The sequence below is a fragment of the Triturus cristatus genome, chromosome 1_2, assembly GCF_964204655.1.
Source record: "Triturus cristatus chromosome 1_2, aTriCri1.1, whole genome shotgun sequence".
In the NCBI taxonomy this organism is placed as follows: domain Eukaryota; kingdom Metazoa; phylum Chordata; class Amphibia; order Caudata; family Salamandridae; genus Triturus; species Triturus cristatus.
This window is the reverse complement of record NC_140580.1, coordinates 853,395,061-853,539,239: the sequence shown is the minus strand read 5'-3', so window position 1 is coordinate 853,539,239 and position 144,179 is coordinate 853,395,061. Positions and strand designations below refer to the sequence as shown.

Below are 144,179 nucleotides of genomic sequence, written 5' to 3'. Positions count from 1 at the left end.
TCTTCATTAGTTCTTTTAAGTTTCTTGATCTTTTGTATGCAAATGTGATTTGATTTGCTACCAGTGGTCGAAGGTCTGGTTCTTCTGTGATAAGAGACCAATGTTTTTTTCATAATTGTTGTGATTTGACTGGTTTGCACTGAATGTTTCAATACACATACTGTGAGTTTTTTGTCTGTTCTTACTTGTTTGTTGAGTAGGGATCCTCTGTTCATGGATAAAACTTTCATTTTAGAATCTTGAAGTATTTTTTTTTGGATATCCTCGTTTCATGTATTTTTGGATCTGTGTATCAATTATGGAGGACAAATCATTAGGGTCTGATGTGATCCTTTTGTAACGGATAAATTGAGACAACGGTAAATGTGTCTTCAATGAGTGGTGATGAAAGCTGTCAAAGTGGAGGCCGCTGTTTCTATCGGTAACTTTAGTGTGAACCTTAGTATTGATTTGATCATCTTTTATGGTTATTCTTACATCCAAAAAAGCCAACTCGTTTCTATCCATTTCATGGGTAAATTTAATCCTTTCATGCACTTGATTCAGTATTTGAATGTTTCTCACAAGATGTTCTCCAGCTCCCTTCCATAATATAAAAATATCATCAATATATCTTTTGAATACCATGATACCACTTGTCCATTGTGAATTGTTCAATATATGGTCGTTTTCAAACTTTGCCATAAAGGTATTCACGTAGGAAGGTGCCCCCGCAAAACCCATCGATGTTCCACTACACTGTTCATAGAATTCATTATTCCATTCTAAGTAACTGTGAAATAATGCAAAGTGAAGTAGTTCTAACAGAAAAGACTTATCTGTTCCTGTAACTTCGTTTTCTAGTAAGATTCATTCCATGGCTTCTAACCCTTCATTGTGCGGGATAGAGGTATACAAAGCTGTTACATCAATTGAACATAACCATAGCTCTTCGTTCATTGGTATTTCAACCGTGTTCAACAGATTTAAAAATGTGGTCGTATCCTTAATGTAGGTATTCCATTTTTGTACCAGCGGTTGCAGAAACCAATCCAAATATTGTCCTAAAGGTTCTGAAATTGATCCACAGGCGGACACTATGGGTCTAAACGGTGGTAAGGTAGCATGTTTATGTATTTTTGGAAGCATATAAAACTGAGGTCTCCTTGGATATTTGACATTTAGAAATTGGTATGTTTTTGTTGTTATCCATTTCATTTCTAATGCTTTATCCAAAATTATTTTTAATGTGCTTACAAAGGCATCAGTGGGATCTTGCTCAAGTCTGCGATATGTATTGGCGTCTTGTAGATGTGATTTAACACTCTCTGTGTAAAATTCCGTATTCATGACTACTAGGGCTCCTCCCTTATCGGCTTTTTGTATAGTAATGTTTGTCATTTCTTTAAGTGATCTCAAGGTGTTCCACTCTTTTTTGGAAAAGTTACTTTTATTTCCTCCTGAGTAATTGATTCTTTTCAGTTCAGTTGTGACAACTCTTTCATAAGCGTCAATGGTTTTGTGTGAAGTAGGGGCACAAAACGTGCTTTTAACTCTGAATTCTTTGATGGCGCTCTCTGGTGTTTCCGATGGTGGAAAATTGGCAAAAAAAGACTTTAGACGCAAAGTCCGCAAAAACTTAAAAATAGAAATCTCCGTTTCTTGAGGATTTGATTTGTATATTGGCACAAACGTGAACCCTTTATTCAAAAGATTAGTTTGAGCTGTGGTTAGTTGTACATCTGATATATTTATGACGAGATTGTCTTCTTCTTGGTTGAACGAAATTCCCTTTCTTTCTCCGTTTCTTTTTTTTTTTTTTTTTGAACCCGTTTATTACAAGATGTTCTCCAGCTCCCTTCCATAATATAAAAATATCATCAATATATCTTTTGAATACCATGATACCACTTGTCCATTGTGAATTGTTCAATATATGGTCGTTTTCAAACTTTGCCATAAAGGTATTCACGTAGGAAGGTGCCCCCGCAAAACCCATCGATGTTCCACTACACTGTTCATAGAATTCATTATTCCATTCTAAGTAACTGTGAAATAATGCAAAGTGAAGTAGTTCTAACAGAAAAGACTTATCTGTTCCTGTAACTTCGTTTTCTAGTAAGATTCATTCCATGGCTTCTAACCCTTCATTGTGCGGGATAGAGGTATACAAAGCTGTTACATCAATTGAACATAACCATAGCTCTTCGTTCATTGGTATTTCAACCGTGTTCAACAGATTTAAAAATGTGGTCGTATCCTTAATGTAGGTATTCCATTTTTGTACCAGCGGTTGCAGAAACCAATCCAAATATTGTCCTAAAGGTTCTGAAATTGATCCACAGGCGGACACTATGGGTCTAAACGGTGGTAAGGTAGCATGTTTATGTATTTTTGGAAGCATATAAAACTGAGGTCTCCTTGGATATTTGACATTTAGAAATTGGTATGTTTTTGTTGTTATCCATTTCATTTCTAATGCTTTATCCAAAATTATTTTTAATGTGCTTACAAAGGCATCAGTGGGATCTTGCTCAAGTCTGCGATATGTATTGGCGTCTTGTAGATGTGATTTAACACTCTCTGTGTAAAATTCCGTATTCATGACTACTAGGGCTCCTCCCTTATCGGCTTTTTGTATAGTAATGTTTGTCATTTCTTTAAGTGATCTCAAGGTGTTCCACTCTTTTTTGGAAAAGTTACTTTTATTTCCTCCTGAGTAATTGATTCTTTTCAGTTCAGTTGTGACAACTCTTTCATAAGCGTCAATGGTTTTGTGTGAAGTAGGGGCACAAAACGTGCTTTTAACTCTGAATTCTTTGATGGCGCTCTCTGGTGTTTCCGATGGTGGAAAATTGGCAAAAAAAGACTTTAGACGCAAAGTCCGCAAAAACTTAAAAATAGAAATCTCCGTTTCTTGAGGATTTGATTTGTATATTGGCACAAACGTGAACCCTTTATTCAAAAGATTAGTTTGAGCTGTGGTTAGTTGTACATCTGATATATTTATGACGAGATTGTCTTCTTCTTGGTTGAACGAAATTCCCTTTCTTTCTCCGTTTCTTTTTTTTTTTTTTTTTGAACCCGTTTATTACAAAGTTCAAAGAATATACAAAGATGGGCCTACAACCTTCAGGCCGGCCGCTAGCAAACAAGAGGAGCATATGATACACACAGTAGAACGCATGCTGCGGCAAAGGGAAACGTACAGGAGTTAGCAGCGTTGATGGCCACACCATCCGGACCCCACATAACGGTTTCTTTTTAACATAAATAACAACAAAAAATCAAACCACAAGGCAACCCACAATCGAAAACAGCAGCATGTGCTCCCCTAGAAGGGGGACCCTACCAATCCATAGGAGTATCAAGGGGGAGAGAAGGTCAGGACAGGGACTGGGTGGACTCAGTGCCCGGTACCGGAGAGCTAAACCGGCTAAGGGGACGGGGCAGGCGATGGATCGGGCAATAACGGCGGGGCACAGATTCCCCCGCGGTAGGCGTTCCAGGGGCCCCATACTTTCACCCATGTCCCAGGCTTACCTCTCGCTACATACACCACCTTTTCCCGAAACATGCACCAGTCCATATTTTCCTTCCAGGCCGAAACAGTCGGGGACCTCTGGGAACCCCACAGTTGAGCAATATCGCGCTTGGCCACCATATATCCCAGAGTCACCCACCACGTCTGTGGTGCCGAGTAGTCGGTTGGTTCCCACATGTTCAACAGGCATCTCCTCGCTTCGGGCAGTAGCGACACACGCGTAACCACCCGCAGGACCTCATGCACACCACGCCAGAATCGCTCCACCTCTGGGCATTCCCACAAAATATGAAGAAAGGTCCCCAAAGAACCACACCCACGCTTACACAACCCGTCCACAGCATAGCCCATACGCAATAGCCTTGGCCCCGTTATGTAGACCCTATGGAGTATCTTGAGCTGGACGAAGCGAAGGCGGGCCGGTATGGCCACCTCTTTCGGGGAGGCCACCGCAGAGACCCAGTCCTCGTCGTCCAGCTCCAATCCATCGGCAACCCAAGCCTCACGAAGATTAGTCAGCAATCCCGAGCGGTCATTAATCAGTTTTTTATAGATTAATGAGATTTTGCTTTCCGGTACATGTCCATCCAGCACTCTATCCTCCAGAGGGGAGTACTCCGGGATGGAGGCGACGTCCGGGAAGGCGGAGCATAGTGCATGACGGATCTGCATATACCGAAAGTACTCCCTGTCCTGCAACTGGAATTCCGTCTGCAGCATCTCGAACGTTTTGAATCCCCCCCTCGTCCAGAGATCCCCCACCCTGCTTATGCCTATCATGTCCCACTTCTCGAAGCCCTTCGAGGTCCACAGGGAGCCCAACTGCTCAGATGCGTATAGTGGTGACGCCCGGGTCAAACGATCCTTCCACCCCATCGCTACATTAGCCGCATGCCACACTCGTGCCATGACACGCGTGGGGCCCGTCAGACGTGCGTCGAGCGAGCTGGAGTAGAGCGCTCGATTATAGTCACCACCCGGCAGTAGCATCTTATCCATTTCAAAGGCCGGGTTTAAGGCGGGCCTGTATAGGCCGTGATTAATCGCAGCCAGCTGGGAGGCCCAATAATACCGTTTAATATCCGGGAGGGCAATCCCCCCGTCATACCATGGGAGCGTCAGCTTCGCCAGGGCGATACGCGGTCTCCCGTCCCAGAACAGGCGGCGTTGCAAACTCTCCACCTCGCGGAAGTAGCGCGCCGGGACGAGGTCCATTGTATTCTGCAGAGCGTACAGGAAACGCGGCAGCGACATCATCTTAAACAATGCCGCCCAGCCGAGCGGCGAGAGCGGCAAACGCCGCCAACGCGCGACATCCTCCTTCAGGCGCTGGAGGGGGGGAAGCAAGTTCCGATCATACCGGGCCTCCGCGTCCAGGGTAATGAAGACACCCAGGTACCTAAATCCCTGCGGGGCGATCCGGATAGGACAGCCCCGCAGAAGGATAGGAGCCTCCCCAGAGAGAACATACACGCACGATTTAGCCCAGTTGATGACAAGGCCGGAGTTACGACCAAATGAATGCAATACATCAACCAGTACTATCAGTGATTTACGTGGGGAAGCCAGGTACAGGAGAATATCGTCAGCGTATAGAGATACGCGGTCCTCATACTCGGGGGTCCAGCGGAGACCACGAATAGAAGGTTCCCACTGCAGCCACTCCGCCAGGGGCTCCAAGGCAAGCGCAAAAAGGAGCGGCGATAACGGGCAGCCCTGCCGCGTGCCCCTGCCCAACTCAAACGGAGCCGACACTCTACCGTTCACAACCACCTGCGCCAGTGGGCCAGAGTACAACAATTTAACCCAGCTGATAAACCCTGGGCCAAACCCAAATTTCACGAGCGTCGCCCAAATATATGGCCATTCAAGTGTGTCAAACGCCATAGTGGCGTCCAAGGACGCCAAGATGGCCGGCTCCCGTATGAACGGGACACGTGCGAGCACCCCATGCAAACGCCGCAGGTTAAGCGCTGTGTTGCGATGGGGAATAAAGCCGGACTGGTCCTGGTGGACCAAGTCACACACTACGCCGACCAGCCGATTGGCCAACACCTTGGCGAGAATTTTGGGCTCCGCATTCAATAACGAAATGGGTCGATACGATGTGACCCGGTCCCGTGGCCTCCCCTCCTTGTGGATAACCACGATGGTAGCCAGACGCTGGTCCAGCGGGAGGGAACCCACCGAGTGGGCCGCAAGGAACATAGCACGGAGATGCGGCGCCAGCGTATCCGGTCTCAGTTTATACAACTCGATGGGAGGACCATTAGGACCCATGGCCTTGCCGGCAGCGACCGAGCGTATGGCGAGGGCAATTTCTTCGGAGGTTGGAGCGGCGTCCAACGACACTCTGTCCTCCTTCGAAAGGGAAGGCAGCGCGATATCTCTGAGCAGGGCCTGGGAATCCTCTTCAGAGCGGGAAGACACCGGGGAATACACCCCACGGAAATAGTCCGCGAAGCAGGAGACAATTTCCTCCGGTTCAGTGACACACACACCATTCGTTTTCTCAATCAACGGGACAACTCGACTCGCTCTCTCTTTTTTGTCCAGCCACGCAATCAATTTACCAGCCTTATCACCCACATCATACAGTCTCCCCTGTTGCTCTCTACTGAGGCCCCTGGCCGCCTCCGTGACGAGGGCCTTGTAGGCCGCTTGCTTGAGTTGGAGAACATGTAATTTGTCATCCGTCACCCCACATTCTAGATCACCCTCCAACTCGGTTATCTCAGCTTCAACACGGGTCACCTCCTCCCGCTCGCGCCTCCGGGAGTGGGAAATAAGGGACAGGGCCTCTCCTCGGAGTACTGTCTTGAACGCCTCCCACAGTGAGACCGCCGATGACACAGACCCCACATTCTCGTCAAAATAGCGCTTAAGGGATTTAATCAGCTCTGCGCGAATGGTGGGGTCACGCAGGTACCAGGGATGGATCGGGACCACCCTACCCTCTCCCTCGGCAAAATATCAAAGTGCAACAAGAGCGGGGAGTGGTCCGAAATACCCCGTGCCAAATGGCGCACCTCTCCCACCCTCCCCACATAAGCCGCTGGGACCAGGACATAATCTAGCCGTGAGAGACTACCATGAGCCCCTGAATGGAAGGTGTACTGTAGCTGCATGGGATGTTTTAAACGCCAACAATCCACCAGCCCCAGGGTATCCAAGAGGCCAGATAACCACGCTTGGGCCCGGGGGAGATCCCTAGGGGGGTGACGATCCACAGTTCCGGAAACTACAGCATTAAAATCCCCCCCCACCACTAGAATCCCCTCCGGAAGGCCAAGGAGGAGGCACCCCAGGTCCGCAAAGGTGGTCGTCTGCAGCCCCGGCGGGACATATACTGACACAAAAACGACCACTCTGCCCTCCATTCTGCCCACCACAACCGTGTAACGTCCCCTATCGTCATGGCGCACCTCATCAATCTCCAACGGGAGCGAGTTTTTAACCATAATGCCCACACCCCTTGAACCAGACGTGAAGCCCGAATGGGCCACAAGGCGGTAGCCCCGTCGATTCATAGCGCAAAAGGAGTTGCCAATGAGGTGCGTCTCCTGCAGAAAAACTATATCGGGCGAAATTCGCTTCAAGAACTGCAGGACCACACCTCGTTTTATCCTGTCCCCCAGTCCATTAACATTCCAGGACAACAAACTCAGTCCCCTACCCCCCATCATAAACAGAAGTCATCACTCGTCCCCCAGAGAGCACTGTAGAGATAACACAATGATACGTTTGCCTTGTGGTGTAAACGAACAACACCCCACCCCAACCCACCCACTCCAACAAAACTCCGCCCTCCCTGCACCCCTGCATGAGCCCGGACAGCCCCCCCAACTTGCAGTGTGCCTGTCGCCCCTATAGAATGAAACTAGCTAGACCCCCTAGAGGAGGAAAGAGTACCCCTTCTAGACCCCACACAACCTCCATGGGAGGGGAATGTACAAAGACAGACGCTTGGTCGAAAGTAGCATCGTATTCGTCCAGAGTGAGGCCCAATATTGACCCCTCAGTCCCGATCCAGTGGGCCGTCTCCTCCCGCCGCCCCCCCCCCGCCATCTCGATCACGATCCCCAGACAGAGTGTCCAGCCAGTCCCCGGCCGCTTCGGGACGATCAAAAAAGTGCGTGCGACCATCCACCTCCACTCACAGCTTGGACGGGAAGAGCATGGCGTATTTTAAGTTCAGGTCCCGAAGTCGGCGTTTGACGCCCAGGAAGCTCAGTCTCTGCTTCTGGACCGCTTGGGTGAAATCAGGGTAAAAGTTCACCTCCATATTTTCCAGCTTAACCGGCCCATGTAGTCTGGAGGCTTGCAGGATCGCGTCTCTGTCCCGAAAGTTAAAAATCCGGGCAATGAGAGGTCGCGGAGGGGCTCCGACCTTCGGCCTTCCCCCGGGAACTCTGTGGGCCCTCTCCACGGCAAAAAATTTACTCAGTCCCCGAGGCTGGAGATGGGTAGCGATCAGGTCCTCCACAAATAGATCCGCCGCCGCTTCCTCCCGTCCCTCGGGTACTCCGATGATGCGGATGTTATTCCTCCGGGCCCGACTCTCGGAATCCTCAAGGCGCCGATCCATAAGTGCACTCGCCTGTCTAAGCCGGCGCACCTCCATTTGTAGTGCCGCCACCTCAGTCGTAAGGCCCGATGCGGTTTGGGCCAAAGAATCAACTCGGTCGTTGGTCTTGGAAAGATCGGCCCTCACCAGGCCAACATCCACAAGGACCGCGTCGATCTTCTGTGCCAGGGTGTCGAACCGCTGGCCCACCGAGGCCTTCATCTCGGAAATGGCGCCCATGACGTCATGGAGAGTCAGATCCGTGGGCAAGTCCGGGGCATCAGAAGGGCCCTCAGGGGACTTGTGCGGTCCGCCGGGAGATCCCATCTGGAGGGTATAGCGGTCCATGCTGTTGGCCTGATGGACGGTGCCACGCCGGGTCGACTTGGTCTTTGACCGATCTCCATCTTGTTTCGTGGCCATCGCCGCTGGTCCCACAATCGCACCAGCAACGCCGTAGAGGGCAGGCAATCAGGGCCACGAGCTCCGGGGGGGCCACCCCAGATCGTCGGGGTGGGTCACAGCCGGCAGGCAGGCAGGGTCCCCCAGCGAGGCCACACCAACACAAAAAGCTCCGCGATCTCACTTGTAGAGACAGTGCGAAAGCGAAAGTGCGGGGTACGCGACTCGCCAGGCCCGGCCCGCCGTTGTTGTTCACTTTGCCACTGGGTCACCCCCCAACGCAAATCCGGGGTCCGGCGAGAAGAAGGCCGCAAACTTCAATCGGTGCTCACTCCGGCACCCGAGGTCCGATTTGAGAACGGAAAACGGGTACCACCTCAGCTCAGGCTCACCAACACAGTCCCCTCAACCGAGGCAGGATGAATTCAGGATAGACGTAGGAGGTTGCGGAGGTCCTCGGGAGCCTCGCACCTACGCGGCCATCTTGGTTGCGCGCTAGGCTCCTCCCCGCTGCTTTCTCCGTTTCTTTTGTTTTTTCTTTTTCCCCTCCTTGTTTTTGGAGGTTGCCTGTAATTATTGATGTCGAAGGAGCATTGTTTGCGGCCGGACTGGTCTCTAAAAAAGTTACCTTAGTTTGTTGTTCTCTTCGTCCCATTTGTGCATGTTTATCAATCGGTCTTCTATTTTGTGCCAAAGCAGGAGGCCACAACCTTCCTAGTCTGGACTTTAAAGCTAAGGTCTTGGTCCAGCCAAATGCCCAAGCTCTTTATCTCTGATTTAGGGGCAGGTGCGGGACCCATTCAGGCTGGCCACATAGTTTCCGCTTTGAAAAGAGAAGGATTGCCAAGGAGCATAAGCTCAGTCTTGTCACCATTCAATTTTAGATGCAAGTGTTTCATCCATTTGGCTACTTCTTTAAGGCAAGGACAGAGGCCAGTAGAAGCCTTGTCTGAATGGTTCAGCGCTACAACCAGTTGGGTATCATCCGCGCAATTCACTATGTGAACTCCAAAGGGAAGAACAATGTCCGCAAAAGGAGCCATATAAATATCGAAAAGGGTGGGGCTCAGGGACAATCCCTGAGGAACCCCATAGCGGAGAGGCAAATATTTCGAAATAATCTCACCCTCGAACACATGGAAAGATCTATCCTCCAGAAAGGATTGCAACCATGTTAAGGCTACTCCGGTCACCCCCAAACCTCTGAGTTGTTGGACCAGAATATGGTGGTTGACCGTGTCGAAAACTGCGTTGAAATCTAAAAGAATCACAACTGAGGACCCTCCTGCATCGAGAATCTTTCTGGAATCTTCAACAACTGCTAGCAGAGCCGTTTTAGTTCCTTGGCACGGTTGGAAACCGGTTTGAGAGGAATGGAGAAAGTATGAGATTCCAAGAACATAGAGAGTGCCGAATTAACATGTTTCTCCGCTATTTTGCTAATCCCTGGGAGGAGTGAAATGGGGCGATAATTACTGAGACAATCTGGGTCCAGGCTTGGTTTTTTCAAGAGAGATTTCACCATAGCTCTTTTCCACAGAGGTGGAATTGACCAAATTCAGGATAATCAGACCGACCGATTCGACCGCCTACTTCAGAATCTTGGGAGGTGCAGGGTCTCTTGGCGACCCACTCTTGACGAGTGCTGAAATGGCCTGAAATGTCTCACAGTTCATTAGAGGAAAGGCCTCCAGGAAATGTTTCCTGCTGTATGGGACAGTGGCCTCTGAATAAAGACTGTTATGACAGCCGGGGGTAAAGACATATAAATCGTTTCAATTTTATTATAAAAAAAGTCTGCAAGTTCATTGCAGCGTCGGCCCGGTACGTCAGGTATATCAGGGGAAGAGGAGGCTTTAAGTAATTTTTTCCCGATACGAAAAGTTTCACGGGGGGAGTTAACTGCAAGGGAAAGGTTTTCCTCAAAATAAGAGGCCTGAGCCTTCTTATTGGCGGGCCTCATTTTCACCCCCCTCTGGTCTCATACTACACACTTGCATACAGTGCAGGCTATGCAGTACATGTTTAATCTGTATTCAGCTTACAACTAAACCCCATACATGTTGATTGGCCATGTATTGAAGACCACGTGCTGACAAATACAAAACTAGACTGTCCTGCCAATCGCAAGCTATGTCCAGGTACTTTTTAGATGGTGCCATCTATATCTTGTTGACAAAGCACTGTGTTCTTATACCCCCAACAGGCATACACTGTAAGCATTTGTTCCATCACACAGAGGAGGTTGCCTAACAGCTAGGGCGGTCGACCTCGAATCTGGGGACCTGGGTTCGAGTCTCGGTAATGCCGCTGAACATCCTGTGATTCTGGGCAAATCACTTAATCTCCCTGTGCCTAACAAAAAAATGAATATGTCCTCATGTAATGCAACTGGTGCTATGTAATGAGCTCTGATACCCGATTCGGGTCATGTTTGCACTATATAAAACTCTGTAAAAAAAACAAAAAAACATGCTGAGTTTATTTTGACTGCCGCTGTCAATACAATGGACTGGAGGTGTGCAGCGCTATCTCCTCCAGTGTACAGGTGACAGTGCTTCACAGTTCCAGCATCAGAGTCACATATTCAGCCTCAGAGTCACATACTGGACTCTGCCCCCACAGGCCTGAAGACGAGCTTCTGCTTCAACATATCAGGCAGGGATGATCATTTTGTGAACTAACCAACCTCTGAGAGGTGCTGTCCTGAATATCCTTAGTACCCTGTGGGCCGCCCCGATACTAACTCTAGTGCCATTTCCGGGGTGGAGCCCAATACACATAAAGCCACTTTATGGTCCTCAGAAAAGCTAATAAAACCTGAAACAGATTTCTCTTCAGGCTCCGAACACTGGGTGTTGCCTGGAGTATCAAAGCCGCGCTTTCCGACACACCACCCATGGTCAGGTGCCAACCACGCTTATTTCCTTGGTACACAGTGCAATGAGTGCACAGCCCATGGCACCACCCTTGCTGCAAGGACTGCACACCACTTGCAAGGCTTCAAATTTCTTCATCTAGATTTTTAAATGATGTCATGTATACGTCGAGATTTGCATGTTAGGTAACTGATACTACCTGTTCTTTCAGAGCGAAGGCCTGTCTGGAAAACAACCCATTCCCTTTTAAGTCACCAAAAGTGCCTACACCACAAGCCATAGCAAACCTACACATCAACACCCACTTGCATGCATGCTTCTAAACACGAGTTCACGAAGCAAACACACAACCGAAAGAAATATGGGACCTGTTGAGTAACGATGCACCCGGCATCTTCTTTATCACACAGATCTGGCTCAACCCCTAATGGGCTGCCCGACATTGCCACGGCAATCACAGCAGGCTACAAGTTCGCTCAACAGGACCACTTTCACAAGCAAGGAGGAGGACTCGCTATCATCTACAAGGAATCCATCAAATGCACAGCATCCACAGAGAACGTCACCCCTTCATGGAACACCTGCACTTCTAGCGGCAGATCTCAGAACATTTCACCCTGAACGGAACCTTCGCCTAACGACCACCGGGACCATGAGCCACAGACCACATCACCAACTTCGTCGCTCCACTCACCATTGACTCCAGTGCCTACGTTCTCATCAGTGACCTCAATTTTCACCTGGAAGACCAAACGGACCCCTTCTCCACAGCACATCTCAAAAGCCTGAGCAACATCAGACTCACATAGCACATACCAGAACCCAGCACACACTGCAGGACACACACTGAACCGCATTGTCACCACAAGCAATAGCATCAAATGCAACTCTACCACACCGATCACATGGACTGACCACTCCATCATCCACTTCCAAATCAACACACTTTAAGTGAACACCCCTGCCAGGTTCAGCATTCCAAGCCACCGCTGAGGTAATATCACAGAAGCAGACTGGCTAAGCGCCCGAGGCACAGATCAACCTAGCTCCGTACACAACCTTGAAAATGACAACAACTGGATCAAGGACTGAGCCGATTCCCTCGTATCCATCAAACCCAACAAGCATAGTAGATCACAGGGCCGGCTTTAGGGCAGTGCGACCAGGGCGGCCACACTTGGGGCTGACCTGTGGAGGGGGGCGCTGACCTCAAGGGAGGAGCTGTGTTTAGCAATCACTTACGATTTAAAAACCCCTGCTGCAGAGTTCCTTGTGTGTTCAGCTTTCAGGTAGCATTAAAAATGCCAAGATAACTCTTTTGATTAATGTTCCTTCTAGAGGGAGAGATCCAAGTTTTTTCTAGTGGAAGTTTTGACTCACCATGAAGCAAAACTGAGGGTCAATATGCCTGCTCCAAAGGACGCATACAGTGCGATCTGCATTTTATGTGGATAGCTGAGTGGATTGCTGCTTCGTCACAGGGAACCTTTTGTTACCACAGTTCATAAGATACAATCATAATATAGAACAATGACTGTTACGAACTGTCATCAAAGAGTAGCATGCAAACTGCATAAAATAGGCTACGGTGTTATGTTTCTTTTCCAGGCTTTCATTATATATTCTAATGTTGCTAAAAAGGGTTGCTTGGGTATATATACATTCTTATTTGTAAAGCCAGCCCTTACCAGTGCTTTAAAACAAATTAAATGTATGGGAGAGGGGGGCTATGGAGAGATGAGGGGCCCGTGGTAGAGAGAGAATCTGAGGAGGAGGTCATGGGGTAAGGGGTGCCAAAAATGACTTTCACCCCGGGTATCATCAGCGCTAAAGCTGGCCCTCGTAGACCATGCAAACAGGCCAGCTGGTACAGAGAAGACCTTAGAAACACCAAACGACAATGTAAACAGCTAGAAAGTAAATTGAGAGCCTGCCACGACACCACCAACAGAACTACCTACAAGGCTACATTCAGGCGCTATAACCAGCACATAAGAAACACCAATAAAAAAACACTAGTGGACCGCATCGAAGGAAGCTTTGACAACTACATCATTAAGGATTCACCTTAGCCACTGTCACTAACATCACTGCCTCCCAACAACTCTGCAGGAAAATCACAAAAATCTACAGTACCTTCACACACCGACCTAACCCCAGAGAACTCATTGCTAACCTAACCACCACCAACCAAGAAGGCCACCTGACAGAATTGACAACGCTCACCAGAAAAGACACAGCGGCAACCATGTGGCTCATCCACTCAGGGGCCCGAATTGACCCATGCCCCCATCAAATCTACAACCTGGGGACATCACCAATCAACACCACTCTGACCCACATAATCAACTCCTCCATCACGTCCGCCACTTTCCCGGATGAAAGGAAACTTGTAGAAATCAAAGCCCTCCTCAAAAAGAAAACAGCAACCCAAAGCAACTGAGCAACTTCCGACCCATTTCCTTGCTTCCCTATCCAGCTGAAGTGATTCAAAAGGCCATCAACAAGCAACTCACAACCCACCTAGAATTTTACCATCTCTAGACAACACTCAATCAGGATTCAGAAAGAACCACAGCACCTAAACAACACTCATCACGGCCACTGATGACAACCGAATCATTCTGGACCAAGGAGAATGTCAAGAATTCCTGTCATACAAGGGAAACACGCCCTTATGTAAACAGGAGAGCTGTTACATAACTCAAGGGAAACACGCCCTTATGTAAACAGGAGAGCTGTTACATAACTCAAGGGAAACACGCCCTTATGTAAACAGGAGAGCTGTTACATAACTCAAGGAAAACACGCCCTATAAAGGGAGGAACCGGGAGGTACAAGGCTGTCGGATATTGTGTTTACACCGACGTACCTGCTTCGTGAAGAGCAGTGTTCCGGAGTGGTGCTCCAGTAAGGCAAGAACGGCGGTAGGTCGAGTCGTTACTCCCTGGGCCGTGTCTTGCCCCATCGTCACCTGTGAAGGACCCGGAAGCTCTACCGGTCAACCATTGAGCTTCGCTTTTTGACTCGGCTGAGTCCAAGCGCAGTGGCGCTTTTGCTGGTTGGAGTCGTAACTCCCAGCCCGACCAGAGACACAGGGACTGCCAGCTGTAACGCACACCAGGAGGTGTTTGCCGCGTTACAGACTCGGAAGTCCACAGGATCGATCGAGCGGCTGCTCTCGGTTCAGTCTTCTTGCTTGTGATTGGGGTATCGGTGACGCATCACCAGGAGGTGACTCCGCGTCCCGGTGCAGTCTGAGGAAGAGGTTGAGCGGCTGCTCCCTTCAGGTAGAGACCCCGGCTGGGTGTTTCCCTGACTCCTCGATTCTCCCCAACACTCTTCGTGCCCCTCACAGCCTACCGATTGGCATTGTCGGCCATTTCATTTCTGCCCTCTGTTGGCATACGCCGGGATCGGCGTATATGCAGAGGACGGTTAGGACCATCCGTGCTGTGGGCTGGTAACGTACTTAGCCTGGAGGATTCCAGTGACTATAACTTTTGTTTGTTCTTTGTATTTTATTTGCCTTCATTAAAAGAACTAACCCTTCACAAGTGGTTGCGTCCTCATTGTCGTGTCTGTTAAACGATCCTGAGACGTTCAGGGCGTTACAAAATATCCGACCTTAATAACACTAACTGTCTCCCGGTCGATAACAGACATGGCAACACTTGATGATGTGCTGGCTGCTTTAGCGGCCATGCAAGTTGAAGTGGCTGCCTCTAGGCAAGAAACAGCCGATGTAAAAGCCAGACTGGATGCTATCCAATTGGACCCGCTCACGCCCAGCACCTCCCTCACGAACCAGACCCCTGCGGTAGTAGTGGAAATGCCGGTAGCCATCCCCTTGGCAACACCAGAGAGGTACAGTGGGGATCCTAACACAGTGCAGGTATTCCTCACACAAGTGGCGCTACATTTATCGTGCAAACCAAAGGCGTTCCCCACGAGTCAGGCTCGTGTGGCTTTCCTTATATCCTATTTGGCTGGAAACGCGGCACAATGGGCCGTACCTCTGGTGAGCAGGGACGACCCCCTCTTATGTGATTGGGGTGCTTTTCGCGAGGAATTCCTGAAGGTATTCGACAGAAGGGCTGACTCGTACACGGCGGACCGTGAAATGCTTGAGTTGAGACAGGGATCCAACGATTTGGTGCAGTATCTCAACGCGTTCCGAAGGCTGGTTGTGGAAACCAAGTGGCCTGTTGCTAAACAGACGGCGCTCTTCCATCAAGGGCTGTGCGATGAGCTAAAGGACGCCGTGGCTCATATTGACCCTCAACCCAAGACATGTGAGGGCCTTATCAACCTGGTATTACGGCTGGAACATAGGCTAAGTGAAAGAAAGGGGGATCATGGGAGAAAAGGAAAATCCCTTCCATCCTATGTGACGGTGGGAAGTCCTGAAACTTCCACCGCATCCAAGGGAGAACCCATGGACATCAGCGCAATACGAGCGAGCCTCACAGCCACGGAGAAAGAGTCACGCCGTAAACAAGGATTGTGCCTATATTGTGGCAAAAAAGGCCACTACGTACGTGAATGCCCTGCCAAACCGAAGACGTCACGTTATCGGGCCAACCGGTCGGTAACAGCCGTGGTGGACATACCGGCGGAAAACTAGAGGACTCCAAGACCAGAGAAGGGGCATCTCGGAGTCACTCATCCATCCCTTCACTTTCCAACTCGGTCACTAAGGGACAACGACACCTGTTTATCACGGTGCACGTGGGAGTGCATGACCAGTGGATACCCGTTGTGGCCATGGTGGATTCAGGGGCCACTGGCATGTTTATGGACCACAACGAGGCATGCAGGCTAGGGCTAGTGCTTCTTCCCAAAGCAGTACCCGAAGACGTCTATGCGGTAGACGGAAGGCGATTGGTGACGGGGCCCATCGGACAGCACACGGGGGTCCTTCCGATGAGATATGGGAGGAACCATTTGGAACAAATCGATTTTAACATCATCCGAGCGCCCCAATATGGCGTCATATTGGGATTGCCGTGGCTACAGAAACACAACCCCTTTGTGGATTGGCCAACACATCGCATCGAAATGACGTCACCGTATTGCATCCTGCATTGTGGAATAAGAACGGAATCCCTTGACGCAGATGAGAGCGGGAGTCAGACGGTGGCTACAGCGGCAGAAAAAGATGTGGCTCTCCCCCAGGCTTATCACAGTTTTGAGGATGTATTTGATGAGGTGAAGGCGGAAGTGCTACCACCACATAGACAGTTTGACTGCCAGATCGACCTGGTGCCAGGGGCCAGCGTTCCCAGCGGCAGGCTGTATGCCCTGACGGAGCCTGAAAACGTGCATCTCCGGGGGTACCTGGATAAACTCCTCAAGCTAGGATTCATCCGCCCGTCCAAGTCTCCGGCCGCCTCGCCACTCTTCTTCATCCCGAAGGCTAATGGGGAGCTGAGAGCCTGTGTGGACTTTAGGGCATTGAATGCGATAACCATAAAAAATCGGTACCCCTTGCCTCTCATCAGTGTACTTCTGGAACAGGTCAAGAAAGCTCGTATCTACACCAAGTTGGATTTGAAAGGGGCATACCATCTGGTGCGCATGAGGGACGGAGACGAGTGGAAGACCGCCTTTAAGACCAGGTTCGGCCTTTTTGAGTACCTCGTCATGCCGTTCGGTCTGTGCAACGCCCCGGCAGCCTTTCAGTACTTTTTGAATGAGGTATTCAGAGAGGAGTTGGATATCTACGTGGTCGTATATATCGACGACATCCTCATCTATTCGTCCAGTGTGGAGGAGCACGTACACCACGTCAAAGCTGTGCTCCAAAAGCTGAGGGAAAACATGCTGTTTTGTAAACTCAGCAAGTGTGACTTCCACGTCACATCCGTGGAATTCCTCGGAGTGATGCTGAGTCCAGAGGGACAGGAGATGGCAGAACGAAAGATCAAGGCGGTGAAAGAATGGCCGGTGCCCCAAAGCGTGAAGGACGTCCAAAGTTTCATTGGCTTCGCCAACTTTTACAGGCGGTTTATAGATGGATTTTCAGGAGTGGTGGCCCCAATCACACAGCTACTGAGGAAGTCCAAGGAGTTTGTCTGGTCCCCTGAAGCGAACAAAGCCTTTGAGGCCCTGAAAAGCGCCTTTGGTAAGGCGCCGGTGTTGGCTCACCCCGATCCGGATCTCCCCTACGTGGTGGAAGCGGACGCGTCGGATGTGGCGCTGGGGGCTATCTTGTCCCAACGCAACCACGACACAGGGGTGCTTCATCCCGTTGCGTACATGTCCCGCAAACTCAACGACGCCGAACGCAACTACCATATTGCGGAGAAGGAGCTTCTCGCAATCAAGGACGCCTTCACCGAATGGAGGCATTGGTTGATGGGGGCAAGACATGTGGTATCGGTGTACACGGACCATCGGAACCTACAGTTCATGGCGGCCACTAGTCACCTTTCTCCCAGGCAGCTGCGGTGGATGATCTTCTTTGCGGGGTTCAACTTCCGCATCACATATCGGCCGGGGACGGAAAACCGGAAGGCGGACGCCCTGTCCCGTCAATCTGCAGTTAAGGAACCATTGCCTGCAACCGAGCGTTCCATCATTTCCCCGAGGATGGTATTGGGGGTTATCCAACCGGATACTTTCCTGAGGGGAATAAAGAGAGGGATCAGGTCATTCGCATGGCGGAGGTGGCTCCTCAGTCACAGAGAATGGCAGCTGAAGGACGGGATACCCCTGAAGGGCAGGTGCCTATTGATACCCACGCCTAGGCTAAGGAAACAAGCATTCATCTGGTGCCATGACTCTCCATGCGCAGGTCATTTGGGCTTTGAAAAAACGGTGGCTAGCATGGGACGACATTTCTGGTGGCCAACCATGAGAGTGGATGTCAGGAGGTGGGGACAGGAGTGTCCTACGTGTGCTACCATGAAGGCCGACCATGGCCGAACCCAAGGGCTCTTACATCCACTTCCGACCCCGGATAGACCATGGGATAGCATATCACTGGACTTCGTGGTGGGCCTACCGGTAGACCAGGGGATGACGGCAATACTGGTGGTGGTGGTGGATTACTTGACGAAAATGGGGCACTTCATCCCCTGCAAGAGAGTCCCTACGGCCGGGGAATTGGCGTCACTACTCCTAAAGAATGTGGTACGAGTGCATGGATTACCTGGGGTGATCGTGTCGGACCGGGGGTCGCAGTTTACTGCGCAATTCTGGAAGACTTGGTGCACTGCGCTGCATGTTAAGACCGCCCTGTCCACCAGCTACCACCCTCAAACGGACGGCCAAACCGAGCGCCTGAACCAAACGCTCAAACAGTATCTGCGATGTTTTGTGGACCAGGGCAGGGAAGAATGGGTCGACTTGCTATGGGTTGCAGAGATAGCCTATAACAACGCCACTCACAGCTCCACACAGTCATCTCCGTTCTATAGCAACTATGGCCAACATCCCAGGTTCTTGCCATTTCTACATCCGTTCAGAGAGGACAGGATTCCCGCCACAGCGGACAGGGTGGCACACATAAAAGACACGTTGATGCGCTCAAGGGCTGTCCTAATAGAGGCCAAGAGAAGATACAAGGCTGCGGCAGATAGGAAGAGAAGGCCCGGGCCACTGTACCGCACTGGAGACTACGTCTGGATATCCACAAGAAACATGAGGTTTCGAAAGAACAGTGTGTTCCATCCCAAGTACATGGGCCCCTATCGAATTACCAAGTGTATGGGTCCCGTGAACGTGAAGGTGTGCTTGCCCCAGTCATTGCGGATACACCCTGTCTTTCATGTATCATTGCTCAAACCAGCACCCTCCAAGCCGTCTGGGACACCTAGGCCGGTATGCGTGGAGTCGGAGGTGGAGTATGAAGTGTCGGGCATACGGGCGTCCAAATGGCGCAGGGGGAAGCTGTGGTACCTGGTTGCGTGGAAAGGCTATGGCCCGGAGGAGCATTCATGGGAACCGGCTGAAGGGGTTCATGCTCCGCGCTTGGTCTCCTTGTTCCATCGGCGTTTTCCTGCCAGCGCTGGACCCGTGGGGAGCCGCTGAGAGGGAGGATGTACTGTCAAGAATTCCTGTCATACAAGGGAAACACGCCCTTATGTAAACAGGAGAGCTGTTACATAACTCAAGGGAAACACGCCCTTATGTAAACAGGAGAGCTGTTACATAACTCAAGGGAAACACGCCCTTATGTAAACAGGAGAGCTGTTACATAACTCAAGGAAAACACGCCCTATAAAGGGAGGAACCGGGAGGTACAAGGCTGTCGGATATTGTGTTTACACCGACGTACCTGCTTCGTGAAGAGCAGTGTTCCGGAGTGGTGCTCCAGTAAGGCAAGAACGGCGGTAGGTCGAGTCGTTACTCCCTGGGCCGTGTCTTGCCCCATCGTCACCTGTGAAGGACCCGGAAGCTCTACCGGTCAACCATTGAGCTTCGCTTTTTGACTCGGCTGAGTCCAAGCGCAGTGGCGCTTTTGCTGGTTGGAGTCGTAACTCCCAGCCCGACCAGAGACACAGGGACTGCCAGCTGTAACGCACACCAGGAGGTGTTTGCCGCGTTACAGACTCGGAAGTCCACAGGATCGATCGAGCGGCTGCTCTCGGTTCAGTCTTCTTGCTTGTGATTGGGGTATCGGTGACGCATCACCAGGAGGTGACTCCGCGTCCCGGTGCAGTCTGAGGAAGAGGTTGAGCGGCTGCTCCCTTCAGGTAGAGACCCCGGCTGGGTGTTTCCCTGACTCCTCGATTCTCCCCAACACTCTTCGTGCCCCTCACAGCCTACCGATTGGCATTGTCGGCCATTTCATTTCTGCCCTCTGTTGGCATACGCCGGGATCGGCGTATATGCAGAGGACGGTTAGGACCATCCGTGCTGTGGGCTGGTAACGTACTTAGCCTGGAGGATTCCAGTGACTATAACTTTTGTTTGTTCTTTGTATTTTATTTGCCTTCATTAAAAGAACTAACCCTTCACAAGTGGTTGCGTCCTCATTGTCGTGTCTGTTAAACGATCCTGAGACGTTCAGGGCGTTACAGAGAAACAGCGGCCCTCATCCTGCTCAACCTCTTTGCAGCATTCAACACTGTCTCCCATAACACCCTCATCAGAAGGCTCCATGAGATTGGAATACAAGGATCTGCACACAAATGGATTTGTTAATTCCTCATGGGAAGAACCCAAAGGGTCAGACTGCCACCCTTCAAATCAGAGACCAAGAAACTGATATGCAAAGTCCCACAGTGATCGTCCCTCAGTCCCACCCTTTTCAACATATACCTGACACCGCTCACCAACATCGCCGATCACAATACCGTCATTACCTATGCCAATGACACCCAACTTATCCTCTCCCTGATGGACAAAGCTACCACTGCCAGAACCAACTTTACCAAGTGCATGACCATAGTAGCAGACTGGATTCAAACCATCTGCCTGCTGCTCAACTTTGGCAAGACAGAAGTACTGGTCTTCGGCAACAAGACCTCCCAATGGGACTCCACCAGGTGGCTGTGGGAGCTAGGACCAAAACCCAGAACCACAGACAACGTAAGAAATCTAGGGTTCATCCTAGACGACAAGCTCAACTTGGCGGCACTAGTCAATGCAGTGTGCACCACCTACTTCCACATCCTATGTATGCTGTGAAAAATCTTCAAGTGGTTACCTCACAACACCAGACGAACCAAAATGCAAGTACTCATCACCCGCAGGCTGGACTAAAGCAACACTCTCTATGCATCTCCACATAACTACACAACCTCTAGACCATCCAGCCAGAACACAGCTGCAAGACTCATACTTGATCTCCCACGCCGCACCCACATCATACTGCACCTCAGGCAGGCGTGCAACACCCATTGGACTCAAAGGGCTTCAGCCCACCCCCCCGTCGTGTGTGGCAGCCCAGGATGAGACAGCTTCCCGGGCACACACACAGCCACACCCAAGCACTTCACAGGCCTTTAAAAGACCATTTGCATGTTAATGAGGCCTTGCTGTTGTTTCACCCCTTCTAAGAGCCCCTGCAGCACCACTCTGCCTATTGCTCACCCCTTCTAAGAGCCCCTGCAGCTCCACTCTGCCTATTGCTTAAAGATTCAGCCCACCCCGAAAACAATTCTTAGCCCCCCCCCCCCCCCCCCGAAATTTGGCTCTAGTTGCGCCTCTGACCTCAGGTGTGTCATTCCAATTGAAAAGGACAGTCATTCATTCCGAAACTTTATTCGATTGTTTAAAAACAGTCATAAAAGCACATGGCATCAATAATACAATACAATACATAAAATGATAAAATAGCAATACATTCAGTTAACAGTAAGAAAATGGGGCAGAAAGGGGGGGTGAGCCAAATGGACAACATCTGCAAGTATCATTTCACATGTAATTTCAGTAGATCATACTTCTCATGACTGACACAGATTGCAAAATAAAGGTCGCTGTAAAAAAGCATACATACGGTTCGTCAAGTGCAAAAAGAAGGCTCATATTGTTAAATGGTAGTGGCAGTTTCAGTCGATAACCTTTCAAGTATTGCCCGGCGGTAATCGCCTCTTATACCATTCGATGATTAACCAACAAAAGAGGCAGGCGCCGGAGACTGGAAGGCAGGAAACAAAGTTGTATTCCGTCGGAGCAGAACACATCGGATCGGACAGCAAGGTATCGTCTCGAGGTGCTCTAACCACATCTCTGAGGCCTGGCCTCTTATACACAAGTTTATTGCTTTATTACACGGTTTATTGTACATGGCACATTCTTGAGATTGCTTTGATACATGAAAGAACATCCTCGGAATCCCCGGCTCGGATCCGCTCCCACACATAACTACAGTGGAAGTCCCCACCCCACCCACAGTAGGAGATGGCTATCACACAGCTGGACATTCCGCCAATTCCCGGGGGTGTGTGCGACTGGTCGGGTCTCAGGGGGTGGGGGCCTTGATCTACTGTAATCCCTTTGATGTGGGGTGTTTCCCTTACAGTAGGGGCAATAAACTGCATCCGCAGGGCTAGGTGATGGCCTGGGATCGGTTCGGACAATCGGGCGCAGAGGAAGGGGGTTATCAAAAGGATGTATGACCATGTATGGGATGAAAGGAGGTGTTGGTCAGGCGCGGGATGTGGTTCCATGGCAGGGTCGCGCAGAAGGAGAGGGTTTATGGCCCATGTATGAGAGAGCGGGGGGTGGCCGGCGCGCGGGGGATGTTTGCAGCGCCTGAGGGACGCGCTGGCGATCGGCAATGAGACCATGGTGTCTAAAATGGCCGTCGCGCGTTTTCCGCGTGTGGCGTTTGGGGAGAGACAAGATGGCGCAGATAATGTTCAGATACAAACTAATTTCCACACTCGCAGATCTGACATTAAACACTGAATATTTTTTAAAGAGGGGTTTAAGATAGGCAAATTCGGAGATATAAATACAGGGGGCGAAGAAGCAGAAAGTGCTCAGTGCTCTGCTTCGATGTCCCATCACAAGGACAAGGCATTACCGTGTAATTATTAATCAACGGAAAGGCCACTAAAATGTGGGCAATACCTAGACAGAAGTCTGGTAAGGACAAACTGATGAGATTGTTTGGTGACCACTTTTAGGTACTTGGCGAAACCTAAACTTGCCTTGTTAAGGGAATAATAAAATTGGTGAGTAGCCAACGTGCAAGTTATGTCTCTACGCACTTTGGATTTAATCCCCAAGTAAATAAGTTTTAGCTCCTTTTTTGAGGAATCTACAGCCCTGGCAGGGTCCACCAAAACATTCATATCGAATATCTCTCTATAGGATAAGATTACGTAATTAAGCCATGGGATCTGGTTATATTTATCCAAACGGAGGCAATCTTGGATAATTTTCCTAGTGAAACCAGTTTCCTCCTTAGCCCAAATCGATCTCCAGGTCATTAGTGGGCCTAACCCCGTAAGGTCAATCAGATATTCCAGCCCAACCTCAAGGTGGGACAGTCCAGTAGAGGCTGACGTTGGGGGACAAAGAAGCCTCTTTAAAAAGAAAAGGACAGTCAATTCAGACTTCTCACGCACACATAGAAAGCCCAACACAACACAGGACCAGAATACTCGAAGAGCCACATACACTTTCAGCAATCCACCAGACACTTTTGCTCTGCATTACTCTCACTCACACACCTTCCCCCAGTGACGTAACAATAGCCCCCAAATCCCCCCCTAGTGCGGGGGCCCCGAGCTCCAAGGGGCCTCCTCCTGCACTGTGGATGGGCACCGGCTACGAGCTCCTGACTACGTCCAGAGCTTCGGGGGGCTCCAAGCACTCTACCGGGGCCCCCTCAAGTTTTGTTACACCACTCCCTTCCCTGCTTCCACAAAAGTAAATCTGGAGGTCGCTTATTCTCCTACATTGCCCCCATGCCAAGGACTGATGTCCCTCGACACATCAGAGCTTCCTCCTCACATCCCGACTTCCACAAGAAGCTGATGACCTGGCTCTTAGTACAAGCACCTTGAGGACCGAAAATCTGCACACCTGCCCAAGCGCCTGGATAGCCTCTGGGGTGATTAGTGGGCTATGTAAATCAATATAACACAACAAGGGTTGCCGATAGAGTCGAAGAAAACGAACAATTATGTTGAGTAAATCCAATAGTCGTATTATGATTCAAAACGAGATTGAATCCATAAATAAGGAAAAGGAAGCACCGCTGGTTACACAGCTTCAAGCTCCAGCAGACCTCCCACAACTGTCGCCTCTTGGTTCATGGGACCGATCACATATAACAAATTATAAAGTGGAAAAACAATATAATCAAAGACCTGATCTATGTATATTACAGGTAACCATTCCACTTAAATGTGTTATTGTTGACTTTTTAGAGACACACCCACCGAGCTGCCCGCCGGCATTACATAATATAAAGGCACGTGTGGAGAAGATTACTGCTCACCCATCAAACTGTTCTGCTCCACACCTGTACTTTTGAGATTCACACGCCCATCTTCCTCTCAGTGCAGCCAGTAGTTGCGAACGGGAGTGTCCTGCTGCAGCGAAGAGGCGCGGCTTGGACAGCAGAGAATGAAATTGGGCGTGTTCTCGGATGTCAGAGGCGGAGCTTCAAAGAACGGATGCGACGGATAGGCGTGGCCTTCATGGCTGAGGGTGTGGCGTACGAATACACTAACTGTAAATCTACAGGGCGGGGCTTACAGGGAGGTGCCGAAAAGGGCATGGCTTGTGAGTAAGCGTGGGTTCAGCTCGCTCTGAGCGCTGTCCTCTCGGGTGGGCGTGCTCAGTCTCGCACTGGGCGTGTTGCTAGGGTGGGCGTGGGCTGTGCAGTGCTTAGGCTGTCGCTGCGGCTCCCGGCTTCAGAGCACAGGCTGTGAATGGATTGCGGCGGTCTGCAGAGCCCCGCATACATAGACTGCAGCCCCCACCGCAGCCACGGCCGCCACAAGCACCCTCCCCGCCGAGGCCCGGCGGCCACCCGAACCCATGACTGCGGATTCGCGGCCGCCGTCCGAACATTTCCCCGGAGACCCCCGAGCATGTCCCCGGCGGCCTTCGGAGCCGTTCTCCTTGGGACGGCCCACCGAACCAACTTACCCCAGGACCTCAGATCCCTACCCCTCTCGCCGAGCATCGGAAGCTCCCCAGGCCCGGCGCGCTCCCCACGGGGGCCGTATAATGGGCTCGCTGCTATTCGGAGACATGGCCCGAGGCATGGCTGCCCCTGCGCGTGGGCCTTTGCTGCTCGCGCCCCCTTCACCGGTGCCTTCGGCCCTGAGGGATGACCTGGGATCGGACATTCATTTGCTGCAGACCCTCAATGTCCGCTTCCGCCGCTTCCTATCCAGGGTGCACGAGCTGGAGCGGCGGAACCGGACGCTGGAGGGTCGGCTGGAACGGACACCCCGCGAGCCAGCGGCGCCCACCCGGCCTGACCGCTTCCGCACCTTTACCCGAGACCAGGGTGTGCAGACCGGGCCTTCTCAGGGCTCCATGCCCGGCACTATCTGGAACTACACCCAGGTGCGGGGCACGCACACCGTGCAGGGACCAGGAGTGACATGGACACATCCCGATGGAGTAGGGGTCCAGATTGACACCATCACTCCCGAGATCCGGGCGCTCTACAATGTGCTGGGCAAGGTGAAGAGAGAGCGTGACGAGTACCGGCGGAGGTGAGTCTGGGGTACCCTGCGATCACCCTCTTATGACTGTGTTGCAATGCAATGCCACATCAGTGTTCACCGGTGGCCCCCCGACGCTCCTGTGGTACTGAGCGCACCTATTATGTTAGTTGGACACTGTGTCCTCTGCTTAATTTGCTTTTGTTAGTAGTCTCTCGAGAGCAAATCGGCGTGAGTTGTACACACATTTCATGTACACTGTACTCTATCAGCTACTTCCACCACTACCTGATTAGATATGCATACCCTTTCTCATCACTTATGAACACTGCTCCTCCTCTCACCATAATCCGTTTTAGCATCTCACTGACTAGTTAGTGCACAGCACTTCTGTCATCGTAACTGGTGTCTAGGAGTTATTTTCTCGCTGGCCGATACCAGGCCATGTTCACAATCTAGCACTGTTAACTGGGTCGATTGTTGTGACCCCTCACACATTGAATTACTGCACCCCAACATTTATCTGCTAGAAATAAGATGCCAGACTAATCGATAGAGGACACTGCCATCTTAACTGATCAATAACATGCATTGGCGTTTTCACATGTTTATAGCACATTGCAACAGTTTTAGAAAGCCATCGCTGCTAATCTACCCAGTGCTTTTCCTCACTGCTTACCTTTTGAGCCTGAAACAATGTTGTGATACACTTGACAACCACTTAATTGTATTTGCCTCACCTGGAACTAACTGGCCTGCCTTCGTGTCCTTCCCCGGCTCCTTCGGCTGCACTGGTCTAATTCACCTTCAGTCTCCCAGGAATCCACATTGAACATACTTTGTCAGCAGCAACATAAATCACACTCCCCTGTGTCCCAAAACTGAGTTTCTATCCCTGGGCAGGTCGAAAGAGTCACCATGTCAGTGGTACATGATTTGGCCCATTTGACCGCCGGACAATATACAATGGTGGATCCTATAGCTTAAACCCACCCTTTCCTGAAGAAACCAACTGTTGAACCATCCCATAGTGGTAAATTGTCCCTAGGGTCTGACTGGGACAGAAAATGGGCCCGGGGAACCAAAATAAAATTTGCTCCTATTAGTGACTTATATTAGTAAAAATAAGAAAAGTGGCCCGTTTGTAAATTGGGTCAGTTTTGAACTTGTAAAGCATAATTTATAAATAATTTTCAACATATGGAAAATTGCACGGATTTGAGCTTGCGGCAGGCAATTTTTTCTGTAATATCAAAGAGCTCAACAGTAAAAGCTGAACACCAGACCATAAGACAGGCCCACACACAGCCCAAAAAACGAGCCTCACACTGATCTGTCAGACCAGCCCATCAGACACTTCCTGGTTGCCCTGTAGGACCATGGGACTGATTGTGCCCATGTGCATACCTGGAAATCACTGCACAGATCCTGGGAAAATTAGATGTAGATAATGTGGCAGCCCATTCACCCACCCTTGATGCCACAGTCAAAGCATTATTGTTATCCACTCTACCACCTTTGGTAATGGTCTGTTATATATGCTTTGACTTTTTGACTCTGGCTTTCATTGTAGTTGACATTGAGGATTATCGACGCCATCTCTCCGATGCCCCAACTTGGTCTCTGAAAAATTCCCGTGGCTTACTTTTTATTATATCTGAGCATATACTGTCGATAATTGACTGACTGATAAGATGTCCACTGTCACTAAGAAGCGTTTGCCGACAGCATGGTCCATCTGGGACTTAAAACACAGGCCCAGCGTATATTTGAATCCAATTTTACAGGGTGTTAGTGGACTGGCTTAAAATCCACAGGTGGCACATATTCAAAAGCATTACTTTTTCTGCCAAACTTGTATTTAATTCTGGCCAGGTGTACTTGTATTCCCTCGGACCTTACAGTTCTAAAAGTAGTCTACTTCTCGAGCTACAGGGAGTCACCGCTGTATCCCACTTTGTCTGTCTGGTCTTAACACCAAACCAGCACCCATCAAACTGTCTGCAAGCCATTATCGGACTTCTCAACAACCTTGCTTCTTGCAATGGCCACAACTTTCCTAATGATATAAGCAAAATTGAACATTAGTAAAGCTGAAACTTCGCTGGGTCAGAATTTATCAGGTGCTATAAATGCCACCCAAATATGAGTTTTTCCTCAATACGGTATACGTTGCAGATTTGGTGCTTGTCGGACCAAAATCAACACACATGTACCTAGGTAGACAAAAAAACTATTTCCTATGTCTCACTGTTCATCATATCCACTAACGGGCTGACCCGTCCAATATTCCCTTTGCTCCCTTTGTTGATCCTCAGAAGACCGATGCAAAATTGGGGTTCAGGCTTGTAGTAAAAATATAACTAAATTGATTTGTCATTTAAACAAGCACAGGCATGTGCAATTGTGAAAAGAGGCGAAAACGGAGGGTTGAGGCAAAGAGTACCGCACCTCACACTTAATGTAGCTCAATAGTTGGGTGATGGTGCTTGACAACCAGAAAGTGCACCCCTCTACACTTCCTATTGGGACCCGGTCCCAAGGAACATGAAAAAAAGAATGGAATCGGCACACATCAAATCACACACATTATTTCTCAATTAGATTAAACCCAAGTTGTACTCGACGACTTCAAAGAAACATGTCTATTCCAAGTTGTTCTTTACAAAAAGTACTTGTCGTTTTTATTGAAAGATAGACAAAATCATTTGAATCCAATTTTCATAAAATCCATTACACCATTTAGCCACCGTGTTTATTGAGAAATAATGTATGTGATTTGATGGGTGCTGATTCCATTCTCTTTTTGCATGGGCAAATGTGTTCACTTTCTGAGTTGAAAAATGTTCTCTGTCCTAGCCCAAAAACCCTGACGGAATTAATTAAATGAAGATGTTTTTGGGTTGCTCGCTAATGACTCCTGTGTATCTTATTAAGTGGACAAAATTAAACACGAGGGACCCCTTTGCGATCCCGTTAGGGTCCCATCCCGGGGTCCGGGAGACAATTTTGTGCAAATCCAATTTTGAGTGCTTGAAGTCTACCCATCTTATCTTCTGTAGAGAACAACCCTCGCTTAGCAAAAGCAATTAAAGGCCTTGTGGTATTTCAATCAACGCAGCTCCCTCCACTGGTAGAGTGTGCTTGTGCAGGGTCACAATGTCACTGTGCAGGCCCACCTTTTCTTTTAGAAATGTTTGTATAATGTCACAAGGCAGGTACACCTGCTCTCGTAGAATGGATCATTTTATGGTGCTATAGTGTAGGTTAAGCTATTCTGTGCATGATTTCTTTCCCTTTTTAAATTCTTTAGTTCTTTAATGGTTAGGTGCATTATAGAATCGTGTAGGATCTCGTGTAGTATGTTTGATTGTATGATGTAATGCAGGGTGGTCTTTATAACGTCACAGTGCAGATGCAGCTATTCTTGAAGGTTGCACTTCTGAATATCGAGGACAGAATATTGAGGGACAATAAATAGAAAAGTAAGTGCATGTAGGGAAGCATAGGTTTGCTGTCCTTAACTCCTTTAAGATATTTAATATGTCGCCATGCTACATCTATGTGGAGTTGGATATAGGAAATCTAGGCTTCCTCACATGTCAATATTTTTCTTTTGATATTTGTCCTCAATATTGTTTTTGTTCTTTTAATATATATATCTTTATATCTCAACATTCTGGTGTCAATGTTCAGGTTGCACGCCACAGTGATGTCATCCAGTAGTTCTGTCCCATGTGTGGAATGTTTCTTCTGGAAAGTTTCTTCTAGTTGGATTTGTGACTGTGATGTCACACTGCAATCTGTATGCTCTAGTAGAGCGTTTCACCATGTGATGGTGCATAGGCTGGCTGTCTTCTGCGCTGTTTAGGCAAAGTCACAACATAGACCATGCTCCTCGGCCGTCTTTGACTAACAGTACTTGCATTAAGTGCTATAATATGCTGACCAGAATGTTCACATTTTGTGCTGCAAACACCCCCCGCAAAATGCAGTCAGGACCTTCACTCCTGGAGTGGGGTAAATACCTATTTGTGTGTGGTCTGTCCTGTCTGTAATGGCACAGATGAGTTAGAACAATGGGATGGAATGTGATCCAGAATAATTAACAGTGGCTGAGACTTAGTGAGACATCCAATCAAGTGCTTTTTATGCACGTTTTCCTAAGTAGGGGATGCATGTCCAGATGTGAGTCCCAAGTTTGTTGTACCACACAATTCACAATGCACTTCACTCTAGAGGCCCAAAAAAGGCCAAAGCCAGCCTGTAGTTGTCTGCTCCCATCTAGAGGTGACCTGGCCCTGTGGGATGTCCCTATTTGGGGAGAGGGGCTAGGCAAAGACCAATTAGCAAATGATTGGTTCCTCTTTAGAACAACATAAATAAACAAATAACTGGGGGAATGGAATGTGGCACTGAATACTTACTAGTGCTGACAAGAATACATGCAACCCATCACTTATTGTGCAACTAAATAACGCGACACCTGACGAAACTATATAAAAATGAATGAAGTTGTGATTTAAACACCAATCGTGATCTGACTGTTGTTGTTGGCATGACCTAGCAGTTTGCAGTGGAGTGCTCCTTTTAATTAGGAAGAAAAAGAATGGGCTGTACATGGGTGTCCACATCTGTTAACAAAAAAAAAACCACACAATTCACACTCAAATGGACTGCCACCGGATCAGCATTTCTCACTAGTAGTTAAAAGACAAGGCAGCTAGGCATTACATATTAAGAAAAAACACTCGACCTCTCCGCAGCCTTCGACACCATCTCCCACCACCCACTCATCGATCGATTGTGCCAGATAGGAATCACAGGTGACGCGCTCAAATGGATGGCTTCCTTTCTCAAGGGGCACACCCCGGGAATCCGTCTCCATCCCTTCGTGTCTCAACCAAAGCTCACAAGCTGCAGCATCCCTCAAGGCTCATCCCAGTCCAACACTCTTCAACATCTACATGACCCCACTCACAGCATCCTTGGTACCCAAAACATCAACATCATCTCCTATGCCGACAACGCCCAGCTAGTCTACTCACTCTTAGTGGACCCCACCATGATGAAGACCAACTTTCTTAATTTTATGAAGAACGCCTCCACCTGGGCGAAGAAAAACTACATTTAGCTAAACGCAGACAAAACTGACGTACTGATCTTTGGCAGACACACCTCCCTCTGAAACGGCTCCTTGTGGCCATCAGAACTCTGACCCACCCCACTCTGAAAGACCACACCCACAACCTCAGCATCCTCCTGGACAGCAAACTCTCCTTGAAACATCAGGTCAACACAGACTCCTCAGCCTGCTTCCAAACTCTCCGTATTCTCTGCAAAGTCTTAAAGTGGCTCCCCATCAGCACCAGGAAAACTGTGATGCAGGCCCTCATCACCAGCCGGCTGGACTATGGCAATGCACTCTATGCAGGCAACACCACTGAACTCATGAGGAGAGACTCCAGATGACCCAGAATGCAGCAGCCAGACTGATCCTCAACCTGAGAACCCGCAACATCCAGCACCTGCAAGATCTACACTGTCTCGAGAAAAGATGCCAATTCAAGCTCCTGGCCCACACCTACAAAGCCCTTCACGACCAAGCACCCGTTTACAAGAACCCCTGCCTACCTCCCAGCAACCTCGGCTCACCTCGCATAGGTACCATGCATCCACTGCTGCCACACAAGCCCTAAAAAAAAAACGTGGGGGAGCTAACCAAGTTGGTCAGGTTTTAAGTGACATCCTGATACACAATATCACATGTAGCATCACAGGACATGACATCACAACCCATAACATCACCAGAAGTGACATCAGATCTTAAAGCCTCACACACATGTTTAGTTGGCCTATCATGAGTACATTTGAGCACACTACGAAATTTAACAAATGAAATTTTGCGTCTGGGTTATGCCAAAAAAGTTTCTCCACCCTGACGTAAAGTCTGAGCCTCCACTTGTACTTAATTTTTTGTATACTTCTGCCACAAAGAAATTGGCAAAAAAAAGGCAGTGCATCTGTTCTGCTTATTTGGTAGCATAGTCTGCATTTTTAAATATTATATTGGGTTATGGCACCTGCTGCTGAGATCTTTGCATGCCCAGTAAATCTATGGGAATAATAATGAGGTAACTCGGCAGCTTAACACAGTCACTGGAGAGAGCTGTGTTTTGCCTAGTCACAGTTTAGAATCAAAGTAGCATAGAGGGTTACTGTGTCTCTTTCAAAGCACATATATAACATGCAGTGGACAGATTTTAGTTTGATATGTAAGTGGGTTACTGCTTTTAACACTGGTCTTTTTGGTTCTTGCAGTTTATAAATTGTAATTCTTCTATTATAGCACAGTGAGTCTAAGAAGGACGTGATTCATACACCATGTAACCCTCACTGTCTTGTGCAACTCATCCTACACATTGATCTACACACTTATGATTTATTGTGAATGTAGAATTTTTTTCGTGTGATGTAAAGTGCTCTGGCACCCTGAATTGGGATGAGTTAACGCTATATAAGACCTAAAACAAAATAGTGATAATTTAAATTATTTGTGTAAATACTGGGACAGACTAACATCTGACATTCTTGTAGTGCATTCATATCTCGGACTGAACAAAGTCAAAAGCATGTACTTGTGATGTAATAGCTGTGTGCCTTTGTTTCTCATCCATTGCATTTGCATCTCGGCGTGAGGCTCCAGATAGCTCCCAGACAAGGTGCTGCGCGCACTTTGCTGCTCTGAACTAAAGCAAACAATACACAGGCGCGGCTGAATGTGTCCAGTGTCTGAAATCCGGGACGAGATCACCATATTTCAGTGGGGGCCCAACTTCATGGCAGGGTGGACGGCGACCACCCTGTGAGAATAGTGGGTGGGCGCCATCTATCCGCGTGTGCACCCGACTTGTACCCTGCACATTCGCTTAGAGAAGTGCACTGCACTCGAACTTCCGTTCTTCCACTGATGGCTAATACTTTTCCAGTGCCTTTTCTCCACTCTTTTATCCTTTTTCTCATTGTTTTTAAATTTTATGTTAACTATATTTTCAGGTCACAGTGATTCAAAACCAATAGCGGCTATTTATTAGCACCAATAAGAAACATTTTTCTGCGATGTACATTAAAACTAGAAAGGGTGCGTGTACGTGTTTGAAATATACCTACCTGCAAGGAAGCGCGTGTTATGCTGCGTTCAAATTGCATGGGGTTTTTGAAGCTTTTATTGCTAACATAGGACCGTCACGTTTAGGGGGCGTTTTTTTCTTCATTTTATTTTTCTGGCATTTGCTTGCAATATAAAACAACCTACGTCCTGCCTGCCGTTTTGGATTATTTTTTTACTTTGACAATGCTTGTTTCTCCGCAGGCACTGTAGAAGGGCTGGGGTGTACGCATTCCTTTGCAGGGAATAGACGTCACCACAGAACATGTCCTTATTTCATGCGACGGTCTGCGTCTGCCTCCGAGGTGTCGCCCTTTTCCGCAGCAGAGCTGGTGTGTGCTTTGCAGCCGGGTAGTCACCCCGTCTCTTCCGCTTGTTATCCACTGTACAGGCTGCTGGACGCTGTCCGTGCCCCACGTGCACCATCACTCTGTTGTTAACTTCTGCTTTTCCTAATAGGGCGAAGTTACTTGGTTATGAAATAATCAAACAACCATACATCTCCCTGGAAGCGAGGAATGTAGTTGTTCAATCGCATCCTCACTTTTATGGACTTCGTGACCCTGAACTTAGCATTTCGCCTCCTTTGATTTCGGTTCCTATATCTCTTCAAAATGAGCGCATCGAACCTGCCTTCTGCGCGCTATACAGCGCTACATTAAACATCAAGCGGATCTTGTTTTTGCATCTGGAGGGAGTCACTCACAGCGGATGGTGAATGAGTGTTCGGAAGACCAGCATTGTCATCAACCCCCTCCCCCAAAGCTTGACGTGTGTGTCATGGGCTCCTGGCCACACATCCCGCTGTATGAGAGGGTCACCCCCCTCCCAGTTCCTTTTGTGAGAAATGTTATGACTGCGCACCCTCAAAACTCGAGCATTTCCTTTTCTTGTCTGCCCCATGCCCCCTCCATCAGCTTTTCCTGTTCTTGTCCAAAAGCCCCGCCCCTCGCCCTCTACGCAGGAGCTAGCCGGATGCAGCCTTCATTTGCATTCAATCATTGTCTGTTTCCGTTTTCTCTTGTTTCCTCAGTCTCGTCTGGGATTTTTTCTCAACACTTATGACTTTTTTTATTTTTTCTTCTTTCCCTTTCTATTATAGTCTTCGATTCGACTTATCTTCCGATTTCTGAGCTAAGCTATCGGGGCAGCACCACGGGAACACGTGCGTGCTTACTGGAGGTTGTTACACAGCAAGACTCGTGGGTAAGGTTACCAGATGACGCAATGTCATTGGAGACCTCGTGTTTCAGTCTTAAGTATTCCTCCAAACCCAGTGCATTCTTGGAGCTGTAGTTTTGGTTCGCCTCAATTGTCAAATTGGGTTCCTCTACACACATGTTGAAGAGAGGGTGAGCTTGCACCCTGGAGGTGGCTGCACACACCGTCCGTCCTGTGCAGACCGTTAGCTTCTCATTGACTCCCCAAATGTTCCTCTAGTTAGGCTGGCAGGTGTCCCCGGAAAACCTTTGGAAGGTACTAACCTGGACTTTAGGTACCCTCTTCCTCTATTGGTTTCTTAAATAGCCTGGCTCAACTGTGACCCACTCAGTGGCGTAGCTGGGGGGGGGGGGGGGGTCCGCCCAAGGCGGCACTATTTTGGGGGCGGACAAAGGCATTCAGATAAGGCTCGGCTTGCTTTCGTGGACGTTTGGGGACGGGCAGAGAAGGAATAGGACTCGGGCAATGTCCTCTTCTTTTTTTAGGTCTCGCCTGACCCAGCGCATGCGCTGGTCTGGTGAGACTTATTGAGAGGGCTCCAAAAAGTGCTACCAGGCCAGCCTAGAGCTACAGTGCTTGTGCGCGGGCACGTGTGCCGCGCTTTACCGCGATTACTCTCACTTTTGCGGCCGCACGGCCGCTTTGATGTTTGATCGCGATCACTTTCACTTTCGCGGCCGCTTTGCATAGCCAATAGGTCTCGCTTTTGGGACCTTTATAAGTATTTAGTTATGCAGCTGTTCCCCCCCCCCCACCCCCCTTCCTATTATTCCCTCTTTCTGTCTTGCTCCTCACTTACTGAAAACCGTAACTTGAAGAAATGGTTCACAACCTCTTTCCTTCTTTCATTTAGTTGCTTCCCTGTGAAATGGATCCAAAAAAGAAAAACACTCTTGCGGAAAATGCCCTTTTTCTGATATTTTTCTATTCCAAAGTGCAGCGGGATGGAGAGAAATAGAAGGTTTTAAATATTAAAAATAAATATATAACTAAATAAAGCAAGACAGAGTGGTTGCAAAGTGGCCAGATTGGTTTTATTCACACCCAAACACATCAGCCTCACTTTACAGACTTTGCAGTGAAGCGCTACTTTTGTTTTCTCGTCTTTCTTTGAACAGCATTGTTGTCCCCAGGTGGGGAAGTGCACCATTCCTGAAGGTACTGCAATACCTGGTTGATAGGTGGAATGGAAAACAAAATGCGTACCGTGGCTCTGTGTTTATGGATGTGGTCTTTTTAAACCATACTGCTTATGTTTATTAAGGATATAAGCAATGGACATTGAAACGGTTCCCTTCAGGGCCCTGTAGTCATGTCCTTAACTTTTCAGGTAAAACCACTCGCTGATTTCTGAATAGTGAGTGAGAGATCGTTAAGGTAACCATTTTGTTTCTGCTTACATTTCACATGCTTTACTTAATCTTGCATTCCCTATGAGTGTTTGCTTTTACTTTTTTTTTTTTTTTTTTTTTTTTTTTAGGCAGCATATTACTCTTATCAAGTGCATAATTTGATTTGAGCCACATCCAAGTGTTTATAGCTGGCACAATTAGGTTGTAGCTGAAGGCAGTGAGAGTTTTTCTCAGTGGGGCAGTATGGTGTTCAGTGGGGGAGCGGATGTGGCACTATGGCCAGAACTGTCGAATTTGGAACTGGGGAACTGGGTTCAGCCTTCATGACCAGTCCACCAGACCACTCTACTGAGGGAGCACATTCCCATGCTAGACCTTACAAGGCCCCACTAGACCTTAGAAGGCTTGATGTCTTAGCACAAGCAGGTGTACCCTAGTGGTGTCAATTGTGAGTTAACCTTGCAGGCCTGTCCACCACAATCCATACTGAAGTTCATCTCCAGTCTTGCGGGCAGGCCTACGAAGCAGCACACCCTAGAGCAACAGTGATCCAGTCACTGTGACTCTGTCACTGAAGTCACATGAACCTTGAGCAGGTTAGGGCGGTGCGAACGGTGTGACCGCACTGGGTACCTATTTCGGGTGGGTGCGTAGTGTTTGCAAGTATATTATGGTTTTAAAAAACTTGCTGCCTCGTTCCTGGCCTCCAGCAATTTTCAGAAACAATAAAAATGTCTTGATAACTTCGGTGAAGGGTTGACTCCTGGAAAGGTAGCACAGAGTGTTAATGTGCCTGCTGCAAAGAACATGTACCATGCAGATCAGAAAGTGCACTGATTTAATGGGGGGACCATGATGAATGGTCATTTAATGTCAGATGTAGATGATGGATCCCTGAACAGTGTCATGTATGTGCATGTTTGCATTGTGCTGAGGGGATTACCAGGTAATTGTTCACGCAGCTCTCCGATGGATGTCACATGCGTTTTTTCTGAGTCCCCAGATCATGCATTCTGTGTGTTCTCTTTTGTACTGCCAGCCACTGCCAGTCACCGGTGTATTCAACTGTGTAGCCTTGGACCCTGTCATGTATGTGCATGTACCTTTCATGATCGAGGTAACTATTAGCGGCGATACTACACGTCTCTCGGTCCTCTTTCAAGTGCTTGCCGTCTTTTTTCCCCAGCAATCCCCCCCCCCCCCCCCCCTCCAGGGGCGGCAATCGGAGGGATAGCCCCGGGCGCCACAAGCTCTAGCTACGCCTCTGGACCCACCTCAGTTATTCCGGGGCAGCACCGGTGACGTCGCCAGTGACGGGGCGCGTCATTCGTGTCGTCTTCCTGTTACATTTCAGACGCATTGATGCGCACTGTTTTGCCTCCAAACCCTGCGTGATTATAATTATTCTACGAGCCATAAATACAGGTCTTCGGGGGTTTCAGGCACCTGTGTGTGTTGGGCCGGAGTCGAGCAGAGTCCCTGCTGCTAGTAGGACTTATTATTTAATTGGCAGAGGTACCATCTGCCCATGTTAAGTATTTGACTTTCTGATCTTATTTTAAGGTCTTGCGTTAGCCAAAACCTTTTGATTTTGCTAAAATGATTTGAGAGATGTACTTAATTATAGGGGCTTTCTGTCAGCCCTCTTCATCCCACTACTGCATGGAGCAATGGTCTACCCACGCCAAACCTGGAGGCCTTGCCAATGCTTGTTTTTCTTCCTTCCACCTACCTCTTCCTCACTCCGGTGCAACGTAACGAAAACAAATCTACTGTGTCTGTATCTGCCACAGCCCTCCCTTGTTGGGTGTTGCATGTTGGCATTTAGGAGTTAGTGACACAAAATCTGGATTTATCTTTCAATGATAGGAAAGTGCGCCAAAGCTCTGCCTCGCCCTGTAATCGTTCCTTTTTTTCCAGTAAACATTTTGCTTGCCAGGATCTCCACCTGATTCATCCTGTTCTGAATCACCTAGTGTGCTAATGCTGGGCGTAATCTTGCAATATTGGAATATGATTATTTCCGCTTGGGTGCAAATTTGAGAAGGCATTAAAACTCCTTTTTTTTTTTTTAATTTTGGGTGTCGGTCTACTAATATGTTTATTTATTTATATTTTTGGGCCACCACCGAAACAAGGATGCTCTCCTTGGTGCCCATGCTGTGACCACAGTCTGAAACTTGATTACAGACATTTCCAGTAGCGCCTGGTGTGCAGTCGGCGGGGGCAAAGAAAAGCGTACAAAAAAGGCACTTAGCTGCCGCACCGCGCCGGCTGAAATGCTGCTTCTGAGCTTCTTCCTCTCTGCAGGCAGAGGCTTCCAGCCTCCCCTTTGGCCAATCTTGACGCTGCTCGCATGCATGAGAGCAGGGTCAGGATTGGCCTGAGCGCCGAGGGTTTGTGCTCCCAGGGAGACTGGGAGCCTCTGACTCTTCGCTCTCCAACCCAGCAATGCAGCCGGGCTGGAGACCGCTTCACTGCGTATGTTGGCCGGCCCGAGGCAGCTGGCCAAACCCACATGTGAACTGAAGGCAGTGCTCCCCCCCCGCAATGGCCCGCCACCAAGCCTCATTAAATGGGGGAGGGGGGGATAAAACACTAATTTAAAAAATCGTGTTTTATTATCTTTTTATTTATTTTTATTTGAGTCTGGCGAGGGGGACGTCGCTCCTCCGCCAAAGCAGAGGAGCCGCCACTGATCACATTTCACAGCGAGGAAAACACCAACACACTCCTCTCTGTGCCCCCTGATAGCATGTGGTGTTTTTTTTGTTTTTTTTTTTGCGCCCCCACCCATTCCACATGCATTTCTCCACTTCCAACTGCAATGCTGTTTAAGATACTGCAGGGATGTGGAATGTCCACCTGCAAAAAAACGCAGCACAAAATACCATCAAACGTCGACTCTGTTATGGAAGAGGCTCCTGCTCAACTCGCCGGGCTACAAGTTAACATGTAATAGTTCCATACATAGTGTTGTCTTTAGAACCCAGGTAGGGTTGGGGAGAAGTCTATCCAGTGACCTGGGGCATCTCACTCGGGGAGGACTGTGGCACTTAGAAAAGCATTGGTGAAGCCAATGAGACTGGCCTTGGTGTGCTAACACATGCAAATACAGATGTTTCTTAGCAGTCAAAACCAGTCGCATTCACTTTGCCTATGCTGAGGAAAAAAATACCAAAAGGATTACTTCGAATGCATACAGGAATGAGTTTGAGAAACCGTGTACATTTCCTATACAAAATAGTCCCTTAGAAATTGCAATGCAAGCACTTCAAAGAAGGTGAAATGATACTCCCAATAGCATGAGGTGAGTGTGGATCACTCCTACCCGGAGTAAGGCCCACTCTATTTATATTTTTAAGTATTGGTAAGTCTGGTCTGAGAGGCCAGAACTAACGAGGGTTAAAAATGCCCGAGCCAACACTTCATGACCAGTGGGAATTCCACTGAGGTATCATTTCATTCTATTGGTTTTTAGCTTTTCTTCACATTTGCACAAAAGGAGCAACCATATGCAGATAGATGAGTGTTGAGTGGAAGGAGCAGTCCGGCCTGCATGATGTGTTTTATGAGACATGTTGTATTAAAGCCTTGTCTGCCTTTCCTAGATGGCGGCCTCCTGAAGTTCTGTTTGCGGACCCCCAAAGCTTGCCTGTGTGTTTTTCAGATTTAAAGCACAGCTCCTGCGCAGTTAGTTGCGGCGGAGGGATCCCGAGGGCCAGGGTTAGATGCTGCTCGATGCATATTACCTCAGCATCACTGAAAACGCGGGCACAGCTTTCCAGCGCTCGCTGATCAATAACCAACGGACCTGCATGCTAGTAGAAAGAAAAGGGGGGGGGGGGGCAGGATTGTTTCTAGGTTGCAGTTTGTTTGAAGCCTTCAGGAGACATCGATCAGCCTTTGACGTGGAAGAGCTTGCAACGGGAGGTTTTAGGAAGTCGGGGTGCAATAGTGATTGGAAGTGAGCAGCTTGATAGGGAGGCCGGAGTCTGGCCTGGGCGGTATAGGGGGTATAGCGATATGTTGTGACGCCAGGGATTTGTATAGGGATATTCTCGCCGGTTACGGTCCCTCTTGGTTTTTGTGCAGATACTGGCCTGTGGGTGGTGAGTACATTCCCACACAACCTTGGTAGGTATGAGTGGTTTGGGGGGGGGTGGTGCAGGCTGTTCTCAAGCAGCTGTTCCATAGTGGGTGTAGGGGGTCTTGCGACCATCTATACTGAGAACGGATTCGAACAGGCGAGTCCTTATGCTAGATGCCTGTTAGTGGCCGGAAGTGGTGGAGATGGACGCGGGACTCCTCCGCTGGGCCCTCGAATACGTGACGTTGCTCGCTTCTCAGTAAGCACACACTTGCCGTCAGATGGGTCCCTCGGTGTGCTCTTCACTCAGGCGTGCACAGACACTTCAACATTTCAGACCCTTAATTGACGGGCATTCAGTGAAAGCTTCCGCGTCCTCTTTGATCTCCACACGCCCGGTTTGTGTGCAGGCCCCAGCCTGTGGAGGGGGACTGGGAGGGGGCCGCTGCTGCTTGTGGGAAAATACTGAGAACCACATAGGGCCGGGTTTGCACGCTCACCTGCGCGCGCTGCGCACTCCCTGCCCAGGAGCTCACTCTGTGTCGGGAAGGGGGCATTAAACGCCAAGGACTCCGCCCTTCCCAAGCTCCATGGAGCTCACTCTGGAAACTGGGAGAACTCCTTATTGGTGACATGGGCGTCAGACACACAAACATTGTTGGTGCCCGGGTCATGGTGATGATTGCAGGTGTCTTGGGAGCATGGGGTGGTTGTGTTATTAATGCTGAAAGGTTGACATGCACGTGTGTGTGGTTATTATTATTATTTTTTTTCCCTTCCCTTTTCGAAAAACGGTAAATAGCTGGCTGCTGCGGCAGAAGTCTTTCATAGTCACAACAGCGGTGATGTACATAATCTGCCCTGAGCGAGGGTGTTTTTTAGGCCTGACCCAGCGCATGCGCTGGTCTGGCGAGACTTATTGAGAGGGCTCAAAAAAGTGCTACCAGGCCAGCCTAGAGCTACAGTGCATGTGCGCGGGTGCGTGCGCCGTGTTTTACCGCCATTACTTTCACTTTCTCGGCTGCTTTGATGTTTGATCGCGATCACTTTAACTTTCACGGCTGCTTGGCATAGCCAATAGGTCTCGCTTTTGGGACCTTATAAGTGTTTAGTTATGCAACTGTTGCATGGTTAAACACTTATAAGGTCCCAAAGGCGAGACCTATTGGCTATGCCAATGCTTGTTTTGTGTGTGGTGAACCATGCTCTCCACCTAGTCACTAAGTCTGTCTTTTTGATCGTATATACATACCCTCGATTTGAGGTTACACATTCTTTTTTAAAAAAAAAATCTTATTAATTTGAGCAGCTCCGTGCCTGTGTCTACGCCAGTCTCGTGCTTGTTATTTCATTAAGATAACGTTCGTAACTATACGCTTCTAAAAATATAAGAGACTGATTAAGTAAATTAAGCAGGTAAAGTGGCAGGGTCATGTTCTAAATATGAACTCGCAGAGTGATGTATAGTGTTTTCACCGCAAATAGCAAGGAATGTCATAGCTGGCCATAGTGCACTGTGGCTGCCTGGGGTGTATTGGAGCATGGCACTGAGGGGACCTGTCATTGTTCAACAAAGGACATTTTTTTGTTTAATGAGGATGGCTGGGCCTGAGTAGTAACCCATGTAAGAGGTGGTGTGGACTAACATCCGCCGTGGATTGACTGCCACGTGATTGGGTCTGTGAGTACAGAAAGCCGGGCAGACTGACTGTTGTCTGTCATATGTTAGTGTATGTGTGTTAAAATATATGCCCAGTTTTATTAATTAAAAAAAAAAAAAGAGGCTGGGGTCCTCAGGGTCTAATGAGGCCCGGGGGGATGGGGGTGCTCTTGGCCCCCGTCCCATTAAACTATATATGTCCCTGGGTGGTGTGGTCCCAGGGGCAATTATAGGTTGCGGGGGCCACGTGGCCCCTTCCCCTTTTAAAAAAAAAAAAAAGGCCCTTTGGGTTGGGGTCCATGGCCAAGCCCTGCTGGCAACCCCCTGCTGTGCACAGCTGAAGGCTGTGTGCAGCAAGGGGCTGGCTTCCTTTGTAAGGAGTTGGCCACTGGGCCTGACCGTAGGCGAGGCCTTGTGGCCAACCCCCTTTCGCCAAATGCTGTGTGCGGTGGGGTTTTTTTTTACGTATGGTAGTTAAATATAACTTGTGGTAGTTAAATATAACTTTACATTAAACAAACCATAGACATTTGCTGAAAAAAAACAGACGTTAAAGGAACGTTATAGTTGGGTGAAATGTTCAGTAATTAAATAACATTTTAAACGCTAAAAACCACTGATATTTGCCAGTTATAGTTATCTATAACTCGTGCGCATTGGTAATTGTATCTCCCACCCTCGTTATGCACTGCTAATTACCACACATCACTCATGACGTCTTCTATGACATTGATAATATCACTGCAACATTTGCAGTGACAATATTGATGAGAAAACTGTGCCTGGCAGGACGCAGCTTTTAGTTACCCTAGGACACGAGTTAAAGTTACTTGAGAACTATAACTTCAACTGGTGAATTTCACTGTTTTGTTTTAGAGATTTTACTGAAGATTTGACCTAACTATAACTTTACTTTAGCCTTTTTTTCAGTAAATAAAAATGTGTGTGTGTATGTATGTGTGTGTGTGTGTGTGTGTATATGTGTGTGTATATATATATATATATATATATCACCTGAGACATTTTGCTGCCTTGCAAAGGGACCTTGTTCCGAGACAGAGGGCTAGGGCCACTGATTAAGACTGCAAGGCATGAAGGTGAGACCCTGCATTGTAGCCTGGGGAGAAGAGGCCCCGCACAATACCTCATGTAGAAAAGAACACTGCGCTGTACCCCATCGAGGAGAGAGTCTGCACTATACACCAAATAGGAGAGAGCCGCACTATACCCCATGGAGGAGAAACCCCAAATTGTATTCTATGGATTGGAGACCATGCACTGTACTTTTTGGAAGAAAGAAAACTGTTCTGTGCCTTGGGGAGGAGAGAGGCTACAGCATACCCCATGGAGGAGAGACCCCTCCTTATAAACCTTAGGGGGGAGAGCACACACTGTACCCTTTGGAAGAAAGAAAACTGGGTTGTACCCGGGCGAGGAGAGAACCTGCACTGGACCATTTAGAAGAAAGGAAAATGCGTTGTACCCAGGGGTTGGAGTGTCCTGGGTGTGCCATAGCATGAACCCTGAGTCTGTCAGAGTAGGGGTTCCATTGGTCCTAATGCAAACGAAGGATAGGTGCCCCACCGGATCCCTGGCAATTGTGTGATTAATGTTGGGCATATTTGGGGTGCAGTGGGCCCCGCTGTCACGGCATCTGCTAGACCGATATCTGAATCCCTGTGTACAGTCTGGTGCATCTGGAAGACCCATGCTCACTGTGCTATGCATGGACTTTCTGCACTACATAGGGCAGTGCCCCGGGATTTATATCTGAACCAGTGGGTGGACCTCACGCTTAACCGCTCCCCACTGGAGAGAGACCCAACTTTGTAGATTCTCCATCCCACAAATAGAGACCATTAAATGTAAAGAGAAAGTTCGATTAGAGGGAGAGCGTGCAGTGTAGATGGCATGTTTCCCTGAGGCAGACTAAGCTTTGTATGAGGAACTGAGATTGTGCACTGTGTAGAGAACCCTGCCCCATAGTTGAAGGCCTTGCCTTTTATAGAGTAGAAAATACTGGAGATCAGTCGTGGCTTGCATGACTCGTGTGGGGATCTCGCGTGGGGGGTGGTTCTCGCGCAGGGCGGCGGGGTGGAATTTAAAAATAAAACTTACCTTACCGGGTCCCGCGCCGCCTTTGCTCCTGGCTGCTTTCCTGCTGCTCTCCTGCCTCCGGCAGAAATGGGAAGCAGGCAGCCTCCGTCCCCCCTTCCCCCCCCTTGCCCCCCCCCCCCCCCCAAGCCAATGAGCGTGCCCAGCCGAGCGCCTATGGGGAGGCCATTTTCTCTATGTAGGCTGCATAGAGAAAATGTAGAGTGTGCATGACTGGATTGGTTGGCCCTAGAGGGCCATCCCAACAGGGCCCACAGCATTGGGTAAGCCACTCCTCCCCTACATGCTCATCCGCCCCCAACCAGGCATAACCACCTGCTTCCTCACGGCGCGAGAAGCAGAAACATAAAATGGAATTTAAAATACCATTCTATGTTTCTGCTTCTCTCTCACTGCGAGAAAGCGGTGGGGCGACGCTCCTCTGCCCTAATGGAGGAGCTGCCCCTGCTGGAGATTGTGCCCTGTATAGAGCATTGGCATCTATACTGAGACACCACACTGTCCCATGATGGAGACCAGGTCCTGCCCAGTGGATGACCATTACTCTGTTGAGAGTCCTGTCCCATGAAGGGAGACCCTATACTATCCAATGTATACAAACCCTTCTTTGCCCCCTACAGAACGCGAGAGAGACTGCCCCACCCCTGCTTGGAATCCCTGCTCTGCCCCATGTAAGCAGACCTGATATTGCTCTGTGCATGGAGAGACATTGACGCCCCACGTTGGGAAGTGCTCCACTGTTCAGTGGGTGAACACAGGCCTGCAGAAAATAGAGGACTCCCACCCCCCTGCCCGACCACTGTTGCATCAGCTGGCAGTGTCGCTGGTACGGGCAGAGTTGTGCCATGATTGTGCACAGCTTTATCCGCACTGGGTGTTGCCTTACTTTCTGCTTCTGTGTTGTTGCTATACACAGGTTCCGATCGCATGTTATCTTTGCCACCACAGAAAGTGCTTGGCTGCAGATTGATTATATGCAAAGCTAGGCCCCTTGGCACCTAAGGATTGAGCTGTCACAACCGAAAGGTTGTGTTATCTCGAGTGACACCTTTGCAACGCCTGAGGTGCGAGCAGTTAACACTGCATAAATCATTATGTGTGTGTTTTTACTCTGGGCCCGCCCGCTTGTTCTCGACTGGAGACTTTTTTTTTTTTCCCCCAACGTACATTGCCATCCAAGCACTCTGCTGTGTGGGTTACTAGTTCCCGTGCTGGGGGTTCACTGTCTGGTATGTTATTGTGCACCCTTGTGAACTGGTCTCCCGTTAGTGGTGGTGGTCCTTGCTGTGTTCTTACAGTGTGCCTTTATAGGGTCCTAGTTAGTTGTAGACTGTGGTTGAACAGGTTGCGATCCCTGGGGTCCCCTCTGACTAGGTGTAGGGTAGTTACCCTGCATCGCTACTCTATGCTTAGTTTGTAGGACAGGCCTTGCTAGGTGCTTGTTCAGTGCAGTTCTTGGGACGCACCAGAGAGCTGTGTGAGATCTCGAGGTTTCACTTGAGGCTGTAGTTCTCAGACTGGTCTCCTGCCAGGTGCAGTTATAGGAGACTTTCATGTCCGGTTTCGTTCCAAGATCACCTAAAATTGTCTTGTATGAGTGCATCTACGCCGCTCGGGTGTAGTTAAGCTTACCTCCTGGACCGATCACAGGTTCTCCTGTACCTTGATTTTATTGACACATCTTCTCTTTATAGATGTGCCTGTCCTTCCCAGGCAGTTCTTGCCCCAGGTTGGGATTTGTCTGGCCGTTGGAGGCGAAGTGTTATTTTCTGAATCTGGCATTCCTAAGTTGGTTTTCTCCTCCAAAGGTCTCTGAAACTAAACTTCATGGGTAGTCTCTTGTAGTTCATGTGTGGCTGACCTGCATGCCGTGTGTTTACCCGGGTGTACTAGACTTTGTCGTGCATGGCCAGATCTTCACTGAGATTCTGCAGTGGCTAGCCTTTGTTGACGTATCTTCTCCAAAATGTCCTTGATGAAAAGGTCTTCTGGTCGTTGCTCGCTGGTAAGGTGATGCATTTGAGTTTTATGTGGACTAAAAACACACCCACTGGAATGGCCCCTGTCTGACTCCAAAATGCACCATGTTCTGTACATCCTCGGCGGCCGAAGCCACGATGCACATTTTAGGAGCAGATAGACGTAGCCTATGTTTTTAATTTTTCTTATTAATTTTTAAAAATCTTGGTTTTTAATGCCAGCCAGCCTTAGTCATAATCTGCTTGGGAATGCCATCTTCGCCCTGAGCTGTTTTTGCCCAGATTTCTCCTCAAAGAAGTATCTTTGGCGCCAAGGGAGGAGTTATTGTGAATTACTCACCACTGAATGACTTGTAACAGCTTGTGCCTTAGGTGTATCTGGTAATGTGCTATTACTGGTGCCAAGCTCTTGAAATCAGTGGCTTTGTCTGAGTGCCAGACCCTCACCTCCATGCCCACTTGTGCAATAGAGTGTGATTATATTTTGATGGCATGGTGTTGATCGAGTGTGATGAAGTTGTCATGAAAGAATAATTACATACGTGGGTTACAGCATCACTCGTTTCAAACCCAATGACCTCAATGTGATGCCTGAGCAGATATCCCTGCCTCGATACCAGCGTATTATCTTCGAAGTGAATAGGGGCTCTGCACACTTACACTAATGAGGCTGGTGCTCCTTCACTTTCAATTTGTGGTGGCTTCTGTTGCAGGGTGATGGTACTGTTCAGGTGTAAAGACAATGCTTGTAATTATTGGGCACTACTAATGGTCACTGAATGCCAGTGCCCTTGAAATTTGAACCGGAGCAGCTGCCAGGGGTTGAAGTGGACCTTTCTGTGAGCTCTTGTCTTGTAACACATTTCTTACAGTGTAGTTGGACAACTCTTGAAAAAGCAAGCGACCTGTGGCGAATGAGGCGTGAACATAAGTGTTCTTCAACCTCATTGGTTCACATAGTAAAAGCTACAGTGGCTATGGGCAGGTTCCACTGGGGCTCATACTTTCTGATTTATACCCAGGTGTCACTTTAGTACTCTGAAAGAAGACCATCTATATATGAGTTGCGGTGAAGACTCCATTACTAAATATCCACAGGCGAATTCTTGCATTCAGTCGGAGACGTATAGAATCTTCTAATTGGTTGTTTGCAAATAAGTCCATCACCTAAGGCAAGTTTCTCGCCCCATTCAAAAAATGTGGTCTGAAAAATCATATTTTGCAAAAACGTAGATTAAATAATATAGACAACCGAAACCTTAATATAAATGTCTGCGAAAAATTAACTTGCATCAAAAGCCTCAATCCAGTCAAACTCACTTACTACATATTTTAGCACTGGGTTAATTTACTATTCTAACTTCACTCCTAGCAGAAATACCCACTCCCTCAGACGCTCGGCCTCTGGAGGTGCATGAACGTGCTCCTGGTACCTATCTGACTGGGCCACGACAATCTCTGCCTTTAAAGGGGACCTGAACCAGCACTTTCTGTCTCCCTGAAGACCTTCATTAATGCATTATGACCTGTAAATGCTCATCGCTGTGCTGGACCATACATGAAAGCACTCGGCCACAGGGTACACAGGTCTTTGTGCTCGAGCCCCAACACATCAATAAAAATAGTACATTTAGGGATAATTACTAGATAGTGGCTTTAGAATTAAATTGAATTTTTATGTGTGGAGGTTTTTGTGTTGGTATGCCTTTGCAGTCTATGTTCAGCCTCTTCTTCCATAAAGATTTTCTCACGGAGGTGCAGAATGTTTATCTGTCGTATTTATTCTTTTGTGTAGAATTTTGCTGTTAATGCTTTCAGGAAATCGCGCATGAGGAAGGAATGCTCGCTTTTGAGGGTGTATTCTTCTTGTTAGTCATAATTGAGAAAGCATCATTGCCTGACAGATTAATAAATTAATATAGCCTGAAGCTGGTGACTAAGAGGAACACCCTGATCTGGAAGTTGTATTTAGTTTCTGTTTGAAGCTCTTTTCGGTTGTTAGTGAGCTCCGGTGGTCCCTGCTGGTTGCTAGGCCCTCTGCACACCTTTCTGTACAGAGGGGCAGGGAGCCTCCATGCAGCAATATGGATTTGAACCAACAGCCGAAAGTACAAAGCCATATGAGACTATTTGCAGAATCACTTGGTTTGCCAACGCAATGTCTTTTTTTTTTTTTTTTTTTGTCCTATGATCTATGCCCGTTTTGCAAGTCTGAAAAGTATTTCCGAATGGGTTTTGTGGTCCATTTCGATTGTCTAATAGGATGAGCGTATCCTCCGAAAGGAGAGTTGGAAAAATAAATTTCAATGGTTTATGTCTACAAAGGTTTCACGAACCATTGGTAAGTGAATGGCACCTCCAGGAGATGGTAACTGATTTGCAAAGGAGAAGGAGGCACTTTCCCATTTATGAATTCTGTTGGAAAACAAGAGGTAGGAGGTTTGGGGGGGGGGGGTCGTGGTTGGTCAATGGTGGAGGGAGTAGGCAAATGTCCAGGGGACAACTGCCTGCTCTTCTCTAAAACGTTGATGTACAATTTGAGGCCAGTTTTTCGACCGGTCTCTTAGTACATCAGGCCCTAAATACTTATTCTTTGAAGTGCAAACTGTCACCACACTAAAGTGTCACTCACCAATTTTGGTGCGGTTAAAACGTTTGTCTGTGTAGCAGCCTCCAGGAGTAAATGCTGCTGCATGATTGCTTCCATTAGGGTGGAAAAACCTGCTCTGTGAGCCCAGGGATCTTCTCCTGACAGCTTGAGTGATCTTATCGTCTTTGTACAAAGTCCCCGCAGTATGCCGGACAGCACCTTTAGCTCTCTTCTGTTCTTTTCGTGACATGCTGTCATGGACACATACCTGGTGCAAGAAGGGTTTTGGAACCCCGCAGATTGAAATAGTGGATTGCATCAGTGTTTTGGTGATGGCTTTCAGGTACTCTAGAAGTTTTCTGCTGCCAGTATTGTGTAGGTAGCTCCTCTGGGTTCAGGCACTGTCAATATTTCCTGGCGCCAATGTTGCGTTGGCTACTTTGGGCTCGGGTATTCAAGATGTATGCTGGCGCCAGTTTAGTGGAGACCACTGCTCTAGGCTCATGTATGGTTTATACTGGAATATGTCCGGTCTTGAAGACTTGTACAAGCCCCTCTGTTCGCTGAAGTCCCCGGTTCTTACGGTAAATTAACAGCGGGAGGCACCATTATGTTTCTTACCCACGTTTAATATTTGATGTTTCTCAAAGTATTCAAATCGTTGAGAGCAATTGACACATGTTCGGGGAAAAACACTTCAACGTTTGGTATGCTTAAGTGTAGCTACTTATCAGCAAAAGTGTTACAAAAGATATGTTGCGGTAAAACTAAAATGACCCAGTTTCTTACCTAGCTCCTTGTCAGTAAAAAGCCTTTATTGCTTGAAGGCCCGTCTTAATATTATGTTTGTGTGTTCTGGCCTCTCTTAGTGAGAGCACTGATTCATGTACTGTTGATTCTATATTGGTAGACGGCCTTGGTCCTGCTCTCCTAGATTTGTAGTGCCTTTTCTTGGTTAAGACTGTAGTTCATGTACTATTGATTCATGCTGGTTTAGTCTCTGGTGAATACCCTGGTTCCAATCACCCAGTTTTACACTGGTACCTGTATGATTAAGAACTCTGGTTCACATACACTCAACTAGTTCTGGATTGGTTGGCACCACCAATTACTTGTAGCCTTGCACTATTCTGCTTATCTAGTCGTTTTTGGCACTATTTTCTTCTTTGTTTTCTGCTTGTTTTGGTGGAAGCTTGTTTTGCTTTGCTTGTAGTATTGCTTCCTTCCACTCGTTGGTGCTTGCCCATCTCCGCAACCCACTCCCACAACACCAATTGCCCGCCCCTACTACCCCTTCCCAGGTCGCTGCTTGCCTGTCCCAACTATTCCCTCCCCACCCCCCAACTCGCTGCTTGCTCCCTGTCGCCACTTGTTATACTGCACTTCGGCCACTGCTCAGCAGACCATCTCAGGTTCTTAATGGCGACAGACGCTCCTGTTGCAGAAATGGCCCATGGACCTCTGCGAGAGAAAGCAAAAGTAAGTGGTGTCTGTTGAACAGAGCTCTGATGCCCTTAATCGAGCTTCACATCTCCTTTCCCTAGGCACCACATGGGTATGATTAGGTGCGTGCTGGACCTCACTGTTGTCATCTGTGGCTGTTCGCAGTTTTAAAAATCTAGGTCTAGCTTACCAAATCAAAGCTGAGGCACAAGACTGATGGGTGGCAGGGCACATTTCCCTGTGTTATGAAGGGAAGACCTCGGCTATATTTCAAACTGTTTTGCACTAATGATGTTTGTAATATTTTGGCACAGAAGCAATTCGTGCTGGCTCCTGCGTTGGGAGGTGCAGAACCATAGTTTGGGTGGTTGAGTGCTAGCATCATACACGGGTGAAGATGATGTATTGTAGATGGACTGGACAATGTATTGGTTCTGAAGATGTGTTTTGGGTCCTTTTGTCGATAGCAAGTATGATTGAATGTGGTCTTTCGTGGCTCTTAACTTCTTTGTGTGGACACCAGGTGAGGTAAAGGGTATAATGTAGCCACCCACCCACAAGGATTCACCACTTGGTCTAAGACCTTTTGAATATTTGTGTAGCAGCTAGTTTTAAGACACGTTTTTGAGTCCACTCCCCCAAATTTCTGCTGAAATCTGTTTTGGGGTCCTGAAACCAGTCAAGATGTATGTTCTTTGGTCCAAGTTCTGCTTGGTGTAAACCCTGTCTATGGTAAGTGCTTGCTTACTTCTTGTTGTTAAACCTGCTTTTGGTGCGTGCATGCTTGCTGGCTTTATTTTTGCTTCTAATTGGGGTACATGCTTGCATGCATGCTGGCTCCAGACTTGGTTGGTGTAGTAGTGTGCTGTCTCCTGTGTTACTGCAGATCATGGTTGGTGGGGGCCCCTGTCTTGGTGTTCTTGTAATATGCTGCCTTCTCCCAGATCGTAGCTGGGGCAGGTGTGTTTTGCCTCCTCTAATCCAGTAGACCATGGCTGGGGTGGCCTTGTCCCGCCTGGTTCCTGGCTCGATACCCCTGGATGGAGAGATGGGTCTATTTGTTTTCTTGCACGTCCTGCTGGGTGGAGGAGGTGCGTGCTGGCTCCTGCTCTAGGTGCACATTCTTTCCATTCGGTTGTGGTAAAACAGTGTGGCAAGCGAACAATGTGTTTTGTCGCAGTAACTGGATGAGGTCACCTGTCTGTGGTTTGTTTCCAGTTAGTGTTTTGTGGCTCCCTTTATGGAGCGGTACTCGATACCTTTGGCATGCAGCCGTTGTTGCCTCATCTGCTCTCGTGCTGTACACTTTACCGCCTCTTTCATGGATGCTCTGAAATTTCAGCTTTAAGGCGAGTGCAAAAAACAGTAAAAGACTCTCCCTGCGCAGAAGACTTGTTCTGTGCTACGCCCCCTTCGGTAGCCATGGCTATGAAGGCTTCCACTGAGGAATGCAGTCTTGTTTTGCTTCGGAGCAGGAGTCGGGTTAATGGCATCCAAAGACCTTTAACCGAAGCTATGTCAGCCAGGAACCGACACCTCTCGGAGATATTTGACAACCACAGAGCCGCCACGCCCTGCTTGGGGCGTGCTACTGGCATGCGGCTGACATGCTTTCAGAGTAACGACGTCTGTTGCTGGCCCTCCCAGGCTGATAGCGGAGCAGCATTTTCTTTGTTTGCTTAGGTCTGGCTTGGAGATTACCCGGATGTAATATATATATATATATATATATATATATATATATATATATATATATATATATATATATATATATATATATATATATATATATATATATATATATATATATATATATACATACATACATACATACATACATACATACATACATACACACACACACACTGGGTTGGGACAGCCTAGACCAGTGGTTCCCAAACTTTTGACTCCTGAGGACCCCCATTGAGTCACCACTGGAAGCCGGGGACCCCCAAGCAATTTGTAGGATTTAAATTTCAAACATTAAAACAGAAATTCCCAAAAAATAAACAAACGTGTGCACACAAAACAAATTCTCAAATTACTAAGGATTTTAGGGGCATATTTACAAGTCCCTATCGGCATGGGAACGTCACACTTTGCGATGTTCCTGTGGCAATAGGGGCTTTGCCTTATTTACAAGGCAGTGTTAATCCACTTATTGTGGCTTAACGCTGCCTTGTAAATAAGGACCCCTTTCATGCAATGCTTGGCGTGAAAAAGGTGGGCAGTGGGAGTTGCAGTGGGTGTTTCACTCCAACACCCATTGATTTTGACGCTGCCCTCTATTTACAAGGTCAACTTAAATAGTAGACGGCACCAGAATTTAGACCATGAAAAACCTGGTCTTAACTTGGAGAAGTGAGGAGAAATGCCTTATTTCTCCTCGTTTTTGCTTTTTACAACAGAAAAAGCAAAACACCTTTGATTATTTATGTGCAGAATGGTGACGCTTCCTGCACAAACAATCTTTAATAAAAATTTCGTTTTTTAACTCCCATGTGTGCTGCATTAGGCAGCACACATAGAAGTGACAAAAAGGCATTACAAAAGTGTTCATGTGCAGGAAGTGGGAACATAGAGCATCAGGATAATGATAGACTGGGAATAAACATATGTTGCTAACTTTTACCATGCCGTTTGTAAGCAGAATGGTGACGCTTCCTGCACAAACAATCTTTAATAAAAATTTCGTTTTTTAACTCCCATGTGTGCTGCATTAGGCAGCACACATAGAAGTGACAAAAAGGCATTACAAAAGTGTTCATGTGCAGGAAGTGGGAACATAGAGCATCAGGATAATGATAGACTGGGAATAAACATATGTTGCTAACTTTTACCATGCCGTTTGTAAGCAGCTCTTTGACAGTTTATAGGACACTGCTAGATTACAATTGTCCCTTATGAATTGCACTGTGACAAAAGAATCTGTGACAAAATCAGTAGCCCACTGACCTATGCACATAAAATACTGTTTTTTAAAATGCATTGCACACGTTCTTTGCAGTAGGCATTTTAACCCTCTGTGTCACATTAGATAAGTCAAAGCTGCCACTAGACAAAACTCTCATCTCTCTCCAGCTGGTACATTAATCACTGGCATTTTCTTGACACTTTTATAGTTGCTCAAACTGCTAATTTTACAAGGAACTTTTCCAGTGCTTTTAAAACTGCTGCCTGCGGACCCCCTGGGAATGTGCCACAGACCCCTGGGGGTCCTCGGACCCCAGTTTGGGAAACACTGGCCTAGACAGCCTAGTCTATCTATTCATCCATTGATCTGTTCAACCATCGTCACATTTTGCTTCCGCTCACCACAGCAAGCGGCATGGGGCAGAGGGTCGGCGCTGTTGGCTCTCTTGTTCTCGGAGTGATGGCATTTTACTCTTGCGTATTGGCAAATTGGCTTAAACAGTGCACCGCGGTGCCTGGGCTCGTTGGCCAATACTTTTACTTTTCCAAATTATCTTGGTGCTAATAGGAGTCATGTTTTCGTGTTATGCCCATTAAAACTGAAAAACAATTCACTATTGTAAGACCCTGCCTACTAGAAGCACCCAGTCTTGTTCTATTAAGCTTACTTGCAGGTATTTTTGCAAACATTTGGACAGCAGCATATTTATGTGCTTTTTTTCTTTTTTTGGGCTTTTACTTGCAATAAAAAAATTAACTCTCTGTCCAGTTTGCCAAGATCCGGTCTATTGGATTTGCCTGCCTGTTTTATTTGAAGTCTGATTGCTTAACTTTTTCTGCTTTTCTCACGGTTTACGTATTCACTAATCGACTTTTTGGCCCATTTTGTACGAACTATCTACAGTTTGAAGCAACTGCTTTGACCTAGTCTTATGGGTAGATATAATGGGATGGTTCTCTTAACTTTATTTCAGAAGCACGCTTTCCTTCCGGTGTCCTCCCCTTGTGTGTCTGACGCCCATCTGCCCCATTTACTAGCCCCTACCATCCGCTTAGCTACCTGTGCATGCATACCACCGTTGCTGCCTTTGTTCTTTGCATGACTGTGGGTGGGGAGGGGAGCTGGATGCCAAACAACAAAGCAGTATCTTTTCCCCATGCGCACTAGTGGCTGGTGCCCCTCCAGCTTTGTGCAGGCCCATCTCAACCGCCGTCTGTGCCCACTGTCCCTAGGCTTTAAGTGAAGCCGGTATGGGCCCGCCGGTTATTTGCTGCCATCACGCACACGGTTTAATCTGCATAGTGTCGCATACTCACACAGGCGCTTCCTATTATAGTTCCAAAAAACACAATACTATTTCCAATCCTGCACTTTTATGTGATTCTCTAATGCTTTCTGGGTGTTGTAGTCTTGTTTTGCTTCAGTTAGACTAGCCCATGTGAAATAAATGATTTTATAGTTTATATATTCAGGGCTGTAGGCCGGGTCATCTGGAGGGAGATGGTCATCCTGGGGCTGTACAGATAAAAATATAACTACGTTATGAGCCTAGCTTTACTCATTCCAAATTACAATCCTGGATCAACCTTGGAGAAGCCCTCCCGTCACAGTTCTCCTGCCCTGGATTAAAGATGGAGAGTGGGAGGGCAAGAGAGGGTAGGGGTGGCTCAGGTGGTAACTGTGCATGGTACGGAATGGTAGTGGAGTGCCAGACAGGCATGGAAGCGGAGCTCTCTACTAGACCTAATAGTAGGCAGGTCAGAAAGCATTCAGCATTGGAGGCAGGCAGTGGCACTGCCGCTGACCATGTGATCAGTGCATTCTGTAGGGTGCAGGGTTAACGGACAGTAACTAAGCAGCCATTGTATGGACAAGAGCCGCAGATCCGAGCAATCGTGGTCTCGACAGCAAGAACACTCCTTCTCAGTGGAATAGCAGATATACTTAGGTTCCAGAATAACTCTTGGGGACAAGCGGAACAGGACCCAGGACTTTTGTTGCACAGACGTATTGAACTTGAAGGCACGGGATTGGTGGAAGCTCGTAAGACCAGAGCAATGATACGTGCACCCTCCACCCAGGCTGTCGTGACACTGTTTTTTTGGGGGGTGGGATGATATGTAACTGAATGCAGACCACGCAGGTGTGAGGTAAGGGGCTCTGCCCTAGCATCCAGATTGGAGGGTTGTGTTGCGAGGGGTACTGTAACTGCATCGAGGTTCTGTGACTGTAGGATTATGGCATGAAGGGCTCTATATTGCGTGCAGGCTACAAAGTTGTATGGTGAGGGGCATTGTAAATGCATCCAGGCTGCAGAGCAGGGGGGTTTTCCAACTGCATTCAGTTTGCACAGTTGTGTTTCTGCAGAGTTGTGACAGTAGGGTCTGTGTAGCCGTATCCATACTGAAGAGTTGTACGTGACGGGCATAACTGCATCTAGGCTACAGAGCTGTGGGGTCAGTGGCTTTGTAACTGCATCTGGGCTGCAGAGTTGTGGGGTCTGGGCATTGTAATTGCAGTAACTGCACCTAAGCTGCAGTATTGTGGGAATAGGCGCTCCATAACTGCATGCAGACTCTCTAGAGTTGTATATTGGGGAGGTTATATAAATACAGTCTAGCTGCAGAGTCGTGGGAAGAAGGGCCGTGCAACTGTCTCAGGGTTGCAGGTGTCGGTGACTTTGTAGCTGTGTCCGGGTTCTAGATTTAGAGGGCTTTAAAGTGTCCAAGGAAACCACCTCTGCGGCCATTGTTGGTGAAGACCCCTTCTGACATGTCTCTGCTGTTTTTCGTGTCTTTTTCACAAACAAGGTGATAGAAGTAATGCTTGAATTGATCTTAGCCACTTGCAATCAATTGAGCTGCATTCCAAACCATTATTTTTCACCCACTGTGAAGCCTACCATATGCAAATCGGTGTCGGTCCTGCTCCAATGTAGGCAATCCATTGGGAACTGCTAGATGGGATCACATGCAACCAGAGACCTGTTTTGACCTACTTGGGTCATCTCCGTAAGGTAGAGACAGGGCCACTGGAAATATGCTGCAGGAGAGGGCCACATTATGCGGCAGGGTTGAGTCAATTATGCGGCAAGAAAGTAATGGTATTTTATTTATTTTGTCATTTTTAAACTTGGTAACAGTGTCCGGGCATTGGCTGCACCTCGTTAGTACCAGTTTAACACCCAAACATAGCACTAACCAACAAAAAGGTGACCACTCCCGCTTTGCAAAGGGCCTCTTCTGCATGGCAACATGTCACTGTAACTTTTGAACCATTTAAGCTAAACAGTTTTTTGTTATTCTTCAGAATATGTGGCAGAGGATGGAATATTCAGCAAATCTTTATGCAAAAACTCGCGCATAATTCCAGTGGCTCAGTGTATAGCTTGGATCAGTAGCACAGCAAGCAAGTGGCCCACATCAAGGCATGCTCATGGCACTTAAGGCGCCTGCTGCAGTTTATGAGAAGGTGATGGAAGGAATGCTTGAATTAATCTCAGCCACTGGCAATTGCCCTTGCTGCATTCCAGACCATTGTTTTTTGCCCCCTGTGTCACTCTTGACAGAGACCTGCCAAATGGAAATCAGTCTCTCTTATTCTAGCAAAAAACTCCTGTGTCCCTACCTGTTCCATTGTTAAGTCTCTAACCTTTGAAGTAAATGAACAGATTCTAGTGTTGTGTTCGCAGTCCGTGATGGAGAGCGATTCGTGCGAGGCTGGGTGCTTGTCCCAGCCCTCCCCTCCCCAGCCCTGCAGCAGTTCAGCAGAAAAATGTCCTGGCCACAGACTTAAAAATCATTATCTTTTGAAGCACAAAAATAAGAGTATCAACTTTCTGGAATGGCATGTGTATGGCCGAAATGTCTGGTATGCTTGTCTGCTCCACCTCCTCAGATGAGGAAGTCTACCTGCCGACAGTGTGTCCCTGGGCGCAACGCACGTCTCGCCTTCACATTCATCATCATTCTCTCCTGAGAAACTTCTTGCTGCAGGGTTTGTAGGATGTATATGACATAAGGAAGAATATTCATATTTCCATGCCCTCCGACCATGCTGCAACTTCTTTGAAGAGGGGGGGGGATTCGGTTGCAGCCTTGGAGTCTGTGCAACTTCCATCCTTCTTCAGAGACTGACCCAAATTCTCGGCTAGCAGATTGTCAGCACATCCTTTGAAGCGCAGTCCCTGGGCACTGTTTGCAAGAATGGTATCCAAGAGACCACCCACTTCCTAGGCAGCTCTCGTCGAGGGACACCCTTCGATGTAGAGTCCTCGCGATTGGTAGAATGTTGATGGTTGCTCCACTGTTCTAGAGGCTAAGGAGGTGTGAGCTACTTGGGGTCCATCATGCTTAGCCTTGGCCCAAGTTTTACTTTTGTGAGGCCATACCGCTAACATTTCTCTGGTGCTGTTCAGGTACTCTCGGTTCCACAAGATTATTTCATTGTTTAGTTTTTCGTTAGGAACATTCTACATGAAAGTAGTGTTTAATGCGTTTATTTGTCTGTATCGCAAAGGGGGAATAGCATTTCGTACAAATGGGAAGACTTCTAAAATTGAGATGATGTAAGACTAGACTAGAGCATCCTGTGACTTTCTTTGGATAGGCGATTTAAACCTTATTTGAATATGGCTGCTCCAACGATGACCCCCCCTTATTATGGTCATGTTCAGTCTTTGAAATGGGGTGAACATGCACATTCAAAAACCTGAAGGGGGGCCTGGTTTTAAACTGGAAATGTGGGACCGAACCCTCGCTTGCATCAACAGCGAGATGTCTGCTGCTGTTGAACGCCTACCATGGCAGTGCATTATAGGTTTAGTTGGAGATGTCTAAGAAATGTTCTAGATGTTGAACTTAGTACGGCAAATATGCCTTAGATGATGCTGGTAACCCTGATTCTGTTGCCTCGTCTTTCCTTAATTGTGAGCTCGAAACGCGTCCTGTACACTGCCGGTTCACATGTTGCGCTGTGGCTGACAGAACAACTGTGGTGTTGCCCTCTGTTGCATTTCTATTTGTAATGCCAGTAAAATGACATCATATTTCATATTTGCTAAAGGACTATGATGATGCGCTCTCTCCAGGAAACGCTTGGCGCACCAGTGAAGCACAGGCTGAAATGGGCACATTTCTATACTTATGAAAACCCATCTATGAGCACCTCTTGTCTCGAAGGTGCCACAACAAAAACCCACAGTCGCTCCCCACAGTAACTGGATGTTAGTGTGTTGACGGACGCACCCTTCTCAATGAAAACCCCACTTGCTGTTACTTAGCGAGCTAGGAAAACAGTGTTACTATTTACCAGTTTTCTTGAAACAATGAAATGAGCTGCCTGTCCTAGTTCTGAGAATTAAAGTGAGTGCTCAGTAAGCAGGCAAGCAAATGGCATCGAAGGCCACTTCACTGAGACTTGAGCTTGACTGGTGTATGGGATAAAAAATGAAGTTTCGTGCTCCTTTCTAAAGACTCTACATAGGAGATCAAGGAGTAGTTTTACAGGTAACTTCCCCCGCCCGCCGTCTTTACTCCCATTGACCTGTTCCCAGGGCCTAGGGCTTGGCTTCTGATCTCTGATACCCAAACTGACCCTGGCGTTGGACGTGTATGTTCCACTCTCGCAGAATACCTCGGGTGGTGAACACTCTTACCACACCACCAGGCCACACCATGATAGTCGGGTTGGACTGGCTCTTGAATGAAACTGGGCACCTTCAGGCACTTGATCAGAAAAAAGCCCGACTTAACGATTCTGTCGGTGGCGCAGCGTGTGATTTTCCCCCTTCATTCGCAGGTGCACTAAACGTCCGCCACAATTCTAGTCCAGATGGCATCCAAAATGGTGATAGGCTACCAATTTCTGCCTGTATATCCCATTTCTGCCACCATCATTAAGGAATCGTGGCATGCTTCCTTCTCAACAGTGCCTCGGGACTCTCCTGTGCATATGAGACACTGACTCACACTTTTGGCGTTTTGGAAACCTGTACATGAAGGAACATGGCTGTTCTAATCTCGCTATCCGCGGTCTGTGATTCTGTGAGCTGGGTGATTAACTACTAATCTGATGGGTTTCTAATCGGGCTTGTTTTCAAACACTTAGTTGGGTTTGGTTTGTGATTGCTCGGTAATGCCCAGTACTTCGGAGATTATACTGCATTGAGAAAAGATTTGAAGAACATATCTCTAACATCTACAAGCAAATTGCTTTTGGTGAAAATTGAAGTGTTTTTTTTTTTAAGCCTCCTCCCAGGCTTCCTGCCCTAAGGCAGATGTCCGTATCTTGGATCAGGTGGTATATTCTGCCCTAAATTGTGGTTGCCAATGCACGAGGTTGTCTCTAGGCCCGGAGACAAAATTTGAGTGAGGTAAATGTGCCAATCACAAATCGGTGGTAAGGGACTGGTGGGTGAGGGAGGAGGCACATGCAGGGGCCCCGGGTGGGTTTACACTTGGCTGTTTGTGGGGAATTTGCAGTGGACTTTAGGTGTGCCTGCGGACACATGACGAGAGAGATTCTCTACACCAAGCTTTGTATGCACTGACCTGCACTGAGAGTAGACTGCTTTATTTTAAACTGGTAGTGGTACTCTGCATCCCAGAGCTGGTGCTTTCACTGGATGAAATGAGAAGGCTGGCACAGCGGGCTTAACTTCCTTACAGCCCTGCTGGCCTTTTACAAGCACCAGCATACCAAGAAATCGCTCTATTTCAGAAGGAGCAAGATGCAGTGGGACTCTTGCAGGCGTTCCGCCTTAGGAAAGTTCTGACTCGCACCCAGCCTGCTCTTTAAACCTTTACATTACTTGATCGCCCAGGGTGATGTGTACCACAGAGACTGCTTTCATATTGGCCATTAGCAATTCTTTTGTATTATTTTAGGCCAGACTGCTGCATTTTTGTTCATCTGCATGGCCATGCTGGGAAGAGCTTCTTTGATTGGGAGTGAGAATCTTTGAGTTGGGTAAATGGGACATGGCTTGCAGAACACAAAGTGGTATTGTGCACATGGAGGTGGACTTGCGCTGTATGCACAGCATCCCTTTTTTTCCAAGGAGCCCACTGTTACAGGTGTGTACTGAATAAATGCGGGTTGATCCTATAATCCCGGGTTGGGTCCTTCAGTCTTTGGGTTGGGCTAGTTTCACCGTGTTCACAGTAGCCACACCAAGTTCCATGGGTGGGACAGTGTTTGGTTGTGTACTGCTGACTTGGGTCTCCATCCGGATCTCTTGTGCTTCTCCTGGGTGCCCTGTGCTCTCTGTGAATGCCCTGGGAGATGTCTCAGTGCAAGGTATCATTGGTGGTGACCGTGACCTGTGCACCCTTTCCATCACTCTGTCGTGAACACTGGGAACCTGTCCGGTGCGTTTGTCCATCTTCAGGACGCCAGAGTCCCATTCTCTGCACTTGGCCCCGTGGACGCATTTCCACGCGCCTGTCTGGGCATGAGGGCGTTGCACCAGTGCCACCCTGAAACCAGCACGCCGTATATTGCTGATTTGCACACAGGAGCTCCTGTGTTGCCTTCCGGCACTGTCTACGGCTCGTGTTGTGTGTATTAAGTAACCAGGTAATAAAATGCGAATTGTGCAATTCAACTGCACTCGCTTTCCAGCCTTAGCTACACCTTGCAGTTCCGAGCCTTCTCAGTAGGACTATGTAATCATGACGCTTCACTTCAAAGAATGTGAGCCATTTCGCCGTCCTCTTCTGAGAACCACTGTTGCATCTTCACCACGACCCCTACCCTACCCTACCCAGCATACTCCTGCGTCCCGAAGTCCTTCAGTACCAGGCTCGTGTCTGGTTGCCTGTCACTCGTGCTTGTTGCGCAGTTGTTTTATGGGAGTTCACAAACGTCACCTTTTTCATTGGTGGCTCATGAGGCGATACTGGAGACTGGGCCCGGGTGCGCTAGGGGGGTGGCTTTCCAAGCAACTAATTCAGGCTGGCTTCTGTTGTGATCTTTAGAGCATGAAAGCTTTTCATAGTCCCACCTCGTAATTAATTGTGAATTTCCTCCTGCAGTAGCAATGTTGTGAAATGCCATCGCCTGGGCCTGGTGAACATTCATTCCCTCGTCCATGAATCACCTGCCAGAAACTGCATCTGTGCGTGTCTGATATATAGTACCATGTTATTAATTGAGGATTACGTACACGCTTCGGAAATTTATTAGGGTTTCTGTGAATGTTCATGCTCTTACGCTTGTGGGTGAGAGCTGTGCTGTTCCAGTTTCTTCCTGTGACCATGGTGTGTATATATACGTGATCTACATATGGTGGCATTTATTTAGCGCTTAATACCCTGTTGTTGGGCTGCTGAAGCGCATTTCCACTTGTGGTTAAGAGGAAAGCCTCTGCCAATACCAGTTCAGCTGCACCACTAGCGCGGCCCTGTAACCGCATTACTTGCTGGGTTGACTACATCACCAGAGTCGCTGTCGATGATCCCATCTCTTGTGCATTATTTGCAGTAGTGCTGCCCGGCGGGGCTCTTGTATTTGATCCAACCTTGTCCTGTTTGGATGTCTTTTGAGCTTCATCTCAGTGACCAGACCTGGACACCTTGAGGTGCCTGGGCAGGGTCCCCTGACATGTTCACACTAAGATAGGCATTGATCACTATGCGACTGCTGAGGAATGGGATTCCTAGAGGAATGTTCGGTCTTTCTGTCTTATGGTAGCTGCTCACAAGGCTCCCATGGTCTTCCTGGCATTCTAATGTGACTGTGCTCTTGCTTTCCCTTGGTTTTCCAGCATACCCAGGTGGCGGTGCGTCGGGCTTCAGGTGGCGGTGCGTCGGGCTTCAGGTGGCGGTGCGTCGGGCTTCAGGTGGCGGTGCGTCGGGCTTCAGGTGGCGGTGCGTCGGGCTTCAGGTGGCGGTGCGTCGGGCTTCATGTTTGCTTGTGTCCCGCCATGTCCATGTATTCATCTCCAACAGCTTCCCTGAGTTTGATGGATTTGGATCTCTCTAGCTTCTTGAGTCACCAGATGTGGCCAAGCCCCAAGGTTTCTGTAACTTCCCTTTATGCTTCAGTGGTTGTGCACCTGGGCCCTTTGGCTTCCCTCCGTTCCATTGGGGCCGGCTCATAGGGTCTCATAGCCCTGAATGTTACGTCGCCCTGCTTCTGATTGGACCAGTTCGGTGAATCCTGTGGTGGCTGTGCACCAGGGACAATATCTTACTTAATCCCCATGATGGCTGTGCAACTGGTTGCAATAGTTTCTCGAATTCCCTAGATGGCCAGTAGCCTTACTGTAGTATATTCCTTCAAATGCATAGTGGCCTTGTGCCTGGCTCCCGATCACTACCATTAATCGAATAGTGACCTTGCACCTACCTTCCTGATATTCCCTGAATTCGTTATTAGTTGTGATTCAGGTTCCATTTGCTTCCCTTCTTTCCATTGGTGCAATGCTGGTAACTTCCCATAGTCCTCTGAATGCCAAAGCAGCCTCTCACCTGGTTCAAGTAGCTTCTTTCTCATCTCCTGATGACCTTGCACCTGGTTCCTATAGTTTCCTTGAATCTCACAATGCATTTGTGCCAGTAGCTCCACTTAGTGCACCTTACAAAGACACACAACACAGTCATCGCAGAACTATCACCCAGAGGGTGCACTGGCACTAAGCCGGTGTGTTTGCGCACCTCACCTACCCTGCCTAGGCTAGGTTGGTCAATTGAAAAGCTGGCTGCGCACTAGGTTCCTGTAGCTTCACTCGTCCCCTGACTATGCACCTGGCTTCTATAGCTTCCCTGAATCCCACAGCACCTTTTGTGTCTGGTTTGAAGAGTTTCACTTGGTCCCATGTGGACTCTGCACCTGATTCCCATAGTTTACCTCCTCCTTTGACTGTGCATCTGGTTTCCATAGCTTCACCAGTGATTCATTTGAGGCAGTGGTTGCAGGTGCTGCCACTGGGACTTATTTTTGCGGCCCGTCACTTATTTTTCCTCACCAGACTTTGATCCAGAGCAAGAGGGAATAATACACAAAATGGGGAATGAAAGAGGAAGAGTAAGACGGGAAAAAGTGGCAAAGGGAGGAAAATGGATTAAAAAGGACCCGCAAAAGTGAGATAACGAGGCAGGGAGTGCCTGGTGCCAGAGTGAAGAGGCATCAAGTGGAATGAAGACTGCATAGCTTTTGCATTTCCATCCCTGACGTTGGATAGCGCTGGTGTGGGTTTCTGAGCAAAACTATGAGCACCAACACTTATTATTTTACTAATTAAGCACTGAGCGTCACTGAATCCTATGATGAGCCTGTACCTAGTTCCCATAGCTTCTCTGAATCCCATGATGAGCCTGTACCTAGTTCCCATAGCTTCTCTGAATTCCATGATGTCCATGAGCCTGATTCCAGTAACTTCCCTGATGACCCTGTGCCTCCTTTTATCACTTTCATGAATCCCAAAATTACCCTGTGCCTGGTTCCCATAATGATCCCATGCCTAGTTCTCATCACTTTAGCGAATCCAATGGTGTCCGTGTGCCTGGTTCCTGTAACTTCCTTGAATCCCATGTGACCCTGTGTCTGGTTCCTGTAACTTCTATGATGCCCATGTACCTGGTTCCTCTAACTGCCCTGAACCCCACAATGTGTGTGTGCTTGGTTGCTGTGTCTTCCTGAATTCCACAATGCCCATTTTCCTGGTTTCTGTAACTTCCAAGAATCGCACAATGGCTATGTATCTGGTTCCTGTATCATTCCTAAATCCCACAATGTCCATGTGGCTGGTTCCATGATATCCATGGTCCTGGTTCCTGTAACCTCCTTGAATCAAACAATGTCCATGTATCTGGTTCCTGTATCTTACCTGATTCCCAAAATGTTCGTGTATCTAGTTCCACAATATCCATGGTCCTGGTTCCTGTAACTTCCCTGAATCCCACCATGTGCATGCTCCTGGTTTCTGTAACTTAAATGAATCCTTCAACGTCCATGTTCCAGGTGCCTGTAACCGCCGTGAATCCCCGTATTGTTGGGTGCTGGGTTCTAACCGCCTCCTTGATTCTGATGGTGGCTGCGCCGGCCTGGTTCTTGTAGCTATGCGGAGTCCCCTCTATGGCCTGGTTCCAATAGAATCTCTGCATCCCATTGGGCCTGGGTGTCTTCTTGCTGCATTGACGGCTATATAATCGAATGAATAAAGTCTCTTTGCTCGGCATGAACCAGCAACACATGTTTTGCATCCGTTGATTAAATTGGCGCCTCAGTAGAGAGCAGCTCGTGGAGCAGGAAGCGTGCGGCTTGGCAGGCAGTTCGCAGAGGCTGACGCTCGCCACGGCATTTGCTGAGTTATGTGTTTTTTTTAGAAAGAGAACCATATAAGCATCTTTTAGTCGTTGCAGAGCGTTTGGCCAGCCTTGCTCACTGGAGCCTCCCATACCTTTTGGTCTAGATTAATCCTTGCTACGCGTGGCTGGTGACGTGGCATAGATTCTGCCGGGCAGTGGGGACCTCATGTGCCATGAACTTGGATGTGATTGAGTCCAAGTGGGAACTGGAAACAACTCTGTAGAAGAGATGAGCAGCTAATTGACTACAACAAACCTCTCTGTTATAATCTGCCCCTGTTCCCTTCCCTCTCTTTTCCCCCCCCCCCCTCCTCTCCTCCGCATATTGGTACTGCCCAGCCTTAGAATGTTGGGGCTTATTGCAACACTCTCGTTCTGTCTTTCTCTGCAGGGATAAAACTACATGGGCCCTACATTTAGGGTTCCCCAGACGTGGGCAGAGCACTACTTGTCACCAACAGAATACATCTTTCTTTACTCAAGAAGGTAGACTTTGGGTCTGTTCAGAGCGGGCTCACAAAACATAGACGATTATCAGATGGAAACAATCTAGCAGGGAGGTTCTGTTTCCTATGGTGGCATAGAGGGAGTTGAATGCGAGACATTAGAAAGCACGCAAAACACTGGGATGATAGGTTGCACACTTCTGTTTTTATTCCAGCTACAGGCATTGCCGAACAGTCGTATTGCCAGCTCTTTGCTCAACTTGAATCTGAATCACTAACTTTGAGCTGCGCTCTGGGCTAAGGTCCAGTACACATATGCTGCTGGAACATATGTAGTATATTATTCGTATGAGCTAGATTCTGCATTGGAGTAAGCACCCCTTGACCTTCAGATTTGGCGGGACACATTTCAGACTGGCCGACCTCTGACCTGACTGCTATAGGACTTCCCGCTTTGAGCCACGATGCGCCCACCTCTGAATGGATGACTGGGTTTGGCATATCTTTAACCTTTGGGGTATTGTCCGGCCCACTTCTGAACTTTGTGCTTCAGTACATTGCATGTGTGACATGCCAGGATATGGTACAGTCTTGCTCTGGGTTCAAGCGAGACTACCACAAGCGTTTGCCCACAATCAACGCAACTTGAATAATGCAATTCTGTGGATGTTTGTTTTTTCCCCACATAAATCTGGATTTGCCACACAATCCATCATCTGTTGGACAATCAGCTGATTTTATCAACAACAAAAAGTTTGTAGCTCAAGGGGAACAAAAGTTACTAAAAAAGTGGTGTAATGTTTCTGAACAGTGGCTCTCCTTTCGCAAAAGTTGACTAGTCATCATTCAATTACTTATTGCAGTATTTTGGTATAAACTCATACCAAAAAGGTGAACATTTGTCCAGGTATTGTTTCCATGTGTAAAGGGAACAGCTAGGGAAGAGGAATGGCAACAAGTAAATTATAACAATAATGCATAATACTATTGCAAAATGTGGCGCATTATGCCACATTACTTGCCTTTTATTGCCGCATAATTCAGTCACTAATTTGTTCCTCCGCTGCCGCATGATTCCACTGGTCCTGGCAACAGTAGGGTAGCCCTGAGTGGGCCCAAGAGTCGGAGAGCGGCAGTGCCCGCTCCATGTGCCACACTAGGGGAGTGTCATGCGTATCTCGGAAGTTCATTGGCTTTCCCCTTTTGGATCCAAGATCCGCACTTGTGTTTGTGATTATAGCGCTCGGCAGCGTCAGAGCCAGGATTATCCTGCCTCACATATCCCATCCGCGGTTGAAGTGCAGTTAGTTTGTGGTTTGGCATAGTTTAAAAAAGAACAATTTTCTTTATTACAGACACCGAAAAATATACAGGCTGGAGACCGACATTAAGAGGAAGAAAAACCTTTTCAGTCTTTTAAACTCTCGACCAGGCCCAGACCTTTTCATATGGTGCCCACTCGTGGTCTTTGCGCAGTGTGTCGTAATGCCAAGTGAGTGGCGAGGTGTAACCTGGGAGGACCGAACAAGATTTATTTTGATAGCCACTGCCTATTAAGGCGTATGTCGCCTCCGGGGTGTAAATCTCGGCGTTCACACAGCCGGTTGCCGTTTCTCCCCCTTCAGAGCTCGAGCGCCTGGTATTTCTGGCCTTGGTTTAAAATAGCGGCAGTTGCGGTGGGCCCGGGCCTGGCCGCCGGCTTCAGCTGTTTCGAAACTAAACTTAAAACGCATAAACTTGCATGGCAACCTGTGCAGTGGGCCGTAGGGGAGACAGATGCCCCCTTACCCCCCTTCTGTGCCGCCCCCTTCCAGTCACAATTGTCCCAAAGTAGAGTGTAACATTTCTTATTGACCTGCATTCCGCACTGGCCTGACTTCAAAGGTCACAGTTCAAAGGTCATAACCGCAAACCATCGAGAGTCTGTGTCTGGAGGTTAAAATGTGAGCTTTGCTGAGCCCCATCCTGTAATCCCTTGTAACTTTGGTCAATTGTACATTCCACTGTCTATAGGTGCATGACCGTGCATCCCACATCTTCGTCCCCGTTCCATAAGAAATGCTCGCAGAGTGTGTACTTTCATGTGCATGCTATGCTGTGTATTACCGTGGGCCCAATGATTTTCTTTCAGTTCGTTTCATAAAGCAGTTCGTAGCCCCGAAGGGGTGCAAAGAGCGGTTGCAGTTGAGTGGCGTGCTGCTCCGTGCAGAGCGGGGATGGGAGAGTCCATCTTTCATGGATGCTGTGTGAAGACCAAAGTGGTGCTTCCGTCGTGGTTGTGACGCGGAGTTATGTATAATGTGTGCATGGAGGTGAAAAGGGTGGGACGTGGGACTCTTAGGCATTATTAGAGGCTAACTAATGTATGCACGGAGGGATGTGCGTGACTGCAGCGTCGTGGGCGTGTCTGTAGGTCGTGAGTTGGTGGCTGCGTGGTCACACGTTGTTGCAAGCGTGTATCGTCCTGTCTGTCCTTTTGTGGGGATGGCCAAAGGGGAGTGAGGAGTGATTTCTCATATGGTCCCGCCTGACCTCCGCGAGGTGATTGGCTTCCCCGGTGAGTCCATGCGGACTCTTCTCTGGGGTGACCTGGTGCGGTGTCGTTGGTACAGGCTGTGCTCGCTCGACGTAAGTTGCCTGGCCTTCGTCACGGGCAAGCGGACGCAGGTCATAAAAAGTCTGAGGAATGAATGGCTGTGATTGTATTGTATATGCCGAGGCTGGGGTAGTGCCGGGGGTCAGTCTGAAGGGCAAACTAGTTTTTAATTCCACCTCGTGCCTCATTATTCCACTGCCATAAACTACTGCCTCTTTAACTTACCCTACTGGTCTTTTTCGTCATCCTTGCTTTCCATATCACTGTTTTCCTATCGTCTTTTCCTTCTTTATGCTCGTCACTGTGCTCCGGGTCAAAAGCTAATGATTAGCGCCGTGATGTCCTTTGGGATGAATGTTGAGCTTTATAAATAAATAAATAAATACATAAAATAAAAATTAATAAGAAGACCCGATCCCTGAATGAAGCTCCACTTTGGTGTGTCTCGGAACAGTCGCCCTTGCGGCTCCTATGTCCTTTTCTTTGTGGAATATCCATGGGCGTAGGAAGTGTGGGGGACGCGGGGGATATATCCCCCCCAGATTTTGGAGTGGGGGGGACACGGGGGACAAGGGTGGGGGGGACGAGGGGACAAAGGAATTTCCCCTCTCCCTTCTGTTATCGCAGGGCCATTAGCACGCGAAAGCGCTACCTAATGGCGCTGCACTTGACCTGCCTGGAGTCAGAGGCCACCCGCCCTCTGCCTTTTGTTATGCTGCAGGAAGGCTCAGTCTGGGAAGGGCAGAGAACGGAGAAAAAATAAACGCTGTCTCTTTTCCTTCATGGCAAGGACCGTGTCCACTACTCCTGATCTGCCTCTGTGCTGCCCTGCTCTCTTTATTCCTCCATCTCTTTCTGTCTCTGTCTCGCTCCTGCTTACGTGCTGATTTCAAGAGGCAGCTCTTAAGGTACTCTCTCTTGCCTCTCCTTTTCTTTATTTGTTCCCCTGTGAAATTGATCCAAAAAAGGCTGAACACTTTGGCTGTAAATGTGCTCATTTTCTGACCGTTTTCTATTGAAAAAAAAAACCTCGGAATGGATAGAAAAAATAGTTAAATACCTAAATAAAGCAATACAGAGTGGACAGCAGACAGGCCAGACTGTTATTTACACCCACACACATTAGCGCCACTTTACAGAGTTTGCCAGTGAAAGCGCTACTTTCTTTTTATCTTCTTTCTTTGAACAACATTGTTTTCCCAGGGTGGGGAAATGCACCATTCCTAAAGGGACTGCAATACCTGGTTGATGGGTAGAGTGGAAACGTTTAATATGATCGTTTTCAACTTTTTAATTATTTTAGCTTATAAAATGCGGCTCTGTGTTTGGGGATGTGGTCTTTTTTAAACCAAACTGCATACATTTTGAAAGGATATAAGCAATGGACATTGAAAGGGGTCCCTTCCTGGTCCTGTAGCCATGTCTTGAACTTTTCAGGCAAAATCACTTACTGATTTCTGAATAATGAGTTTAAAACCGTTAAGGTAACCATGTCTTTTTATGATTACAGTTCACATGCTTTGCTTATTCTTGCATTCCCTATGAGTGTTTGCTTTTTCCAGGGTGTTATTCATTTTTTTCAGGCAGCATTTTACTGTTGTCTAGTGCATAATTTGAATTTAGTCGCAGCACAATTGAGTTGTGCTGAAGGCAGTGCGAGTTTCTCTCAGTGGGGCAGTATGGTGTTCAGTGTGGGAGAGAATGTGGCACTCTGGCCAGAGCTGCTGAATTTGGAACTGGAGAACCATGTTTAGACCTTCATGACCAGTTCACCATACCACACTCCTGACAGAGCTTATCCCGATGCTACACCTTAGAAGGCCTGATAGACCTTAGAAGCCCAGGTGTCTTAGCACCCGCAGGTGGACCTGTCCACCACAATCCATACTGCAGTTCACTTCCAGTCTTACGGGCAGGCATATGAAGAAGCACATCCTAGATCGACAGTGAATCTGTCACTGAGGTCACAAGACCCTTGAGGCCAGTCCACCTCACCCATTGGTACCTCCATTGGCTTTTTTCCAGCACTAGCAGCGCAACTTGCCAGGGGTTGGCAATGTAGGATTTGCATGCACACCAAACTTAGGGGATGATTATAATGGCAGTGGGACCGCCACGTCAACCCGTCGGTGGCGGTCCCACCGCCATTGGTGACTGCATCACAGCCCGCCATATTACAATGGCGGGTGGTTACCTGGCGGTCGGAAAGACCAACCACCACGCACCCGACGGGCTTCTTGAGCCCGCTGGTGTGGTGGAGGGGCTTGTGGCTCCTACAATGCTGGTGGTGCCTAACATGCACCGCAGCAGGGATTACGATGTCCCTTCGCGCCAGCTTATCAATGGCGGTTTACCTGCCATGGAAATGCTGGCGAAAGGGACATTGGGGGCCCGTAGCAGGCCCCTTTACCCCTGGCCCCCAGACATGGGTCCTGGGGGGCATCTATGATGCCCCACAACATATCACTGCACCATGTGTCAGACACTGATATATTTAACATGTTCCTTTTTTTTTTTACTTTGCGGCGGATGATGCAGCCAGCAGCACCTGCTGCAATGTAAAAGATAGGCACTGCGAACCCCGTAGTGGCAGTTGCATTGTAATGCCTATCGTGGGGCCTCCACCTTGAAGGCCAGCGGTCCCATTCCCCGATTCGATGGCGGTGGTACTGAAGTCCGCCTGCCATCGTAGTCCGTCCCTAAGTTTGCATTTTATGAATATGATTCAGCGGGAAATAAATTGATGTTTGCAATTTAATTGACTTTGGTTGGCCTCTTATCTATGAGATTTCCCTGTTGAATGTGCCTTTACATTATACATTTTCGGTTGTATGAATTGATTGCATACTACACTCTCCTACAGGTATTAATTTGAGTGTCATTAGGAGTGTCTGGGACCAATTGTTTTCTTAGGAATTGTTCTTTACTAACCTTTGCAAAGGGCCCTAAACTTCACAGCAACACAAGTCACATTTCTTTTAGTAATTTGGGATCCGTTTGAGCTACAAAATTGTTTCGGAAGAAATCGTTAGATTATGCAGCAGATGATGTATTATGTGGCAAATATGATACAGCCATAGTTAAGTGGAAAACATTTTTCCACTTAATTTTGCCCCAACATTGTAATTGATCAATTTGTAAGTTCCCCAAACCCAAAAGTCGAGTTTGGGCACAATTTGCATTTTAAAAGCAGCCCTATAACACAGGGCTACTTTTAAACTGACCTCAGGCTTCAGCAGTGCACACATGCAAGCGCAGAAAGGGCTGCTGGCCTCTAAACTGCCATGCCTTATTATATTCTAGGGACTTAAAAGTAGTTCTAATCCCCCTGCCCCATTATGTACTAGGGCCTTATAGGAGAGGTCATGCCAATCATAGGGGTACCCTAACCCATAGTACACCCCAGTGTATGTAGGTGTTTTCACTGTATTTTTAAGTGCCTCTTTCAGAATAGCACTGGCTGTTTAGGCAGAGGCCAGGGTCAGTCAGCAAAAAGTTGGGGAGTGCCCAGGGCGGCTTTCCAACACTAGAGAAACACAAACTCAGAATGTAAAACATAACACCATGGTTGGGGGGTTCTCTTCAATAATCAGAATTGATTTCTATCCTAATGAACCCATTTTCCAACATTAGGATAGGGAAAGACTGGGGAAAAATCATAACGTTCTAATCTATACATTGAAGTTTTTATGCAGCTCTTTGATGACGGTTAATAGCTCACTGTTCAATGTTAGGATTTTAACTTATAAACTTCAAATACCAAAAGAATATCTCAGACAAAAGCAGTAACTCACTGACCTTTTGAATTAAAACTTTCACTAGACAAGCCTTCGATCTCTCTCAAAAAAAGAACATTAATCACCAAAGTTATCTTCACATTTTTATTGTTGCCTGAAAATTGCTGGAGACCAGGAATGCAGCAGCAGGTACTTTTCAAACCATAATGCACTTGCAAACACGACGCCCCCTCCCTAAGTCAGCGGCCTTTGTTTGCTTTGTGCATTAAGATGCAAGATTCATATATATGTTTTTTTTAAACATTTGGTCTCATTACTATATGAATGTAAATAACAATAAAGCATACATGCAAACTGTGACTACATGCCTGCTTTTCTCAATATTCCACTTCGAAAGCATGCAATTGTATTTGTTTAACGGGCGGTGATTTGTATAGGGTCACTGGAAAGTGCACAAGGTTGTCCCTGTCCCCCCCAGAATTTTAGTGTCTCCTACGCCCCTGGGAATATCTTAGTTGCTTTGGGCTGGAGAAGGGGGGGCGGCACCTGACCCCTAGACCCGCTCCCACCGTGGGTTTATACACGCACTAGGTGCCGAGTCTTTCAACACGAATTATGTGATCCAGCGGAGCACGATAAAAGCTGCATTCTCTGAAACTCGCCCGCAGGCAGGGTCCTAGGGTGAAAGACAGGACCTAGGTAGGGATGGTCTCTAAACAGGAGCTCGGCCTCGCGTCCGGTACGTGCTTTCTCCGAGCAATAATTATTAACGAGCGCGAGATAACGAGGTCACGCAGTGCACTTGACCTGGTCGGTGTCCGCTGGGGTCAGACAGCCTGCCCTCCGATATGACCCTGGGCTGCAGGAGCGGAGCAGTGACGTAGCGAGGGTGTGCTATGGTCTAAAATCAACAACAACAAGGTGATGGACGAATGCTTGAACTACTCTGAGCCACTGGCAGTCGCGCGGGCCGCATTCTAGTCCATTGACAGCCCCAAGTAGTGCAACACCACTCCGGGGGTTGCATGTGTTACCTCCTAGAGGGACCTCCTCTGGCAGTTTGTCACAGACGCTTCCCACGAGGAGGGGGGGACAGTCCTGATTTGCATAAGGCGCCCTTTGTTTAGAGTGGTATAGTGGGCGATCCATCGCATATTGGTTGCAGTTGATGGCCCAAAATGCAAGCAGCGAAAATTCCGTCCACCCTTCAGTTGGGAAGCAAATGAACACTGACCAGGCGTGGTGGACCTTTGCACCTCAGGACCCCTGTGCCACAGCACCTGCTGCATGAATATCTACCTACGCCCCCGGGAGGGTGGGTTTTCTACTCGGGTGCCATTTTTTGCTGGGTGCACAAAGTTGTGAAAACTTCCTTTGCGCACGCCACATACTTCTCACAGATTCTCCAATTCCTACCCTTTGTTCGTGTAGAGTTCTACATGCGGGTTTTCACATTCAATTCCGGACGTTCACACCTTTTCTTATTTTAAGTTGCTTCCTAAAAAGAACATCGTCCACATCCATCCAGTTTCAAGGTCACGAGGAAAATTAGTTTAAAATTAACTTCTGAGAAAACAACACACCCTTTTCAGGCAGCTTGTGGGGAAAACAAACCGTGCTATGTGGTAAACTTAGCAAATGGCAGAAAACACTGCAAACTAGGGGCAAGACAATAATCGGCTTTATTTGCTTAAAAAGAACTTTGCGCATCTGTAATACAGATCAGTTCAAATTACAGTGAGTGACCAGACAAAGTTTTCCTTCTCAGATCACGACCGTCGAGCGTGCACTCAGAAATCACCCTGATGAGTAAAGTCAAATCACTCATAGACGCCACTATACGTATATTCACAGTAATCATGGCAAGAGTGAAAGTGACATTTATGGTGAACATATAGTAGAACTGATTCTCTGTAACAAATCCAGGTTCTGACTGCACCCAGATGATGAGTGCATACACTAGTGCATGCTCGTATGTGACTGTGTGTGCAGCGCTGCAGATTATCTCATTACAAGGGTGTGACCAGCACATACTTTGGTTTGGTTTCGGTGTTACAACGTTATTTAATCGCACCTATCTGTAGGGTGTTCTGCCTCATCAGGCGACACCATTTTCTTCCCTCCATTACCCTTATTTACTTGACGTTTACAGGGATGAGGAATTCTTGAACGTACCAACTTATCAAATGTACTTTTGCCTTCGTCACCAAAACTTCCAGTCTCTGCCGTGAAGTTTGTTTGTGACTGGGTCGTCCACAGCCCTCCTGACTGGTGTGGGCGTTGATTACTTCGTTCAGGTAGGATGGCTGACGTACCTCGGTCGGGCCCAGTCTACCGGGCCTTTCAGAGTTGATCCTAGACACATGACTGACCCTTCCTCTGCCCTGCCAGCCTTTCTGCGCATCTACGTCTGACACATGTCTGTACTGACTCTGCCTTCGTGGAGCAAAGCGTGGACATTTTGGCTTGTATTTTAGTTTGTCCTTCTTGTGCACCTATTTATTGGCTTGGAATCTGATATGCACTTAACTACAGCTCCCTCTGCCTTACATTAAACCCCACTACCAGCGTGGGCTGGGGGAGGGGCTTCGGGGTGTTTGCACTGTGCCTCTAGCAGACCCCTCCCATCGTGCGTGTGCCATTGTCCAGCTTTTCCTCCAGAATGTTTTTTTGCAAGTAGCACTTCAGAGCTCGAACTGCTTGTCCTCCTTACAGGCCCTGAATACTTAATGCTTGCAAGGCTGAGCCAAACTCCTTTAGTTTTCTGGACTGCCAGTGGTAGCTGTGTTCGAGCAGTCAAGGCTTACTCAAAGTTTGTTTCATATACCATTTCAAAGTGGGTGTTGAAAGTAAGTCCAGACGGCCAGTTTCAATTGCAAAATGCAAGATATCACCATATGATAACTTGACATGCCATTATTGTTAATGGAATTAATTCATATAGTAAGTGGATAACCTTTCGACCCACATTCAACACCTTTGATACAACATATGTTATATCCCCTTATGAAGCTCATTGTCCTGCTAAAGTGATTTATTTTCAAATTAATATCCATATGAAATTTAATAAATCAAGCAGTTAAAATATGTTTAGAGGTGAAACCCAGAAGTGCCGAGCACTAAGGGCTCCAAAGATACGTCACTGAAAGGATGGATTTTTGTTTTTTTGTTTTTTGGGCATAATCTAGCATAAAGTAAAATAGTTGTTGTTTTGACTGCACTTGACATTGGGCCTTTGAAGTCTATAGACTGGCTTTGTGATCACTCAGAAGCAAGCGCCTAGACCAGTGTTTGCAAACCCTCTGTTTTAAGTCCATGGGAAATCCTATGTAACACGTTTAAAAGGAAGCAGTCAGTGGGCCATCCGTACTATAGTGAGAAACGAAATATCCTAGGAATGTGATGGGGAATCTAACCTAGCAGAACCAACGTTGGTCCTTGATCCCTTGCTCAAACAAGATGTAGCATTTGTGCTGTGGCATGGGAGAGTGGCAGTGTCTCAGATGGTGCTGGGAGTATTCCTGACAGACTACCTGCATGCTCTTTCGCCACCAGTTGAGGATGGGCAGTGGAAGCCGAGATTATGCGTGGTCTGCTTCAAGCTAGGTGGTTCTCCCTCAAGTCTCTGGGAAAAGGTAGGCTAGCCTAATGCATGGCTTTTCCTGGGCTCCAGGTAGATACTTTGTCTAGGTTGGTTTGTGCAGTAGGGAATGGAAAAGCACACAACACCCTGTCCTGGAAGTGCGCTTCGGGTCCAAACGAGTTCCCCGTGGTGTTACTCTTCAAAGTACTGGCAGAGAGGCCAAGTTCAAGTACCATGAAGGGGAGCTGGACTGGAGTCCTGCTTCCAATCTGTAACAAGTTTTGTTTAAAAGTTTGGGTGGCCAGGATGTGCATTCCAGCCCTAAGTCTGATATATTATGTAAAACTCTATCAACAGTCCCACTGGATTTTAGCAGTGACTTCAATAGAAAGTGTGTCGGGTCACATGGGTGGTCCACTTCGGGAGAGGCACAGGGGGTGGGTTGGGGTGGCACTGTGTGTCCTCCATCATAACCCACTAGCTGACTAGAACATACAGCTCTGGCACCTGCGTAGTGTGTGTTGTTCGAGGCAACAGTGTGAAATATTGGCGAGCTTTCAGGAAAATGTATAGAAACGTTTGGGCGAAACTTTGTCAGTAAGACCTTTTGTAATAATAGTGACACAGGGGAATTTAACCTAGAGGAGGTTAATCTAGTCCTTCTCTTCAAGATGTAGACTTTAATTGCGGTGCTATCCAGTTCACTAGTTCAGCCTTGTATGCTTATTAAAGTGGCTTGGATTATGGCCATTCGGTGGTCAATGACAATTAAATAGTTTTTGTCTGCTTTTCTTCTTGCGCTGCTGGGCGTTCCAGGCACTGGCCTATTGGGAAATCTTAGATGTCAGCTAGGCCTGTCCATCTCTTTTAATATTAACGCTTTGCTTTTAGTAGTGACTCTCTCTCTCTTGTGCTCTCTCTCTCTTGTGCTCTCTCTCTTGTGCTCTCTCTCTTGTGCGCTCTCTCTCTTGTGCGCTCTCTCTCTTGTGCGCTCTCTCTCTTGTGCGCTCTCTCTCTTGTGCTCGCTCTCTCTCTTGTGCTCGCTCTCTCTCTTGTGCTCGCTCTCTCTCTTGTGCTCGCTCTCTCTCTTGTGCTCGCTCTCTCTCTTGTGCTCGCTCTCTCTCTTGTGCTCGCTCTCTCTCTTGTGCTCGCTCTCTCTCTTGTGCTCGCTCTCTCTCTTGTGCTCGCTCTCTCTCTTGTGCTCGCTCTCTCTCTTGTGCTCGCTCTCTCTCTTGTGCTCGCTCTCTCTCTCTTGTGTGCTCTCTCTCTCTTGTGTGCTCTCTCTCTCTTGTGTGCTCTCTCTCTCTTGTGTGCTCTCTCTCTCTTGTGTGCTCTCTCTCTCTTGTGTGCTCTCTCTCTTGTGTGCTCGCTCTCTCGCTCTCTTGTGCTCGCTCTCTCTCTCTCTTGTGTGCTCTCTCTCTCTTGTGTGCTCTCTCTCTCTCTCTCTCTTGCGCGCGCTCTCTCTCTCTCTCTCTCTTGCGCGCGCGCTCTCTCTCTCTCTCTCTCTTGCGCGCGCGCTCTCTCTCTCTCTCTCTCTCTTGCGCGCGCTCTCTCTCTCTCTCTCTCTCTTGCGCGCGCTCTCTCTCTCTCTTGCGCGCTCTCTCGCTCTCTCGCAGAACCCCCTCTCGCTTGCAGCCAAAATGTATTTTTATTTCTGGTTTTAATAAGCTCTTCTCTGGTTTCATTTTCTTCTTCACTTGCAGGCAGTGAGTTAAGTGTTTCACCAGAGGGGAGCTGTCTGAGTTTCTCGTCTCCGTCCTTCACGACCGCATATTTGTGCCCAGTGCGCTCTACGGGGTTTTATTTAATTGGTCCCAAAGCAAAAATGATAGTTTCCAGGTATGAGTCTCCATTAAAGTCTAAGGGGTTCGAAACTAACCCATGCTGAGTCTGTGGTCAGAGGAGAGGCCATGCGGTGAGACTGCCCATCAAGGGGTATCATTGCATTGCTCACCGGACTATCCCAGCAGTACTTGCATTGTAGACTGAAGGAACGGGTCCTGCTTAGGAGAACACCCTCCACCCCGACTAACTTGTAGAATTCTCGGTGTTCTTTTTAGGTTTGCGTTTTGACAGCAAGCAGTCAACCAGACCTACTGCCAAAAGAGACCCGGAGTGGTCTTTGGGTCTGCCTGTTTCTACAGTTGGCTTTCTCCGATCAGTCGTTATGAGGCATTAGAAATTCCTTCAAATGGGCAAGTACTTTCAGGTACTGAACACCTACACTTCTTAAATTGGTATGTACTGCCATTTCTCAATACTTTTATTGGGAAAGTACCAGCAACCAGGTACCCTCGGACAGTGAGTCCTTGCACCTTGTTTCCAATTCAAGAACTGGGCATTGGCTTGAGACTTTGTCATTCTTCGTCTTGGCTCTGCCCAATAAAGTATTCACATGTCACCTATTGCCTGTTTGGTTGTATCCTTCCATCTCCACTCCACCGGAGGCATTGAACGGCATAAGGGACTTCTTTACAACTATAGCCCACCTGGTCTGCTTCTGCTGGCTTCCTCCTCCCTTGTGTCTCTCTAATGCAGGGGTCTACAAACTGGGGGGCAGGCCCCTCGTAGGGGGTCCTCATGTGATCTGTGGGAGGAGGTGGATGAGGAAGCTTTCAGCAGAAGAAAATGAATAGCAAGATCTGCTCTGTAATGGGCCATCGCTAACCTCTTAAGTTATTTATATCCTGGCTTTGAGAAGGTGTTAACAGGGAGGGGACTCCAAATATTCTTCAAAACCCCCACCTCCTTTCTAATAATCACACTGTGGATGCATTAGTATGGCCTTGTGAACTCTGTGACAGTAGTTAAAGTGTGTATTGAAGGCCAGTATCCTGTTATTCTAGGGCATGATCAAAGCATGTGTTGAAAGTCAGCTAAATGGGCTAGACATGTAGGGCAGGTGAAGATGGCCATTGGGAACATACGGTTCAGTTGGGACGGTGAGCGGTAAGCCCTATGAAGTATCATTTATTGAATGTTTTTCAATCTTGCGTTTCTGGAGATGACCTGAGCAGATTCTAGAGCCTGTGTCCATTCAGCTTGTAAGGGGCGCCCCAGATTCTGCTCCGCCCATTCCTGCCAGAGTTTAGTTAGTGGGACCCAAGTATGTTCCCTAATCGCTCTGTAAAACCATGTGATAAGGAGCCGTCCTTCTCCCATGATGTGCAGTGTACGCATTACTGCATGGGTGGGCAGCTCTGCGTCAATCACACCCAGCAGTAACTGAAGGACTTCCAATAACTGTGCGTGTAGAAGAAACTGATTCGGTGGAATGTTGTAATCTTGATCCAACGGGGCAAACTGCATTAAACTGGCCTCCTGAAACTAATTCCCTACCGTGTCAATGGAGTGCTTATGCCGGGTTGCTAACTTTTCAGGAGTAATGTACTCAAGGGGCCAGGTAGACCCTGGAGCGGGATGGCCGGGAAATAGGGAAGTATGTGCTTTGTGAGCTGTAGCACTCTAGCCAAACACCTCCGAGCTATCCACATATGGAGCCTCCATGAACAGTGCAGCTTAACTGTATGTAATACAACAGTTTCTTCATCCCACAAAGGGAGGGGACCATACCCTGTACTAGTTTCATAAAGATTGTTTCCCGATAGCCATCTGGCCACCCATTGAAACTGTGCAGCAAGAGTATATGCCTCGAAAGTTGGTACCCCTAACCCTCTGCCTCCTACAGGTAATTGAAGCTTGTTTAAGGCCGCCCTATGTTTCCTGTTATCCCGGAGCAGATCCCCTAGTGCCCGGTCTTAGTCGAGAAATAATCGCTGTTTGGGAAATACCAGGATATTGGCAAAGTAGAATAGCTGTCGGGGAAGGACCATCATTTTGGAGAGAGCGACTCTGCCCGCCGGCGCTAGTGGTAATCACTGCTAAAACTGCATTTGAGGCTTTATAAGTGATTTCATAGTTTTTGATTTACGTTTGTATATCACATGGGAAAGAAAACCGACATTTACTATTTTTTTCCTAGCATTAATGCCAACCATGCAGATAAAATATTGACCACATGGCAACTCTAGAACACTGCCAATGGGTGCCTCTCTCCTCGCAGTATGCTGTGGTGGACAAGGGTGCCGCACAGCTTTTGCACACAAGCGAGTTAGAGAACTGGTCAACTTGACTGTTGTGAAGAACATGCTACTCTAAGCACCCACAGCGTCTTTGTTGAATAAGAGATTTGAGGAGTACCTTTTGATCCTAGACAATCCCTATGAGCCACGAGACTAACACATTTCTGAGATCAATCACTTCCTTTAGTAGGCGGTGCCCTTTGCGGCTGCCTTTGCGACCTATTGCGTGTGTGATGGGGCAGGATAGATTGTGAGACCACCTCTGGTCACAAGTGGAACCAACGCATCGGTCCAAGTGTTGTCCTCAGAAGCAAATATTGCACAAACGCCTCACTACTTTCCCATTTATTTACTTTAGAAATTAATCACTAAGTGCTGTGGTCCAGAGCTTTTCTTAGTCCACTGCCAGGGCTGCAGTATACCGAGAATGTCCTAGTCTTGACTCCACCTCTTTATTCTTTATTCCACCTCCCTACTTGGGGTTTCCACCTGGCCAAGTGTTTATCGGCTATTTTTTATGTCCAGACTGATCAAAAAATGGGGGAAACGGAGAAACCTGGTATTTTTCCCCACTGAAACAGAAACCTAAAACAGTAAACACATAGAGAAATCAGATCAAAAGTGTTTAAGAGCTGTCTAAATCGTTCCAGAAGAACTCTGCCCACATTCTTTTTCACTTACCAGAGCGTGGCTGCTGTGGAACAGCAAAGCATAAATAAATGGACAATATTTATTTCTAAGAAAGATGACAACCCTACCTGCACTTCATTTGTCGTGCAGCTAATTCTTCTGCTTGTGTATTTATTTTACATAATCTTTCTTCACCCCCCCCCCCCCCCCCCTCCATTATTTGTCGGTTCGAGACTGATGGTGACAATGAATGCCGGCACTCACCACCGGCACAAAATAAGCACTACACTCTACTCGTGTTTTTTAAAACCCTTATGGATGTTTTGGATTTGTGGTCCTATTATGTCAAGCACGCATTAACTAACACTTCGAGAATCTATTGATGAGTCCCTGCAACGATTTAAAGTGTTCGCACGAACAGGCCGAACACTACACGAGTTCTCACACTAGGCGTAGCTCGACACGGGCGCACCTTGACTTTCAGTCCTCGGGAAGCCGCGTTATGGGCGGGGTGGGGGTGCTCGGGAGCGACGGGCCAAACGTGACTTCAGCCGGGGACGGCCGAACACAATCCTCCAGGTCTCGCCCAAGACGCAATTGTGCAGCCCTGGCTGTATGTCTGCATTTTTGCCGCTTTGTTTCGCATTCTGTGCACGGGTCCCGCCCTGAGCTGGGATGCCATCATCAAAGGGCAGGGCTGGGCGCGGTTCGCACCCCGGGACACGCCGAGGAGGTGGGGGAGGCCAGGCCCTGTCTGGGCGCTGCGATCCGCACACGGCGACCTGCTCCTCCGTACACGTGTTGGTGCAGACATGTGTGCATCATTCAGGAATCCAAGGTGCGTGGGCGAATGTGGTATTTGGATCGCCACCACACGTTTATTGAGGAAGTGTGCGTGCACCTGGGAGACCATTTTAAGGTATGGCGTGGGCCGGGACCATTTGATTTTAATTTAATATATACACGTGTGTGTCTGTCTGTCTTACAGTCCTCTCTCTTCATTCATCGGTCTGTCCGTGTATCATTTACGTTTTTGTTCCACATACCGCAGCATGCTATGGAGCACAGGATCCACTATTGGCATGCCTCTCTAAGTGGCAGCATTTTTCTCCTGCACAATGTGCACTCGTGCCCAAAAAGTTGCCCCTTGTGTACTTTAAAAAAACAACATTCAAAATCCTTGGCAGAGCCAGGCGTCCGCCGCCAAAGCCAGACCTATTTTCTTTGCAGGCCTGGGTTTCATGTCGGACGCTGTGGCTTCAGAAAACAAGCACGGACAGTGTGTCCAAACTTCACTGGGTGCTCTTAGTGAAGTTGGTGCACGATAAGCAGTGTGTTTGTGGGGGATGCAGTGCGTGCACTAGACGCTTTGATTACACGCGGAGTCTGGAGTGCAGTGGGTGCACTAGTTACACTGAGTGCATTGCTCCATCTTGTCGGTACACTGGAAGCAGTGGGAGCATGGCTTGCAGTGGTGGTCGGAGAGCTGCAGAGAATACGCGGTCCTCTTTACTCATTGCCCAACTGGTGCAAAAGGACCTTCTTCCTTTTGGTTTTTGCCGTGAAGGTTTGACTGATCTGGTCTTAGTCTGTCCTAGTTCCTTCCAGAATTCCTGGTCACCATTAATCTTGAACGCTACAGTCAGAGGCCAAGACGGGGCCATTCATTTGTGCTGGCCATACCGTGTGTAAGTTTAATTAAAGGTGGGATGCTGGCAGATGACAGGACCCAAAAAGTTGTTAACAAACGGGGGAACCCAGTTTGAGTAGGGTCTGGCGCATGCGAGTAGAAGGTACCACCTTCTTGAATTCGAGCTCGTCCAGTGTCTGATGCGCAAGCTTCCTTTCTATGCACTTCAAACAATATAAATGTGAGCATTCCCGTATAGGCATTGTATGGATGTGATTTTATCATTCCAGAACCTTTGCCCATGTAGTAGGATGACTGAGAACCATTGGGCCTTAATTTAGTTTTTTGTGATATCATCTTCATTATTATCAACCATGCATTTGTGCGTTCGTAGCACCCTGTCCTTTGATCTGGTACACAGTCTATGATTGGTTGATCATTCACATGTTGTTCCCAGCAAAATCGTGGCTATCCCAGAATTATCTCAGAGCAGTGGACTGGAAAGGGAAGGACCCGGGACCTCCAAAAGAGAGAGGGTTGTAGCACAGAGAGTCCCATGCCAGCCAGCAGATAAAATCGTTGCACGCTGTATTTTTGTAAGGAGTGTCTGAAGGTTGGTGTTTTGTAACGTAACCCTGTGGATTCCTCTGAGGGGGATCAGATCATCTGATCTAATTTATGCGAATTTACACAAACTGAACTCAATCCATAATCTCAGATAAGCTCCAGGAATGAGGGTGAGAGGGTACGAGGGGTTTTAATGGGTTGCCGTTCGATCTAGGCTTCGCAGTGGATTTGGGTTGGGGATTTGCTGAGATTTGTTGAAATCCTTTGCTTTTTGATTGATTCTTGACATCCTTCTGTTGCTGAGCAACAGATTGGACCATCTGTTCATAAGCCCTTGTAGGGACCCTCACTCTGTTATTGAACAAACTCATCAGTGCCCCTGCTGATGGCTGCCTGAATCTTCATGGGGTCTGTACCTGCTGCATCTTGCATCAGAGCAGGGTGAGGGTTCTTCCAGCAGACCCCAGTGAATGTTGGATGTGGCAGACTCTTAAGTTCGACAAAAGACCTGTGTGAGTCCTGCAGCCTTACTCTTCAGGGTGCATTAGAGCTTTCCACAGGCTCTGAAGACGGATGGAAGCTGGGGCACCATTCATTGTGCCAGCAAGGTGTTTTGAGGGCTCTTGTTGGCAGCAACTAATAGGCTAGGGTAAATGAGTGGCAAAGTTTAGCTCTCTCGTGTATGATTTATGGCATGTGATGCCTGACCTTAGCGCCTGGGGGCCTTGCCAGTTTCTCATATTTGACATTTCTGTGCAAGCATTTGTGTGTGTACAGTCTATTCCAGATGCAGTAATTCTTCTGACAAGATGAACGCACCTTATTGTGGTAGTTTACTACAAAATTTCCCATTTGCTGACTGTTACAATAGCCACCCCTTTCATACCAACAAATTGTCTCTGAAGGTCACGAGTTTCAAACCTGACAGGCCAAATTCAGCCTTTCTTGCAATCTGATCGACAAAGCGTCGTTAAGTCTTTAACTGTGTGAGCCTATTATTTAAAGTGCACAGAAAACCTATAATATGGGTTACTTGCTGCACATAAAGTTCTTACTACATTTGTTCTAATGGTCCACTTGAAGCCCATCCACCCTTCGGATCCCTCTTTGGCTTCGGATGCAAGATAGCTCGCAGTTCAAACTCCAGAGCATGAATCCCTGCACGGCCACCTCAAGGCAAGACTGCCTCTCAGATAGGTCTCCGCTGTCAAACCTGGCTGGGGCTTGTTGTGAGCCATGCTCGCTTTATGTAAGTCACTACAATCAACGTACGCTCAAAGTACAATCCCTTGGAACTCAGTGCAGCAGCACCCAGGGCTGGAAGTAGACTTCATGCCTTGAGGAAAAGTGAAAGCCCGTCCCTCTGTACTGCCTCCTACATGTCAAGCCCTGAGAATCCAAGCACCTCAAACCCAGCGTGGAGGTCTTACCAACACTCCTCAAATCAAACTCACATGAACAGTCTGCTTCCAACCCCTTTGTAACGTAGGTAAAATCACACCTTTCATCTTCAGGGTGTCAGCAACTTATTTCAAGCCACTCTAGAGGACATCTCAACAATGACACCAGCTCCATCTCATCAAATTTGACGTTGCCAGCCGGCCTACTCCCAAGAGATTTACTGTCCTGCGCCCACTCTTTCTGTTTGCCTCAAAGTGCTTTGAGGTGGCTGTGCTGAGGTGCATTCAGTTAACAAAAGCTGTAAAGTCTAGCTCCTGTATTATGTTTTGTTTTGCTCTTTTGCTGTAGTCCACAAATATTGTGTTCATATACAATGCTTCAGAGTTAGCTGGCCTCTTGGCACTTTAATATATTCTGTTGCTCGACAGCAGCAAAAAGAACAAATGATGGACGGAACATCGAACAATGAAAGCCTTTCCCCCCCTAGTCACAAAGATCTGGGGCTTTAAGTGGGCCGGGTCTCACCGGGTCTGAGCACCGGCTGTTTTTTTAAGGGGTCCTCGAAACTGGTCTCTATCGGGCTCTGTTTTGTGCACTGGCACAGGCAGTCCTTTTTTTTTTTTTTTTTTCCGGACAGCAGGCACATCAATGTGCGCATGGTGAGCGTTGTAGAGGAAGGGAAATCCTTTAATGAGTAATTTTCTCTCTGAATTTCCCTTCTCTTTTTGAAACTCAGGAGCAGCAACATTGTTGTGGTGTTGCCAGGGATTTAAGTGGACGTTTTTTCAATAATATGTGCAAGCCATAGTTGCTGCCTATTTATCTTACGCAACTAGCAATCATTGACAAAGCCAATAGTCATGACTTGTAGGTATGGTATGACTTGTTGTATCCTATCTGGTCGCAATGACCGGAACAGCAAAATACAAGTAGGGCGGCACACTGCTAAACACAGATTTTTAGCTCACATGTTTTTAAGCCATGCCCTTAATTACATTGACCACCCCCTTTTGAGAGACCCCCTCAATTTTTTCATCCCACTTAAAGCCCTGGTTTAATCCATTGTGTTTTTTGCTCCCCATGCCACCCCAGTTTGGACCCAGCCATATGCAAATCAGTCTTGACCCTGCTCCTCATGGGATCAGTTCAGCCCGAACTGCTTGACCGCATTCACTGTGTTACTATTCAGAAGATGAAAGCGCTGCCGGCGGTGCATGCGCCAGTGATCTAAAGGTCACAGCCCTCTGCTCATGTAGCTCTGTAATATTGGCACACCGTGATATTTGGCTAGTTGGATTCGCTGTTGGGAGAAAAAAACACACAGAGACTGATTCTATAAAACGTGTATTTGCCATAAAGTCCACTTTGACCTTTTTGGGAGGGAAATATTTGTTTGAGGGAGGCGGTGTAGGGGAGGAGGCGAGGCGAGTTGAGTTGGCCCATGCTATGAAAACCCTTGCTAGACTGACTGGTGTTTTTCTGCTATTTATTTTCCAAATGTGGATAGGGGGGGGGGGGGGGGGGGGAGGGGGGGGGAGGTCGGTGTGTGTGTGTATTTTTTTAGGATTCTGTAATCTCTGTATAAATGGCAGTCTTCGATTTCTTTATAATCTGTGACTTGTGACGCACCCAAACGCTGATTATAAAGAAAATACTTCAAAACTTGACTATTATAAGTTCTTACAGTCCAGTTCTGATTTCATAATGCCAGCTCCGAGAACAGCCCAGGTAAAAGGCTGGTCCAGTCTGAGCATTATTGAAGCAGCTGTTTAAAGCATCTGATCATTGTTTTTCTTTCTCCTGCTCCATTTTATCAGTTTACAATGACCAGCAGCGAGAATGTTTATTTCTTGTACTTCTTAGAGTAATGCTAAAAACTTGGTGCATTTTTTTTTCACAGTCCAAGCTACTGCATTTTTTTTTAAGTGACTTGTATTGAACTGTGTCTAATATCTATTTGCATCAAATACCTAACCATTTTTTTTATGTATTTAATTTTGCACTAGAGGTTTTATTTTTATTCTTCATGTATGGCAAGCATTCTTGCTCTTTCATACGCACCATGGTTTGAATTGTTTTTTTGGGAAAGGTGATGGTGTGATCATGTATTATGAGATAAAGCATCCCCGGGCGTACATGATAAGGATATTGCAAGTCCCCTCAGTGTTCCATAACCTTATAAAGGAACTCTGCCTTCGGCCTTGTTCCTCTATATGGTTATGGAACTCCTCATTGACTTGCAGTATCACTGTAATCTATGGCAGGGGACTCTCCCTCCTTCCCACCTACCGTTTGTATGGTCTTCTAGCCTTTTGTAACCTGGATGTCCTTTAATGCAATTGTTTTACCTCTGTTTTCCCCATTGACCCTTACGCTGGTGTGCTCTGTGATCTTGTGCATCGAAGTGCTGTCTCTTATTCATTTAATCCATGTTCTTGCCACTGAGTTCCCACTGTGCCTCCTAATCGTGGCCCTCTGTCCGCATTCTAGGCTTTTACAAATGCAGCAGATTTGTGTGTGTGTATATATGTATGTGTGTGTGTGTGTGTATATGTATGTGTGTATATATGTATGCGCAGCTCTTCAAACTTCCTAGAATATGTGTGATCCGAGGAAGCCAAGAAAAACAGTATGTTGCATCCTGAACCTTCTGCAACCCGAGGGTGGGTGCCTTAGAGGAGGCAGAGAACATTCCCGTAAGACTTTAGCTGTGAAAGGCCATTGTGGCTGGGAAGTCACAAACCTGTCCTGCTCAGCCAGACATGGCACTAATGTACATATTTGCAGTTGTATATTGTGCGAACTCGGCCCAAGGGCACAGGAGTGCTTTACGTGACTACCCTTTGCATTACACTAGGTCAGGTTCTTGATAGGCTCGGGGAGATTAAGTGATCTGCCCAGAATCAAAGAATGTTGAACTGACACTGAGACTCGAACATGTTTCTCCAGGTCGGCAAGAATGGCCGTACCGCCATTTATGCACAGCCAGTCTTTTAATGTCATCCGCGCGTCGTGCGATTGAGTATTTGTTTCTCTGAGAAGATGATTGACTTCCAGTGGATGTGTGACTATGCCCCAGCCCTGTTGACTCAAGAGAGACATGACCAACTCTGAGTCACTACCCTTTAGAGTTATTTACTGGTCTTGGAAATGTGCCCCAGCCATAAAGGCACCAGCCTTTTGCGTGACTGCTTGAAAAATATATAATGATCATGCAGCCTCCATTTTTTTTTTTTATTTAAATCACTGTCACATTTGAATTGTGCTATTTACTTATATTTTGATCCCATATGAATTGTTTCCATTCTTACGTCATTCATCCACAACATAAACAGGCGATTTACACAATGCGCCACAATGAAACGGGGGTTCACTTGAGGCGGCCAGACCGGCTCCACGAAATGTTCCCCTCCATTAGGACACGAACCCGACGCAGAGGTGCGCTCGAGCACCCGCGTTACATTGTACTATCCCCTGCTTGTGACTGACTCTGACCCACCGGCACCTGGAGTAGCACTACTGCCCCTCAGCCCTGCTGCACGAGACACACGTAATAGTGAAATTGTTTCACTGGTCTTTTAGATGTTTTGAGCGTGGCCCTGGCCGAAATGGGTTTTTATCCCCCCCCCCCCCCCCCGCCCCAATGTTTCAAGTAGTATCTCTATCTTAGCAGTCGTTTTCTGCATCCAGTTCGTGATGGGTCCGAGGAGGCTATCAGTTCTGGGAATATTATGATTTCACATTTAGAGTAAATGCTGTTTTTTTTTCTCAGCTCAAACTGGTAGGACTAGTCACGCCGCCCCAGCTCTACTGTCCCGTCTGTGGTTCCGACCTAACTGACTGTCGGTCTCAGCTATGAATACTGCTGACTGCCACCGTCACTTCCGGTCTTTCATGGACACTGGTCTTCTGTGTGGGGACTCGGCCCGAGCCTCCTTTGTTCTCGGAAGCATCAAGCCGTCTGGCCCGGCCGCATTTCCCAAGTCATTGGTACCCAAACTCCCTGATGCTGGCACCGTGCGTGCAGAGCGCTATCTCGCCTTGGCGTGATGTCATTCCTACTCACGCCCCACTTCCTTAGTCAAACATTATTCATTGGCGTTCTCGCTTAGGTGTTTCTATTTGAGTGTGAGCTCGGATGCCTGGCGCGGTTAGTAACGCTCGAGCGGGAGGACAGTGACTGCATGTCATGGGAATGTGACGTGCTCACATCTGGGAAACAGTCCGGGGATCCAGGGAGTGGGGGAGGGGTCTTGAAATCTCCCCGCGGCCTGCTCTGTCCACACTGAGGAGACAGTGGTCCAGACACAGCCTGTCACAGCATTTTCCAAGCTCGGCCCTTCTGCACCGAGGTGCACTCTGACTCCCTCTTAATCCCTTTACCAGTAGCTTCAGAAAGGAGCACAGATTGTTTGGTTTCCCCCCACATGTTGACCCCGTGATCCCTCGGTAGCTTCCGGTCTTGGCAGCCGTCCTGCATGGACTGCCAGCAGCTGATCGTGCCCAGCTCCCACACTTCCCGCCGTCTCCAGATAGAAATTAAACAGCTGGACGCCGTAGCCAAGGACTAGCTCTGCGGGCTGTGTCTGCTGGACTTCCGGCTGCAGGAATTCGAAGCACAGACCAGCTTGTATACCCCCACATGCAGGGCACTGTGCCCCAAACCCTATGCCGTCTGGTTCAAAGCCATCCGCTGAAACGAATGAAAAGTGCCCCTTCCTTACGTCTGGTGCAGCCGATGCCCCATGGTAGCCCTGAACACCCACATCTCCCCGCCCTGGCCTCGGGATCCCTGGCCCCCACACAAGGCCCTGATTTTGGCTCAGTTCAGCAGAGTCCTCCCAGAACTGCTCTCTGTGCTGTTTTGGCCCTGGTCAGTCATGGTGGAATGTTTTGCATTCCCAGCCCCTCATTCCAGCGCGACCGGCTCTTGCTCGCAAATATATATTACACAGCTGAAGTCACCAGAGTTTCCATGAAAACTGCATTTTCTTTTTCTTTAATTCCCTAATAACTTTGGCACCGTTTGACGAATCTGCACCAAACTTTCCAAATAAGTTGATGGTTGTATGTTTGAACCACGCATGCCTTTACAGCGCTTTCTGAACCACAATGCATCTTTACAACACATTCCTTTACCACACAAGTTGTTACGACGACTTGCTTAGGGACAGCGCTGGAGTTTAGAATGGTAGAATTTACTATTCCAACTCCAGTCTGCGCAACAGCAGGGAAAGTGTTGGACTTAAAATCTAACATCAGTCTTGCATCACTTTCCCGAAGGCAAATTGTTGTAACAGCTTGGGTGGCAAAGGAATGCGTTGTAAAAATGCTTTCGTAGTGCGGACTGCGTTGTAAAGGCTCAGCATGGTTCGAGCTGCGTTGTAAAGGCTGTTTCTCAAAGTTAATCGAGGTTGTTTGATTGGAAAAGTTTTGTGTCGATCTGTCAAACTTAGGCCATGAATAAGGAGTGAGAGTGGAATAATCTGCTTAATCCATGGTATGAGTTAGAGGGTTTGTGTGTAGTACAGACCCACATCTTCCGATCCATGCTCTATACGCTCGATGGATTCTCTGGTAGTGGGTCAACTTGATTTTTTTTCTCCATTTTTCTGTGACTTGCGTAGCTCATACTAGAGATACACGAAGCAATTTTGTTTTACCAAAATGTGGGCTGCTATTTCTTGATAATCCCTTGTAAAGATTAGAAAAACTTATGAAAACCCTGAGTAGTCTTGTTTCTAAGAGGGAAGACTGAAACTTCTTATCCTGTTCTCAGATATCCGTACCTGAACAGCCAAATCTCAACCCCTAATTTTATTTCAAGCAGAAAATCGGAATAAGTTAGAATGCTATCCGCTTTCTTGAAATCTTTTTCCAGAAAAAAATTAAGATCTTGAGTAATTTGAAATAAATAGTCTTCTGCAAATAAGGTCTCTGAGCATAAAGGAAGGGTTGAAACATGCCAGACGTTACTGAGAAATTACAATATGTTTATGACTTCAGAGAGGAAAGGCCTATTTTTATTGGAACTATCTATTTTTAACTCTAATCCAAGGTACATGTTTTCATATTCTACTCTTCTCAGAATGGGCTACTATTTTAAGTTAATGATGATGCCGAATGTGCTGAACTAATGGGAGTGTGAGCACATGCTCTGGACTTCCTTGATCCTTTTGTGAGGCGCACTATGTAATTGTTAAATGTTCCTAACAAGACTGTTTTTAATATCTGGCGACTCTAACCAGTTAGTTTTGCCTTCTAGGTCCCTGCTAGGGATGTAGGTTAAGATGCCAGAATGTGTTTCATTTGTAAGTCAGATGTTTTTACATTTTAGACCGGCAAAAACAAACTTTCTGTGTATGGTGTGTGATTAGGATGCTCAAGGCCTTTTCTATGCATAGGTGGCACAGGCACTTAGTTGCCTTTACTTCCCGGCGGTGGAGACTTGACCATTACCATCGGCATTCAGAACTGTAGTGTTCTGTTTGTGTGCCACAATAAAAAAATAGGAATTTGCAAAAAGGACTTTCTTAAGGTGCTAAAATACATTGTGGAGTGTTAGTCTCTGAAGACAGTGGGGGCGATACTTTTGTGTGTAGGAGATAAGATGGGGATGTAAACATGTATGAGATGGCTGATGGAGAAAAGGTCCTGAGGGTGAGAGTGGTTGTCGGGTACATTGTTTTGCTCGGGGTAAATCTAGACCGCAAACTAAGCTTTAGGAGGCCTAGTGGTACTTTGCGTGACAGAATGGTTTGGTACAGTATTGTGAACGTTTGGGTGGGTGATCAGTTGTTAGTATGTAGATGGTGTTGGGATTTAAGTCCTTACCAGGGGGACTTATCCCTCCTGAGTTTGTGGTAATTTAAGGCCCGGGTTGGGATGTGGTTTGTGACCAAATTACACGAGCAGTCAAAATAAACAGTGTCCATTGGACAAGCAGGCAGCCACTGCCATTTCATTTTGTTACTCTGCTGTGCAAAATCTATTTTGGGAATCTATCTGTGGAACTGTAAGTGCAAGACACTTCTGGCTGTTACTTCTAATTTTAAGTTATATTTTCGAACGTTGCAGTAGGAATACTTAAAAGGAATACATTTAAGAGTCACTGTCTTAATTGTGTGTCAGAAGATGTCTTCTTTTGTACCTGAAAGCAACCTTCCCACCACCTCTCATTAATCCTCAACTGCTCGGCCCTAACTCTCACTCCAAAGTCAACGACATTAGGAGTCGAGGTTAACAGATGTAGTCCTGATATAAGGTGCAGTTAGCCATTAAGGAGATTATGCAGTTTCATCACAGATCTCCACAGATACTCGCTCCCTGCATGCTATAGGCCCTGTGAAATATGCATTGGCAGAGCCAATATTTTGCTTTGTTAATAGACTATTCCCGAGCTATTGAAGGGGAAAAATGCATTTACGATCTCCCACTACCTTTTGAATAGCAGGCCTACATTTCCCTCTCACTCTTTTTTTCCCTTTTTGTGTTTTTCTTTCTCCTTTACTGAGCTTTTTTCTCGTTTCCTTTACTTTCCTTTTCCGCTGCCTCTCTTCCGTTCCTTTCCTCTGTTTTCCTCTATTTCGTTTCTTCGTCTTTCTCGTGTTACCTTCTTTTCCCCCTCTACTTTCTCCTTTCCCCCACCCTCTTGTTTCTTTCTCCCTCTTTTTCTTCCTCTCGCTCGCGCTCTCTCACACTCTCTCACACTCTCACTCTCCTTTGCCAACACTTTCTCTCTCTCGCTCTCACTCTCGCTCTCACTCTCACTCTCACTCTCACTCTCTCTCTCGCTCTCGCTCTCTCCCCTTTGCCAACACTTTCTCACTCTCTCTCTCGCTCTCACTCCCCTTTGCCAACACTTTCTCACTCTCTCTCTCTCGCTCTCACTCCCCTTTGCCAACACTTGCTCTTTCTCTCTCTCTCTCATTCTCTCTCTCTCTCTCTCTCCCTCTCTCCTTTGCCAACACTTGCTCTCTCTCGCTCTCCTTTGCCAACACTTGCGCTCGCGCTCTCTCTCTCTCTCTCGCTCTCTCTCTCGCTCTCTCTCTCGCTCTCTCTCTTGCTCTCTCTCTTGCTCTCTCGCTCTCGCTCTCTTGCTCTCTCTTGCTCTCTCTTGCTCACGGATATCCTTGGGACCTCCAACCACCCATAAACTTTTCGCGGATGTGTTTTGACTTGAGCTACAGGTGGAGAGAAGGCGCTGCTCTGCCTCCGGGGCCCTGTTCTCCGACTCAACGGAGAATTAATTTAAATTCATTAAAAAAATTCTCGTTTACCCAGGGTCATGTGCATCCAGTAGCGGCTGCCAACTGCTACAATTAATGTCCACTTCATATGTAATCTTGATTGGGTAGAAGTTTAAAACAGGGATGTTTTAACGCCAATCGGAAGCTTTTCCAACGCGAGTAATTATTTGAAGCAGCGGCCCGTTAAGGTCTGTTTGAAGCTTTTCTTAAGTCCGACGCGATGATTGTTTCCAGACGGTTGGATTCGTGGGCTCCCGGTCTAAATTTAGCCAGACATCCGCATGCAGTCTCCAATCCTGGAGTCTTCCCAAGAAACCTTAACTTACATTTCGTGGAAGTGTGCGCTTTTGCGCCGTTCTTGCTTTGTTCGGTTAAGCTGTAGGGCCAGGGCAGGACGGCCTGAGGCCGCTTGGCTCCCCTCGGAGGCTGTCCCTCTTGAGGGAGCCGTTCAAGCCAATATCCCTTGTCTGGACGCCGGTCCCGTCCATGCACGTTCAGGCCGCCTCAGGAAAGCATTTTCCTTTGCAGCTGGGATTATCCCCACGCTATTCCGACCTGCTTTAGTCCACTACTGGGCGACCTCCCGGGCTTTGATGCCCAGGCGCTGCTACGTGCTCCCGTGGGCGCGCGGCCCAGGCGGGGTGGCATTCCAGCGGTTTATGAACAGGAAACTGTGACCTCTTTACTGAGGTAAAGACCGTGTGTGGGAGGGAGTCCTATCTCTGCTGCGTCAGCGCAGAGGGGGCATTGCTCTGACTGGGCACCGCAGAGCGGCATGCTTCACCCCTAGCATCATTGGGGCTGTCGTTGACTCCGCTGGCACGAGTGGGGTCTGTCGGAGAAATCTACGCAGAGGGCCTGCGTACGAAAGTCCCATCTAGCTGTCACTGCACCGAGTCTAGGGGGAGTAGTGGAGGTGTTTGTGCCACTACACAGCAAGGCGCTCATCTACAGAACTCCTCCCTACCTACTCGGGGTTGCCCCAGTGTCCTGGTCACGCCATTCGGCCGTAAACTTGTCTTCTGACGCACACTTACCTCACATACTCGTGTGAAGCTTTTTCACCAATCCGAATAAAAGCACTGATGTTTGACAGTTTGTTCTCGTGTGTGCTTTGTTCTAAGTGAAACGCTGCGTTTCTTGTGCAGTCAATGAAATTATCATAGCTACGGCTCCCCTCAGTCAGGACCCAGCCAGTTGAATTCCGGGAAGCCCAAACCATCAGTATTTCAAATCTGCGCGTGAAAAGTGGGAATCATTGGCCGTGCAGCTCAGTAAGTGATGTCCTTTTTACATAATTTGTATTTAATATAATTGGGAAGCAGGAGATAGTAGCACAGTTGAGATAGGGATTCACATACGCTGAAGACCGCTTTTGAATTGGCTTTAAAACCATTCAGAGATGGCTGCCGCGTCTCCGTGGGATGCAGTGGACAAAGTGGGAGCCTGAGTCTGATTGCACTGCCCGTCCTTTAAGGACACATCGGCCCAGGAGACCCTGGCTCTGAAAGGGGTCCCCTTTTTACGAACGCGCACATTACAAATGCCTCATTCACATTGAGGGCAGTCAGAGGCTGCAATGTGCTAACTCATTCCCTTATGCTGAATGCTATAGTCGGCGGAAGCAGAATGTGATTGACACTGCAAAACACCAATGAAGGGCAAATGCTAACGGACAGCTCTTGTATGGATTTTAAGGATTAAAAATAAATCTTGGGTAACTGCAGTCGTAAAAATGTGGCTTTGGCTCCATGCCAGGCAGACCTCTTCATGTGAATATTGTTACTAGTAATTTATGTATTTGGGGCTTACATGTTGAATTTATAGGTCTTGGCTGTCAGCCTGTTGTGACACGTGTACCCCTCCCCACCGTTCCCAGCTGCTGCCATAATGAGGTAGTTGTCCTTGAGTGAGGTGGGTTGGGCTGCAGATAAATACAAAGGAGTCCGTTCCCACAGGCTGGTGCATTTTGAACAGGTACAGCACTAAGGCATGGATTGCACAGTTTGCTGCATGAACCAAAACGTTTTTGTAGGTTGCCACCTGTATGCCTATCTATCTATAGCGTAGTTACTTAGGCTGTGGGTGGTTTGTTCCAAAAAATCAGCGGTTTACTAGATTACAGCTACTCAATACGTGAAAAACCAAAGAAAACACAGAAACAACACTGAGTGATCGCAGCAGGGCCGTCAGGATTCTGACGTGGAAGATCACATGAGTGAGAATGGTGTCATAACCCACATATTCACTCACTTACCCACCTGTACATGCCTCTAAGCACCTGCTTCAGATGTCTGTCTCTAACCTACAAGTCACTTTGCCTAACTATATGTTCTGCAAACACTGAAAGCTTGCATTGACCTGCTGAATTTGGTCTGCAGGGAATGGAAGTCTGCATGTCCTACCTTCAGCAAGACAGGAAAGCTTGCTTTGCTACTGCCGTGCTACATCTGTTCTTTGAGGAAGCAAAGCTTGCACTGCTGCTGCCTCATTTGTACCTCTCATGAGATGGAGAAAGCTTGTACTGCTGCTTTCCAAGATTAAAAAAAAAATATATATCTTTTATTAACATTTGCGTTACCATTACAAGATAAATGTGTATGTTCTCACGAACACATATGAAGAGCAACAAAACTTAATACACATATAATGAGCAGTTTGATTACATCACATAGTTATATTCTGACCTAATCAAGAACGCTCCATTTGCATACATGTCTCTTTTTCCCATTCCAGCCCCCATGAGTTGTCCCACGTGGTCCAAATTGTTTGCGTATTAGAGGCCAGCCAGTGTCTGTGTAATCCCCCCGCCAACACCCGCCACCCTCCACTACAAACGCCCCTCCCCCACCATGTCTAGTATGTTCCCTTTCAGTATAGCTGCTTGTCTCTTAACTGCACAGTCCATGTCTATTCATTATCCAAGAGGTCCTGGCTAGGCCGTCTCCCCTATCTCCTATATACCCACTGAACCGCTTCCTTCCTGCACATTCCCATCATCTTCCTTGTTTATTTCGCTGTCCACTCTGTCATTCGCGAATGCTGCTTTCCAAGTTATACCTCTCTTCTGGAAGAGGGACGCTTCATGGTTTCTGCCCAAGGTGTACCTGTTCTATGAAGAAGGGGAGTTTACACTGCTGTTGCCCTATCTTGTGGGAAAGAAAGCAAATACTTTTTTGAATGCACTTGCATAAAATGCCCAGGACAGTCTGAAGCTTTAGTGGGATCTGGCGCAAAACTATTTGTGGGGTCCTTACCCAGAGACCTTGGTTTCAATCCCTATTTCACAGCTTGCCCAAACTGTGTGACTCTGGCAAATACTTTTCTTCTCTGTGCCTCTTACATGATCATCACACTTGAAAGCACCGTGAGATAACTCCGTTCAGGATGCACGCTGTCACCAATCTCTCTTGTAAAAGATTTAACACACCTCAATGTTGATCCATAGGCTTGAATGAAAGAAACTAAACCACCAACTCTCCTCTTGAGGGATTCTACTCTTCAGGGCAGATGAGGTGTGGTTTGTTAATTCTAAGAAATGCCACTCAATGCAGCGATATAATCTAATGAGGTTATGTGAATAAACACAAAATACACTTTAATTTAAAAGTTCACACCTTTGCTATAAAAAAAAAGTGGCAGCAGAGACTGGGCATGGCCCGTTTCCTGGCACAGGATGTGATACTCTGTGAAACATGCCGCACATGCTGACAGCCTCTCCAGAAGCACATCAGGAGGCCTCATCGAGAGTGGGGCCTAGGGAAATGTGCCCAACCAACCCCGCCCTTATGACGCTTTTTCTCAGTGTTGGCTGTGATACACCTATAGTCCTGAGGAAGACACCTGAAGGGAAACATTTGAGCTCCGAAACATGCTTCCAGAAAAGAGAAGCAAGGTCTTTTGCTCAACCCTTCTGTTTTTATAATCTGACAAGACAGCACAGCTGTCTCCAGACAGTTATGGGAGTATCGCCAGTAGAGGGGCGTTTGGCTTTGCCCACATGTTGGGAGCCAGGAGTAGATACTTTGATTGGGTGGAAGTTGTGTGCTTCCACAAAAAAATGCTTGCCCTCCACACAGCTGTGATCATTTTGTTAATTTATCCCGCTGCCTGAGCTTGAATTTTCAGGCACACACATGCCACTGCAATGCCATCAAAATGTCTTAGATAACTTATGGTGTATTTTTCTCTGGCAGCAGTACAGATGAGAGCAGGGCACTCTTTAACATACATGTATTTTTAGGTCTGGCTTGACAGTGCATTCATAAGTCTGACCTGTAGGCATTGCCAGTGCTTGTTAATCTCGTATTAGTGAGGCACCAGTAAAAGCCATTCTCGGCTCACCCACATATAATTTTATTTGGGGTCTGAAAGTTTAGCAGTGGGAGAAAGGGGACTTAAGGGACATGAACTCACCCAAACCAGAGAATCCATCGCTAAAAGTCTTCCAGTCAGTGAAGTTTTATACTCTCTGATGCTTTCCAGTGCTTTTTATCTAACCCACTGATGGAGCATTCCACACTGAACACTGGGTATGTGAGAGTTCATCATCCTATGTGAGTACATGAATATATAAAACTTCCGCAATAGGTTTGGCTTTTTCTTCGTGCAGTGTTCTACTTCTTGTATGTTTGTCAGTTTACAGATATCGTGCAACAGTCTTCTAATGTCTCTTACTTCCTCTTTTGTGTATTAGCTGCCTGTGTTGTACTTGTTCTGATTATGTGATTGAACGGTGTGATGATAGTTCTGCCACTGCCACTTGTCCTTTACTTGTTCATTGTGTTAGAGAATGTTGCGCTGCTGTTGCCCTCGTTTTACCTGTATTGTGTTAAGAAGCTATATATAAAACTTTTCACTGCAAACCATACACTTTGAATTGCTAATGCTTGTTTTAATGCATGATGGAGATGAACCCTCACAAAATATGTGAGCATAGTTTACCATTTGATTTTACATATGAAACGAGCAGTATAAGACGTTGACTAGATGACTTTGTAAACATTTTAAACCTAGCTCAAAAGTTGCTACATGTCATGTATGAATGGCATCTTCTGCCGTTTCTGGCATGTTAGCCAACAGCACGTTGCATGCTGGGATTCTGGTTCCACAACAGATGTGTTGAAAAGCAAAACTACAAGCCTCACTTTGCAACATGCTGTTGGCTGAAAAGCCAGGAACGGCTGATGGTATTGCATGTCCTCGTGCCACTTGGCAAACTCAAAATGTAGCTTTTGGTTTTCGGCCTTTCTTTCTTGTAAGCAATCGCGGGTTAAACAGCCCAGTGCGTGAGAAGGCAGCGGGAGCATTTCAAGTGCAAATACGAGCACATCCCTGCTAATGGGCTCTCATTATCACTCTTTGCACATTAGGCGTGTTAAAAAGGACCAGCCACTGCGAGCAGCATCAGCTGGACGTGTTTGTAGAGAGACAGACGAAAAAAACAATAAGCTTGCTTTACCGATGAGAGCTGGTAGTGACTCTGGGTGCAGTGTCTGGCATCAAGTGCAGCACGAGCTGCCGCGCGACGGCCGTCAGTGCGACTCCGACCACCACGGAATTCTCGAACGTTTTCCAGGTGGTGGTGGTGGTGGTGGTGATTCTGTTGCTGGGGGGAGCTCGCCCTCCTCGGTCTCGTCCTGCGTGGTCAGTGTGAGACCAGCTCCCCTCGTCCCCTCTGACTGGCCCATCGATGTGAATTCTTAAATCTGCGTTATCCAATATTGTTTGACCGCTCCAGAAATTGGAAAGAAAAATGAAGCAGAATGCATGATGCAGTTGTTCGTGTGCGGCTCTAGAAACCGAGACAGCAGTTTGACATTCAGGGGCGTCAGAGACGGTGTAGAGTGCCTCAGTGGGTAGCTGGGATGTGCAAGGCACATACATATAAGGGAATGAGTCCATCAACCTCCAGTGCGGTAGCAAAAGATGGTCTTGGCTAGGCGGCACCCTGGCTAAGAGCCTCTTAGCCACTGTACCTGCTACACCAATGATGGGTTCTTGTCTGAAGGATCTCTTTGGAGTGATGGAGGGGAGGTGACCTAGACATCGAAGGAAGGGGAGCCCAGATGTGGCCTGTGGATGATCTTTCATGGTGACAGATGGGCGAGGAGCAGTCATGTCCACGCTAGCGCTGAAAAGAGTGATGGGCAAAAGGTCAGATCGTAGTATTGGTTCTTCCTAAAACCACAGGCATCGATGTTTTTGGATACTGTCTGGTCTATTACGATTTCCAGCTCCCCCTTCTATTCTTTCCAAATCACTGTGGTTAAAACTCTAATAAAATGTCACGTCTGGTCAAAGGAGTCTCTCTCTAGTTCTGGGTAAAAACTAATTGTTGGAAAATAAGTCCTGGTCACCACTGAGTGCTGGTTCCATACCCTGAAACCACTGGCACCAATAAAGCACTCATCCTCCCTGCCTGTTTTTTTGGTGGAATCTGCACCGTTTGGCCTATGTGCTGCCAGCCCCCTTGGCGTATGAACCGTGACCGCTCCAGCCTGTACACCGTGGTGTTTCTGGCCTCCGCTCCATCTTGTGAATAATCCTGTCAGGGCTGGATTGACTGACGGGCAGTGGCGGCTGGCAAGGAGCGGCGGCATAGGAGGGGTGGAGTTAAAAAAAAAAAGACTTACCTGTTTGGCGCAGATTGCCAGCTGCTGCCTCCTCTCCGTCCTCTGCTCTTCCTTGATCCCGGCAGTAGCCAGGCTTCCAGACTCCCCTAAGCCAATCTCAGTGCTGCTGTCAACTATGACCGCAGCATTGTAATTGGTCTGAGAGCCGTGGTTTGGTGCTTAGACAGGGAGTGGGAGCCTCTTCATGTTCTCCACCAGGCTGTGTATTACAGCCTGTTGGGGAACATGCAAAATGCGCATAACTGTTTGGCCGGCCCAAGACGGCCATCGAAACATGCGCACTTGGGCGCACCAGCCACTCCTCCCTCTGAAAGGAGCCCAGCCCCTCCCCGTCTCACCCTAACCTGGCTCCAGTCTGTATTTTATTTTCCCTTTACACTGCTCATAGCTGCTGATTCCTACAAATACCTGGGTGTATGGGTCACCACCAAAGGTGGACACAAAAAGCAACAGACATGCCGCCGCAAAAGCTGAAGCCATCATCATCATCAAGCTGAGTAAATTAAATAAATCTTTGGAAAGCCCATGCACTGTTCCAATAGGATGGGTTCTGGCAGCTACTCTGCTCCCAACTATTACTTACGTACACAAGGCTTACCCGGGACAACTAGTACGTATGTTGGACAAATACAGATCAATGCCTATAGAAGAGATTTTTTGTCTTCCTCCGGGTTTATGAAACTGCATGCTAAGGCTGGAATTTGGTCTGGTGGCTCAAATGTGGGCGAGCATGGTGTCCTTTGTAAGCTACTACCACAGGATAACCAAGGTATCGCCTAACACAATGAAAGCCGCTATCCAGCCCATTTTCAGCCACAGTGGGAACCCGTGGTCACAATATTTACAACTTGCAATTGATACTCTTCAACTTGGTGAGAAGGTGCTAAATGGCCCGCAGCTCTCGTGCGTCATGCTCAAATACACCCTGAAAAACAATCTAGAAGGCTATCTAAGGAAAAGGATATGAGCAATCTTCGAAACTCAAGAGTTCTGTGAGCCGTGGAGAGATCCTATTCGAGCACACAATTAGATTTCCTCAGGCCACAACCCTATCTTTTGAGTGCACTACGTAAAGACTGCTTTAAACAAATCCTTTTTCCAGGTTAATGGGCTTGCAAATTAAGGAATTTAACCTAAGATGGTGATCTTTCATGGCAATAGAAAACTGCCAACTTTGCCACTATAAAAATTATTCTTTTATCCGTATTTTGTTGTTGCACTGCACTTCTTACACCACACCGCGGACCGTTAAAGCCCACTGTTGACTGCTCACGGTGCTCAAACTAGTAACGAGGCACTGAATTTGGTGTTCAGCACGACGGAGTCGGTGGGCGTATCGAAATTTGGCAAATACATGGAAATCATGAAACTGAGATTCGAGGACCCTACCATCTAGAGAGTGGGAAAGATCGCTTTGTCTTGAACACCTGCTCGGCTGACTATGAACTGCTTTTAGTGACTAAAAAAATCATAGATTTAGGGCATCACGCTGCTCGTCTTCTTTTAGAGACCTTGTTTTGCACTTATTTATTTATTAAAAACTGCTATTATGCAGCAGCAGCCCGTGCAGGTAATAGCGGTGGGGCGGTAGGGCCGGTTGGGGGGGTGAGCGGTGGATTTTGACAGACAACGAAGAGGGAAAATTAATTGTTTGTTCAATCTTCCCTCGTTGTCGCCTGTCAAATACCCCACTAACAAAGCCCGCTGCCCCACCGCTCTTACCTGCGCGGGACGAATCTGCTAATACATATTGATCTTAGCTCTCCTAGAATTTAATATATGCGCACCCAGTTTGTCTCACTTTTTATGGATTTTTAGGGGTTTTATGGATAGTATGCATAATTTTCTTGCTACATTGTAACGATTATTATTAATAATACAATATAGATTACCTACCATTCTATTATCAACAATTTAGTCATTAAAGGTAAACCTAAATATTCGAGTTGTAAGTTTTGTCCATTGATTGCTACAATTTGAAAAAAATACCTTTTTTCTGTAGAACTACCCCATGATAAACATGTAATATAAAAAATATATATATAATGGGTGCGTGTAATATGGCCTTACATTGCCATCTCACCTTTCTGGTGGAATTTATAAAAACCAATCCGCCTTTGGCCTCCTAGTTTGAACCCCTCAATGGCAATAATGGACCATGGTACGCAGTTGCCTGTTATGTAAACTCTCTATTTTGGCTATGCCAGTGAAAATAAATGTGGCCAATAAAAATTGTTGTCCGTGCCAGGGTACTAATAACTACAGGTTCAGTCCTGTCTTGCTGCAGAGTGGAGGTCGGGGCCCATGTTTTTATTATAGAAGAGCTGCATCTTTTGGGTCTCCTGTAACAGGATAATATCATAGAACATCACAGCTTCGCACTCTGGTCCTCTTCTATGACATTGTCCTCTCTGCATAAAAACATGTTTCGATAACTAATACACATGAAAGAACAGCATGGCATAAACTACTGCAGACTCACTGTGTGTAATGCACTGTTTATCACCACTGTTGAGGGAGGGGAGGGGCCACAATACCTGTCCTCTCCCTCAACACTAATAATAAATAGCGTATATCTGCATACATAGTTTATGCCTTGGTCATTTTACATTTTTGTTTAACAAATATATATGTTAAACCAAAACCAGGATGCAAAGGGGTTATATTTGTGAAGCATGATAGAATCATATTGAAAAGGCCTTGTGGCCATTACAATTGTTTAATTGTGGCAAAAAGTTGCAATATGCATTCTGTGAGGCTGTAAACAGTGTTGATCTAATATCGGGTTCACTCTACCGTGGTAATACACCCCACTTTGACCATTGCACCATAGTAATACAGGTGTGTTTATTAGTACAGGGGCTCTAAATAACGTGTTGATGGCCACATTTATCTCCACAGTCGCGAAAGCCGTTTCCCCACAGTTTGTTTCAGTATAAATCACTATCCGCCCTTCTAATCACTCTGCTGGTGTTTGTTCATTCCAGGTGGGAAGAGGAGCTGGCCAAGAGGACCAGCCTGGAGGCCATGGTGGAGACGCTGCAGGAGGTAAGACCGCTCGATCACTGGCCTACCTATCTCTTGAAACCCCAACCTTCAGCCTGGGCAGAAGAACATTGAGCCACCAACATTTGTCTGTGTTTGGGTTGATTTTTGTTGCATATGTTGGAGCTTATTCTAGCAATAGTTCTTGCACTAGTTGTATTACCCTGTTCGATTATGTTCACGGCTAGTGTTTTATACATGGCTCGTATAATGGTACCACAAACAATCATATTTTCACTTTATTTGTGTTTGTTGAAATGGCTTGTACATATCAGTGCATCATTGCACGTTACTTAGGCCATTAACACTAGTTAAGGCCCTCTGCTAAGGCTGTTCACTTACATGAATTGCTCTTTCCAGTTATGGTCTGGAAACTAAAGGGAAAGGACGTACCACATGGTGAGGGGAAGAGCAGTTACACTTGTGCTTTTATGTTGCAGGACCAGTGTCGGCTGCCTCTTAATGAGGCGGGCATCTCACTTTTAGGTGTAAAGGTTGCAAAGAGGTGTGGGGGGGGGGCAGTAAAGCTGAACCTTCGAGAGGCAAAGCTTTTTGTTTTGAAATGCCCAGCAGCTGCTTAAGCCCAGTGCTACCGCTGTGACGTCACTCCACTGTACGGTGACGGTGGTTGTAAAGTGCTGGGGCTGCATTCCAGTGTTCACTTATACATACTACATGCAGTCACAGAATTCCATAATCAACGTAGTAATGTTATGAGTGTGAAATTGCCAACAAAATGTAACTTTTAGCACAAAACGTGGTACGCTGGTATCTTATTCTTTTTCACGCAAGGACATACTGAAACTTAAACTGAAAATCTAATGCGAGATAACATACTAACATAACCTGTATTTGTAAAAGTGCACTTACGCCTAAGTCTTGGGTTCCTTGGCCCTGAAAGAACAGGTGTTTAATTGAACGAGAGTGGTTTGAGTAGAAAATGTGTGGTCGATATCTTCTGGAATAACTAGCCTTCCAAGAAGCACAAATTATGAATAATCATGGAGTGCAAAATTTTGCAAAATGTAATGACATTTGGGGAGTTCGTTAGCGTAATTCACGTTTCGCCAAGGATTAAATGTTACCCTCGCGGCCTGATTTGTGGGCTTGTTCGAAAGTAATATTGCCCTCTGCCAAGGATGTTAACCATTTAAAGCCTTTCCAGCAATAATGGGCGGGCCTAAAGTGTCATAGATCTCCCCTGACACCCCTCTTTTTAACTTCGTATGGACTTTTTATGAGTCCACGTGATTCTGTGTTTTTTTTGTGTGTGCTATTGTCGATTTGATGCTTTTGGGGACTTTTTTCCAAAGCCACAATTATCACATTTGAACTGTCAGTCATGGCCTTTTACTGCCTTCTGTTAGATGCTTCTGTCAAACGAGGCACTACCCAGGGCCGAATTAAACTCTGTGGAGGCCCTTAGGCAGTCGACATTTCTGGCATCCCTCGCAAATTATCTCCGAATACTAATGATTTTTTTACAAACTAACAGCTGCCAGAAGATGAGCTTTTAAGAGACAAACGGTTACGTTAATCTGACGTCTCTGGTTTATGTACTTTAAGTTGTATTTTGCTCCGTTGTCGCGGGGCACCTAAAAGCAGCGAGGCCCATAGGCAGGCGCCTACTTTGCCTATTCAGTAATCCGGAACTGGCACTATCTGGCCAGGTTTGCACATTCAACCTGCTGTCATAGCCTCTGCTATTGGCTAGGTCCCATAACCCCCCCCCACCTCACCTCAAGGTAGCTTGAAAGATAGGTCACCTTAGCATGGGTCACATGTCCCACCAAATCTGGCCTCTGTAATTCTGCACTGAAGGCAAAATATGGCTCCGAAAGAAAACCAGGGTCTTCCTTTGGTGGCAACTGAAGTTCAAGGAACCTCTTCTGGTGTGAATGGAGTCAAATAACAAGTTTCATTGCAGTAAAGAATCAGATTTGGCAAGATTTCCTAAATCAAAAAGATATATATATTTTTTAATTTATATAAACCATAGTAACATTTACAAAAATCCGAATAGATATAAACTCAAACACATTCGTGTAGGTGTTAATTATTAATCTAATGGGAACCTCAAAAGCTCCGTATAAGAGCTAAAAGGTGTCAAACCCCAAACTACATCTTGGGTAACCCTGAAGCAGTGAAAATACATTGCTCATGTTAACTAAGTCTTGATAAAGCCTGAATGTTTGAATAAAAACTGCGAGGGCGCTGTCCGCTTTAGAGGATCAAGAGTTCAGTGGTTGGGGATATTTCTGCGACGGGAGTGAAGTCTTTGGTAAAGCCATGCAGTCTGTCTGAATTCTGGGGTGCAAGGTTCGAAACTCCATAGGTCTCCCTACTCCCTACATGTCTGCCTCTGTCAGTTCCTTACATTTACCAGTCTTGTTTATGTAGCTTTCTCTGGGTGGGAAAAGAAACACCTTGACACACAAAGTTGATATCTGAGACTTTTGGGTAGTTTTTCGTACTACAGTGTCCGTTCATTTGGGTTCCTGCCTAAAGGTCCTTTGGACCTTATGGGCTTAAAATACAATGCGAAGGGAATCCTATTCCTTGCTCCTAGGGGTGCACCATAGGCCTCTTCAGCCTGTGCTGCACGTGGGGGCGCCCATGGGGCCCACATTCAGCCCAAGTCCAATGAACATCTGTGAGACCATACTTTGCAGGTGGGCTCCATCACTTTGAGTTACACCACTGTTGGCTCTTTTTTGAATTCCAGCACACTGGTTGCTCACGATGAGCAGGACTACCCTATAGCTGAAGCACTAGCCCTGGAGTAACTCCAAGTATCGCCAAAGACTGACCCGACATCTTTGTCTCTGGTCTTGTGATCCATTCTAGGCCAGGGTTGATGTTCTACCCATCAGCAACCAGCGCAGCTCTGGCAGAGAAGGTGCAATGGTCAGGTTATCCAGCACTGGGGCACCTTGGCTGTAGATGTGCCTTTCAGTCTTACTTGATAGTCTTCATTTAATTTCAGTCTCGATACCCTAGAGAGAAGTATATTTTCAGAGATTAAAAAAAAATAAGGGTTCGTCTTGTGAATCACCTGTACAACGTAACAAGGGTATCGCTAATGAATGACAGCAGGCAGTGGAGGACCTTTAAGAACATTGTGAATTGCGAGGGTGCCCATACGGAGGAACAATCTGTAAACATTTATTGTCATTCTGACTGTAATTGTTTCAATTGGACTCTCGCAGCGCATAGAAAAACTCATGACCACCAACAGAGGGTAATACTATTGGTATACAAGCAACCAATCCCCTTCCTCCATTCAGATACGGCTGCCAATGAGAATTCATCTATCATTTTAAAAAGACATTGTCGATATCCATGCTGCTGTTTGTTCTACCGCGAGCAGAGGAAGGCAAACGCCGAAACGCGTCCTCGCATGAATAAAGCTAACCTTGATGGAACCCTGCGAGTGCTGTATGTTTCCGTTGGAGACAGGAGCCTTCATATATATATATATATATATATATATATATATATATATATATATATATATATATATATATATATATATATATATATATATATATATATATATATATATATTTATTACCTACTGGCGGTCGCCAGTAGGTAGTTATAGTTAGGACCACGTTTCCATAGGAAATCCGCAACATTCTATTTTGAATAACTTTGGCGCCGGTCGACGAATCCTCGCGAATTTTTCAAAATAGGTGGGGCGCTACGCTCCGCTCCTACCCTGAAAGTCTCGGTGGGATTCGTCAAGCGGGGGCTGAGATAAAAGGGGGGTCCCAAAACGCATTTTTCCCATGCATTTTTCCATAGGACCTTTAGACACAGCTACAGCCCGAACGGCTGAACAGAATTACTAGAAATTTGGCAGAGAGGTAGTCCTCAGGTCAAGGAAGTGCCTTTTGTAGGTTTGGTGTAAATCTGTTGAGTAGATTCTGAGAAAATAGCCTTTAAATCAATATATATATCTGAGCCAGCTTACGGTGCGCTTACCGTACGCGTACGGTGGCATGCGCGAGCGCGATTCTGATTGGCTCTTAGATCTTAGTAAACATTTGAATCGGCCGAAAGCAGGAAGCGGCGGCCGCCATTTTCTCTCTCGCACTGAGAGTGTGGATTAAAATACAAAGCACAAAAACATGTAAAGGGGCTGTTTGGACAGCTCCAAAACACCTAGCCATGTTGAGGGAGTCCCCAAAGATCCCCCAAGGCCAAAAACGGAATTTTAATTTTTTCGCTAATTTCGCCGATTACGCGTACGGTAAAAAAATATTTAAAAAAAAAAAAATGATCCACACTCTCCCCACCCCGTGTGCAAATGGTGCCCGAAGGACACCATTTGTGCATGGCTTATAACCGGTATGAAAAATTAAAATATTACCTTTCAAAACGAAGTGCATCATATGTCCTCCATGTGCGCACGGTGCGCGAAGCGCATCGTGCGTACATGGCCCATCTAGCGTAACGTGGGCACGCGGTGCGCGTAGCGCACCGCGTGCCCACCATGCGTGCACGGCACTAACTGCGTAAAGTGGGCGCACGGTGCGCGAAGCACGGTGCGCGCACGGAACGAACTGCGTTAAGTGGGCGCGCACGCCGCGAATGGCGTAAAGTAACTTAGCATTTAAAAAACCGTACAAATTCACTGAAAAAACCATAGGTTTCACACACGTTATAGTTAGGAATTAGCATTTAAAAAACCTTGCAAATTCACTGAAAAAACCATAGGTTTCACACATGTTATAGTTAGCGGAAATTTTACCAATAAAAAACCAATGAAATTCCCCCGTTATAGTTAGTGCAGGCAACTATAACTCACGCGACCGCAATCTTCTGCTGATGACATATGTGTCTTTATGAAAAAAAAATATTTGTAATATATGTATAGCTAAAAATTTATGGAAGAAGACATGGGCAAATAAGTGTCTAAATACAGTATTAGCATCAGCAGAGGATTGCGGTCGCGTGAGTTATAGTTGCCTGCACTAACTATAACGGGGGAATTTCATTGGTTTTTTATCAGTAAAATTTCCGCTAACTATAACATGTGTGAAACCTATGGTTTTTTCAGTGAATATATTTCAGTTCAATTATAGTCAGATTTTGCGATTGCATTGAATTTGATATTTCATTGAAACAGTTTTATTTGATGACCTTTTTTATAAATTGAAGTGTGAATTTTTCATCTAATCTTTACCCCTTTTTTAACGTTTGCTTTTAAAATATATGTATATTCAAAAGCATAAACTGCAGCATTGGTCAAGAGCAGCATTAATAATTCAACTTTAATGAAGGATACCTATTCATAAAAGGATAGCCGGAAACAAGAATATTTATATTCCAATGTTATAACTTCAAATTACACCCAACTTTTGAATATTTTTGTATACATTTTTGTATGATGTGTTTTGAAAAAGTGGCTTGAAACCTTACCCGAAGCTTTGGCTCCATCCCAATACCTGACCCTAACCTGGCCAAAACCTTGCATCTAACCCGTCTCCTAATCCTCTCCTCGACTCGAATTGCTACTCTTGCCCCAAACTAACCTTAATCCTCTAACTTGAATGCTTAGCGGTCTGACCTTATCATTATTCATTACATGAAAATGATTCTAAACTGTGCACTCTGTCCAGATCAGAAACCATATTCAGGGCCACCTCTGGAATGATGAGCCCACCTACCTGGGAGCACGTACCAACTTGGGACACAGTCGGTTGGAGCAGGCTTAGGATTCACCAGAAGTTCAGGATGGCCCAACGGATTGATTACTGATGCCGAGAGATAGTTATTTTTGTTTTGTTCCTGTTCCTTCGTATTTATGTCCTAGATTTGGGGTTGCACTGATGGTTCCCTGCCATATGTGTCTCGCTCTAGATTTCCAGTAGCATTCTGAAAAAGGAAAGTGCTACACACATGTTCAAGCAGCTTCCGGTACTTCTGTAATCACTCTTGTTCCCTGTTTTGATGCTTCTTGTTGCATGCAGCCTCACCCTTCTTCTTGATCATGTCCTCTAGGAAGCGCACGAAGCTGATGCCATGCAGGATGAGCTGAATGCGAAGATAGAACGGTTGAAATCCGACCTTGTTTTGTTCAAAGGCCTCATGAGTGATGTAAGTAGAGAAATTGGACAGATCCCACCACGTCCTGTGATCTGTTATCTATTACACCAGTTTCGTTTACAAAAGGTGTTTGCTCCTGTGGTGGCCGCACGGTTGGGTGTGGTTGCAGGTAATTGAGTACATAGCTGTTTGGGTCTACAGTGCCGGGGACCCAGTTGGATCGTCTACTCTATGGCGAACTGGAAGCTCGTGGCGCTTATTTTCTAGTATCTGTTTTGTTGATCCACAGATGCTGTATGCAGCAATTGTGGCTTTAGGACAGTGGATCTGTGGCATTGGCATCTTGTTGGTGAACGGCTGCATGCTGGGCAGTGGACTCATTGGAGTAGCTCTAGTGTTTGCTTGTATATTCACTTGGTACGGCAGCTATATCTGCTCAGTACAATTGTATTGTCTTCATGGGGGCTACACTGTTATGTGTTGAGTGGGGTTGGGTCTTGGGCACGCTAGGCTTGGTGTGACTGCAACATCAACTTATGGTGGTGCAGTTCAGTAGGTTGGGCCGTGCTTGTATGTCCTTGGTAGTACTGCTGCGGTTGTTGCTTGATGGAGTTTGTGTAGGCATCTGGACTTATCCAGGTTTTGTTGCTGGCTTGTTGTATGTTCTACTGTTGCCTGCTTGGGGTGACCCCATTTCTGCATGCACACACTGTAGGATAGTGTATCTTTATGCACTCCGCAGTGACAGTGCCTATTAGTGGTAGGGGAAGTGGGCTGTCTCTAGGCCACATTTGCTCGATTGTGGTAATGTTTAGGTTTGTTCATTGGTGCTCTGTTTGCATTTGCTTGATGGTGGGCATAATTTGGACTTTTGTGCGTGTTCTTTGGGGTCTACTGCCTGTGTATCACTGGAGCCACACATTTGTAGAGCAGTGTTATCTCATCTTCAGCCCTTGTTATTGTCTGGTGCTGTGTTGGTGCCTGTTAACCGGGTCGGCGTGTTGCATGTTAACCGGGTCGGCGCTGGAGCTACATTAGTGCCTGCCTGCTGGAGCTGTGTCAGTGCTGCAGAGTGAAGGCCATGCATATGCTTTCTGCCAAGCTCCTCTAACTATAGAGCACTTTAAAAACAAACTGCCCTGCCCTGCTTCCCCTCCGTCCTGTGAAAACACATTAACTTGCTGCTTGTGTCCTAATCCTCCACTCCCCTCCAGCTGGAAGTACTAAAATGCATACATCAGTCCTCTGTCACTCAGGCTTCTAGTTCGGTTTGCCCCTGCGGCTTTAAGGCGCATTAAGATGCGCCTTGTGCTGAAGCTCGTGGCTGTACTTAAAACTATTAAGAGATATAAACACATCTGGCTATGGCAGGTCTGTAGTTGGCATCAGGCAGGGTCCTCGTGTGGGAGGTGAGAGGAGAGGCATAGACCCTTTCTTCAATATGAAATGCGCTTTCTGTGCGACTAAAGATACAGAAGTCCTTATTACGCGTGGTCCGGATATTCCCCACGCTTGGAGTTATTAATACCGGGGGTGTGGGGAAAACCTAGGCCATTACAAGTGGGAATCTGAGAGGTCGCCTTAGAAATGAGAAATTGTCGGGATTTGGTAATTGTGTCCAGTTTTCCCTGGTAATTCCTCTTTTTTCCTGGATTTTCTCGCCGAAATCTGTGTGAAAATAAACCAATCGGCAAAAACACAGCTGATCTCTTCATTCCAGTACTGCACTATGATTACCTCGTTTTTTATGATTGAGTAGCAATCCTCAATTCAAGACCAATCTTATAGTCTGACTTCTTTTGAAAAAATCTTTTTATTTTAATTATTAGTCATATAATTATTTGGATTATTCAATTTCTTTAAACAAAAATTGAGATGACAACAAAAATAGAGACTTGAACAAAATATATACAACAACGTATAATATGTACAAAGACATAGACAATGTCACAACTTTCATATAATGTATAATACTTAACACAATATTTAGTAGACATATTCAACATTTGAAAGACAACATTAAGTGCACTTAGGGACATAAACAACAAGACCTAACAAATTGACGAAACATTGACAAATATTCCTGTTCATGGACAAGAGAAAACGCCCTGTGTTGATTAAAGTTTTTTTGAAAACAGGTGCGGATTCTGGTGATTAATAAAGAATTTATTTGTTCTTATTATCATATAATAGACCATCCAATAATCTGATTTTTAAGTTTGTAATCCTGGGGAGATTGGTCTATTTGAAAGGACGGAGATAAAGGGAACAGGGGTCGACGCGTTTCGAATCCCCTAAGTAACAGGGATTCTCATCAGGACCGTGAAGATTCAATCTATAGAAGAAATAATAAAAACATTCTGTCAGTCATACTCAGAACACTCAGCTTCAATCTATCAAGCAAACTCTCAGATCATACCTTTGTGATGTGATTCAGCAGTCGTTCTCCCAATGTAGTTATTTGGAATGGATCTGTAATATTAAGGATTCAATGGACTTAATAAGGTTGGTGTACCGAACAGAAAGGAAAAAAGATGACTTGCGTAAATCAGGGCACTCACATGGAGATGCGGTGTGTCCGCGTGATCAGTTCCTTCTTGTCGATTAAATCAGTCGATTCTAGAAAGAAGAAAAACCTTTATTTGCCTCGGCAAAAAAGGAGGGGCAAGCACTGGCGACTTCGTGAGTGAAATTAGCTCAGAATTGAGAGCATATAAGCACGCTGCACGCTGCGCAAGTCCATTGAATCCTTAATATTACAGATCCATTCCAAATAACTACATTGGGAGAACGACTGCTGAATCACATCACAAAGGTATGATCTGAGAGTTTGCTTGATAGATTGAAGCTGAGTGTTCTGAGTATGACTGACAGAATGTTTTTATTATTTCTTCTATAGATTGAATCTTCACGGTCCTGATGAGAATCCCTGTTACTTAGGGGATTCGAAACGCGTCGACCCCTGTTCCCTTTATCTCCGTCCTTTCAAATAGACCAATCTCCCCAGGATTACAAACTTAAAAATCAGATTATTGGATGGTCTATTATATGATAATAAGAACAAATAAATTCTTTATTAATCACCAGAATCCGCACCTGTTTTCAAAAAAACTTTAATCAACACAGGGCGTTTTCTCTTGTCCATGAACAGGAATATTTGTCAATGTTTCGTCAATTTGTTAGGTCTTGTTGTTTATGTCCCTAAGTGCACTTAATGTTGTCTTTCAAATGTTGAATATGTCTACTAAATATTGTGTTAAGTATTATACATTATATGAAAGTTGTGACATTGTCTATGTCTTTGTACATATTATACGTTGTTGTATATATTTTGTTCAAGTCTCTATTTTTGTTGTCATCTCAATTTTTGTTTAAAGAAATTGAATAATCCAAATAATTATATGACTAATAATTAAAATAAAAGGATTTTTTCAAAAGAAGTCAGACTATAAGATTGGTCTTGAATTGAGGATTGCTACTCAATCATAAAAAACGAGGTAATCATAGTGCAGTACTGGCATTTTTTTGTTGAATCTTATATTGGCGCAGCCTTACTGCGTTGGAGCCAGAACCCTCATTGTTGTCACGATCTCTTCATTCCAGCATGGAATTGTAACTTCTGTTATCGACCCCATTAGAATTGAGGGGCCACTCGAAGTGCGAGGGCCCTAGAGCCCCAAAACACGCAGTTCAATCTCGACCTTATGTAAAATATGTGGATGGCTTTAAAAACTCGCTCCCCACATGCGGCACGCCTGGGCTAATTTACTATTCAGACCCCAGTCCAGCCATACAGAGGGGCAAGTGTGTGGCCTTGGGTGTAGGTGCCTGTGGAAATGATACGGTCTGGTTGAGACTTTCGAAGGCTATTATTCTTTTCAGTATTTACGCAGCCTGTAATTTCATCCTATTTCCTATGTTTGTCAGGAGCGCCACAAATAGATCTAGTGGTCAGAGTTGCCTCCTGCATCAATCATGGTGTGGAGGGGCAAGGGGTGTGCTGAGTAGAGGAAGTAATACATGACTAAGCTAGATCTGTGTTGAAAAAAAACCTCTTTACTCTGTGGTTCTGTTGTAGCAGAATAGATTCATGTTGAGCTGTGCATCCGTTCGAATAGCAGAGCCATCATTCCTATGCTCTGGTCTCCATAGTTCTGTCATGGACCAGAGTGTGTTTTCTGATTGTTTGAAGTGGATAGGTTGAAACTTTCATGTATGTATGTGTGCTGTAGTGGTTAGGGTTGTTTGGTGTGTGTCGCCGGGGGTCTTCAGAAATGTGAATGTGCATATTCTCGACGACTGAAATGTGCATTGCCTGGCTTCAAAGATGTGTCAGAGGTAGGTGAGGTTATGTGGTGATTCTAGTGTCCATAGTAACCATTTAAGCTGGATTAACCTTAGGGGTCTTCGGTGAGTGTAGGTTTAATGTGTTGTGTTGTGTCACAGTGTAGTCATTGTTTTTGTTTTTTTTTGTTTTTTTTTTAAAGAAGTGGGGTGCTGCTGTTGCGAGCACCATAAGGTCCAACTGGATGGTCCACCTGAGCTGTGTTGGATGTGTATGTTGCTCTGAATAATGAGCTCATTTGGAAGTTGCGATTATGTTGTACGCAGTGTTAGTGCTTCATTGGAAGGCATCAATGTTGGCATTACCACAGATAACCTGTGATGCCAGCATTGCTTCCAGATGGTGGATATCGAGCTCTAGGTGACCGACAGGGTGGAGTCCATGTTGTGGTCATGGCTTTCTCTGACCACTGACATTGAACGGTCACTTGTATCTCTGAGATTGACAGAATGTTGGGAAGTTGAGCAGCAAAGTTGTTTTTGTGCTAGTTACTTGTAGCACAGTGAATTCTGAGAGGGTGGAAGTTGACTCGTGCAAGGTTTGTATTTAGCGAAGTAGTGCGATGATGACTTATAAGCCTGTGTCAACTGTTCTACATGGCTTTGTCGGCCTTCACGGTGCGCTCCTCTGCCCTACGCGGCTCTTTCCAGTGGGAGTGAAGGGAAGACCAGCCACAGATTTAAAGGAACTGGGTCCTGGCCTCCTGCACTATTTCTGCCTTCTTGGGGTAGGCAGGTAGAGGTGAGAGGAAAGGAAAGTGGGGTAGCACCGATGGTAGCTCGGCATTGCGGTCTCTTCTGGCCTGACATTGCAGGACCTTGTCTTGTTGAGCCTGGTGAGTGAAGGCGTCTGTGCCAGTTTTCCTGCTGAGACCTTCAATGCCCGTGATGCCCATCATGAAGAACAGGGGTGCTACCGTTGTGAGACTGTCTTCACAAGGCAAGTAGCAAACCCCCTCCTGCTTCTAAAAGTGGTGTAATTCATAGTAGGCACTTACACGAATTACTGCCTTTGTTAGCAAGTTAAGACCGACAGAAGTGTGGGTATTTGTGCACACTATAGACAGGAACTTGATTACCCTGTCGTCATCTACATGCCTCCTTGCAGTTCTTTATTGTGGTCTCGCCACAGAATCGTGGCGCGGAAAGTAGATGGAAATGTTCTTGCGCTTGTTTGCTGTGGTGTGATGAGTGGGTTCAAGTTTGCAATCTTGTGAAATTGTATTTGGCTTTGATTTATTGCTCTAGCGTTGGCATTATGTGTTTGAGGTGCCTGCATGTTTTGTTTCTGTTGCCAGGTGCTTGAATCGGATGCTGTTGGCCCAGTGCCCTCATGTGCCTCAGGGCTATGAGACATAGTCTACTGTGACGTGTCCTAAAAGCATAGGCCTGTCCCAACAAGTCCTTCCAAGCGGGGTATGCCTAGGGGGTGTTCTGCTGTTGATGTTGGGAGAAAGGTCATGTTGTCCTTCTCTAGACGCAGCGGGGGCATCCTTATTTGAGAAGTAATATGGGGTCACCACTCCTGTCCCCATGCAGCCTATGACCGACCTCGACACCAAGATCCAGGAGAAGGCAATGAAGGTGGACATGGACATCTGCCGGCGAATCGACATCACAGCCAAACTGTGCGACGTGGCCCAGCAGCGCAACTCCGAGGATGTGTCCAAGATCTTCCAGGTGAACACCCACTCTTCTGTCTGACCTGGTAGAGAGGGCCAGGCCAACACTGAGAACATATGGCCTGGCCAGCGTTTCCCTGCACATCACAAGTCCAGCACACCCCTCACTCTTTCGTACTCACATTGGTGACGTAGCCGTGGGCCCTGTGTTCCAGAGATTGCTGGTGCACAAGGAGTAAAGACTGCTGCTTGGGCAAAGGGGAGCTTTGTTGCAGAGGTGGCCTGACCTACAGGGCAAACGGAAGATCTCTTGACTGACTGGATGCTCCACTCCTGGGACGGAGGCTGGGAGGGCAGCATCCGAAATGTAGACTATATTGAGAGAGGCCTTTTATGCTTTACTGCTGAGGCGCTGGCATTGTTCTTCACCCTACCACAGACTTGTGCATGTTATTACCTTCGTATCGGCCATGCATGTAGCACCCTATGCACCAGGCCTGCGCATGCTGTTATCTGAGCGCTGCTTCCGAATGCTCTGCCGAGTGTTTGAAAAGGGCGAATACCCCACATCTCAAGGCCCTGATAGCCTGCCCTCCTCCTACCCTTGCATTGTGGAATCCATGCTCTTGCCCCTTTTCCTAGGAGCAGATTTCCCACCTCCGCTGACGCCCATTTTCACAAAGTTAGCCCTTGTAACCACTGCTTTTTTCCCCGCTTGCAGGCAAGCTCCACATCCAAGAAAAAGGACCGAAAGCTGTTCCCAGAAGATGACCTCTCTGAGCAGGATGCGGATACTGGGCGCTTCTCTGACGACGAGGTCAGCTGCTCCCTGAACATCACTGATGAAATGAAGCGCATGTTCAACCAGCTGTGAGTACCTGATCGCATTCTACGCAAAGGGGGTACTGATCATGCGAAATTATGAACGTCAAAGTGGCCGCGGTGGTGGGGATTCTTTGTTCATTTAATTGCATTGCGGAGTAAATGTCAGTTGTAGAGCAAAAATGCATTTTGGCTTGGTAGTTGGATCTGGGTGCACTGAGTCAGGTCTACTATCTGTGCTGGTTTTTCTTGTTGTGAGCCAAGAATGAGAGACAAAACAGTGAACTTTGATGTAAACGGGCGCGAGAGAGAGACAGAGATACCTATCTGGTGGCTGAATTTCAAAATGGGAAACCAGATCCCCTGGAATGCATACCGGCTTCCTTCCTTGTCCAACCTGTGTGATCCTAGGTGCATGCTTTATTTCGCGGAGCCTCTCTTTTTTTTTTTCTTTATTATCACAAACGAGTGCACTTTTAAATGCTCGAGTTCAGGATGCGCACTGTACAAGCACCTCTTATGTTTGATTTAATAGACTGTAGTATTGCTCCATCTATATTAAGAATCTAGGCCACGTTTAGGGATTACATGACGACTGACTTGCCGCTTAGTTTACTAATGGCGGTGCGGGGGGATGAGCCATGAGTGCAGTGGTGCTGGAACAACTTTCAGCGTAGGCTGCTGGCTTCAATATCCCATCACTGAAGTCACAGGTATTGTGAGAAATTCAAGCGTCTCACCAGGAATAAGTATAGCGAATGAACCATGCCGGTTCAGCCAGGCTGTGGTATGTAGCTGATTGGTCATTTTGAAGTATACTGTTGCAAATCTATTACTTTTGAAATGGCCACAAAATTTGCACTCGCATGCAGTTTTACTGATAAAAGAAACACTTCAGAATTGCATGTGTGATTTCTTAACTGCTCTATTTTTTTATATGTTTGACAACCTGCAGCCATTCCTTTTTACACTCTCTACTCCAGCCAGCTTAATAGTGCACTTTCCAAAATGCTCTGGCGTCGCAGTCTGTGAAAGAAAACGCCAATCTTTGGGTTAAAAGCAGCATTGTATCAGAAAGCATAGCCTGGCATTTTACCTCTATCTTTGAACCCCGCACAGACTCGACACGATAAAAACCTTTGAATGCATCTTTACTCCTTGTTTGCCTACTGCACTCTACCATGGTTATTTTGTGGACGCTGCAGCCACCCACCCCACACATACTCCAGCACCAATAGAAATATGTTTCTTAATAAAACAACTTTTAATAAATGTCTATGCAGTGCTATAATCTAATACATTTTTTTAAGAGGTTTATCATATTTTTTTATTGTTTGCTGCACGATATACATCTCAAACGTGTTCATGGCTCAGCTTGTGCACAGACTCTTAGAAACAAACCAGACCCACGGCTCCGCTCTGGCTCAGCACATCCTATTAATTTCCCTCCACACCCTCCTCTCTTTGAGGCTCAGTCACTTGATAAAATTATTTGTAAAAGGTGAACCCCTGCAATATGGAGTGCTGGCCGCATGCACTGATTTGACAACTCTGCTTCAAGAAGCCTTCATGGCAGAGACGGAGAAGATTATTTGCAGTGAAAATACATGTAAAGTGAGTGATCTGAGGGCAGGCAGGGTCTCCAGGCTGTTGTGTAGCACATGATTGTAGTCCACCTTCCAAGGAAGAACTACCAGGCCCAGGCAGGGGCGTACCTTCAGCGGTTGTGTTTGGGGTATGACACACCCCCAAATGCACACTTGGTTTGGTAGTTGAGTTTAGGGACCCTGAGTCGGGCCTGCAATGTCTTTAGTTTTTGATTGTCGTTCTCATTTCACTAAAAGGTTTTATCTTGTTTATTTTTTAGATTGGGATCTTAACTGTATACTGATTGGTTTACCAAAAAAGTAGTAAATCTGCACCAATAGAACTACTCCTTGAATGGGTTCAAACGTACTACTTTTTGGAATTCACAAACTTTGGCGGTAGTAAGCTTGGAAAGCCGTGCCAATCAAACACTCAAAAGCTGATGGGATTAATGCTTGCAAATACTCAAACCAGTTGCAATCGCTTAAGTAGCATTACATTCAATCTCATTGTTTTTGCCCATTGTGCCGTTTTAGAAAGAGGCCCACCTAATGCAAATCAGTATTGATCCTGATCCTCCCAGGAACAGTCCATCCCAAACCTTGGGCATGTCACCCCTCGACCCTGCAGCCCATTGCGTTTTTTAGTTGGGCCATCTGTGTTTCACACCCGGCGAATATCACAGACTAAGCTGCACCCCTGGTTAATGTGGGCGGGCTTGTCGATTAAAAACAGTAATCGGAAGTCTTTAGGCCTGCTATGTAACGTTGATCACAAGATTGAGAGCAGGCAGGCTCATCATGAAGGTGGTCTGTAAGCGCATGTTTGTCCTTCTGGAATGTGGTCCGTGCATGCTCTGAAGACTGGTTGTGCTTAAAGTGGGTTAGTTTGCGTGTCAAGTGACTGGCGGGGGGCCTCTGTTCCGGCTTGACTGGATTTTGGATGCACTGACCTCCTAGCTGCTTGGTCCATACGTGACTAATTAGGCCACTCCCATTTTTCTCTTTGAATTCTGGGACTCGTAGTCTTGTGTATCCCAGAGTAAAATACGGGGCTAAAAATTGCAGAATTCAAAGAATAAAATTGCACTAACTAGTCACTCATAGGCCTTGGAAACGTGGTCGGTTTGGAAGCCCACCACTTGCCGTAATGTGAGTCCTTAATTGGGGTGCGAGAAGGATGCACTAGAGGAGGTGATTGGATAAAATGTACATTTTGATGACCTTGATTAGGTTACAGCTCCCTTATCTGAACAGTCCCTTTCAGGCCAGGGACCCTGCATGCAAAGACCCGTGAGATGTTGTACCCATTTGTGAGGCTCGGGCCCCTCTACCGCCTTCCGGACGGGCCTATAGCCCTAGCCAGATTAGCGCTGTCAGTCTTAAAATAACAGCCACACAAAGAGGCAGATTAAGCCATTTTTTGCGGTTTTTCCAGTTTCCAACATTCTTTGTTATGATGTTCTGCTCCAGCACCTGCCGGAGGGAACTGCTTTTCTTTACACTTATTAGAAAGATTTCTGGCAGAAGCAGTCTTAAAACAGCAAGAAGCGTCCGTGTGGGGAGTGCGTGACAAGGGTCTGCAGGCAGGTTGCGCACGAGCTGGCTGCATAGAACATTGGGCAGGTCAGGGCAAGGAGATGTCTGCCCAATGCATGGACCCAGAAGCACAGAGCAGGAAGGGTTTACAGTCGTACAAGCAGGTGGTGCACGCACCGAGAGTACAGCACAAGGGCGTGATGGGGCATGGCTGTATCTGCCTCCTACATGTCCATGGTAGAGTGTGGCGGTGGTCCAGGCAGGCTGTGCACAGACCTGGAACAGGAAGGAAAGGGTTTGAAGGAGTTTCATTCATAGCTTCCTTCTGGCCACAGAGGCGTTGAGGCGGGTACCTGGAGAGGAGGAGTTGGAGAAGGTGAGAAGTGTGTACAAACTTGGCTTTCTTGCTGCTGTTCTTGGAGAGTCGCCCGAGTGCGGCATTTCGCTAGGGAGCACAGCCTGAGCAGTTATAGGGTGGTAGAAAAACCCATTCAGGAAATCCTGAAAAACGCATGGCCGCCATTTCGGAGAAATTAAATGACTGCCACAAAAACTTAGGATGCATATTCTTTTTATCACAGAGACACATTAAATATCGGTCGGAGGCCTGCAGCATTTCAGTGCTTGGAAGGCATATCAAGAAATTAGGACCAGATGTACAAAGCTTTTTTGAGGTCACAAACAGTGTTTCGCTGAATAGGGTCGTTTCCGACCGCAAAACAACTTTTTCCAATGTACTAAAGGCAAATTGAGATTCAGTAACTTGCGTTACCGAATCACAGCATGCGTTTGCTACCAAATACTTATTCAGTAGTTGGAAGGCATATCCCTTCCTAATACCGAATTGGAGAGGCATGTATTAATGTTTGGCGACCAAATTCCAACCGCAAAACAATCTTTTTATGACTACAGACTAGTAGTGGAAACCCATTCGCAAATGAGAAGGAGACTACTGCCTACTCTTGAAAAAAGAAAAAAGCTTTATTTGCTTTTTTGAAACTCATCCATTTTTTCTTTAAGTAAAACAGACTGCAATAAAAAAGAAGAAAAAAGATTGCTTTATTAAAAATCAATCGCAGACGAGGTGATCTCCTGACCTCAGCAGGCCACCATCCCTGTGATGGCTGCGGTTCTAGTGGGTCACAAATCGCAACCTACCTCGTTAATAATCATGAGTATGTCGATTTATAACCCACAAGGAATTGCTATTTTTAAAAAAATCAACTGTTTCATACATTAGGAATCGCAATTTCCTAACTGAGATTCAGGGATAATTGCAATTGGGAAATTGTGGTTCCTAATGTTGGAGCATCTGGCCCTTTGGTCATGTAACGCAGATGGAGCCATGCGGCCTACTGGAGGTATCCTGCTCAGGCGGCTGTCAGTGAGGGACTTATCTCAGACTCAGGCTCACGTTACCTTGGCGATTGGGGGTGGGAGCATATCTGCTGGGGAGGGCGTGAGGGGAGACTTAACTCAGACGCCAGGCATATTTGATCTAGCTTTTCAAGGACGACGCCGGACGGTTCTAGATATTTATATTTATCAATGGCAGGTGCGACAGTCTAGCCTGCCCTCTCTGTGCTCTTTCTCCGGAACCTTCCACTGTTGGATCATTTGCATAGTGACAGTAGGAGAAGTCTAGCAATGTTGAAAGTACAGGTAAAGATGCAAGCACGAAGAGCTCACACCAACGGTTTTTATAATTAAGGGAGTCGGAAGTTGTAGATTTTGTTCCAGGTAATTACGGGCGAGGGATTAGCGCTACTGAAATGGACCAGCCGTGACCTATGTCGCACTTCTGACTGCCCCACAAGTCTTGCAGTCCTCTTCCCTCAGTAGATGCACACACACCCAACCACTGAATCACCCAATCATAGACTGTGGCCCATAGATGGCTGGAGGGACTTGACCCCATGTGGTCACTGCTTGGACTGCTCAGACCGATGCCTGACCCGGATTGGCTAATGCCCTACGCCAGGGCCGGGGCTAGGCATGGGCACTGTGGGCAGCTGCCCAGGGTCTCGAACTCAGCCCACCTTTGTGGGGGCCACGCTAGTGCAACACACAACCATACCTTTTGTGCCCCTGCCGATCCCATTGAGGCAACATGTATGTTTGCAATTGGGTTTACAGGAGGGCCCCCCCCCCCCCCTCCCTGGGTCTCTCGGGGATGGTGTGGGGAGGTCTAGGGGAGGGGGAGGACACTTCATCTTGAGGCAGTTGCAAGGAGATGCATTTTGTCCTGCAATGAGGCCTCCGGCCTGGCTGCCCATTGAGAGAGACTGTGGGACACACCCATTGTCAACACTTTATACTGGCTGTACAGTTTTAACTCTCAGCCCCCAAGCTATTCTCACACCATCAGCCTGATATGAGCTGTGGAAGAGTTGCTTGTAGGGGGCAGAGAGGGGAGCTGCGGCCCAGGAAGAGTCTGCACAAAGCAGCTTCTGGAGCCCTGGAGTTGTCACTTATGTAAATTAGAGGGGCCTAGCACATTCCCCCTACGCCCGAGACCCAGAAATCCTGGAACCAGCTCTGCCCTATGCATCCTATGAGCTTTCCTCTGCCTGCCCTAGATGCTGACACACCTTTAGGGAAAAAAGTCTTTGTTTACTGCTGACCCGGGGCAGAATAGATGCAATATTGCACTCTGGTCGCAAGCAGCACCGACTACTGCCCCAGTTCTGTCCTAGAATAATCCCATGAACGAGCGTGTACTGCATGTGCCCAAATTAGTGCAGCAAGATGGGGCACCGCGCGGGCACTCTGGCAGTCTCGGCTTGTGTCGCAGCCTCTCTGTTCCAGTGACGTAATGTCGTGAACGCTGCAGTCTGTTCCGTAGAGCAGTGGGATGCTTGGCGGTGTTTGCGGACCTTTACTCACGAGGCCCGGTAGGATGTGGGCTCTGTGCGTGTTTGTGCATGCTGACAGCACCCCTTGGAGACTGAGGTCGTTGTTCTCCGGTAGCCACTTCCAGCCGGTGGCTGCTGCCTTCAGTTTCTCCGGAGCTCGTTCTGCCTTTCTCCTAAATTCACGGTTTAACGGTTAGTTTCTTGCTTATAAAGAATGAGCCTTTGCTCCCGACAGAGTAAATACACTTTCATGGTATAAGGTGCGTGTATCTCTAATGACGTCCCAGGCACTTGGCGAGGAGGGAAGCACACCTGCGCATCTGCGCATCTCTTCCTGCGCTGACCAGCCCCAGAAATGAACGCCTTTGTCCCTGTGAATGGCAGACGACATGAAAAGAAACCGAGGAACTGGTACTGGTATTAAATGCAGCGGCTGCTCCCAGCAGGTGGCCCGCTGACGCAGTTGTGCAGAGATATTGTTCGTTGCACACTGTGGCACAGCACAGCCCCTCCTGTTGCAACTGTGCCTGCTGCTGAGTGTTGGGATGTCCCTAGAGGGTTTACAGCTGGATTCCGGCTGCACCTCGGCCCCCTGGAGGCTTCAGTGACACAAAGTGGTCATAAGGGCGGTGTGTGGTCCGAGTGGCACCAAGAGTCATTTTTGAGAACGGTGTCTTCGGAACTGTGGCTTAAGGGCAGAAGTGACAAGGTGTTGGTGGAACACCGGGCGTCGGGTACACAATAATTGTTTCTATCTGAAACGGATCAAAAGCTGTTGAAAACGGCGACATCTTCACGCGGCACTTTACATAGGTTAACTAGTCGCATTTCATTGCTTATTTCGGTATTTGTTTGTGCATCTGGTACTAATGAAGTGAACTGTTTGCCCAGACAGTATCGCCACGTAGACAAATTGCAAAATAATGAATGAATACTATCAAAACATGGACTGCACAAATTTCCTTTTCTTGCCGCATAATTTCGTGCTGATCTGCTGCATGGTTTCAGAGGCCCCGATTATAGGTCGCGGTTCATAGTGTTTGCTGTGATTTACTCTTGAAGTAACATGCTTACCCTGGTTAGTCCTGGTTTCCCCGTCTGCCGCTCATTAACGCTATCTCTGCCTTTTGACCATGGCCAGTGCTCCACTGCCCTTCGGCTCGACGTGCCTTATACAATCGCCACATGCATTGCCACATCGGTAGTCCATTCTGCAGATATACACCTACCACTGCTTGCCGTCAGTTCCAAATACTCCATTATTTCACTCTCGTGAGATTATTGAATCTCGTATTATGAGATGGACTCTGCTGTTCTTTTGGTGGCAGTAGTATGTGCAAACTAGAAACGTACACTCCCTTCTCGATGGTGACATTTAAGATTAGATTCCCCCCACGCCCCCACTCAACCCTCCCATTTCAATTTAAAACTAGTCGTGACATCATTTGCCGACTATGGATGCTGCGCTGTAGACCTACTCTGTGAATGTTATCCTGCGGAGACACCCAGTGGCTGCATTCGGAAGTGCTTTCTCCTTCCACGATGTTCGCCGCTCGGCGGAGACCGAATTTACGGTTTGGGTACGCTGTCTGTTAGTTACGTAGTAACGTGCCGAGTCCAGGATCATCTTGTTCCGGGGGTTTATTTGACTGCGTGTAACATCGTCTAGGATATTCGCATTGGGGAAAAGGCCTGTATAGCTTGTGATTTACATGCAGTTTGCGTCAGTCACAGGGAATCGAAGTTAAAACCTGAATGCTGAAACAGTCTCTTATTAAAGTGGTGTTGGCCGAAAAAACAAAAAAGAAAATGTATATAAAGACGTCGCTTTAAGCCGCCTTGAATTTTTGGGGACAATTTTCGCAAATAGCATGCGTGCCGCTGTAAGAAGAGGGTTTGTGTTTTTTTTCTGGTTATTGCTTCACAGCTGCGCACGAGATAAATGTATATTTAATGAAGCCACAATGTAATGAAACCTGCACATCATTCTGCATCGCACTGCATGAAATGCTCTCCGAGCCGAGACATTCAGCTGCTTCATGAAACAGCCCCTTAAAGTCTCCCGTCGTGTTGTCCTGAATGTACTTCATGGCCGCGGGTCCGAGGTTTGACGAAGCAGTCTGTGGAATGCGCAGTAGGCTCCCAGGAAACACAGGAGCAGTAAAAGAAAGGCTTTATTCATATAATCAGCCCCAGTGGTGGCGCCGAGAGTAACACACCGGAGCTTGAGGGAAGCGTCTCTGAACACTGGATTCTAAGGGAGGCCGCATTCTCAACAGAATTCAGACCTGCATCTCTCGAGGGCACACATGAGGCCCGAGACACAGGCATACATGTAAGCGGGGCACGAGAAGAGACGAAAGAGTAGACCAAGAACACGAGGAGAATACAAAGAAAACCTTGATAACTAGAATGCCACAGTCCACATGGTTGCATATCTCTGGTCGATCGCCAAGATCTTCCGGAGCCAGGGGTATTTTACTGCTCTGCCATTTCAAGCCACATGGATTGCTCTCCAGGCAAGGAAGGTGGCCCTCAAACCCCACTTGGCAGTGTGCCACACCCGCTACGTTCAGAAGTACCCTATGGTTGTGGTCTGTCTCTACATTCCCAGGCCACAAGCCCTAAACAAAAGAAGCAAGGGGACTAATAAAGGTAGGCAGTATACAAGTGGCAACATGATGTGTGGCATCCTAGCGCATGACCTCTCAGGTGGCTTTGCAGGATGTGACATCAGAGGAAGTGGCATCACAAGCCGTAATCTCAGTTAGTGGCATCCCAAGAAGTGACATCATATGTTAAGACCTCACACCTGTTTAGCAAGTCTATCAGGAGTACATTTGAGAGCATTACGAGTTTTAACAAATTAGATTTTGCGTCCGTGTTTTGCCCAAAAAGTAAAGCAACTCTGACGTAAAATCTGGACCTCAACTTGTACATTTAAAAAATAAAAATAAAACTCTGCCACAAAGAAATTGTCAACAAGGAGAAATGTTGTATTAAATCTATTCTGCCCAATTATTGGCAAAGTCGCATTTTAAAATATCTTATGTATTTAAGGGCACTGCTGTAAAGATCTTTCTATTCCCAGAAAATTCCCGGGAATAATAATAATGGAAAGATAACTCGTGAGGTTACCACGTCTGCTGGAATGATTTCGGTTTTACCCAGTCCCAGTTTTGAATCCGAGTAGCATAATGGCTTAAAGTCTCGTGCAACCATGTAACATGCAGATGACGGATTTTATTTTATGTAGCTAGGTAAGTAGGTTACTGCTTTTAACACTGAGCTCCCTTTGTTACTTGCAGCTCATAAATTGTAATGCTTGTAGTATAGCAAAGTGAGCTATGAAGGACACGCCTTGTAGCCTGTAACACATTCCGTACATTGATTTACACACTAGCATTATTTGTCAGTGTATAATGTTTACCTGTCATTTAAAGCGATTTTACACCCTGCATCCGGATGAGTAGCAATATTAAAGAAATCAAACTAAATGGTGGTATTTAAATTGTTTTTTTATAAATACAGTGACGCATCCGCACATCTGACGTTCTTCTAGTGCATGCATATCTCTTATAATATAGAGGGGCTGTTTAAAGTCAAAAGCATGCCTCTCACTTTTTGCAGTAATAACCGGCTGTGTGCCTTTGCTACCCCCCATTGCGTTTGCACTTAGGTTTGAGGCTCCAGATAGCTCTCAGCCAGAATACTCCCAACAAAAGGAGGCCTGATGGCCCCAAAACTTCGACCATTGTTAGGGCCTCAGCTGGAATCTGTGTAGCCCCCCCCCTCACACTGCACACTGCTGTTCAGAACGAAAGCAGACCACGTGCAGGCACTGCTGAATATGTCCTGGTGTCGGAAAATTACACCAGGACAAGTTTACCATATTTCTGTGGGGCCAAACCTCATGGCAGGGTAGACTGCATCCACCCTGTGAAAATAGTGGGTATACACAGTGTACCCTCGACTCGTGCCCTGCACATTCCCCCTTTAAAGTGCCTTGTCCGAAAATTGTGACACCTGAAAACGAACAAGACCAGCCTGCGGTCAGTCTAAGCACCCGCTACACTCCCCACTTCTGAAATTCCCCTTATGTATAGTGCTTCCTACCCCTGATGAGGCCCTTTGCAGAACATTGCCCAGTGGTAAATCCTCAAGTCACTCGCTGGGCAGCCCGTGCCCTCACTCTTAGTAGAATGAGGGGGACATCCCAGTTGAAGGGGGGGGGGGGGATCAACAGAGTGGTGCATGTGGGGTTGTTGGCTATTAGTTAAACCCTTTAAAAGAGGAACAGAAAGCCGAGCTTGAGCAGTTTAAACCTGCAGGAAGGGTCAGGGATGTAGGAGAAGAACCCGAAAGAAAAAGCATGAAGAAAAGAAAATGGGGAAGTGATTAAAATTAAAAATCGAAATTGAGGAGGAACCGAAGGTTTTCTGAAATAAGAAATGCAAAAGAGGGAGAGAAAGAAGTAAGACTAGATTAAAGCAAGAATGAGTACGTGAATAGTTGGGACAAAAGGTTAGAAGTAAAATAATTCCCATTAGAGGTCTTCTCCCCCCCCCCCCCTCCCCACACCGCCAGTTTAATCTGTGGCCATTTGTTTGCCCCCTCTAAACATTTCTAGAGGCGCCACTGGCTGCAGGCAAGTCAAAACACCTACTGCAGTAAAGTAAAAGATGACGGAGCACAGTGGGCTGCAGTGTCTGAATGTTTGAGAGTAGCAAGCGCTGGTCTGCAGAGTGGTCCAAGGGTACTCTGATGAGCAACAGCTTAACTTCAACGAAGACTGGCACAAATTGCCATGTTTTTTTATTAACCTGGTTTCATGAGCACGTGTGCCATATGTTGTGGAGGTGAGGGTTGATTTGCGGTATCAAAAATGTTAAAATAGGCCGCCCATGTCTGATTATTTTAAAATTGTTTAATTACTTTTTTTCTTTGTCAGACATTAGATTAGATACTTTACAGTGAAATCGCCAGCCTCTCGGCATTGAGGCGCTGTTTTTTACCAGCTTACTAGAACATTTGTGTTTCTTCATCCTGTTGAAGGACATAATGATCAGACGTTCTCTGCGTACCTTTTACCAGTTTGCTCTTGTGAAATTTTCCCTGGCTTTTGATTTACAATACTAATAGTGTTTAGTATTTTGTAATCCTCCTTGCCAACCCCAATCAGTATTTAAAAGCTAACATTCTGGTAAAAATGTAATTCTGCATATAAGAGCACAGCACGTTCTTTGTCATGAATTGCATGCAACTTTTTAGGGTATCGCCCACCTACTGGTCAACGCCCAATGGGGAGGAACCGAAATTGGGTAACATTTCAGACCCAACCACTAGATAAAGGAATAATGCACATCATGTGAGTCCCCAAAAGTCTTCAAGCTGAAAAACGCGTTACAGGTAAATATTTGTTTCCTTCTTCAATGTACTTTTCATGCGTTCACTGGTTCTTGGCAATACACAAAAGCTGGAGGTAGGTGGGTATCGCATGTGCTATTTAGTTGTGGATTTCATTAACACGATTTGAAGGGAGTTCTAGTTTTCACTATTGTTGATGCCCCCTGGTAGCGTTTCGTGATATCAAGGCGAGCCGGTCTGGTCTCATTGGAAGGCCAGCTTGTTCTTGAGAGGATGGGTTGTGAGGCATGGGCCTCAATGTTACGTGACCACACAAATTCCATTTCGACTGGGATTAGAAGCCGCAGTTGTCGGGGAAGGAGAGGGCCTCCATGTAACATGGCTCTATATGGTGCATGCTTTGCGCAGCAGGAACTGATGCAAACAAGAATTTGTGCTTACACAGGTGCTCACCTGTTTCGTGCACCTTTTTTGCAGGAGGGATACATACGACTTCGACGATGACTGCGACAGTCTGACATGGGAGGAGAACGAAGACACTCTGCTGCTCTGGGAGGACTTCTCCAATGGCAACCCATCTGTAGAGGTCCAAACAGAGGTGAGTGGGTATGCAAGACTAGGGTAGGCGAGAGTTCTGTGTATTTTGTATGCATAAGCAGATGCTTCCATAGAGGTGCAAGAAGAGGTCTGTGTGCTTGCGGCTGTGTGTGGGCTGGAGGTTGGAACACGTGAGGGTCCACTAGCTTCATATGAGTAGCCTGCTGCTGTTTTGCCCTTTCTTCCCTTCCATAAATGTGCAGGCAGAGGTATGTATGCTGAAGCACATGCAGACATGGATAGGGCAGAATGGGTCGGTGTTCTTCAGACGAAACCGCTGTTTCTCCAATATCCCCCCCCCCCCCCCCCCCCCAAGGTGCAAGCAAAGGTACATGTCCCTGGGGTCTTTGCAGGCTGGGAATGAGGATGATGGTGGCAGTGTGTGTGTTGTGTGTGTGTGTGTGTGTAGCATGAAAACATACTCCATCCTTCTGTAGACACTCCAGGAGAGGTATATGTGCAGAGGGGGCTGGGAGCTGGTTGTAGCACACGGATAGGCGGTTATCAGTCGTACAACGGTTCCAGTGAGAGATGTGTGGGGGTCAAGTGTGCTGTGGTCCATGAGTATCTTTCCAAATTGCAATCCTTCCAGATAAATGCATGTGGGGGTTGCCTGTGTCCAGCAGCTTCTTGTTTGTTTAGGGCCTCGTGCTGCAATCACGTAGGCAGCTTCTCAAATGTGGTTATGCGCATGTTAAGGTATGAGCAAAAAATGATATGTCACTACTCTAGTTGCATGTCTTTCTGAGATGTGATTGGGTTTGTAGGTGGACAGCAGGTTCTGGGTGGGGGATGGGGTTCTTGGGTGGATTCAGATGGGCTGCACCTGCAGATTTCAACCTTTTCAGAAAGGTGCAGGTGTAGTTCTGTGTGCTGGTGTCTTTGCCTGCTTATTCATTTACAGTGGATCAGTACAGATGCGGGTGGGGGGGGGGGGGGGGTTCTATTGTGCTGTGTGGTCCTTGTATCTTAGGACGATGGGACGCACTGGGGAACAACACGTAGTGCGTCAACAGGCTGCTTCTCCAGTTATAGCCCTTCTAGAGGGATGCAAGTCTGTGTACATACCTGGTGCAGGTTTATGTTTATCGGCTAGGGGATGGAGGGAGTTGGGGGATGGGGAGGGATCCTGTGCGTCAATCGCTCTAAATTATCGTCCTGTACACAAAGGAAGGAGTTTGCTCTGGGTCTTTATGTGGCAGGTGTGTGTGCTGGGACTTGTGTACCCTCTGCAGTGTACAGCAAGGCTGGATTTCCACATTACAATTTAAGGATCACAGTTTTCCGGTTTAACTGATTTTATGTAGACCCAGAAATCAGCCATTTATGTCTGCATTTATTTTCAAATCTATAGAAAACAAAAAAAATACAAATAATAACTCCTCTTTTGAGTGAACTTTAGTGCTGCGAGTCAAATGCTAGGCCAATAGCTGTGCAGACTGACATTCAGCAGAGTTAAAAAAATGCACCAGCTTTCTTAATGAAGCTTTAAGCAGCTGCAGATGTTCATGTCTACTAAAATAATAATGTAAAGTGACTATTACATATTAGTGATGCATTTTATTTATATATTATTTTCGTTTGGTTTGGAGATATATATATATATATCTGGTGAGAGTGCTCCATACAGGAGCTGCTTTCCACCTAAACTTGAGAACTACCCAGAGTTCTCTGCTTCTTTTTTGCATATATATATATATAGCTTCTCATAGCCATATCCAAAACCATGAGGCATCAATTTGCAATGCCCTTTGTCATGCACCTTTGTCCTTAAAGTAAAAGTGGAACTAGACTAATTTCAGGTTAATTGTTTCTCAAATGGAAAATAAATGCGGGTAAATGCAGATAACAGGGCTGCATATAAATATGGATAATTGCAGATGGGAATGTGTTAAAATTAAATACCGTGCAAGGGAGCTCGAATTACAGTGTTTTGATAAAGATGGAAGCACAGGCGTGGCTACGGTAAGGGTTCATTTGCTGGTGGGTCTCTTGTTTGGCTGGAGGTGGTGTTTTGTGTAGCCTGTTGCGCCCTGTACATTGTGCAGGAAGGCTGTGTTAATCCGGTTATAAAGGTGCATGAACAGGTATGTGTATGCCTAGGACTCGTTTGCTGGGGGTTTCTTGTTTCCCAGGGGGCGGTGAGGAGGATCCTGGTTTGCTGGGGTCTTTGTGTTACTCTTCGATCTGCTGTGTATAGAACTTCAATCCTTCAGAGAGGTCAGTTTTGCATCCTCTGTGTCCTGACGCAGCACGGTCCTCTTTAATGTTCACATTGGCAGGCAGCCATTTGTTTCTCTTTGAAAGTGACCTTTTAGTAGCAGCAGATTTCTGCAGAGTGCGGCAAAATGCACTTTTTGTTGCTTAGTAATTGTCGGACACCTAGACATATGGAGTATCTAAATGCCAACCCCCTGCCCCTACATGGACACAAGCATTCATGAACTTGCTCATTGCTTTGACCTGCTGCAACCTAGGCATGGCTTGGGGCCCAAGTCTCCAGGATTAGAGTTAGATTAGTACATATGGACTTCAAGGTCTTGGCAGTTCAAGGTAATGGTCATGGAGATTGTCAACGTGATGAGATGTGTCCGAGTATATTTCAGTTAAATACTAAAATATATATTTTTTTAAGTTGGTGCTACCCACTTAGCGCCCTTCTCCAGACCACGCAGATCCTGGTTGGTCTCTTGCTGTTCCCATGGTCTTGGCCCCCTGCCTCTCCCCCCTCTTGTGCTTGCCTATGCCGTTTTCAATTCTCTTTCTAAGGTTTTAAATGCAGCCCACAGGAAATTGCGTGTTCTTGTGGGGGGTTGGTATGATTGACATCGCGTGTTGAATCCAAGTGTCTACCCCGCTGTCGCGTCTGTGGCAGGCCTCTGCGTCTCCTCGCCAAGCAGCAGCTCTTCAGCTCCGGTGGATCATATGAGCCCAGGGGACCGTACAATTCAGTTTGAGTCCAAGAAATCAGTCTGCAGGCGTGTTTAATTTATAACGCTCCATTATCGTGTATCATGTGGCACGCTGCAGCTCTGCAGAGAGGACAAGCATTTTGCTGTGGCTGCAGAATACAGAATGTTTCACCTACTTTGCTTTTGCTGTGCTGAAGGGTGTCATATTGATTTAGTGGACTTAACCGTACCTGCCTATCTAAATATGTAGATTCCGTGAGATGGGGGGGTGGGGGGGGGGGAAGTAGTGAGATGGGGGTGGGACATGGTGCTGCTCAAAGTGACAGACCTGAAGAGTCCATCGAGAGGCTAAGCAATCTGATACTTGATCTGGGGATAGGCTCAGGAGGCACTTGGCCTACCTTCCTTTCTCACAGCCAGGTGTGCAATGGCTTAGCTTCATTTGGGTTGTTTGGGGTGTTTCACACCCCTAAGAAATGTATTATTTAATAAATAGTTGCATATAAGAGCTTTCACTCTGGTACGATAGTGTCTGTCAGATTTTAGCTCGAATTTTAAATTCGCAGACTTGCTCATTTACTCACGCTTGCTTACGTGCGCTCACCCACTCATGCTCACACTCACCCACTCATGCTCACGCTCACCCACGCTCACCCGCTCACCCGCTCACCCACTCACGCTCACCCGCTCACCCACTCACGCTCACCCGCTCACCCACTCACGCTCACCCGCTCACCCACTCATGCTCACGCTCACCCACTCATGCTCACGCTCACCCACTCATGCTCACGCTCACCCACTCATGCTCACGCTCACCCACTCATGATCACGCTCACCCACTCATGCTCACGCTCACCCACTCATGCTCACGCTCACCCACTCATGCTCACGCTCACCCACTCATGCTCACGCCTACCCACTCATGCTCACGCCTACCCACTCATGCTCACGCCTACCCACTCATGCTCACGCCTACCCACTCATGCTCACGCCTACCCACTCATGCTCACGCCTACCCACTCATGCTCACGCCTACCCACTCATGCTCACGCCTACCCACTCATGCTCACGCTCACACACTCATGCTCACGCTCACACTCGCACGCACTCGCCCTCACTCGCGCACTTGCTTGCGCACTCACTCGCGCTCTCACTCACTCACGCACACTTGCTCGCACACTCGCACTCACTCGCGCACTCGCGCACTCGCTCACACTCTGCCTTTGAGAGTGGCTTACAAAGAATTTGCTTTGAAGAAAGAAGCCAGACTGTTCCAATAGCATCCGATACATTAATCCAATGTTCAGTGCTAGGGGTGAGCGCAATTCCCCCTTTTCCATCCACGGTCAGCAGAACTGCTCGGAAAGGGATGAAAGCAGGTAAAATGAGAATTCTTCATTCTGAGCATTGAGGAATGCGAGGAATTCTTTTGCCTCCCAGCACTGTCTGGGGCTGGTCAGTGAAATGAATTTATTGATAATTACAATAGCTGGGTCCGGACAGTGCTTTTCACAGAAACTTCCTCAGCAGGAGAGATTGTGTGGCCCTTGCCTGTCAGGAGGATCTGACAGGCACTCTACACGGACTGCCTTGTCGGGGGAGTTGCTTTGAAGTGCTCTGTCAGTTATGTACGGGCAATGTAGGTACCTTAATGCGGTTATCATTAAAGTAAATACATTGCCCATCCCCTCACTGTGCTTCAAAAACAACTGTGGGGTTCGAGGTTCTTTTTCCTAACCGTGGATCAATGACCGCTGCACACCGCAATCGGAAAAAATAGGCAACATTTCCATATTTCTCTCACATGGGAATTTCGTGGGCACATTGTTGGTCAAACAGCCTTATGCAGTGGGTAAGCAAGCTAAGTGGTGATGGCGAGGGGTGATTCAATGATTCAACGAGTGTTCGTCGGTACCTGTTGGATAACTGGGCAGGACCTTTTTTTAGAGGCATGCCTGTTGGGCTGGTGTACAACCTTTGTGTCTCGTAAATGAGGTAGATTATCTTGACTTGGGATATGTCACTGAGTACCCATATCATCCCTTCAGAGTGAGTACGATGTGGCCTTGCAGTTTAGGGTCGATGATGAGCCCGGCGGAATAATTCTATGTCCTCTGGAGCGTTGAGAGATCTTGACCAGTAGCCCAGGATAGCCCCTGGACCTCAGAGATGCCTTTGAAGTAACATTATACTAGATGATCTGTTATGCTTTTTAAATTACAAGATATGATCGTAATAGCATGGTTTGATCTTTGAGGATGGCCTCTTTGATGAAATAAGAAACTTAAGCATCCTGGTCATGAGATACAGGGCATATAGCTCCGGTTATAGTGTAACGTGATTTTATCACTCCATGGTTCTGTTGTCTAGTTTGTAAATCATGAGGCCAAAGATGAGTGCTTTGACAATGTCACCAGAAGCCCAAGGTGGCATTATTACTCCTTAAGACTGTATTTATATATACATGTAAGAAAATATATCTTTATTGGCTCAAAACTGATGGAAATTCTGTAACAAATAGTGAAATGATGATAAACCCTTAAATTTCAGGATTTTAAAACGCAGCTATTTGTTAGATATAGCAATAGACTCTCCCCCCTCTCCCTCCCCCCCCTCCCCCTTTTTCTGTCTTTGCTGTTTTCCTATCACTCTACCCATACATGCACACGAACTAAGTCGAATATGCCATTTTTGAATGAAGAAAAGGGCCATAACTCGCAAGAGGTGGAGCCTCAAATAGGTAATGTTAGGTAAAAGTTATTTGTAGCTAATCTATACGTTCGGTTATGCTAAGGTCTTTTATTAACATGTGTAGAAGTTTGAGACAAAACATATGTAACTAGATCCAGAGAGCAAGAGGTTCTTCTGCCTTCTATTCTCAAGTTACTTGGACTCCTTAAGCTGTAATATAGCAATGACATTGGATTTTCCGTTTGCAGTGTAGTAACATCTGAGTGACTGGATGCTTATTCGTGCACTTGTTCCAAATAACATGTTTTATTGGACCACCTTTATTTTCACGGACATTGGATGTGCGTCTGTAGGGAAGTGTGTGTGTGTGTGTGTGTGTGTATAGACTCACGTAATATATGATTTATATAGTCGCTGTTGCTTCCATTGTATAAATTGTAGTTACCACTGAAATGGTCTGTTTTGACTTCCTTGACCACCATTTGGCAGATAATTAGTAACTCTAACCTGAATTTACTATGTGGATTTCTCCAGACGGGGTCAAAAGAATAGTTTCTATTTCAAAGCCCATAGGTCTATGTGCTCTCTGACATCAAAAACTAGTGGATACATTACACCAAACCTGCCATAAAGATAGAAAGCTGCTGTCCGCTTGTCAGAAAAATATGTAAATTAGAACGCCAAATGCTAGAAATTCAAACCAGTTCTAGACCTCGTTTGATGTTGGTTTCAGACCCGCCAAAAAACTCGAATGATCATTCAATTTAAAGGGCTCGTGTTCACGTACTTCAGCAGATTCTGTTCTGTGGCCAGTTGGACTGAGCTCCAGCCACTCTGCAGGCCTGGTCCTACGATCCGAGTCTGCACATGACCAGAGGCTGTGTGCAGTAGGCACATGGGCTACACAGAGTGCACAGGTCATGGCCATAGATAGGCATCGCCTTGAGTCGATGGCCACTGTGCATAGCTGCAGTTCTTGTGCAGCAAGCTGTGGGTGCAGGGGATGGCCATAGACCGTGTTCTGCAGTTAGAACCTCCTGAACGTGTCCCAATGCAGTGTTCAGTGGGCTCAGGGGAAGGCTATATGGTATCGGGATTGTCCAAAGGCGGCATCCTTTGTGCAAGGTGACGGACTGCACATGAGTGAATTTTATGATCAACAGACTCACCAGCCAAATGAAAGTGGTCATAGGCCTTGGCACGTGGCCACTTCCCGTGTCCAGACCTTACTCTGCACAGCTGAAGGCCCACTGAGTGTTGCTGCAGTCTGTGCGAAGTGGGCAGTGGACATATGTGGAGTGAATATCAGCTGTGTACAAAGGCCCTGGGCCTTTGTCCTTGACCAAAGTGCATAAGCAAAGGTTTTTCACAGTTGGCTCTGCAGCCTAGAGTAGTGAATGCAGGACCTGGGCACAGGCCATGCCTTGGCCAGAGCATGCAGTGCGTGTTCGAAGGTCAGGGCGGTGGCACGTGAACTGGGATTAAAAGATCATTACACAATTAATTCTCTACGGAGTTTGATACTCCAAAGTGAAAAATAGCGAGTTATTAAAAATCCAATGACTTTCTCCTAAAATGTTAAAGTAGAAATGAATTTAAGGTTACCAATTATGGCAAGCAGAGCAATCATAATGCCCCCCCAATCAAGTATTCCTAATGTCACAGGTAACCTGGAAATAACATCAATAATGTCATGGATTTCATCATTTATTTATTTTCATATCGTACCATAACTGGTTTTTAACAAAGCATTTTTTATTGTGTAGGTATGTGTAGATGCGTGTGTGTACGAAGGTCTCCTTTGGAATTCATTGATATGCAGAAGGAGGTCTTTGCGTGATTCGCGCTAAGCTAATCCTCTGGCGCCGCTGGGTGTTGTAACTGAGCCCCCAGCCCACTGGCTCTGTGCACTAATTCACTTCTTTCATCATCTTTTTAGCAGGATGAAAACCTGGGAAATTTGATCCATGAAACAGAATCTTTCTTCAAAACAAGAGACCAAGAATACCAGGAAACAATTGGTCAGATTGAGGTGAGTGGGCCGGGTCCCTGGGAGGGGTGAAGAAGGGGCGTGGAAGGGATCATGACGCTTGCGTAATGTGCTCCAGGATTGTTGTGGGTACCAGTGAGTGCTTGTAACACATTGAATTGGCATGTGACTAAGCCAGTGACATTATTTTGGGGGCATTTATTTTTAGTTTTCCTGTGGCAATCGATAACTTGGAATATCCACTGCCCACCAACTACGATATGCTGCGACTGGGACGGCGGCATCTGAATCAATAATGTAGACGGATACTGTATGATGACAAACCTAAACAGTAATGCCCAGCATCTGAAGCAGCCTCAGCCTTTTAGCAGTATAGAGAGTTGGGATGTGGGTGGGAGAGAGGGAACGAGCGAGCAGGTCACGACATGAGATCATGAAATATTGTCTTTAAAGAAACCACCCGGTGCTAAAGAAAAAAGTTCTTTGCCAAGTCCTGCATCGCTAACAATCAAAAACTGGTGTTCTAGAATATGTATTGGTTTGATGATGTTAGTTGAGATGGCCCCTTTAAGGCTGGAGGATGTGTAGTTTCAATTACAGGCGGCCTGTGCCCCTGGAGCAAGGGGTGGCGGCCTGTGCCTCTGGAGCAAGGGGTGGCGGCCTGTGCCTCTGGAGCAAGGGGTGGCGGCCTGTGCCTCTGGAGCAAGGGGTGGCGGCCTGTGCCTCTGGAGCAAGGGGTGGCGGCCTGTGCCTCTGGAGCAAGGGGTGGCGGCCTGTGCCTCTGGAGCAAGGGGTGGCGGCCTGTGCCTCTGGAGCAAGGGGTGGCGGCCTGTGCCTCTGGAGCAAGGGGTGGCGGCCTGTGCCTCTGGAGCAAGGGGTGGCGGCCTGTGCCTCTGGAGCAAGGGGTGGCGGCCTGTGCCTCTGGAGCAAGGGGTGGCGGCCTGTGCCTCTGGAGCAAGGGGTGGCGGCCTGTGCCTCTGGAGCAAGGGCTGGCGGCCTGGTCCTCTGGAGCAAGGGCTGGCGGCCTGGTCCTCTGGAGCAAGGGCTGGCGGCCTGGTCCTCTGGAGCAAGGGCTGGCGGCCTGGTCCTCTGGAGCAAGGGCTGGCGGCCTGGTCCTCTGGAGCAAGGGCTGGCGGCCTGGTCCTCTGGAGCAAGGGCTGGCGGCCTGGTCCTCTGGAGCAAGGGCTGGCGGCCTGGTCCTCTGGAGCAAGGGCTGGCAGCCTATGAATGAATTGTGTACTTGTAAAGTTCACTGCCACTCCCAGAGGAGCATCCTCGCGCTGGGTGGCTAAAAAAATGGCTTTATAATGCAGAAGCGACCTGAAAAAGGAAGAGAACACTGCACTGCAAGGGTAACACTGCAAATCGGCGGCAGCAAAATGCTAGGTCTTAAGCTGCTTTCTAAAGATGGATTCAGATACAATGAGCCTCAAGTGACTGGGTAGTTTATTTCAAACATTTGTGCCCAGAATAGTAAAGATTTGCCTTCTCTTGTTTTGAGTGAAACTAGGAGACTTCATAAGATTGGCTTGTGAAGGCTTCCGAGTCCATTTGGTAATGTAGTGGGTGAATCCAGAAATTAGATATTGATGCCCCAACGCTCTGAAAGTGAACAAGAGAATTTTAAAAAGGACCCTCTTATGTACTGTCAGCCAGTGCCAATGAACGTCGAAGTTTCAGTACCAGTCTGGCACCAGTGTGTTGTACCACCTGCAGTTTCTGAATAGGTTGGTTTGGGGCACCTTCATACAAACCATTACTGTAGTCCAATCTGGACGTTATCAGTGCAAACCCCCCTGTCTTTTTTGCCGCTATTGGGAGGTAATCAGAAAATATTTTCCAATGATTTTATTAGGTTAAAACGTGTTCCCACCGCTGCAAGAGCTTGTGGACGGAATGGCAAGCATCAGATTTTACTCTGAGGTGTTTACAACCTCAACTATCACAAGCGGAGGAGAAATGGAGTTAGGCTACCATTAAGCAGGGTCAAAGGAATTGGACTTACGGAGCAGCATTACTTCCTCCCTATCGGTGTTGCATTTTAAATGACTGGATTGCATCCACTGGATAACTTCGATTAAGCAGTTTTTTAAAGTTGCACTCCGAGCCGATGGATGCTTTATTCAACAACATCAGCTGCGTGTCGTCGGCTTATGTCATTTCAGATCCAAAAGATTGATCAATGAAATCGGGGGACCATGTATATGTTAAATAAAGCAGGGGTGAGAGATGAGTGCTGTGGTACCCCTGAGGAAAAAAGTATTTTCAGGAATAGAAAATGTCCTAGGGCAAGGTGAGTTCCCACAGTGCTTCATGTGTTTTACCAGGATGTCATGGGAAATGGTATCAAATGCAGCTAACCAGTCTAACAAATCATCGCAGCATTTTTACCAGCATCCAAATTCATTTTTAACGTGTCTACAACTTCTAACGCAGCTGACTCTGTGGAGTGTCTTGGGCGAAAGCCAGACTGACGTGGGTGAAGAATATTAGCCTCTTCTAGAAGAACAATTCATTGGCCATTTACCAATGATTTTACTCTGGACAGAGAGTAATGAGATAGGATGAAGGTTAAGAGTTTTGGGATCAGCCAGGTGTTTTTTCTGAAGCAGTTTGATGACTGCTAATTTCCAGTCAGTTGGGACCTCAGCAGTGACCAAGATATTTAAGGTATTCAAGAATTAATTGATCTCTGGGTTGACCATGTCAACAACTCTATGAAGGATGCAAAGGGGGCAGGGATCATTAGGGGATCCAGATTGGCAGGACAATATAGCCTGTCGTGACTGAGCTAAGGTAATTTCTTATGTGTTAAGGACGCTCCCCTCGGGTTGAATCAATCCTTAAAGGAAAGCTAGTTCTAAACTCCTGTTGGATAGTTCGTCTTTGAAAAAGGAAGAAAATTGATTACATAAAGTTTGAGAGGTTGGAATATCCCTGGCCAGCGCTTTAGGTTGTAAAAACGATTTAGTAATCATGAAGACTGGTTTTTGGTTTGATTGGGCTTCACCAATCTGAGCAGGGCTTCTGTGTTATAGGCTCTCCACCACCTTCTTTCAAGTTGCTAGCTGCGGAGGTCTTCAATAGCCTGGGTATACCATGGGGCTGAGATCTGCTTCTTCTTTAAAGGAATTGCTGGAGCGAATTCGTTAATTGCATGGCTAATCCAGTTCTTAATGGCGGAGGCATCCTCTGCTACATATCCTGACATGGTTGGGGTGGAGGAGGCTAAATGCTTAGAGATTGGCGCCAAATGAGAATTGTGTGATTTGTGGGTCTGTAGCTGAATGAGAGGGTGGGCTAACTGGCTCAAGATGGATTCTAAACCGAATCAACATGTGGTCGGAACAAACCTTCCGAATTGGGTGTGGGGGGATGACGGGGCGGGGAGGGATTTTCAACTGCCAAATTGAGGTTATTGGAGCAAACTCACTCCAGGGAATGCCCTGCAGTGCGTGTAGGTAAGGCAACCAATTGATGAAGACTAAGGGTACTTAAAGTGTTGATAAAGTTGACTACCTTCGAGTTGTTGCATTCCAGGTGGGAATTAAAATCTCCCAAAATTGTAAAATTTGCATAGCGAAGAACCAGAGGAGCTAATGCTTCTCCTAACACTGCTAAAAAAAAACGGGGGCATGGACCTGGGGGATGATAAATAAGCCCACCTGCAGAGGACACGGAGGGACCAATCTTAAAACCAAAGACAGGGTTTTCTGCCTCTTCAAGGGGCCGAAGTCAACGGTTTGGCATTGAAGGACATCTTGGGCATGATTCATTGATGAAAAGAAAATCCACCTGGAGGTCCATGAGCAAATCATAGGTTTCCTGAGCATGGTTGCTCAGGGAGTGCATGTTAAGGCCACTCAAGAAGGACATCTCAGCCGGTGCTTGGTTGGTAGCAAGAAGTGGCTCTGGGGAGACTCAAAGTACGGCTTTACATTTAAAACACGAGCCTTCAGTACGAGTTTGGGAAAGGGTAAAATCATAGTGCATGATAGGCTCATTAGATAATTTTAAGAAAGCTGATGACATGGAGATACCCAGCAATGAACGAGCAGGATGGATGGCGCTGCTCGCATTCTGGCTTGCCTTTGGCGGGCCACCGGTGTGTCCACGGCATCCGACCTGTGCCTCTGGAGCAAGGGGTTGCAGTCTTTGCGTCTTGTGCAAGGGATGATGGTGTGTGCCACTGTAGCACCCTCAGTTTGGTGAATGCAGCAGCCTGTGCCTCAGATACCTGGGGGGGTGGCATGCACATCTTGAGCATTTGATCACATATGTTAAAGTTGGCAGCTTGTAGTGTTTGAAGTTAATCTGCCAAGTAGTAACTCAGAAACGTACTCTGAAACATGAGTGAGTAAAGGGTCACACTTTGCAGGGCTCTCACCTTTGCATCATAGGACATGTTTATACAAGTGCTCCTATCAATGGCATAACAACCTGTCCATATACGAGCTGCTATGGGTTCAATAGAAGTATGACAGAATTTTCTCTTGTCACAATTACAGCTGGAACTGGCAACGGCAAAAAGCGACATGAATCGCCACCTGCATGAGTACATGGAGATGTGCAGCATGAAACGTGGCCTGGATGTGCAGATGGAAACGTGCCGCCGGTTAATCAAAGGCTCTGCGGGCAGGTGAGGAGCCACTCCTTGGCAAACTAGCAATAAATATTTTGGAAAATACTGGAACTGATGAGCATTGGGGCAGCCTTTCCCTCAAGCAACTCTGTCGGCTGTTCAAGCACACATGCATCCGAACGACAGTTTGTGAGCTGAAAAAAAGTAATACCTGATTCACAAAGGTTTTTCTGCAAGTGTGAGTTACTGTCAACCTACTCCTCACTGACTCCTGCATTTCAAGCAGTAAGTTATGGCAAATCGTGGCAGAAAACGTGGTCAGTCTGGGCACAATAGTGTGCTTAAAGTGCCGAGGCAATCCCTAACCAAGCTTTCTGAACCCATTACACATTCAGTTTGGTGTTCTGCTAAGTAATGTTTGGCCACAAAATAGGAAGAATTTCTTTTGGCACCATATTGGGTAGATGTGTCTTAGTGGTTGTAACTGCCAACACTTCAACCTGGGGACCCCGGTTCGACTCCCAGCCTCGGCGTTTGGCTCCGCATCGTGTGATTCTTGTGAAATCACTAAATCTCCCTGTGCCTAAAAATTTGAAATTCACGTTGATGTACACATTCTTGTAGATCGTCTCCCAAACCCTTGTGTTATGTATAGCACTCTGTTTGCTAACTCTGTTTGTGCTATATTGATACCAGTACATACAAACACACATGCATACGTCCTTTATCCACCACCTCCACACAGTCCTCCTTCTGCTTCATTCCCCATGGAGATGGACCTGTTTCAATCCAATCAAAGATGGCCTCTGTCTTCTGGTTCCTTGTGCATGATCTGAGTGCCTGTGATTGCGTCTTGGGCAGGTAGCGATCCCATACGCTGCTTTCTGATTGGTGGATAACACTTCAATGGCTTCTACTGCAGGAGAAGTGGCTGTCATTTCCTGGATTAAATCCATTGAATCCCTATAATTAGTAGAGTTGTCATTTTACTGAAATTCTACTTGAGTGTATCAACAATCCTTATTTGATCCATCTGGTCTATTTCGGTCTGTGACTTTGTCTGCCAACTAGTGTTCCTGATATGGCGTGCTTGGGCCCAGAATCTGACTCCCTCTACTAGTCACTCACAGGTAGGCAAGCCAAGGGCAAAATGTAAGGCCTTGCAATGCCTGTAGCAGAGGGTGCTGCAGCGGGTGACCCCCTTCATTGGGTCTCCCTCCTCAACCTGAGGCTGAGATACAGGACTCCAGGACTCCAGGACTCATTCACCAATTTACTTCTACCCTGTAACATCAGCCTGCCCCCAGTACATCCTGTGAATGATGCATGAGTCTCCAGGGTTCAGGGCAGTGCAACAGCCTGACTTGTCCATCAACTGGATGGCAACCAGAAAAGAAAACGTATGACAGGAAGTACGCCTGTCACAGATTGCCACACTGGTCATACCCTGAATTTCCTGCCGTTAAACTGCCTTGATTTCTGGTTACTTGAGTGAATCCCCTCAATATTGTGAGACCTCTTGAAAGTAATTGTTACTGCTTTTAAAGTGGGAGTGGGGTCAAGCTGAACCTTTCTAAGTGAAAACCTATGTTGTAGAACAGTTTGCCTTTCACTCTTTCATTTGTACCTCTAAGTGTAACCCTTTTCTCTTTACTCTTTCTGCAGCGATTCTCCAACAGCCTGCTCTGTGGCAAGCAGCGACTCCGGAAACACAGATGAGATCCAGGACGATTTTGAGAGGGATGGTGAGGCTGAAGACTCAGTCAGCTGATAGCCCCACCATTCCGTAATCAATAGACAATGAGGAAGGACGTGAAAACACACGAAGAACCATCAGGAAACGAGAATTTCAACAATCCCTCTAATGAGCGTCTTGGGGACTTCTCCCAGTTCCTCATTTTCTGGGGTCGGTGCTGCAAATGTCAGTTGTCAGTTCTCCTATACATGGCGCTGCAACAGCCATCAGGACTCTGTGCGAACGTGGTGTTTTAAAATGTGCCTTTTCCCCACGCTGAGCCATCAGCGAGATGTTACCAATAGACATTCTTACAAGGGATAATGTTCTAGCTTGAGGTGGCTTACCCATGCACTCGGATGCCTGCACCAAGACTGCTGCTCAAGACACCAGCAGAGATTAGCGCTGCGGAGGGTGGCTTAAGAATGGAGGCTGGGCACCTGCGGCTCAACAGTCTGGTGGTGTGCCCAAGGGGTACTGACATTAAGGTCTGCACTGGATAAAAGATCCTTCCAAACCTAGGAAGACTCATCGGAAGCCTTAACGCCAGGTTCACAGCCGTGTTGCAGCCCTATCGTCACTCTTGAGCATTCGTGGTGTATCGATTCCTATCTCCCTACTATGCAATAAGCTGGCCTTATTTCTGCATATTGTGCCCCCGCCTTTAACCCTTGCCTCCCCTTGCTGCCTTTCTTTTGCTGGAAGTAATCCTTCTGCACTGCTGCACACTCAATTCTGTGGGGGCCGTCTGCGTTGCACACAAGGTGTCCTTCACAGATTTATCTTTTGGGAAATGCCTTTAAATTTATTGGGACAGTTAGTTTTTGTTTCTTAACTATGTCTTTGTTGCATCTTGTTTTTGACTTTTTTGTTCACGAATACCATTGAGTAGTATGTTAGACTACTTCAGGATCTAGCGTTTCTTCTGAGTATGAGGAAACGTCCACCCTCCAGTCTACTGTTGTACCCTTTTTTGTAGGTCAATTTGGCAGATTTTGCATTTTTGGGTCCAAGGTAATGCAGTTATATTTAGAAATAAAAAAAGGCCAGTCCTTATGGGATTTTCTTAAATATCAGCCTTAGTCTTGCCTAAATCCATTGCCAGGCTGTAAAAAGTGAGAATATTTTGAGTGTAAACAGTCTCCCAGCAGGCAGTTCTGCATATATCCTGGCAAGTGGAGAATGCTTGGTTCTGGTCATCTAAACATACAGGGTAGTATATAACCATTGTGGAAGCAACTGTGAAGGTGCAGTCATAGCCATTGTCAGTGGTCCTGGAGGATGGGATGAGCGGGTCAGGCTGTAATCAGCAGTATTTGGAATGTCGTTTAGCATCTGCGTTGGCTGTTCCCAAATCTCAGGGAAAATATCTTGTTCTGTGCACTGTGCACTATCTCCCATGAGTCACGTCGCACACGGGCAAGATTATGTTGTCCCTTTCTCCAGGCCAGCATGATTTCCTTCTGTAGCGACTTACTTGATTGGCATATCCAGGGGAGTAGATTTTGCTCGCATCACTAGTCTCCATCCAGACAATTTGCAGGATTAGTCCTTACCTGCTGCTGCTTCTTGTTTGTTCCTGATCATACAGGCGATTTATAAAGGCATTCACAAAACAAAAGCTGGCACAGATCTTTCATGAGCAGGTATTCAGTGGATTCTTTCATTTCCCTGCCAGTGGAACGCTGTTTGTGTTCTTGTCACGTTTATTGTATTTCGTAGCAACGAATGCAATAAGGATTGTATGTAACTAGCTGTCCAGACCCTACCTCTTCGACAGACTGCACATTCATGTGAGATGAATAGTAACTGCTCTCATGCTCCTGGCGCAACACCCAGGCAGCCATCCTCTGGAGAATGACCCACTGGTTCTACTGGTGTAGCCAGAAGGCAGACGCAATAATCAACCTCAAAACCAGTTTAGAAACCCTAGAGGTGAATGAGGTGACAGTAATGTCACTCTCACTTATCTGACTTTGCCAGAGCCACCCAGTGCATCTGTTGCAACTATGTTTGTTAACTAAGATAGTTGACCGTGCATAACACACCAATGCACAATCTTCCAGACAACAAACAAAGCTGTGATGTATCTCTGGTTGCTGTAGTTAATGCATGCCAAACTTTCTGCTTCCTGGTGGGGTTGATGCTTATGCCCTCACAATACCATTCCTAAAATGCCTGTATGATATTACAAGACAATACCTCATGATTGGTGAAGGTGAGTGATGACCTCATAAAACCATAAGCACTCAATGTGCACCAAAGCAAATTACATCACCAGATGACATCTCCCTGGGCTAGTGGCTGGAGACCTCATAGGACCACATCTTTTGTATTAACTGTTGGTGTCCTCAAAAGATCATAACTCTTTGCTGAGAACAATGACCAAAGGCAACTAGCGACATCACATTACCTCGCTGGGTGCCTTTGCTGACCTTACTAGACCCTGATGGCAGTGGCTGATGGCATCATAGCATTATGCCTCTTCACAGACGCAGGCAACCCTTTTACTTTAGATCCATCAGCAGCATTTGATACGGCCTCCCATCCTTTGCTTCAGCAACTGAGTAACGTAGGGATAGGTGTGGCTGGCTTTGCATGATTTGGATCATTTTTATCTAACAGAAGCCTGTCCGTTTGGATGCCATCTTTTGCTTCTGACCCAAAAACACTTAGATTTGGAGTCCCTCAGGGTTCAGCCGTGAGCCCTATATTGTTTAACATTTATATGGCCTCTCTAGTAGTACATTCGGGGTACAGGATGTGTCCTATGCTGATAACACACAAATTGTCCTTACTTGGGATAAGAATACCCCCAATGTTCAGAATCATTTTGTGGCTTGTCTCTCAGCGGTATTTGACAAAGCAATCTCAAATGTAATACCAATACGACAGAAGTTATAGTCTTTGGTTCACCCTCTCCTATTTGGTGTGACAATTTCTGGCCCAGCTGTGCTCCCTCCCACCCCAGTCACACTGGCCCACATCTTGGGGGATAGAATTTAACAATGAATTTTCCTTCCAGTTCCAGGTGGACAGTGTGATAGAAGTTTGCTTCAGCCTCTTGTGAACCTAGAAAAAATTCATATTTTTGCTCCCGGCACAGTGCCAGAAAACAGTCTTTCATGCGGTTATAACCTCAAGGCTGGATTATGCTAGTGCATTGTACTGGAGCTTCCCACTGTATCAACTCCAGAGACTCCAGCTGGTACAGAATGCTGCAGCCCGACTCCTGCCAAATCTTTGGAAATGCAATCCCATTCAAGTACATCTCAAGGATTTACATTGGTTGCTGAGCCTCCATAGGGTCCATTTCAAAGGGCTGGTAATGGCTCACAGAGCGTTTTACAAAGCCGGGCCTAGTTATCTGGCCAACAGACTCATCCACTACTTCCTACAAGAGCTTTATGCTCCTCAGATGTTCTGACCAAAACTAAGAGGAAGAAATGGGGCTGCTTCTCCTTTTCTACCTCGGACGTCTCTAGTTAGAATGCTCTCCTTCATCCTTTACATACCACGAAAGATGAGCGCTCCTTCAAACGGGGTTGAAAACCTGGCTGTTTAACCAGGCCTTCTAATTTCTTTCCGATTCTGACAGTTGGTGATTGGATCTTAGCGCCTAGACACTCTTTGAGTAGCCGTGCGTTTTATAACAACAATAAATAAATAGATAATGACCTAACAAGATCATACCACTTCAGTTGTCGGTTACCTCAAGATGTAGAGACACACCTCTCTGGTTGCCTTGATGGATATGTTCACAGATCCCAGAGCAGCCTCTTTTTAGGTCGAGCCTGGGCATCGCATGCGCTGCTCTGCGAGGCATGCTATATTGAGGTAGGGACTTGAGGCTCTGCTCACATTTTTCATTGGCTTGTCATTGTCCATTGTAAACTGGTTGTTCATTGGTCAAAAGGCTTAGTAGTCCCTTCTTAGTACTGCCATGTCTCATTTTGTAACCTCCCATGGCGTGTGTTGTTGCTCAGTAGGCTTTAATTACAGCCTCGGAGCATGGTTTTCTCAAATAGCTATGTCCTGCGTGATGTTGCAGGCAGGACACGCGCTCTGCTTACGCTTTTCTAAATTTTTATAGCACACATTTGCAATGTACTAGGTCTCGCATTTGCGAGAGTTTAAGCTATTTGCATTGTAAATGACCATGCCTTTTATTTATCTGTTTTTAAAAAAAGCACATAAATAAAAGGCATGGTCATGTACATTGCCAATAGCTCAAACTGTCATAAATGCGAGACCTATTGCATTGCAAATGCTCTTTCATTTTGGAAATCACTGCAGAATTTCCTATCCAAAAACCTGCATATCATCAGTTTATTTTCAATAGCGGAGTTCACCGTCAAAACGACTCAAACAAAAAGTAGAATTAATCAGGAGTTTCATTGCACCCTTCACAGGTCTAGGCAGACTGTCACATACGCAGTGGGTGGGCAGTAGAATCCACAGGTCATTGACTAACACATTCCTTCTGTTTTCTCTCCCACTTCCCATAAACTGTATTTTTGAAGAATTATTGATGGCATGCACATCTTCCAGTTGCTTCCTGCTTTTAAGGAACAAAATATCTTTTAGAGGTGACAAAAACGAACTGGTTCAACTATAGCAATCTCTGAGCCTAAAACTAAGCTGGTGTTCTATCGGCCAATAAAAGACCTTCTGATAGCCATAGGCGAAGGCTGAACCAGGTACACAGAGATGGTACTTTCTCTTTTCTGTGTTTTAACCTTGAGACTGATGCCGAAGGGCTTCTGCAGCAGTCTTTGGAAGAGGACTTTTTTGCAAATGTATTTTTTGATTTCTTACCTTTAGTGGCCTTTTACAAATAGAATGTTTCATTGATGATGTGGGTAAAAAAACAATACTTTATTCCAAAGCTTTCATTCTCACCTGTATCTAGTAGCCAAAGGAGGGCCTGCTTAAATGACTGTGGGAGGGAGGAGTGGGGTTAACCAGGTAAAAGCATCCTTTCGATAAATGGGACAGGGTTCAAATTGTCGAAGGGGGTTTCTAGATTGGTATTTGGCGGTTTCCCGCTCTACTCAGCTGCTATGCGCTTTGCGGTCCTACAAGACTGCAGTGCTGTCTGCCTGTGCATTTGGTAAAGGGACCCAGATAACTTGCTGAGTTGAAAGTCTCCATTATTGTATTTCCAGCCCCAGCACTCCTCACCCTGCTCAGACCTGCTGACCTACAGGGGAAGGGGTAGATCCTTCAGGCCATTGTCTAATCAATCTTGTCATGCTCTGCCTGATATGTGCCTGATATAGCCCAAGATATCACAGGCAGAGGACTATCAGGGAATTACTGGATCAATTCACTGGAATGCTCTGGCTGCTGCAATGCAGCAGTGGTCATGGGCATCACCCGCTGCAGACCACTGGTGTCAGCAGCCCTAACAGGTGGCAGTTTGCTGGTTCCTGTTAATGATCCACAAAAACTATCTAGGAGTCCCAAATGTGCAGGCATTCCCACCGCAGCCTGTTGCAAACAGCTTGCTAGAGAGCAAAGCAATTTTAAAAATGCTGGAAGTCTTTTAAATGTCGTTTGTTGCAGAACTGTAAA

The 144,179-nt window shown here is 47.0% G+C and overlaps 1 protein-coding gene across 3 annotated transcripts; it reads left to right on the top strand.

The window, feature by feature from the left end:
• Window positions 1-24,686: 24,686 nt before the first annotated feature.
• Window positions 24,687-141,838, top strand: IFFO2 (intermediate filament family orphan 2). Of its 3 annotated transcripts, none has more exons than XM_085609039.1 (9): window positions 24,687-25,512; window positions 99,849-99,909; window positions 105,916-106,011; window positions 111,844-111,984; window positions 112,648-112,796; window positions 124,573-124,693; window positions 132,238-132,327; window positions 136,794-136,924; window positions 138,533-138,780. In XM_085609039.1, the coding sequence occupies exons 1-9, from the start codon at window positions 24,824-24,826 to the stop codon at window positions 138,636-138,638; spliced, it is 1,584 nt and encodes a 527-aa protein (XP_085465165.1). In that variant the 5' UTR covers window positions 24,687-24,823; the 3' UTR covers window positions 138,639-138,780. The 3 variants fall into 3 exon arrangements, with proteins under 3 accessions (XP_085465165.1, XP_085465166.1, XP_085465167.1); XM_085609041.1 differs by having other exon boundaries at window positions 24,699-25,512; window positions 132,235-132,327; window positions 138,533-141,838; XM_085609040.1 differs by lacking the exon at window positions 105,916-106,011 and having other exon boundaries at window positions 132,235-132,327; window positions 138,533-139,670.
• Window positions 141,839-144,179: the final 2,341 nt, after the last annotated feature.

Excerpts from the sequence above, each read along its gene's own strand:
- IFFO2 (XM_085609041.1), top strand. The coding sequence starts at position 24,824 with ATGACTGCGGATTCGCGGCCGCCGTCCGAACATTTCCCCGGAGACCCC. Across the intron at positions 124,694-132,234 it reads CTGTAGAGGTCCAAACAGAG|CAGGATGAAAACCTGGGAAA; the intron begins GTGAGTGGGTAT and ends TCATCTTTTTAG. Across the intron at positions 136,925-138,532 it reads ATCAAAGGCTCTGCGGGCAG|CGATTCTCCAACAGCCTGCT; the intron begins GTGAGGAGCCAC and ends CTCTTTCTGCAG.